Source organism: Galeopterus variegatus, unplaced genomic scaffold, assembly GCF_000696425.1.
Source record: "Galeopterus variegatus unplaced genomic scaffold, G_variegatus-3.0.2 Scaffold818, whole genome shotgun sequence".
In the NCBI taxonomy this organism is placed as follows: Eukaryota; Metazoa; Chordata; class Mammalia; order Dermoptera; family Cynocephalidae; genus Galeopterus; species Galeopterus variegatus.
This window is the reverse complement of record NW_007726929.1, coordinates 102,581-246,759: the sequence shown is the minus strand read 5'-3', so window position 1 is coordinate 246,759 and position 144,179 is coordinate 102,581. Positions and strand designations below refer to the sequence as shown.

The 144,179-nt window shown below is 37.7% G+C and overlaps 1 protein-coding gene across 7 annotated transcripts; it reads left to right on the top strand.

The window, feature by feature from the left end:
* The first annotated feature begins 28,477 nt into the window (after positions 1–28,477).
* LOC103590447 (chromosome unknown open reading frame, human C11orf30) lies at positions 28,478–119,560 on the top strand. 7 transcript variants are annotated; one of them, XM_008572672.1, is made up of 22 exons: positions 28,478–28,581; positions 30,261–30,369; positions 35,618–35,717; positions 37,522–37,596; positions 39,212–39,253; positions 43,048–43,223; positions 44,996–45,148; positions 47,120–47,379; positions 56,003–56,279; positions 68,688–68,942; positions 82,731–82,880; positions 85,465–85,635; positions 91,891–92,027; positions 94,508–94,681; positions 96,321–96,519; positions 103,824–103,988; positions 105,720–105,875; positions 106,870–106,911; positions 109,063–109,214; positions 111,113–111,676; positions 112,643–113,143; positions 117,374–119,560. In XM_008572672.1, the coding sequence occupies exons 2-22, from the start codon at positions 30,300–30,302 to the stop codon at positions 117,566–117,568; spliced, it is 4,014 nt and encodes a 1,337-aa protein (XP_008570894.1). In that variant the 5' UTR covers positions 28,478–28,581; positions 30,261–30,299; the 3' UTR covers positions 117,569–119,560. The 7 variants fall into 7 exon arrangements, with proteins under 7 accessions (XP_008570894.1, XP_008570899.1, XP_008570898.1 ...); XM_008572674.1 differs by having other exon boundaries at positions 28,501–28,581; positions 44,999–45,148; XM_008572673.1 differs by lacking the exon at positions 28,478–28,581 and adding an exon at positions 28,706–28,792.
* The last annotated feature ends 24,619 nt before the right edge of the window (positions 119,561–144,179 follow it).

The following is a 144,179-nucleotide window of genomic DNA, read 5'->3' as shown; positions in this document are numbered from 1 at the left end:
TCCAGTGAGTTCAGAAAATGAGGTTAAGTTTCGATTCAGATAGTTATTTGTGTTTTCTGGGTCTGCATGGTCGATAAACTTTCAATGAGCAGTGATTCTGTTCCTCATCTTTCATTGCTTTATGGGACTTCAGGGAAAGAAAGCATAACATCCTGCTTTCCCATAAGTTCTCTGGCCGCTACCCTGGCACCAATTAAAGACATGTCTATGTATGCAATTAATCAAAACCAATTTGGAAGCACTCTGGCGCTGCTCCTCTGATGTACTGCCTGCTCTACATACAGTAGTTTCTCAGCACAGCAATGGAGCCAGGTACACAGGAGCTTTTGATGAACTGGCTGTGCCGGCCCCAAGTGTTAACTATGTCATCTGACATGACTAATGAGGCTCCGGACTTGATCTGCATGAGAAGAGAAGCCCTGCTGTCTGGAGGAGGCTCAGTTTTCCACAGTCAGCCTGGAAAGAGGCTGCGACGTGCAGGATATGCACTCTGTCATGTCAGCTGAAGTCCTGGAGGCCTCTAGTGTTGGAGCTGGGAGTCGTCCAGGGGAAGAGTGATAGAAACTGTGGGCCAGGCTCTGTGCTGGCCACTGGTATGAATGTGACCCAATTTCAACTTCTAGCTCAGCCTCCTCCATTTACAGACAGGAAAACCAAGACCCAGCAAAAGTGTGTGGCTTGCCCAAGGCCTGAGCTTTGGAGAGAGAAATAAAAGAGAAGTCATGGTCTCTGCCCTTGAAGAGCTAAACCCCTAGATGAGGAGGTAAATATGTATGAGGGTAACAACTGGGGCCTAACGCAAATCCACCTCATCAGGGTTGAACCATGGGTTTTCTTCCTTCCTTCTGCAACCTTATCAAGGGGAAGGGTTTCCTGTGCCCTTGTCACTTCAGCAATCACAAGTATATGGGATTTGGAGTCAACAGATCTGGGTTAGAATCCCAGCCACACTTTGAGTTGATGTAATGTAGAGCAAATCACTTCATTTTTCTGAGCCTTGGTTTCCTCAGATGTAACAATGGAACAAGGCAAATGCTTCCCACCTAGCCTACTTCCTAAGCTAGAGTCCTCCTGAGACCCAACAGAATTAATGGGTGTGGAAGTGTAAGAGTCTCTGCACATGTTTGTTATTATTCATATTATTACCCCCTCTGGGGAGTACTGGCTGAAATCTCTGGAATATGGATCCACAGATAGCTTTAATTCTCTTCCTCTTCTTGCCTCTTTCAAAATGCACAGGAAAGAAACGGATGTAAAACCAATTGCTCATCTGCATATAATCTCAAAACCTTTCCCAGAGAGTCCATGACAAATAAAGAGGAAGAACTTAGCCATTATAATTTAGTGTCATTCCACACATTGATCGAGCACTTACCTTATGCCAGATATTGGCCATGCTGTGTGGGGAATCAGAGTGGGATAAGACATGTTCCCTGGCCACCTTGAGAAGCTCCCCACTCCCCCCCACCTTCACTCATTTAGTGGGAGAAACAGACACAGACATAAATAACTATAATGTACTGCAGAAAAATACAATTGCCATAGGAAAGATACAAATCAAGTGCTTTGGGAGCCAGAGGAAATGATTTATTCCCCAAAAGGAGATTGGGAAAAGGTTCATCAAGGAAGTGGTATTAAAGGATGGGCAGGGCTTAGCTCTGTCAGGAAGGACAAGAAGGGACACTCCAGACAGAGGGAACAGTACAGGCAAATGTATAGAATCTGGAAAGGAATGATGATTTAAAGGTCAGAATAAAATCAAGATATGGGATATGAGCATGAACAACAACAACAAAATGACCGTGCCCCAGTCTGAAACTCAGTCATGAATGTTGCTGTTCCACTCTTCTCTTTGCTGGCTGAGGTCACCTTGGCCTCTGTCCCTCAGTGAAGGAGAATCACATACCGGCTCTTCCTTCAGCAAGGCCAAATCCAAGCCCCAGCCAAGAGAGCCAACAACAAATGAACAGGAACAACCACCACCATCAGATGCAAAAGCTCCTGGGCTGAGAAGTGCTGGCTCACGGCCATACCTCCCCAGCCCAGGTAAGAGCTTCACGTTGGATGTAGCAATGACACCAAACCTGGAGCATGATGGCAGAGAACTGAAGCTCTTGGTGTGGGTCACGTACTACATTTTTCTCTTTCCATCCTTTGTCCAGAAGAAGCCAGTTTTTTCTTTATGAGTGTTGCTCTCAGAATGGCTTTGGAAGGCCTAGAGCTGCAGCTGGACTCAAGGCATGGCCATGGGCCACCCCAGGGGCTCATATTTTCTCAGTCTTTCCATCCTTCATTGTGAATTGGTTTTTATTGTGCAAGTAATATGGTGTTAGGAACGGAAACCCCAAAAATAAGAGAGAGGAAAGAGAGCACCCACTCACATGTTATCTGTTTCCATTTCTCCTTGCTCCTTCCTGCTATTGTCCGTGAGCATAATTTCTTTCGGCTGCTTTTATCACTGATAACAACTACATATTCTATTTTTATTGCTCTGCATTGTACCATACACCTTTTGCTATTTTTCTACCTACAGCCAGCCCCTGGTATCCACAGAGGCTTGACGTTGTTCTCCTAAGACTAAAGAAAGATGCCAGGTGTTGTATAAAAGGGATTGTTCACAGATACCACGATTGTCATTAACAATTGGTATCACGTGAAGAGGAAAAACACGGCCTGCTCTGCCATCACATGGGCTTGGGTTGGAATCTCAGCTCCTCAACTTTGAAGCTAGATGGCCCTGGGAAGATTGCTCCATCTCCTTGAGCACAGGTCCTCATCTATAAACTGGGGATGGCATTGGTACCACCCTCATGGTATTGAAGTGAGAATTAAGTGAGATACCAAAAGGGAAACGCTCAATAAATGTTAACTCCTCTTCCCTCACCCTGATGGGGGCTGACCTAAAAATCGTCTCTGCTTTTTTTTCGCTTGCCCACATTTGACCATCTCCCTTCCCTGGGCCCAGCAGGCCTCCTGGGTGATCCCACTTAAATTCTGACAGGAATACCTGTCTACATATTTATTATTCATTAGGTGAATGTGCCTCTTTTATCTAAGTATTCTCTTCTGATGGAAATTTCTATTGTTTTCCAATATTTCATTATTTACAATAAAAATGCAACATATATCTTAAGTATATACTGCTCACCCTATCCTTTAAAAAATATATTTCCGTAGGAACAATCCCCAGGAATAGGATCACTAGGACGGAGCTTAGAAACTATTTTTTTTTTAAGAGATTACCAATAAGGAGATCTTAACCCTTGACTTGGTGTTGTCAGCACCCCGCTCAACCAGTGAGCGAACCGGCCATCCCTATATAGGATCTGAACGCGTGGCCTTGGTGTTATCAGCACCGCACTCTCCTGAGTGAGCCACGGGCCAGCGCAGAAATATTTTAATAGCTTCTGACATCTATTTCCAAATTGTTTTTCAGAACTGCTAGCAGTTTGAGGGAGAGAACCACTTGGGCTACAATATAGGCCCTTGGGCTCTGGCCGCAAGCTCCTGTTTCTGCCTTATTTTCCACTGTTTTCTCCCAACGTGCCTCCCGAACTCCCTTGCTACATAGACAACTCACTGTTTCCCTCCAAAATGATGCTCCCATGCTTTTGTGCTTCTGTACTTCCAATTATTTTCCACTATCCTTGCCTAAGAATATCCTTCCCTTCAGACACCCTCTCACCTTAGAGTTCGACCTTTGTAGAACTGGGAACTTCTATATACTCTCTTCAAGACCCAGCTCAAATAACCCTCTCTCTGTGAACAAGTTTCAATTCTCCCAAGGAGGGTTAGTCACTCTTGCTATATGTGGTACCCGGTGGGACCCTTGGCATCCAAGCACTCACCAAGAGATGGTCATCCCCTAACCTCAGCTACATGCCCCAATCTGCAAGTCTCTCTCCTCTCCCTCTTCCTCCCTCTCTGCACCAGGCAATCACCAGGTTATACCAATTCATCTCCTAAATATTGTTGGATACACTTATCTCTGTCTTACTGCCATCACCGTTGGTCATTACCTCTCATCAAGATTCCTGCAATGGTCTTCTAAAAACAAAAGTAATATGTACATGGTTCAGAAGTCACAATGTTCTCTAAGGCTTATAATAAAAAACAGTAGATTCCTTCCCCACCCCTCTCCACCCCAAGCCCTGATCCTCAGAGGCAACTAGCCACTTTCAACTCTTCCAGCTGTTTCCTTTGGTGTTTACTTCCATTTTTCAAATAAGACACCTACACTACTGTTTCTTGATTTTTTTTCCTTTTTTTTGGGAGGGGGAGGGTGGCAGCTGGCCAGTGTGGGGATCTGAACCATTAATTGCTTCTTGATTTTTAATTTCAGAGATTATCTGCTGACTTTGAATGAGGAAAGATTTTTCTAATACCCCTTCCCTCCCCCATCCTCCAATATAATTATATCACAATTTTTGGTTAAATCATTATGCAATATTTACATATTATGATCAGAAGTACTATTAAAAATATTTGCCTTCTTAGATGCCAGAATCCCCTCTGGAACTGCTGTCCCTCCTGGTGAGATCTGAGCCTGTTGGGGGCAGGCAGAACACTCGGGGCAGGGGCTGATGTGTGGTAGGTGAGTCAGGCTGGCTATCAACTGGCAGTCTAGTGGGCACCAGAACAGTCTCTGTGTGGCTCCCATGCAGGGCTCCCTGAGCCAGGTAGGTGTAGCAAGCAAGGCAGAGGTAAGCCTTCTGGGGGAGCCAAAGGTAGTGCTCAGGAGGGACTGGGGGCTGCTGATTGGCACAGGCATTGACTGATTTGAACAGATGCTGGCTTCTCAAGCAGGGTTCTGGAGTTCCTGATTGTCCCAAGTATTGTCTCTTTAGTTGCTGGATCCTGGGAAGTTCTAGGAAGCTATAAGATGGCGGGGTGGGGGTGAGTGTGGGGAGCAGTAGCAGCAGGATACTCAGGGTGCCTGGGGGAGCTACTAGTTACTAACCAGCATAAAAATATTTCAACATGTTAACAACTCATACAAGTAATTACAGTTGTTCTAAGCATACAATGGAAAAAGTGTAGGTTCTCTGGGAACACATAGCAGAAATACTTCACCCAGCTAGGGAGATAGGAAAGATTTCAGACCTGAAAGATGGATGGAAACTGTTGGTTCAGACAATGTATATTTATTCAGTGCCTCTTACATGCCAGGCCCTGTACTAAATATTGAGAACACAACATTGAACAACACAGACAGGGCCCGTGCCTTCCTGGAACTTACATTCTAGTGAGTGGAGACAGAACAGAAACACAAAAGATGATTTTCAACAGAAACAAGAACTATAAAATAAAGAGAGTGGCATATTTGGGAATGGCTGGAGTGGAAGGCTGGGGGCAAGGATGAGGCAGGTTGGCAAGGTCATGGAAGGTCTCTTTGAAGAGGTGACATCTGACTTGATATCTGAAGTATGAGACTAGCCAGCCATGTGAAGAGAGATGCAAGATCTGTGGAGAAGAAAGAACAGAAGGTGTTAGAGCAGAATTGAAAGCAATTCAGTATGGCCAGAACATAAAAGGCAGGAGCATTGCTAGAGCTAAGGGAATGGATGTAAGATATAGGTTGGGAGTCTTGGCACCTTTCCCCCATCCTAATAATATTGTTATTGTTAAAAGCCCTACTCTGCAGTTATATGTTTGTTGTAAGATGCATTCTCATCCTCTTTGCCCTCTTCAGTATGGTAAGAAGAATAGAAACTTGCAAATTACATTTTTTCAGATGCCCTTGCCAGTTGAAATGTGTTGGCAGGAGATTGAAAGGCCCATGAAGGGAAGAGGTCCTTGTTTGTCCTTCTTTTTGGTGCTGACTCCAACAGCAGCAAGTGCAGCTCCTGGTTTCCTCCTTAGCTGCTGTCCCTACTCAGCAGTAGCACCCCTGTTAGACCAGTACCTACTGTGGGCCAGCTTCCCCAAGGGAGGCAGCACTTTTCTGATCTATCTTTATCTCTTCTTACCTTTCTAAGCCCTTTCTTCCTTGGGCAACTCCCACGTGCCCACCATCTTTGTAAACACTTTCCTGCATTAAATCTCTTTCTGCTTGAAATAATCTAGAGCATCATTGGCCGACAGAATGTTCTGGGATGATATTAATATCCTAACTTTGTTGACCAATACAGTATCTAGCTGTATGCAGCTATTGAGCTCTTGAAATGTGACTAGTGTTGCTGAGGAACTGAATTGTCAATTTTGTTTAATAATTTAAATGTAAATATGTATGTGGTTAATGGCTACCACATTGGCCAGCACAGATCTAGAATGACTTGTTTTCCTGATGGGACATTCACTGATACAGTACTTGGTATGGAAAGTGGTCATGGGAAACTGAAGTTCAAAGATGGGAATTTGGGATTGTAGTATGACCTGAGTGGGCCTGAATTCCATGATGACTTCATTGACAGTGGAAAGTGGGACACTGTGTCAGGGAAGAACTCCAACCCCACAGAAGACATCAAGGAGTAACAGGACTCCAAATTGGCTTGCCACAACTCCATAGATGCTGAAAGTAGACAAGGCTCAGTCAATCAAAAAAAGACAGTTTATTACTCAGCACAGCAAACAGCAGGGCAACAGCACAGTAGAGCTGGTTTCCCTGCCCTCAAGTCCCATCAGGCAATACAACAGTCAAGATGGCAGCTACATGTACACATATAATGGGGCTCTGCTGTTGCTGAGGAACCCTGGGCCAAGGGCTTAGAACCTTTTATAGCAGCAGTCAATAAGCCAGTCTCCTTCCCCTGGGGAGTGAATAGTTGTACAGTAGTCACACTGTGGTCACCTTAACCAACAAAATTGCCTTTGTGATTAAGTACAGAAATGACTCAGGGTCTGAGAATACTTAGTCCTTGCAATTTGGAACACTCAACAAGGATGGACAGAGACAGGATTTTTTTTTTTTTTTTTTTTTTTTTTTTTTTGTTTTTTTTTTTTTTCTTTCTTTTTTTCTTTCTTTCTTTCTTTCTTTCTTTCCTTTCTTTTCTTTTTTTTTTTTTTTTTTTTTTGGTGGCTGGCCAATACGGGGATCTGAACCCTTGACATTGGTGTAAGCTCAGGGTTCTAAACTCTCAGTTTGGGGGATGTTCAGAGAACCACAGAGCTTCTGTTATGGCGCTAAAATAATTTTATTTACCTGCTATAGCTGCAGGACTAATATAATTGAAAATCAGATCCAAACCTTGATCCTGTGGGTGCCCCAGATTTCTTACATGAAAGTTAGGGCATTGAATGGTAAGGAATGGGACCCTGAGATTTGGAATGGAGACATTTGGTTCAACTGAGACAAATACAAGAATCTGGAATGCTTAAATCCTGAGCTCCAGAAAATTAGAAAAGCTTAAGGGTCTCTTTTCTGTCTAATTTCTTAGGGAAGCATGGGAGTGTGATCATGTTTTTTTTAAAAAAAAAAAAAATCAGTCTCTGCATATGGAACAGAGAGAGAGGTAGAGGGAGAGGGAGAGGGAGAGGGAGTGTGTGTGTGTGTGTGTGTGTGTGTGTGTGTGTGTGTGTTGTGAGAGAGGAAGAAAGAGAGAGAGTGAGAGCACACATGTCCATGAAGGTACCTGTATCCCTCCTAAGACTGTTCAGGACCCCTATGTTCAAAGACGGAATTTAAAAATTCAAAGCTCTTTCCAAGTTAAATGAATCTAGGTGTCCTAACTCCTCCAAATCATTTTAGCTCTATGTTCTGCCCTGCCTGTTATTATTGTACTGGAGGCAGGCAAAGTCCCTGTGGAAACACAAAGTTCCCAATCATAAATACATCAGCTTTAGATGTATTCACAGCCTCTTGCCAAGTCTGATTCCAATCCTCCTCTTGGGAGCTTACATTTCCCTCTCCCATTTGTCCCATATTTTTATTATTTGTTTATTGAAATGCTCCACTTGCTGGGAAATTCTCCCAAGAAAGTATGTCATCATGCTATCTTGTTGTGGTTGGGATTCAGGGAGTGAAGAAGAGTCTGGCAAATTAATACACAGAATCACATTATAGAACATTAAGTATGAACTGTTTCTAATGCTCATGCTTTTGAGCTTTTCAGGCTGAGGCCAACCCCAGGAATCTTTGTTAGAGACTTCAGCCTGTTGCCCAAGTACTCTGGAATAATTATATACAACTATAATAAGTAGCTATCATTTACTAAGCACCAAAGACTTCAAATATATGTCATCTTACTTAATTTTATAACCATACATATAGTTAGCTAACAATATACTTAAATAGCTAACAAATACTTAAAGCTTACCCATATGCCAGATTCCATGCTGTAACAGAAAGTGTTGCCTACCCAACAGCCATCCTACCCCTTCTCTACTAACAGAATTCTAATTTTATTTAGATATTCATCCCTCAGGAGAAGGGATGGTATCTCCAGCTTAACCGGCCAAGCCAGTCATGGTGATCCTACTCCCCTTCGTCAGTGACTGGACTAAAGGCAGGCTTGTTACCCAGCTCTGGCCAAAGCTGTGAGAGAGAGCATCCGTGAGGAGTTTCTGGGAAAGGTTTTTCACTCTTAGAAAGACACAAAAGAAAGAGATGACCCTCTTCTGATGTTGCATATTGTAGTGTTTGGATGTGATGCCTGGAACTGTGGCAACCGTCTTACAGCTACAAGGGAAGCCAGCCTAGAAAAGCCTACATACTGAGGTTGGAAGAGAATAAAGATGGAAAGAAACTGGGTCCTTGATGAATTAACCAATTCTGAAACTTCTGTACTTCAGGATTTCTTGTTACATGAGATAATAAATTTTCCTTATTGTTTCAGCCATTTTGAATTTTTATTTGTTACTTGGAGCTGATGACATCCTAGCTGATACACATGTATTTTCTCATTTAATTATCACCAAAAATCAGTGAGGATAGTATTATTGTCCCTGTTTTACATATTAGAAAATGAAGGCTCAGAGAAGTTGGGTAATTTGTCCAAGGTCAAAGAGACAGGAAATAGCAGAATAAATAGCATTTGAACCTAGTTCTGCTTGACTCCAGAGTCCTTAGCCACATCATACTAAGAAAGACAATGAAAATTGAACCTGGTCTGGCTGACTTCAAAGACCATGTTCTTTTTCTTCCATATTTCATTGCCTCCCAATTTCTTGGATGAAATTCCCAGAAACTTGAAACTATGATGTATGGTATTTAAAATATGATGCCCCCACCCCCAGAGAATAAGGAGAGACAGCCACTGGATGCAAGGCAGGATGGTTGCAAGTGACACACAAGTTGGCTTGGCCTCAGTCCCTCACTACCAGCAGACTGGACTTTTCTTGCTACTGGGGCTTGAGAACATCTGATGAAAAGGACAGCCTGGCTCCAGTGAGATACAACTGGACTAACTCTGGTGCCTTTGAGCATGAAATGCCTCTCTTGCCCCTGGTATTTAGTCCCACCTGGATGAGCCTAACCACTTTTCTAAATGCCCTACTAGGAAATTACTTGGCATCATCCCTTGGTAGGGATGTCAGGAAGAGATTTCTATCAACAAATGCAGAATTGGATAAAATGAGTTGAGAGCCATTCCTTTACTGAAGAGTCTAGAATGATATGAGAGGTACCAGATAGTTTTTTTTTCAATTCTACTGAAAAATATGGCAGGAAAGAGGAACACAATCAATTCAAATATTTTGGAGCATCTTGCAGTTACCAGGCCCTGTCCAGGAAATGGTGATACGAGACTGAACAATACAAGATGAACAATACGAGACTAAGCTCAGTCTAAGCTCAGTCTAGCAAAAAGGCTAGGGCATGTGGCCATGTACTTAAAATAAGTAGACTATATTCAGGATTTAACAAGTAAAACATAATGTGTGGCACGTACCTCAAGCAAGAAGAGGTGATATGTGACTGGAGCCATTGAGGACATTGACAGGTGACATTGAGATGAGATTTGTACAATGGGTAGGCTTTGGACAGCTAGAAATGGGAAAGCAGGACAGAAAAGAAGAACCAAGGCAAGAAATCTCCATGTCTGCAGAGAATGTGTCATTCTCATTCCGGCTGGAGCATTTGTTACTTTATTATTTTTTTAATTGAAATATAATTGATAATACATATTTGTGTGGTACAGAGTTGAACAGCAATATCTATGTATAATATGTGATGATGAAATCAGGATAGTTAGTATATTCATCATTACAAAACATAATCACTCTTTGTGACCATTTACCAATTTCTCGCCAACCCCCTCCCCGCTTCTCACCTCTAGTAATCTCAGATGTTCTCTTCTTTTGAAAGTTCAATGTCGGGCTGGCCCGGTGGTGCACTGGAGAGTGCGCCGCTTGGGAGCGCAGTGGCCCTCCTGCCGAGGGTTCGGATCCCATGTGGAGACCGGTTCCCGCTCACTGGCTGAGTGTGGTGCGGGCGCAACACCGAGGGTTGCGATCCCGTTACCAGTCAGTAAAAAAGACAAAAAGGAAAAAAAAAAAAGAAAGTTCAACGTATTACTGTAATTGTTGTATCTTTCTTTCTTCTTTCTTTCTTTCTTTTTTTTTTTAGCTTCCACTTACAAGTGAGGACATGGACATGTGGTATTTCTCTTTCTGAGCCTGGTTTATTTCACTTAACATAATTTTCTCAACATTTGTTATTTATAGTGGGAGACAAGCCTAGAAAAAGCATTTTAGGTCATCCTAGGAAAGGTCCAACATGCCAGGGCAGATAACTTGGTATGAATCTGGTGGGAAATGAGCCACTGAAGGCTTTAGATCAGAAACATGACATACTTAGTATTATACTTTAATGTATGTTAATTCCACATGTACAAACAGAATTCATGTGGGAAAAGATGAGGAGCAGGGAGATCAATATGCAGATTTAGGAGATCCCTTCTCCCTGACCCCCTAGTGAAAGCACTGTTTCTAAGACTAGTGGAGCCTTAGCAGAAAGACAGCTTTAGCATCTGGGAGGAAACTCGCAACTCACTCTGAGGGTTCCCACCCAGCTGGGGGCTCACACATGTCATAGTGTACACAGCAGAGGTGCTGACAGAACCAGAGGGCTGGGATCAGTTACACAGAGCTGAGCTGCAGAGAATCATCAATGAAGACAGGAAGCCCCTGAGGAGCCCAAGGCAGCCTCCTCTCACCAGCTGCGCAAAGGTCAGAAGCAAGAGTTCAAGGTGCTAGGATGTCTGAAGGGCTTAGATACTTGGAAGTGTAGTGCCATCCCAGGATGTGAGGATGGGGCTGCAGGGGGTGGAGTGGGATGTCTGAAATATCCAGTAACCCTCTTACTAAGAAGTTGGGCCAGTTCTGCATGATTTCAGGGAGCAGCTCAGTCTTTTGACCCTAGATCTGGGAGTAGGGGGCTGCACTGCATTTCCTCTGTACTGTTACTGGCTGCAGACAACGCCTGCTATAACCTGCCTTTGGGACCTGGACAAGCCCTTTTCTGTGTCCTCTGGATTTCTTTCTATTTGATTCATCACCTATTTGAGGCTCTGAGAAGCAGTGTTGGCCTCTCCTTGACAAGCTCCAGCCAGACACGTACATGTCTCCTGCACCTTCTTTAAGACCAGCACACTCGGCACATTCCTTCTTGATGGTCTGTGAGAAATACAGAGTTTTATGAAAGTAAGGTGGCTCCATGAAGTCATCACTCTTTACATAGCAAACCCTGCAGGTAACATAAACAAGTGAAGGGAACTGGATTAAGAGAACATTACAGTCTTCTGATGGATATACTTGGTTTCTTTATCTCTGCAGAGAAACATGCTGTTCCCTATTTCCTGAAATTCCTGGCTCTTGTGGCCTACTAAGCTCCATATCCCTACTTTTCACAGAGACACTGGTACTAAGAAATATTTCTCCTCTTAAAAAAAACAAGAGTGCAAGTATGACAAAAGGGTGTGGTGGAGACTAGCAAGTTACAAAACATGTATGGCATCTAGGAAGGACGAACAACGCTCAGCTCATGTGGGAATGAATGGCAGCCTGGCCAGATCTGATTTTTTACAGAAGCTGGAGATTCAGAATTTTATGTGAAATCTCCCAGATTAAAAATGTTGGCAACACAAATTTTAAAAAAATTATGCGTGGGAAAACAAAGTATATCCCTGGGCTAAATCATCCTGATAATTTACAACCTCTGTCCCACAGGGTCAGGTCTAAGCTCCTTAGCTTAGAACTCAAGCCATTCCTGACCTGACATTTTCTCACTTCCTTCCACTTCCCAACTGTGCTTTCACACTCTTCCCACCACACCAACCCACTGGCGGCCTCCAAACCCTGACCTCTCCTGCCTTCACAGGTCTCTGTCTGCAATGCATGTACTACCTTTCTCTGCCTGGGAATTTCCTGTGCAATTTCTCAAGGCACAGATCAAACTACATGTTCTTCTGACAGATACCCTTCTTTTTGTAATGTTAGGCGCTCTTTATTCTTTTCAAGCAGACCTTTTGCCACACTGTCTTGGATTTGCTGGTTTCCTTTTCTGTTGTTCCAGCCAGAGAAGTCCCCAAGGGCGGGACTTTCATAGTCTCTGACCTCAGAACCTAGGATAGGGGATGAGAAATATGCCAAGAGAGTAAAACACTTTAATCAGAGCAGAAAATGAAAATTCAAACAAGATAAGAGAGCCAGGAGTCAGGAATTGAGATGATTGAAATAGGATGGGAAGGAGGATGCAGTGAACGGTTTAAGACACAAGCTGTGTATGAGGTAAGGGTGTCTGAAGCCTGTTTTTACAGGGTGCTAAGAGTGTGATAGGCAGAGAGATGGTTTCACTGCATTAATGTCTTAGTACTGGGTTCTGCTACCAGCTTGATGGTCTGATGAGCTTCTCTTCTTCACTTCAAGGACTCATTCTCTCAGCAAACATCTATTGGGCATCTACTCTGTGCCAGACACTGTTGGGCACCATAAATATAGAGAGGAATCAGATATGACCCTTGTGCTTGAGCTTATTATCTAGTGGAGGAAATGAACACATAAATAGATAACGACAAGAAAATGAAATAAATGCTGCAATGGAGAGAAGCACAGTGGCTATGGTAGCACAGACGAAGGGCCCCTTATTCATTAAGGGCCAGAAATGGTAATTTACCTGAGGTCATACAGCTAGAGAGGAGCATAATCAGGATTAAAACACTGGCTCTGGTTGGCCAGTTAGCTCAGTTGGTTGGATCCTCGTATAGACCAGCCACTAAAAAAAATTAAATACAGGAAAAAATAAAACCCCAGCTTGTTAGACTTAAAAGTCCAATATTTTTCCACTGTAGTAAATTGAGAGAAGACAGAAGTGACTTTGTGGTTAAGGAGGAAATTTTTGTGTGTCAGCTTGGTTAAGGTGCAACTGTATGGTTCTAGGTTAAAGCTGGTTAAAACGATTGTTGCTGGAGACTTGGGAAGTGGAAGTGAATCAGCAGCCATTCTGAAGGTCATGGGAGTTCCTTACAGCAACAGCAGATGAAGAGGTGCCAGCAGGTTCCAGCTTCTCTTCACTCTCCTGCACTCCACATACAGGTCTCCACGACTACTGATCCTGCTGACCAATAGTATCTCCAAGCCCACCACCAGACATTTGGCTATGAACCCACAGATTTCTCCTGTAGATGTCTCCATCAGCTCTTCCTTTGCAGCCCCTCTACAGCAGCTGGGTGTGCTTGGCTTCTTCTGGGATTGACTGGTTGGTGATTCTACTGATTACCACTTCCTCCCACTTTCAGAGCAGCACTTCCCCAGCTAATTGCACAATTGTGTAAGTTCACATTCTTATAATAAATCACTTACCCCTTAACTCATAGTAGTTCTGCTTCCTTAGTTGAACACTGACTGAAACACTGTGTTTTTCCCAAGGAAGAAAATAACTGAATGAATAGATTAAGGTTAGAGGTCTAACTTCACCAGTATCTCCATAACTCCAGTGCCCTGCACTTATTAGTTCAGAAAACATTTGTTGAATTGGATTGAATTTTTAGCTTGCTCCCAGTTCTTCATTGGTATGATATCACTGCTAAGAACAGTTTCTGGGAAAGCTTTCTTTCCTTTTCTTTTTTGTTTTTTGGGTTTTCTTGCTTCTGTTTCTTTTCCTAAGATCAATTCAAAGGTATAGAGTCCTTTATGGTTCGGGCTCTGGAATCTTGACCCAGGGCAATATGTGTTGTGTTGGCTATATATGTTCTTCATCTGCTGGGGTACAATAGATTTTCCTCTCACTTTAATTTTCCTCTCTCACCCTCACCTTCTGTCCCTTGCAAAAACAGAGAAAAACCTCACTCTTGTACATTTTCTCCAAAGAAAGTATTTCACACTCTAATCAAATCAGCAAAAAAAGAGATATATTGAGTTACTCTTATGGGACTGTTCCTCTGACCTGGCTAGGCTGGAAGTGGGAGAAACAAAGACATCTGGAAGTTGAGGCTCTGCTTACTTGGGCTGGACAGACAGCAATCAACTGTGAACCACTTAATTGCAGGGGAATTTCCTTCTTGCTACTTAGACCATTCAGCACTTGTTGGGAGAATACATGCTCACTTTGCCTCCTGGAAGCCTGGATTAAATGTTATTTCAATTAGACAACTATTTATGGAATGTCTGTCTTAACCTAGGCCCTGTGCTAGCTGCTGAAGATACTGCCCTTAAGGTGTTTTCAGCCTATGGGGGAGAGAAACACAATGAGTTATAGCACAAGTCAGCCTATAGTAAGTGCTAGAAAAGAGGCATAAACAAGGAACTATGGAACAGAGGATGAGGCAATTATATCTGATAAAGGAGTGGTAGAGTGGGGCAAAGAAACCTAAGAGAGGTGTTAAAGAACGTGCAAGCATGGGGATCTAACATTTATTAAGCGCTGAGCTGGGTTTCACAGAGGAAGGTGAATGAGGCTTACAGTTACGCATTGATAATCTATCCTGTGCCAATCACTGAGTTAGGTGCTTTAAATATTTTATCATATTAAATCTTCCCAAAAACCAATCTGGAGGAAATGGAAGCACAAAGAAGTGATGTAACTTGTTCAAGGATTTGAAAGCCGTAGAATTGGGATTCAAATCCAGTTCTCTGACTTTGAAGAACATTCCCTGCTCTCATTTGTGCTTAAGAGAGTTATTTTCAAAAAATAGTGTGATGGGGGTCGGCCCGGTGGCGCACTGCTACAGTGCGCAGCTTGGGAGTGTGGCGGCGCTCCTGCCGAGGGTTCGGATCCCACATACAGACCAGTTCTCGCTCACTGGCTGAGTGAGGTGCGGGCGCAACACCGAGGGTTGCGATCCCGTTGCCAGTCCCGGTCCTGTACGGGCGTGACACTGAGGGTTGCGATCCGTTGCCAGACACGAAAAAAAAAAAATAGTGTGATGGACTATAAAGAATAAGGATTTTGACAGGTTTAGAAAGGCAAGGAGGTGGAAGAAGGGATGGGATAAAGGCATTGTGGGGAGAGGAAGAAGGGAAGGGGTACAGCCACCGGGCAGGGTGTGAAGGTTTGAAGCCTGTTTGAGGAACCTTAGGCAGTCTGTTATGACTGTGGGAAGACATTGCCACAGGCCCATATCACTGTCTTCTTGGATTCAACATGCCATTCATTAATTTAACACTTCTGGGGATTCAGAACTCAAAAAGCCTCAGTCCTTGCTCTCAAGGAGTCTCCAATCTAATTATAATCTGATAAGATAACTGCTATCACCACTGATTGCCTTGCATGCTTTAGTGCAGGATGTATGTGTTGTGTGTGTATGTATACATACTCATACAAGCACAGTCAATTCTCAACACATATACTCCCTGGGCTCTCCAGAAGTGTGTGTTCCTTTATTACCTCTGCCTTTACCAAGGCTCGGATTTGAATTGCTGACCTTGAAGTGATAAGTTTAAATCCCATAGCATCTCAACAAATGTCCTTTCAACCCAAGAGGGACCTGACCTGATCTTCCACTAGCTCACTTAGAAAATAATGGTCAGCTCCAGGGTTGCAAGGAAAAAATCTTAATTGGAACTGACAAGAAAGTGGAAACGTTCTACCATTTCTCTGCAGGCTCTACAAATGCTCAACACTTCTTGAAAGAGAATATGGCTCCAAGCTTTCGTTCAGCTGGCTGGAGCAGAGTTTTAAAAAATGCATTTCATCTCTGGCAAATCACAGCAGAACGTCATAAACAGCTGGAAACTCTCTGAGGTGAAGACAAGTTGAATATTATGTTTGGATTTATAGCCCCCTCTGCCATGATAGCTAATTTCTATTTCTGACAGGGTTATTATTTCCATCTTTATGAAATATCTTGGCTCTCACCTTGGATGATTACTGATTACCATCAGCTTCTCACCTGAGGCAACTTAGCACTCGGGTGAACCTAAGAAAAAGTGCCCTTTTTAAAAAAAAAAAAAAAAAAAAAAAACTAGGGAAAACTCAATGTGTGAGACTATGTCTTTATTTCTATTTTCATTTGCAATTCCCTTTGGCTTTTGAATGATCCAGCCATTCATCAGTGTCAAATCACTGTCCAGAGCATATTTTTTTTGCCACTTTAGTTCCAACATGGATTAAATGGCAGTAACTTGTGTTAAATCTGGTGCTCTCTCGTGAGGTACTGCGGTAATCACAAACCCAGAAACTTTTAGGGCATAGACAAGATCTCAGTAGCCACCTAAGGCTTTTATCCAAAGGTAAACACCACAATCTTCTGAAACTTAATAGAATTCCCTAAGTTATTCTGGCAAGCACTCCTGATAGAGGACCATTAAGAGTCTAACATCCTAATTTTGCTTTTTGAGGTCGACATTCCATATGTCCTTTTATTTCTCCATGCCTTTGCTTCTTCTATTTCCTCTGCTTTGATATTCTTGATACTGTCTCTTCACATCTCTGCCCGGTAAAATTCTGTTGACCTTCTGAGGCCCAGCCCAGATGCTACTTCTGCTATGAAGCCTTCTGTGATGGAAAGAATCCTTCTTTTCTTCCTCTCTCCATAGCATTTTTAAAGTACCTTTATAAGTGTCTTGTGTTATCTTCTCTTATGGTTTAGAGAAGTATCTGCATGTCTGTCTTCCCCTCTCAACTGTGAACTCCAAGAGGATAAAGGTTGTACCTTATTCATTTTTATATCTCCAGGCAGGGCCTGGCACTCATTCACTAAATGAATGAGGAAGCTGATACCCAAAGAAGTAGAGACTTTACATTGGTCCACTTAATTTAGCCAGATCTGAGCTTCCTCTGCGTTTATTCAATAAATTGCTTATAAAGAAAAGATGTGCAAGAATGTGAAGGGGAAGAACCTAAATACCACTATATTTTTAATACTTTTTGAAAACATCACTTCTCCAACAAAAGTGATAGTAGCTGGTTTAATCTGAATTAGTAATGGAAGAATGGATGTCAACTTGAACTTGAGGATGTGTTTTCATTAAAGCAGACAATACCACAAAATTCCAAATCTTAATTGATTGGTTCAGTGTAAGGGATGTTAGCCTGAGAATCAGAAGACCTGCCCCCTGGTTCCTGTATGACTTTGTATAAGTTATTTTACCTCTCTGGGTCTGACTCTTCTGTAAAATGAGGGGATTAAACTGGTTTATCTCTGAGGTTTCTTCTAGCTCTGAGGTTCTATGACCTTAGCCCAAATCATTAGTCAACTAATATAGCAGTTTCTTAATTTTGGCCTACTCCATACTTAGGAGAATGAAGAATTCTAATAAGGTAAGTTTTAAAAAAATACATTATTAAATAATAATACCTTATGAACTTAAAAGGAAACTTGGAAAACAGAGAAAAAAGAATCAACCATAGCTGTACCACCCTAATGTGTTAATGTTTGTACATATTTTCTTCCATTATTTTTTGATATTCACATGTATATGCTTTTTCCACGTATAAGCATTTTCCTTGATGTCATTTATTTGTAATTGTCATTTTAAATGACTACATATTGAGTAGGTGTGTGGGATATGTTAATATTCTCTATTGTGAGATAATTACGTTGTCTTCAAGTTTTTGATGGCACTGAAATTTAAATCTTTGTAAACATAACTTCACTCATATTTTGGATTATTCCCACACATGGGAATCCTAGATCAAAAGTGTAGGGGAGGAAATATATTTTTTCCTTCTACCCTTCTAAGTTCTTGGCTGGTAACAAAAGACAGATTAACAAAAGCATTCAAATTTATTTAATTTAAGTTTTACATGACATAGGAGCCTTCATAAGAAAATGAAGGCCCAAAGAAATGGTTAAACCTCAGCATTTTTATTTATGCTAGGTTTGATGAAGGGTGGAAAAGCATGGAAAAATATGATAGGACAAAGGGGATATGAGCTAAGGGTAATAAACTGGGGGAAACTTAACAAGGCCTGTTTGTTCAGATTGCTCTTGGTGTCCCTCCATCTTGGAGATAAGGATGTTTCTTTCCTCTGGGTATAGGGATACCTCTCACAAGAGGGTCTTATGACCTGTTTTAGGGGAGAAGGGCAAGCATAGGTCAGGGAGATTTTCTTGCATCTGCCATATTCTCTAATTCCTTCAGCTTAAAATATTCAATATGCCAAGGTGCCATATATTGGTAGGGTGTTCTAAATCCCATCGAAGGGTATGGACATTTTAATCACTATTATTACACATTACCGTGGTTTATTTTAGTGAGCATCTGTGATTTTGCTCTTTTTATCATCCTCTGAAACCAAGCCCACCCTCATGCCTACTCCATATGCTCTGGGAATAACTGACTTTAGCCACACTCCTTAATTGTTCTATATCTTGATTGTGATGGTGGTTACAAAATCTATGTATGTGTTAAAATTTATAGAACTGTACTCCAGAAACAGATTTCTGCACTGTATTTTAATTAAAATTTTACTGTATGGTAATTTAACTATTCTATACCATAAAAAAGTATATTATGTTTTATGTAATATTTTAGAATTGTTTTCATTTATATTGCTAAGAGTCATCCATATTGTTGCATGTTGCTGTACTTCATTCATTTTAACTGTTGTTTTTCCATTGTGTGAATACATCACAATTTTTTCACATTCTTCCACTGATGATCATTTGGGTTGTTTCTGATCATGTAAAATGTCCCGACCCGCGGGATATTCAACGCAGACCCTGGAGGGGGGAGTGGGAATTGGATGGGACAAGAGACACGAGAAATTGAGACAAGACAGTATTCTGATCAAGTCTCGTTTATTGATTCTTAGGTTACATCTTATATAGGAGAAGGCAGGCATGCTGCAAAGGGTCTGGAATGTAAAGATATGATAATATCTTGAGGAGAGACAAAGACAGGACATTCAAAGTAAAGGTTGCCACCCAGAATGTTTATGGTTAAACAGTTTCTAGAGAAGGATAAAAGGTCACTTGCAAATTAACTTGCATAGCCAGGAGCAATCAGTTTCTGGCATAAAGATTGCTAGGCAGCTATCATGTAAAGCATGGCCATCGGAGCAGATTGTCACACAGGAGCGGTCTCACAAGAAGGGGTGTGGAGCTTCAGGCCCCCAACAATTAGAAAGACTCACAGAACTCACTGAAGCTTATTATATGAATGGTTATACTTATTACAGAGAAAGGATACATTAAACATCAGCCAACGGAAGAAACACAAAGGGCAGAATCTGGGAGGAAGCTCAAAGCAAAGTTTCCTTCATTCTCAAGATGCATTATCCTCCTTCCATAGACTAAGACAATACACACAGAGTATTTCCAATCTGAGAAGCTCACCAGTATCCAAAGTGTTTATTGAGGGCTTATTATATATGCATGATCAATTGACTTAGTGTCCGTAAGGTTCAAGGCACTCTCCAGAACCTCCTTCCCAGAGGTTGGACTAATAGCACGAGACCCCAGGGGACAGTAGGAGTCACCTTGTTAGCATAAACTACCAGCTGTGGTCCAGGGGCCCACCATGAATAACAAAGACACTCTTATCACTAAGAAAATTTCATTGGTTTAGTGGTTGGCTTCCAGGAGCTGTGATAAAGGCAGCATCCCTCGTTGGGTGAGGACAAATTCCTTACTATGTATGTGATGTGCTAGTTGGTCGATTGTCCGTCCATCTTGGCCCTCTTGGTCCCCTTATAATTAGTGAAACTAAACCACGAGGCCAGCTCACATTAAGGTTTGTGCATTTTAACTGTATTCATGTTGTCCATAAGATATCTAAACATAGGCAGGTGGCACAAAATTTAATTCTGCCATTTGTAAAGATTTTCTAGGCTCCTGACATGCTACTTCATTGCCTTTTTTGTTTGTTTGGTAATGTGTAGCTTTGGTCAAATTATAAAATCTCCTTAAGTCTGTGTTTTCTTATCTTTAAATGTGGATATTAACTTTTGGGGGAAAAAAGGTTCTATCAGAAGTTTCTAAACTTTGCCCTATTTCCGCTTTTATAATAGATCCAGGAAAAAATTAATTTAAAAAATTGTAATAATTTGCCAGATTTGTTTCCCCCACAAGTTACTTACCACTGTAAATTCTTTTGTGACTGTTATGAGAGAGAGGAGAAAAAGGAACTGTACTTGTTGTCTTGGACTGCCATGAAACAAAATAGCATAAACTGTCAGGGTTTAAACAACAGAAATTTATTTTCTCACAGTTCTGGAGGCTAGAAGTCCATAATCAAGGTTCTGGACAACTCAGTTTCTGGTGAGGACTCTCTTCCTGGCTTGTGGACAGCCACCTCCTTGCATGGACTTTTCTAGGAGTGCATGCAGGGAGAGGGAACGAGTGCTCTCTAGTGTCTCTTTTTATAAGAACACTAATCCTATCAGATCAGGGCCTCACTCTTATGACATTATTTAACTTTAATTACTTCCTTAAAGGCCCCATCTCCAAATATAGCCATTTTGGGGGTTAGGTTTCAACACATGAATTTTAGGGAGACACATTCAATATATAATAGTGGCTAATGGTACAGCAGTATGTTCAGCAAAGATGCATCTTCACAGTTTTTCGTATAACTTCGTATAATGTATGCTATACGAAGTTATTACGCATGGCCATCTGAGCAGATTGTCAAGGAGAAGCGGTCTCACAAGAAGGGGTGTGGAGCTTCAGGCCCCCAACAGTAAACAGTTTGTTGTCAATATTCTTGTTCATGTCTCCTATTGAAATATATGAATTTCTTTAAGATATTTAGATACGAATGAAATTGTTGGGTCATTCTTTCTCCTGAAGTTGAACATGTGAATCTTCAACTTTAGGAGAAAATGCCATTCCGTTTTGAGATATTAGACATAATATTTGAAGCTGTGAAAATGAAGATAAAGGTGTAAAAGAAAAGTGGAGGAATGGAAACCAAGCTTTGAGAAGTTGCCGTAGCACTCTGCTATTCACCCAAGAGACTTTGCCCAAATTTCTCCCTAAAAAGAAGCCTTCCCTCCTCACACACCAGCCAGAGGCTTCTTCCTCTAGGTTCCCAAGGCACCTGTTTCATGACACACTTTAGGTAACTATCTGACTGCACTGAGATAACTGTTCCTTCTACTAGGTACTGAGCTGCTTGAGGGCAGAGGCCCAGTGTCTTTGTATTCCATGTGCCTAGGACTTAGACACAAAAGAGAATCAATAAATATTTCAGTAAATGAATGTTTTCTAATAAATCTACCTCCACATTCCCAGTATATAACGAACATAATTTATTGTTTCCTTAATAATATAGAATATAGGGCTGGCCATTTAGTTCAGTTGGTTACAGCCTAGTGCTGATAATACCAAGGTAAACAGGGTTCATTCCCTATACCAGCTGCAAAAAAAATGTAGAATATAAATACTGTTTCCATTTTTGGTAGTTGGGTTGTATTCTTACTTGGAATATAAGTTCTTCATGAGATAAGTGTTTTGTAAGTATTTTTCTCCCAGGCTGTAGCCAACCTTTTCATTCTTATAACAATGTCTTTTACAGATCATTGCCTTTCCATCTTTGTAAAAAACCAATTGACCTGACACTTCCACTTATAGAAAGATGGAGTATATTTACTTTTCCCTATCTCTCCTGCTTGGTACAGCTAAAAACCCTGGATATTATATATAAAACATTATACATAAAACATACACAAAAAAATCGTGAAAGGTAGGGAGAAGGCAGACCAGTTAAGGACCTAGGACCCAAGGAATACATGGTGGTAAGTTCCCTGGGTTTTCTTTCTGTCTTATATATCCCAGATTGGGTACTGGAGAAGTGGCAACCCAGAAATTTTTTTTTGAAAAGCCCCATGAAAAGTTTGCTTTCTCTAGTCAAAGGACCAGGAAAGCAGCAGCCTCTCAAGACAAAACTTTCAGACAATAATGCTCTACTACAGTCAAATACCACTGAAAAAACCACAGCCCTACTCCTGACCCCCACCAGCAAAGGCCAAGTGGAGAGCTTAGACTTCCACCCAACTCCTTCTCCCACCTCCTGCATTCAAGTCAGAGAAGACAGAGTGGAAAGCTTGCACTTTCCTTCTCAATGGGGAATAACAAGGCCTCTCCTAATACTTCTCCCTTCCCCTCATCAGTGGATACCACATGCGGAACATGTAATTCCACCTGCACCTGGTGGTGATGAGATACCAGACAAGGCCTAGTGGAGAGTCAGGACTTTCACCTCCAATCAGTAGTAATAAGGCCATCCTGTCCCCTCACCTAGCTAAACTGAAATGCATCCATTTCCCCAAATTCCAATGTTTATGCCTTTGAGTTTGCCACTACTGTTTCTTTCTCTGCTTTGAACACCCTTTCCTCCTTTGTCTGTTGAACTCCTATCTTTTAAGCCCCTGCCTAAATATTGTCTTCTTGGCGACCTTTCCTTACTAGCTTCCAGGAAGAGTTAATGGTTCCTTAATGCTTTTCTCAAAACCTCATAATACCATCGACACCATATTATATGGAAATTATCTGTCTATGTGTCTGTCTCCCCAACTAAATTATGAGTTTCGAAGGGCAGTGATCATGTTTATTCATGTTTCTCCAGACCATGGCATAGGGCTTCAGCCACAGTGAGTACTCAATAATGAATAAGCTTTATTATATCTATGTTCTTTAACGTTTAACTAAAATCCTTTTTAGAAGGACAGAAAAGACATATCTAACCTTTAGAATTACTCTAATGCCATACAACATAAATTTTTTTACAGTGGTCACCCAAATCTACTTTTACCATAATGTTAGCATGGAGCTGGTATACTGCTCCATGTAGTTTGCTTTTAGATTGACCATTTTCCCTTTTAATTCTTCATTTGTACACAGATCATTTTGGTTTTCAAATTTAATATTCATCCAAGAAAGACAGAATGATACAATGGGAGAAGCATGTGCTTTGGAGCCAGACCTAAATTTAAATCTTGGTTTGACTCTGTTGCAGTATTTTCCAAAAATGGCCAGTGTCCCTGCCAACCTGGGCTCAAATTGCAGATTCATGAATGAAAACAAGTATTGTTGTTCTGGGCCAGTTTTGCAGTAATCTGTTATTTAGCAATGATAACCAGATCAAACTTTGGTACTGGAACTGGGATGCTATGAGGGTGGTTCAAAAAGTTCATGGAAAAATAGAATTTAAAGATAATATGAATCTTTTCATGAACTTTTTGAAGTACTCTCATATGACAAAATCTAAGACATGTGGCTTTGGGACTGGGTGGACCTTAAGGATAGTTTAGTGAAAACCTAAATGGATTCAAAGAGACTGTAAGCAGAAGCCTGATGTCCTTTGAGGAGGCTGTCTGTGAGGTTTTAAAGAAAATCTTATTGGAAGCTGGAGGGATGCAGACCTTTATTATGTAGCGGAGAAAATTTTAGCAACAGTGTCCCCTGTGATAACATGGAAACAGAAAATGTATCTAATGAAACTAGATGATCTTATTAAAGAGATTTCCAGACAGTGTTAAAAGTGGCTTCTTCACTGAAGTTGAAGAGCAGGTTAAGTGAGGGTAAGGGAGTAAGAAATCTGGAATAAAAAGTTCTGTTTAGAATGTGGAATGCTGGGCCGGGCCCGTGGCACACTCGGGAGAGTGCGGCTCTGGGAGCGCAGCAGCGCTCCCGCCGCGGGTTCGGATCCTATATAGGGATGGCTGGTGTGCTCACTGGCTGAGTGCGGTGCGGCCGGTCTCAAAAAAGGACAAAAAAAAAAAAACAGAATGTGGAATGCCTTGGATACTGATTTCAGGGGTGGAACAGTTCAAGAGAACAAAGTGCAGGATATGATCAAAGTGGGTGGTCGAACAGTAGAGGTGGTGAAAGGTTTTTATACTGGTGACTGCAAGGACAGAGTGGACAGGGGGGCAACCTAAGCTGATGACAACAGCCTGTCAAAAATCTCCCTGAGAGGGTGGAATGGAGATTGCATGGTAATGAAAGCCTCAATACAGGGGTAATTGTCGAGAAGTTGTGGTGACAAGTTAGGAGAATGCCACCTTTTATTCTTGGCTAAAGATATTAAAGATGCGAGAGAAGGAAGAACTTCTTTTCAAAGGACTTCAAGGGAATCAGTGAACTTAAGGAAGATGCCAGATTTTAGACAAGATAAACAGATGGCAGCTGAGCTCTAGGAAGAGGTTAGATATGTAAGAATATTTCTTTGCACTAGCTTGGGTTTGCTTGTAAAAAAGCTAGAACTTTATTCTGTTGGCAATTGGTAGCTACTGGAAAGTTTTAAGCAGGGAACTAATGTGATCAGCTCTGAATGTTAGAAAGCTTACTCTGACAGCAATGGCAGTATGGTGGATGTATTGGGCAAGGGCTGCACAGAGGTTCCTTCAGAGGAAGATCTGTATAAAGGTCCATTCCACAGAGGTGATGAGGCCCTATCATCACCCCACTAAAACAATGAGGTCAGCTATTTAGAAAGTAGAAACTACAGAATTTAGTGGAAGGTGAGGGAGAGCAATGGAGGCAGTTGACAACATAGTGGCCAGATCTTTCACCTCCTTTCTGAAGCTGTTCTAGATTGTTCAGAAGTGTTTCTGATACTCCATTGAGCCTGACCATTTGTCAGCTATCTCCAGTTTACTCTCCTTTCTCCTTCCTTCTTTTCTGTCCCACAAATCCACTTATCTTGATCTATTTGATATCCTACATTTTTTTTTTCCTTTTTGTCTTTTTTCGTGTCCGGCAATGGATCGCAACCCTCAGTGTCGCGCCCGTACCAGACCGGGACCGGCAACGGGATCGCAACCCTCGGTGTTGTTCCCACACCTCGCTCAGCCAGTGAGCGGGAACCGGTCTGTATGTGGGATCCAAACCCTTGGCGGGAGCGCCACTGCACTCCCAAGCGGCGCACTGTAGCAGTGCGCCACCGGGCCGGCCCGATATCCTACATTTTTTTTTGTCTTGCTATTCCCATTTTTAGTACATACCTTGATCACACCAGTGTGGTAATAAATTTTCTGAAGGTAAGAATCTAAGGGTAGTGTGGTACAGTGGAAAGAACAGCAACCTGTAAGTCAAAAGGGCTGGTTTCTAGCCCCAGACCTGCCATGAAATTCCTACATGACTTTGGTTAACTCACTTGACTTCTTTGTACCCTTAGTTTTTTCCATGTAGAAAATGAATCTCTAAGGTCTTACACATTTCCATTTGCCTACGTATATAATGCCACATGAGCTTAACAGATACTTTCATGACAATGGTGAGTTCTGCCTTCTCCAATATAGCACTACAAAATGAGAATGATGAATGGTAGGCATCTTGAAAAAGTTTAAGACTAACCTCAGTTAACAAAGGAATAAAGTTTAAGACAGTATTGTATTCTCACACATTCCTCCAGACTAGTAATACTCATGGCTAGTAGGACAATAAGTCTTAGGTTTTCTTCTTTGGAAGTTAAGTGTAGGGTGGCTCTCATTTTATTTACCACACATTTCTTGGAGCCAAAGTGCCTTCATTTGAAATCATGGCTCTGCTACTTGCTAGCTTGTTACCTCGGGCAAGCTACGTAACCTCTCCATGCCTTAGTTTCTTCATCCATAAAATGGGGATAATAGTATATCTATAAAGTTACTGTAGGGATCAAACAAGTTAATTTATGTAACAGCATGTGGGACAGAAAAAGCCTGGATAAGTACCAGCTATTGTTCTTATTATGTTGTAGGCACTAGAGTGCACAAATCTGGTTGGTCCTTCTCCTTAAAGAGCCTGTTGTCTAGTCAGGAAGATTTTCAAACAAATGATTATAATTTAATGTTCTGAGCTCTGTACCAAAGTGTGCATTATGTGGTGTGGGAATAGAGGCAGGAATGCCTGTTTCATCCTAGAGGGAAAGCGGGGGCAGGATAAGCTTCTTGAGGGTAAAGTTTGAACCTGATCCTTAAGGAAGAGACTGTTGGGAACATTTAGGAATACAAAGCAGTCAGAGGAAACATGAGAAAGTAGTTTCTGTGCTGTGAAAGAAAAACGGTTAGGAGAAAAGGAGATGTGAGGTAGTATGTTGTGGCCAGCAGCATCAACATTACTTGGGAGCTTGTGAGAAATATGAAGGTACTTCAAAAAGTTCATGAAGAAATACAATTGGAAGATAATACAATTTTTTCCATGAACTTTTTCAAGTACTCTTGTACAGGATCTAGGCCCTACCCCAGACCTACACAATCAAAATTTGCACTTTACCAAGATCTGTAGGTGGTTCCTATTGAACATTAAGGTTTGAGAACCACTGGTCTAGACCATAGGCTCTGAGGCCAAACTGCTTAGGTTTAAATCCTGGCTTTACCATTTACTTACATGTGACTTTAGGCAAACTATTTAACCTCCTTCCTATGCCTCAGTTGCCTCATTTGTAATTAAGGATAATTATAGTTTCTACCACATAAAGTAGTTGTAAGGACTGAGTTATGTAAAATGCTTAGAACAGTACTTGGCATCTAGTTAGCACAAAGATTAGTTAAAATAATTCAACACTCATGTCACTTCTTACGATCAGGGTCAGTTTTATAAGACCCTTGTCTTTCCATTTCTACTCCATTACCTGTCATTTTGACATTCCTTGTAGAGGAAAGGACACTTGGAGGTCAGAAGACCTGGGGTTATAAAGCCCAGCTCTCTTCAATTCCTAGCTGTAAGTGGGTCAGTTCCTGAACATCTGTGTTTTTCTCATTCGTGACATGGGGGACTTTAATTATACCTACCTCACTGAGATATTGCGAAGCTCAAATCAAAGAAGGTATATAAAATTACAAAATCTTCTATTAACATTTCATTTGCCATCTTTCCGATTGTTCTTAAGCAATTGGCCTCAAAACAGGACGCCCTGCAAGATCAGAGAGAGTGAAGGGAGGGCCACAAGATTAATCTGTCCCACTTCACCATTTTCTGAAGGTGCAGGCTTGGGTTTCAACAATAACAATAATTTTCCTAGACGTCGGAGAGTATTTTTAGCTAATGGGCAAGTAGTAGTAGGAAATTTAAACGCTGTTACTTATTTTCTATTCCTGATTCTGCTTCATTCACGAACATGAACAGTCACACACATTTGCATAGTGGTTCACAATTTATAAAGAATTCTTACCTACACTCACTGTGTATCACAACATCCCCATAGGGTAGTATTAACCCCATTTTTCAAGAAAGAAACTATGTTAATAGGAGAACGCACACTAAAAACTCCTTTTGACTTGAGCATTTCTACCGGATCCGATGTTGTCAAAAGCACAAAACTTAAAGAGGGAGGGCAACCACAAAACTTGATTGGATCTTCAACAGTACCAGGCACTGGCTTCGATTTTGTGGCCGCAAGTAACTATAAATTGGACCCCTTTTCTCACGTAAAATCGGGGCGACAAGACCTTCTCCACAAAATTGTCGTGTGATTAAGAGCAAAGTCTGAGGGTGAACCTACCACGTCGTAGGACCTCAAATAAATCCCTTTTCCTTCTTGCCTTTGACAAATATACCACGAGATATCAGTATCATTCCCACTTCACACGTGAAGGAACCCGAAGTCGAGAACGCTTGGGTTCCCCTTCTCTACTTGCGACTCTGTAACCCTAGATCGGGTACGGGAAACAGCGATGTCCCCTGCGTCAGTTCTCGTAGCGGGGATTATCTCTCTTCGAGCTGCCGTATGAGGTACGAAAGGCCGTTGATAATTGCCTCCATGATTCTGAGAAATCCGATTCTAATCCTCAATGGGGCTTCAGGGACAAAGCTGTCTTCCTACCGTCCCTAACCTGGCTAAAGGTCGCCGCAAAGCCTCAGCTCCAGCTGCCGACGCCATTTTGGCTGCTACGTGTGACGCTACACGTAGCGGAGCGCGCAGCCGATTGGCTGGGAGACAGCAGCCCGGAGGAGAGGCGCGCGAAGCCAGAGAGAGGGGTATATAGTTTCTCCAAGGAAACTACAACCCCAGACTTCCTTGCGCGTGCGACGGCAAACCTGAAGCGAAAGAGGATGGACCGTGTCTTAGGACCACAAGTCCCAGCACCCTCCGCGATGTCTGTTCCTTTCGTAAAGCGGAGGAAAAGAGGGACAGGATAAATGGAGGCCTTTTGGTGTCCGTTCTCCGAAGGGCGGGAAGGGCGAACTACACCTCCCGGCTGGCTGCGCGCCGCTGCGCCTGCGCCTTCATACCTGTCGCCATCTTGCCCCTTCTGAGGCACCGCAAACAAACCCAATTCCTGGTGTCCCTTAGTCTTGGCGGAGGAGCCTTTTAGATGAGCCCCGAAAGGCCGGGCAGGTGGGTGACTCTCAGGCAGGGTCCTGGGAAGAGCTGGCAGGCCAACCAGGCTAGAGGAGCGCCGGGCCAAGCATTCGGAGCCCGGCTTTGGGTACCCAGCGCCATCCTCCGTTGTTTCCTAACGGGATCGTGGGGCTCCCTGAGATGGACTGAGGGGGACTATGGCAGGCCTGGTGCTGGGACCCCGGGGTCCAGTTCTGGGAGCTTCCGGGTGAGTCCAGGTCGTCTGGCTGGCTGTCCGCGCACCTCCTCTCTCTCCGTTGTCCTCTCGGTGGAGGAGGGAACGAGGCGCGGATGCCGGCGGGGGCCCCTGACACCAGCTACGGGCCCCAAGGGGCTTGGTCGTGGGCTTGACATTGGGATCGGCGCTGAGAGGCACGGGTGAGGAGCCTGGGCTGGCTGCTCTTGTGGTGGTGCTGCGAGAGTGCGTGTTTGGAGAGGGGGCGGGGCGGGCTTGCCTTCTGACACTTGAGTGGGGGAAGGATTATACGAGATCTCGGTTCCCCGAGCAGACTCCAACTACTGCCCAGGTCCGATGCGGTGCGGCCCCGCTGTGGTGTCTACCGGCGGGGACACGTCGGGATGCCGTGACGTGGTGCTCGATTCGGGCGGTTGCCGGCCGCCTCCAAGATCCTGTCGGGAGGCGGGGACTGACTTGTGGAGGGAGCGGATTCCTTGACTCTGCCCCTTCTTCCTCTTCCCCACCCCTTTTCTTTATGTCATTCTGCCGTCTGGGGCGCGCAGTCCAGTTCTCCTTGGTTTTGAGTTGAGAGGACTATGGGAAGTAGGGGGAGGGGGCTCAACTCAGGGCGTAGAGTTGGAATTAGCAGCCTCAGCGCCTGGAACTGGATATAGCAGTTTTTTCGGTTCGGTGTCTTACTGCTAGGCTAGACAGTGAGCCCATTCATTCATTCATTAATTTTACTCACTCCCGTCAGCCGTTCATTTATCCATTTAACAAATATTTACAGCTGGTCTACCGTGTGCTAAGCAGGTATTGTGCAAGCCCCCAATCCTGTCTTTTGTCCTTTAGACGAGGGAATTCCCAGTACGAATTTGGTTCCTGGTATCTAGACTTTTGGTAAATGGTTATCTAATGACTACAGGTTCTAAATTCATAGTTCATTGTTAAGACTCGAGAAAGTTCTTTGTTAAGTTCCATTAACCCAAATAATGTGCTGGGAGCTTTACATATTCTCATGTAACTCTTAAGTGTGGAATCCGACAGAAGTCAAGTAACTTGCCCAAGGTTACACAGGTTGTAGCGCCTGTTTATTAAATTACATGCCAGACACCACGAAAGAACGTTACATACAGTGTGCTTTAATACTCATAACAAACTGGGTGGTATTACCTCTGTTTTATAGATGTGTAAAACTTAGGCTCAGAGAGAACGATTTACCCAGGATCACACAACCAGTAAGATGAAAAGCTGCAACTAGAACGTAGAGGTGTCTCACTCTAAAGCCTTTGACTCTTTTCACTGTGGTAGGCTGGAATGATAAGCTCTCAAATGGTTGTTTAATTCTTCATTTGTCGGAAGTTGGAAAGTGTGCTGATGAAAAAGGATTGTGAGGTATCTTACTGTTTTTACTTCTTATCCGGTGGATGGATAACTGGGTGAGTAGCCATTTGAATGTACTTTGGTAATTTGATATTTTGGTTTTTTGTTCTGGTAGGGAAGACAAGCTCTTTGGGGCTACTAAACAGAAGCAGCAATGCCTGTTGTGTGGCCAACCCTTTTGGATCTCAGCAGAGATGAATGCAAAAGGATTCTTCGAAAATTGGGTATGATTTTCATTTTTGATGTTTTATATCTCTATGATACTTTTCCCTTCTGTTTGTGTCATGGCTGTCTGCATAGATGTCATATTTCTTGCTACATTAGAAATTCTTTGGAAGTATAGTCCCCATCTTACTCATTGTTGTTTCTCCAGTGCCTAGCATAGTGCTTTGTATTTGGTAGGTACATGAATCATAACAGTAATAGTATCTAAGAGTTACAGAGGGCTACTTGGCTATTCTGAGTCCCTTACATTCAACATCTCGTTTAATTCTCACTCAAACCTAAAAAGGTAAGGGTTTCTTCCCACCCACCTCGGCCTCCATTTTACCAGATGAAGCTTAGAACCCGAGGTAATGCTGATAGTAAGTCATGGAGTCAGTATTTGAACCCAGGGAATATGCTTTCAGTCTCACTAGCATACTCTTAACCTTTATAAATTTATGGGTAAATTACATACTGTTTCTTAATTCTACATTAATATAAGCTGTGCTCACTTTTCCAAATTATATTTTATTATCAATAATAAAACACACTTTTCACTTATAATTTATTTTTTAGTGCTTTTTCCCTTTATTCTTGTCTTTCTCAACCAGCATTTAGGGAGAGAATTAAGTGCTTAATGGCAAGGCATCCATTGTATGTAGTGAATTAACTTCTCCCATGTATCTAGAATGGTATTAGGTATGTACCATCCTTGGGAAAATTGAGAAAGAGTTACTCAAATCATTTTCTGTGTTCTGTGATTCAAATGAGGATCCTTGGTTGAGAAATTCTTAGACTATAAGGAATGTATTGTCTCATTTACCACTGCAGCCTCGGGCTAGCACAATAAATGAAATAAATGAAAAATTAACTTGAAAAAGAACAATAAACATATTGGCAGTGGATATGAATTATTTAAATAGCTATGATTTTGAAGGGGAAAGTGTGGGTCTTGAATTCATACAGACCTGGGGCCTTGGTCCTATTACTAACGACCCCTGTGACGGAGAACAAGTTATTTAATCTCCTTAAATTTGTTGATACTTGTAAACGAATGGTAATAATATCTGCCTCATTAGTTTGTTATATGTATTAACAGTATATATAAAGGGCTTTACACAGTTCCTGAAGTGTGAGTATATAGTGTTTAAAGCAGATGCTTTCAGACATTTATTTATTTGAAGCTGAATTTCTTCTTCAAAGGGAAACCTTTGTTGGGAAGTCCTGTATGTAAATCAGAATCATAGCTGCTCTGGCTCTGCCTGCTAATAACTTTTGCCCTTTTTATTTCCACTCAGGCCTCTATGAGTATTTCAAACTGTTTCTTAGCATTGTATTTTACCAAGTCAAAGAGAGTTGGTTTTTTTTTTGGGGGGGGGGTGAGTTATGGCTGGGGTGTCAAACATTCCTTTATATATTTTTTTAACCGTGTATCCAGACTTTAGCACTTATTTGAAGATAGTTTTCCACACACTTACATGCAGTTAATATAACTTGCTAGCTGCAGATTGTAAAGTTTGACTCGTATTTATTTCATAGCAAAAATAATTGCAGAGGAACAGATCACAAAGGCAGTAGATTGGATTGGATTTCTTGGTTTTTGGGACCTTTAAACAAGAGATTGTGTTTAAATATAAAAATGGTAACCTTTAAGTCTAAATTTATCTCTGATTTTAGTCAGAGCTGTGTGGGTAATGCTACTGGAAATTTTCTTCTATGTGAAAGAAAACAGCCACCCTACATGGTAATGTTATCTTCAATGAACTTTTCACTTTGGCAGGTGAGCCCTGACAGTGATTTACCAAAAGACTTCCTCCCCACAGGTTCGTTCATTATCATAACAATGAAACTTTGAATTGCCTTCAAGTATAGCTGTAGGCCCGAAGTTTAGGGAAAGTACTGTCTTTAAGAATTAACTTAAAATATTTTAAAAATTAGTTTTTTCCTTTTAAAAATAGTTATAAATCATTTTAATGTAAGTTGTTAAGCACTTAGATTTTACATAATTAAGTATAAAAGAATTGGGATGGAGAATTTCTTTATGGTATACTGAACGTACCAGTGATAAATGCTTCCTTCCTTCTGGCCTGCCTCTCCCTTGCTCTATTTTTATGACCATTCCTGAGCTGTAACTCTAACATGGGGCTTTATGGACAATAATATAATTGAATATCTGAATAGTTTAAATGGAACGAGTTGAGGGCTTTATAAAAACATTTTGACAAATCTTTTGTTTTCTAGTTTTTCCTATTTGTTTATTATTTCATTATATTCATGTGTTATTCAAATTAACACTGCCATAGAATGGAACCAAAAATACTATCAGAAATTCGACTGTGTTTGTGATATGTCAGGATCTGAGAATAGCCATCAAAATGGACATCAACAAATGTGAAGGAGGTTGGGAAGCTAATAAGGGTTTTTTTTTGCAACGAGTGAATTTCTGGAGAAAGAAAGTGCCTTGGATTGTATAGCAGTGATAACAGTCCCAGTTTTGTGCATGTGAGATTGCCAACTCTTAATTTTGTTCCTGGGCTTTGTGATTAGACTTGAAATGAGACTTGAAATATCAGAAATATTTGTCAAATTTCTTTAGTTAATTTTGTTTTCTTTGAAATAATGTCTTGATCACCATAAATTCCACAGGTCAAAGGTAAACTTCTTTTTCTTTTTGCTCAAACCACTTTCTCTCTTTGGCATCTCCATTTCTTTTTATGGCATTGCCATTCTCCTAAATATTTTGCAAATTGCAAAACATGACTCCTTTCATTCTGCCATTACTTCCACAGTCAATCAATTATTTAGTCCTATCAAATAAAAAATTTTTAGACTGGAATTAGACGCTTTTCTCATCTGGCCACAAACTAGTTTTCCATTTTTTTTTTTTTTTTTTTAAAGATGACCAGTAAGGGGATCCCAACCCTTGACTTGGTGTTGTCAGCACCATGCTCTTCTAAGTGAGTTAACCGGCCATCCCTATATAGGGTTTTGAACCCGTGGCCTTGGTGTTATCAGCACTGACTCTCCCAAGTGAGCTACAGGCCAGCCCTAGTTTTCCATTTTTATCTTTCTCTATTCTCATATGTGAACTAAAATCTTTATAATAGTGATTTGTTTATATTTCTTAGGTCCTTTGTTGGATTTTAGCCATCTTGAAGATAGGGGCTTTGTTTTTTTCCAATAAATATTCTCCATGGTACCTTGTAGTAGTAATGTTCAATTAGTAGTTTGGTTTAAATTAGTTACTATCCAAGTATAGACATATTTTTACTACCCTTAGTGTAAAACTCTCAAACATAGTCACTGATTGTTACTAGAATAATATGAACCATTATCTCCTCTTTTACTGTTTCTTCCTTTTACACATTTGGATTCCTGCCCTTGCCCTGCCTGAAACATAGTTCTCTGTCTGATTAAAGCTTATGTATGCTTCCAGACTAGAGGACTTGTTTCTCCTTTGTGCCTTTCCCACTGAATGTAAACTGTATCATAATTGTCTGATGACTTGTTTCACTGTAGCTCTATTCTAGAGTTAACTCCTTGAGGGCAGGACTTAGCACACTATAACGGTGTATATAATAGGACTCAATATTGATTTGTTAAATAAAATATTCCGTAAATGGGGGCATAAACTTTTAGTGAATTATTAGTTGGTTATCTCTAGTGCCTTTCCGAACTCTATTCTGGGTCTGATAAAACCTGAAATACGTTTTTTGGAACTAACTATTTCCTTTACTACTCTAGAGTAGCAGAGCTTTATCCCTGAAGAGAGATCCCACGAAATGTCTACACAGTATCCAGTACAGATTGAACATGCAGGACGTTTATACTTAGGGTAATTCAGCTGGACCAAACCAATGTAGTCAGCCCACTCTCCTATATAAAGCTTCCTTTTGACAGAACTGTGAATAATTTGAACTGAATGAGACTATTAGTTTATTATTGGTGTAGTACCCAGTCTGCCGGCATGCATATATTCATTATTTGGCTCACATTTATTGTTTGTTGTGTGTCAGGCATTGGCAAATAGAAAATACTTGTAGCAACTTGAGTATAAAGATAACTCTAGTTTGGACGTTTAGTCCCACCGTTCTGTTTTGCTCATGTACACTGGTTTCATAGTGTTAATGGTTTAAAACAACAACTATTTTTTATCATTTCTCGCCATCTTTTGGTTACTGGCTTTGTCTGAGCTCTCTTGTGGCTGTATTCAGCTAGTAGCTTCATTGGGGACTAGGCTCAGCTGAGATGGCTTGGCCTCTCTCTTCATGTGGCCTTTCATTCCAGGTTCCTTCACAACTTCATGATCTCTTCAAGTTCCGAGAGAGCAAGGACCCTTGTGCAAGTGCTGAGCAAGCATCTATTTGCATCGCATTTGCTGATGTTTTGTTGGCCAAAGCAAGCCACATGCCAAGACTACAGTTAGTGTGGGAGAGGACTATACAAAGAAAGTACACAAGGGCTACACTGGGAGGCATGCATAGTTCATTGGGGGCCATTGAGGTTTTATATTTTAACCAGTTCTAGGGACTGACAGTTTCATTTCATAATGGTTTTCCTCTATGGAAAGAGTGAAATGAAACTGATATTAGGATTCAGTATATAATGTCCTGGTTGCTGTAAGAACATTTCATGTCTCCTACTAGTCATTTTTAGTAGTTTTTATAGATGCAGAGGATCTTAGATCTACACAGTCCCTTCTAGATAAGGAAACAGGTTCAGAGATGAGAACGGACTTGCCCAAGATCACACACCTAGTAAGTGGCAGTGTTGGAGCCAGAATCTTCTGTTCCAGTTATTTTTTCAGTTGCATCGTACTTTTACATACACAGGAGGGAGTTGGAATACAGTTTGAATTCTCAGGCAGGCCTAAGGAATTATTTCAAGGGTTCATCAGTGAAGGTACCTTTTAATAATGCTAAAACCTTATTTTATCAGCCTTATTATATCACTTGGAACTTGCTCCCAGTTGTTGATAATATCTGAGTTAAAATGTTCTTCAGTGATAATATATGACACAAAATATCTACTGTTAGGTTTTTCTACCTAAACATTTTACATAACTTCTGTGAGGCAGTGAAAAACAAAATGATATAAAATTATGCAAGCCACATTTTAATCTGCTATGAGATAAAATTTTTGAAAAGAAAAATTAAAAACTCTTGATTTGATTGATTTTTAGGTTTCTTGGCCTGAAGTTTCACTATACATAGCCATGGTTTAAAAATATTAAAGGTGTATCTTGATAAAATAATTTTCTTCTTTTAGAATTGGAGGCATATGCTGGAGTTATCAGTGCACTTCGGGCACAGGGAGATCTCACCAAGGAAAAGAAAGATCTTCTTGGAGAACTCTCAAAAGTTCTTAGGTAAACTATCATAAAAGTTTGTGAGAAGTAACTCTAGAAATTTCATTTTGAGGGGTTTCATTACTTTTCACTCTCGAATTAAGTAACTCTTTAGTTGAAGAACAGAGGTGTTCAAATTGTGTGCTTTGTTACAGAAAATTGTGTAATTTACCATTTATTGTGTAATCAATCAGAAAGGGTAAGACAGGTTATTTTTGTTTTGGGCCACCTGGGAAGGGGAGGTACTTTTTTTTTTTTCCTTTTTGTCTTTTTTTACTGACCGGTAACGGGATCGCAACCCTCGGTGTCACGCCCGTACCAGGGACCAGCAACGGGATTGCAACCCTCGGTGTCGCGCCCGTACCAGGGACCGGCAACGGGATCGCAACCCTTGGTGTCGCGCCCGCACCGCGCTCAGCCAGTGAGCGGGAACCGGTCTCCACATGGGATCCGAACCCTCGGCAGGAGTGCCGCGCTCCCAAGTGGCGCACTCTCCAGTGCGCCACCAGGCCGGCCCGGGGGAGGTACTTTTGACATAGGTGAAGGAAAGAGCTGGCAGCAACTGGAATTTATTAGAGGGAAGAAGGGGATGAAGGAAAATACCTTAATTTATGTAAGTGGGTGATTATGTAGTCATAGCCTTAAGCATCATCTGTCCCTTCAGCTTCCTGCTAGAGTGACCCTTGAATTCAATAAACAATTCTAGTGAAAGGGGTTCCTTAAAGTTTCCTTGATCCATTCTAATATCTTGAGCTTTTTCAGAAAATGTCCTGTTTTAATTCGTTTCCTTTCTACATTTAAAACCATTTGTCCTATTCTTTTTTTAAGTGAAAATATGTAAAGAGCTCTTCCTATTATTTAATTAACATTAATATAGGGATGTTATTAAGCCAAATTCTCAGTCTTATTGTTTTCATGTATTATATTTATATTTTTTGTTTGTTGTTTTTATTTCCTCATAAATTCCACTTTCTGGCCCCTTAAATGTTTTGGTCCATGCTATAGATTTAGCCTTAGTAGTAAAGCATATAATTGGAAGAGTGGTATTCATTTTATTAAGTATTTATGAATGGAATGGGTATAGTTTTTTTTGTTTTTGTTTTTAGTTGTTAGTATTATTAATTTTACAGATGTTTAATCAGGACTAATACAAGCACATTCTTACCATTGATAATACAATGTAGAAGGTACACAGCTGAAGTGTTGAGTAATAAAGAAGTGTTATGATGGTGTCAGGTTTCATGGCATATAGCCACAGGAAACATTATCTTGCCACTCTCATTTCTTTATTATATTCACTGAACATAAAATTATAGACTCTTAAGCTTTAGAAGAAGAATTTCTTCTGAGTGCCAAAATCCTCTTCGCAGCAGTCATGATTAGGAGTTCATTCAGCATCTATTTGCATATTTAGGTAACAGGAAGCACTGCTAGTCTTGTACATAGTCTGACATTTCTGAGATTTGGTAGTAATGCCTTATATCAGGCTGAATTTGTCTTCCTGTGATTTCTAATTTGCTACTAATTCTTTCTGCCTTTATACAGAATTAGTATGAATCCTTTTCTAAGACTTTAAAGCATTTGAATATGTATACGAGGGTACTTCAAAAAGTTCATGCAGAGATTCATATTATCTTTTAGTTCTATTTTTCCACGAGCTTTTTGAAGTACGCTTGTATTAGGCTCCTGTCGATATCTTTTCAAAAAGCAATCTTGTCCCTCTCCCCCATCCCCATCAAACAAAATATTGACTTAAACATTAATAAAAGCATAGAAAAGAGCTGCCTGCTTGGCAGAGTTCTATAATGGCTATTTTTCTTCATAGCATCTCAACAGAACGCCACCGTGCTGAAGTTCGGAGAGCAGTAAACGATGAACGGTTAACAACAATTGCACATAAGTAAGCCATTAGTCATACCACCCCTCATTTTTTTATGACATAGTATAACGTAGTTTTGAAACAGTCTTCCTATTGTGTAGCAGATTCCTGAGTCTTTTATCTTAATAACAATATCTCTATTCTCAGGGATCCTGACCATAGGGGTAAAAGTGGTGTTAACTGTTTATTCAATTAGTTATGCTTTTTGCATTTTGTCAGGCAAGCTTTAAGTACTCAGGTCAAGTCCTGTTAAAATGTAATCTCTGTATAACTAAAGACCTCCACAGTTTAACAGATGATTCACTTAACTGAAGCAAAATACAATAACAAGTAGTGTCCCTCCTAAAATTGACAGCCCCTTAGAGGTTCTTTGTAATGGCAGTTGATATGTATATGGCTTTATAAATAGGCATTGTAACTTTTTTGATATCTGACTCTAATTATTTCATGTATTTTGAGATTCAGAAAAAAGACTGTAAAATATATATGATTATATCTTAAAGATATGTGAGATATAATATAAATATATCATATTATAAGAAATAAGGATATAACATATCTTAATTGACTTTGAAAAGCCAACAAAATAAAGATAAAGCCAACAAAATAAAATGATAAAGAATTTTTATACAGTTCTTTTCAGATCATTATAACTATTTGACAGAATAGTTGAAAAGAAAAATTAAAAACTCTTGATTTGATTGATTTATAGGTTTCTTGGCCTGAAGTTTCACTATACATAGCCATGGTTTAAAAATATTAAAGGTGTATCTTGATAAAATAATTTTCTTCTTTTAGAATTGGAGGCATATGCTGGAGTTATCAGTGCACTTCGGGCACAGGGAGATCTCACCAAGGAAAAGAAAGATCTTGGAGATGGGTGGAGGGAGATGGAGGATGAGGGCAGGGATCAAGAATTAGCTGAGTATGTATGGAGACAGTGCCTCCTAAAGAACAGAAAGGAACAGAAATTATCCTTTAAATGTTAATACAAGACCATGGAAACATAACATATGGTTTTTTATTTTTATGTTTTAATGTAAAATAAAACTAAATGAAAAAATTTCGTGCATTTCTATAATGTGATAATTTGAATAGTGTATTTAAACCGATTGGCAGTATTTGAATTGACCCCAAAGATCTATTAGTTTCATGTTGTACTTCACTGTCCCTCATTTTACTTAACATATAAAATGGGGTGCTACCTTTTTAACAGCATACTTTGAAGATTTAACTGTTTATTTTGAAATTTTGAGATTCTTCAGTGGTAGGTATGTATTGTAGAAATTTTCCATTAGAGACATTTAGTGTTTAGTTGTCAGGCTAACATGGTTGAAACATTCAAATATCAATGTATTTCTTCTTTAAGTTGCTCTAAAGTTTTGAATTGGGATGTTCTAAAAATAATGATAACTGAGCCTAGATTCTAATTTGAGGATGGGCAATAGGAAATTTATGTGCTAAATAGCAAAATAGTAAACAGTAGGTTGCATTCAGAGGCACTTAGAAACAAAAATTAGTACCTTAGAAGGACTGAAACAATATTGTGGGGCAACTAGTTGTACATTGATGCATCAGTTTCATACTTAAAGGATAACATTTATTTAGTCTCCTTTTCCTTTTTTCCCCTTTAAAGAATGAATTTATCCTTATATTTGGGTGAAAGACCAAGTTACAGGTATGCAAATAGGTTATTATTATTTCAGGCTTTTTCTTGTATTTATTTCCAAATTGAAGCTCTCAATTATTCAAGGGCACATTATTCCATTTATGAATTAACCATGCCCCTTGCTTTTCCTTTTCTTCCCCTCCTTCCCCTCCTAATACTGCCCACCCTTTAGCCATTTTGCTGCTTGGGAGTACCTCTAGTCAGAGGGTGGGAAGGGAGAGGAGGTGAAAATTTTAGTCGTTTTACTGTTTGTTAGTTGTCCTGGAAAAGGTTTGGTGGAAGAATTTGCAAGTATTTGCCAAAATATTTTTGTATACTATATGGGTTTCTTTAATCTATTTGACCTCTCCCTTTCCCTCCTCTCTCCATTAGCATGGATAATTGAGAGTTGGCTTTTATCTGCCTGTGTTTCTTTTTTTCTCTCCTTTCTGATTTCTTTAATACATGAATTTCATTTTTTGAAAAGTTTACTTCATTGTATAATTTTAAGCTTCTTAGGTCTTTCTGCACTCCTGTTTTAATATTTTATATTATGGTTTTAGTTTGACCAGACGTTGTTTTTACTTGTTGAGCCCAAGCTTCAGTGAGTGGGGATTGATGAGGAAGGAATAGATTCCTCATTTTCTCCGTCTCCTCTGCCTTCTTCCTCTCAGAAGTAGCAACAGAGCCTAGTTCCAAAGGTCATTTATAGGAGGGCTTTATGCTCTGAGCCTGAAAAAACAACTAGAGGAATGCATCTGAATAGACTGCATTCCCTTTCTCCTCACCCTTCCCTCCCCCACTACAAATAGCAGTTTAGGCCAGAAGGAATGTGGTTGAAAGGTGATTGAGCACAAAGGATGGGGAAACAAAAGGAATAGGGTGTCTGGGATCAAAGAAAAGCTTGCTTGTGGCTTGAACTATTAACATGTGTTTATTGTTTGATACTCAAATTCACTTTTGAATTATGTCAGAATATTACAGAATTAAAGCCTTGGATGTCAAAGAGCTTCAGATTTTTTAGTGGAGCCACTCTTGCCCACACTGTCTCTACAGTTTGAAGAATTTCTCCTCTCTTAATCCTTTTCCCATTAGTCAGATATTAACAGGATGCTGTGTGTGTTTCTGTGTGAGTATGAGGTTTTGTTTACTGGTGCCCTGTACACCAAAGGATGTGAAAACCAAGGTAGTTGTGTTAGTATCATCTTAGATTTTCTCAGAAAAGGAGCTGGAGAAACATTTTCATCCTCCCTTGCTATACTTAGTATAAATAGAGATGCATTCTTTTTTTTTTGTTCATAAAAGATGACCGGTAAGGGGATCTTAACCCTTGACTTGTCAGCACCATGTTCTCTGAAGTGAGCTAACCGGCCATCCCTATATAGGGATCCAAACCCGTGGCCTTGGTGTTATCAGCACCACACTCTCCCAAGTGATCCACAGGCCGGCCCTAATAGAGAGGCATTCTTACCTTGAAACTAAGGTATCCCAGTGAAGCCTTGCAGTAAGATGTTTAGTCTGTAAAATTCGGTTTAGATGACTTGTGCAAACTAATGCATATTTATACCCTTATACTCCACAAATAGGAATTTTTGATCTGATTCTAACATATTTAATTTTTTACTCACTTAAAAATAATTAGAGCATATTTGCATGAGTGGAAATTTGGAAGATTTATAGATCTTTCTAAAAGTTGCAGTTGTTTCTTTTGCACTGCAAGTTTTGTCTTTTCAATAGCATATATTCATGTGCTTCACATTATTAATCTTCCATAATTTCTGCCACCATTTAAACAATGCACCAGGTAAGTGTAGATATCACTTTTTTGTGTAGTAAACTCTTACCAAGCAAGTTTATTAGTGGTATTCTAATAAAATGATAGCAAAATAGGAGTAAGCCAAGAAAGTGCTGAATAGCTTTTAGAATTTTTTTTCTTTAATAGTTAGCTATAGCCCCTTTCTGTCTTTCTTTCTTGTTTGTACCATTCTTTGTTTCAGAACTAGTATCCTCTTGGAGATTATATAGTAACAAATTTGTGAGAGTTATTGGGGTCTTAAGATCTCCTCTTTTCCTTATCTTAGGTACGACTGTGTTAAGCCATGAGGGAATTTACAGATTTTGCATAGTAACCTAATTGGATTCATCAGCTCCTTGAAATTTCTTTCTGAACCGAACTTAACCCCTTCTTAACTTGTAATTTATTCCATTCAGTGAAAGTTGGTAGTGTCTAATTATCTAAATTGATAATTTCAGTGCCCAATTGATGTAAATCAAAGGCAAAAGTTAGACATAAAATCCATTTGAAAAATTTTCTACTTTCTGTTTATGATGTGGCATGTAATTTCAGTAGCATGATATATGCTTGTTGAAGGAGATATGTATTAGTTGTGTGACCTTACGCAAGTTATTTAACCTCTTTGTGACTCAGTTTCCCTATCTGTAATAATACTACCAACTTCATAGGATTGTTGAGAGAACTTTATGAGTTAATGCATGTAAAATGTTTAGAACAATGCCTGACATATAGTAAATTCTCAATTGATGTTAACTATCATCATCATCATCATCATCATCATCATCATTATCATTATTCCACTGTCCACTAACAAGGGCTTTTGTGTACTCCATCTAAATCTAGAATCAGTGTATAGACAGAGTCCTAAACTCTAGGTTGGGTTGTAGAATCTATGGTTTCAAAAAAAGTGTAGAAATTTCTGATTTAGTGAAGAGATTGTTTCTGGGTGAATTTTAAAATTCGACACTAATTATTAGTCAGGGTCTTTCATGGAGCCATAGCAAGAGAAGTGACACAGCTACCTTTTGATATTCCAACCTCTGGTTGGATTCCTGGGATAAAACTCGCTTAAGAAATTTAGGGTAGAGAAACTGCAAGTGGTGTCTGCTTAGAGATAGAGCTCAATTGCCTCAAATCTTTCTTAGAGTGAAGGGTGGTATAAATAAAGTAGTGGCAAGTTTCTTCCAGTGTCCTCAGATCTAGTCTATTTTTTAACAGGAAGGATAATAATATAATACATTGTCAATGACACATGCTGTTATATACAAGGGTACTTTTAAAAGTTTGTGGAAAAATAGAATTAAAAGGTAATACGAATCTTTCCATGAACTTTTTTTTTTTTTTGACTGGTAAAGGCATCGCAACCCTTGGCACAGTGAGTGCATGGGCCATCCCTATATAGGATCCGAGCCCACGGCCTAGGTGCTACCAGCGCCGCACTCTCCTGAATGAGCCACAGGGCTGGCCCTTTCCATGAACTTTCTGAAGTACCTGCACATACTTGTACAGCCCTCTTCTATTCTTCACTACTAGTCCCCCTTGTTTACTGCATCAGTTTCCTTTGTTTGAAAGCCTTAGAACCTCTGGCCATGCAGGCAGTTAGACAATTTTGCAAAGGTTCAGTGAATTCCATCCTCAATTATTAAGGAAAATCTGATTTTTAAAATTATGATTGCTTTTTACTTTATTGGTTTAATTACAAAATTAAGTTCTAAAAGTTAGTAGAAATACTAGTTTTCATTAGTGATACCAGATTTAAATTAATAAAACCAGCATCAATATGTATTTAGAAGGCATAGGAAAATTTTTTATAGTTTCACTTATATTCATTATAAGATTCAGATTATAGAATAAAATGTGTAAGAACCCAAGTGTGTGACATTCCTTGAACTGTGATTATTTATACCTTTGATCTTGCTTGCTTAAAATAAAACCTCTTCTGTTCACTCGGCACTTTTTATAATTTAAAAAGTTATATTTGCTTTTAGTGATTGAGAACCCTTGTAGCAGCATTTTCTTTTTTGTTTAGTATGTCTGGACCTAATAGCTCTTCAGAATGGTCCATTGAAGGTCGTCGATTGGTACCGTTGATGCCCCGGCTTGTTCCCCAAACAGCCTTCACTGTAACAGCTAATGCTGTTGCCAATGCAGCTATTCAGCATAATGCATCTCTTCCAGTGCCTGCAGAAACAGGAAGCAAGGAAGGTGAGTAGAAAATATTTCTGCGTTAGAGATCACTGTTCTCAGAATCTTCAAGAAAAGTTGTTTATTTTTTATCTACTTTTATCCCAGTGGTAAAAAGTTATGAAACATAGTGGACAATTCTGATTCTGAAACTAGAAACAACAAAAATTAAATCTTCCTTTTTTTTTTTTTTGTTTGGCGGCTAGCCAGTATGGGGACACCAACCTTTGACCTTGGTGTTATTAACACTGTGCTCTAACTTGCCAGCCCCTAAATCTTACTTTTGTTTAAAGTGTGAGTTATGTTAATCCCAAAATTGCAAGAAAGCCTTCCTGAAGTGAAGTTTTGTCATCACTGTATCTTATTAGAAGTGAATAGAAGGCCTAAGGTGTAACATTAGAAAATGAATAAAATGACAGGAGTTATTTAGCTGCTGGAAAAGATGCTGAACTGATAGCTTTAGAAAATGAAGCTCTGTTTTTGTCTTTTGGAATCAATGGAATATGCTATTTCTCTGTTCTAATCAATGTGCTGAATCCATTACCTGGCAGACAGAAAGACTTTCTTATTGTTATTTAATCTAGTAATTGACACTTGCTTTAAAAATTATTGAATCCTCCTGAGGCTACGAAGAGGAAGAGTAATATTAAATTTGAAGAGAGCATTTTGGATTGACTCCAGAACTTAGTTTGGTGTTGCATGACAGTGACCCTGAAAACAATGCATTTATCAGATTACTGTAGAGAATTATCTTTTCTTGCTGAGCAGTGGGCTGTGGAGCAGAGTGAGACACTTCTTGTTATGCATGCCAGGGTCTGTTTTAGGCTGAAGGAAGCTATATTTGGAGGGAGACAGTTATCAGTGTGCAACTTGGCCTCCATTGAGTTTCTGTTTTCTTCGTTGTTGGAGAGGATCTTTCCTCCCTTCCCACTTTTACCTTTTCCATCTAACTCTCTGGTAGAGTGTAGACTGTAGAATTTCCAATAGTCAAATCTATGTTCTAGTCTTAGTTTGCCATTTCCTAGCTATGTAACCTCCAGCAAGTCTTAGCTTCTGTGAGCCTCAGGGTCTTCATCTTTAAAATGAAGATGTGGTATTGTGAGAATTAATAATAATGTATGGAAAGGATTTAGCACAGTACACGGTACCCAATAAATGGTACCTATGAGCTATTCTTTCTGTTGTTGAGCTGTGTTTCTTCACTGAATGATAAGGGGGAAATATGATGTCATTATTTTAGTTGAATTATTGTTGTACCACTTGGATGGCAGATGACTAGTGAGTTGGTTTATAAAAAAGAACCTTAGCTTAGTTCTTCCCTAGTAGCCATGTTGGCAATTGTTGTGGTTAGGGAAAAATTATCCATTACTCCATCATTGGTGCTGTTATTAGTATTAAAAGGGAATACAAGTATGTGCCTATTGTCCAACTCCTGCCATAAATAAAAAGTGATTTTCATTTATCTCACTATAGTTTTAAGCTTGATTTCTTTGTAACTGTATTCTTCTCTGTTGGCAATGTCACCTATAGACATTGCCAACAGAGAAGGTGACATTGTTGGCAATGTCACCTATAGACATTGCTGTTAAATACTTGGGGAAAACGCATTTAAGTGATGATTTTTCAGGAGAGGTTATTAATACCTTTTTACCTGTGGACCTAATACCTAGTATTGGCCTATAATTTCTGATCACATTAAAATGTTAAAGTTGGCCTGCAATTATAATAATTTCTCTGTATGCCTGGACAGTTTTTGTGAAAGTTAACAGCAAACTTTTTTATCGTTCCTTCAGTAGTGGTTTGCTATTCCTACACAAGTACCACGTCAACCCCAACCTCTACCCCTGTTCCAAGTGGCAGCATAGCAACGGTTAAGTCTCCAAGACCTGCCAGTCCTGCCTCCAATGTAGTTGTCTTGCCAAGTGGAAGTACTGTTTATGTCAAAAGTAAGTGATATTCTCAGTGTTATCAGGGCCATCTTGGCTAAATGCTGCAGTATAGGTTCTGATTAGATCTGTCTTCCTATATTAAATCATCAGTTCACTAGCTATTAGCAGTGGTTAGTTTTTGAAGGTTCCAAAGAAATTCTTTCTTTACATGTGACTAGGTATATATTGCTTTTTAATCAGTTCTAGGGTTTGAGAAATGACTTCTTTTTTATTCTCTGTGGGCAGTCTGCCTTTGAACAGTGCTGTCCTTCAAGCATTCACTTGTTTTGATTGCCATGGAATATAAATGTTGTGAATAGAAACTGAAAGAATGTTTTTATGTGATTTATTCAATGTTTACTCCTATAGTGATAATCTTGGCAGTATTTTCTTAAATTATTTTATGTAACATATTATCTAACCTTAGGTTCATTGATGCATTCTAGAGTTTATCTTTAACATTTCTAGTTCACTGATTTTGATGTTTTTTTATTTGCAGTTTTAACATCTTGATTCTACTCTATAAAGCAGCCTGATGTTTTAAATTTCATGTATGTCAGTGTTGCTTTTTATTTTATTTTTAAATTTAATTTAATTTTTTATTTTATTTTTTGCTTTCCTTTTTATATCAACTGGAGAACATTAATATTTGATTTTCATTTTTCTCAAAATAGTTATAAACTTGATTTCTTTGTAACTTTTGGGGGTGGAGTTTGTTGTTTCAGACAGTGATGATTCTAGGTCATTGTCAGTCCTGTTTAAATTAGAATCTAAAAATTGAAGGTGTAAGGAATTATATTTTATTACCAATTCCATGAGTCATGCTGTATAATTTTTTATGTTTGCTCTTTAGAGGTTTCTTATGTAGGTTGCTATTTTATGTTTCTCACTTGATTTTTAAAAAGTCTACAAAAAAGCTGAGTGCATAAAGAAAAACCTAAGAATCTGGTACCATTAATTATGTTTATTTTTTATTTCTGTGGATTTAGCTAATGTCGTTTTTAAGAAATAACTGTAAAGACCTATTTTTGGATCATTTTTTTAAACACTGAAAGTGAAACCCAAACATGAGGAAAACATTTCACATTACATGTAGTTTTAAGTAACAGGAAGTTTATTGCTTTGTACTCAGAAGTCACGCAGATAACATTAGTTTGGGATATAATTATTTATTCACCTAACTTTGTATGTGCAAAGCACTAAACTGAGGAAACAAATCAATGAGACTTGGTCATTGCCCTAAGGGAACCCCTTAATAATGGGAGGTGTGCAGACAAACAATCATGTTGCCATGTGGTAGTGGTGAAAAAGAGAATGTACAAAGTACTTTATAAGCTCAGAGGAGACATGGGTTAGCTTTGTTTAAGGGAAAACTTCACTGAGGAGGTGGCTTGCAGGATGATGAAGAGGTCATTGGTGGTAGGTGGTATTCCCCAAGGAACAGTAGGATATAGAGATGGATAGAATGTGGTAAGGTGGCTTTGGGGAATGGTGAACAGTTCAGTATGCCAAGATTATAGGGGTGCACAGGGTGGGTGCAACAGGCTATTGTGTTCTTGGAAAGATATGGGGCCTTGAATGATACAGTAATGATTTTGTGCATCTTGTACGGAGATAAAAACTACTAAAAGATTTTAGGCAGTGTATTGGTGTGATTAGATGTGAAATTTTGTAACTGGTAGTAGGGTGTAAGGTAGAATAGAAGTGGAAAGACTAGAAGTATGGACATCTTTTAGGAGGTTGTTTCTAAAACACAAGTATAGGCATGAAATAAGGACTGACATGGAGCAGTGGTTGTAAGTTTAAAGAAAGGAAGGAAGGCATTCAAAGACCACTCTGAGGAAGGGTTGATAGGACTTACTGACTAATTAGGCATAAGGTAAAGGGAGACCTCAAGGATGACTTGATGACACAAAAGGTTTTAAAAATAAAGTGTAAAATACAAGGTTAGTTTTATATAAACATAGCTATATTGTCATTGCCTTTCAGGTGTTAGCTGTTCAGATGAAGATGAAAAACCCAGAAAACGAAGGCGAACAAACTCTTCTAGCTCCTCACCTGTTGTCCTAAAGGAAGTTCCAAAGGCTGTTGTTCCAGTTTCAAAGACGATCACTGTGCCTGTGAGTGGTAGTCCCAAGATGAGCAACATCATGCAGAGCATTGCCAATTCCTTACCACCCCACATGTCTCCTGTGAAAATAACCTTCACCAAACCATCAACACAGACGACAAACACAACAACACAGAAGGTATGTGGTAGAGGGAGACTCTGCTTGCCAGTTATTGTTTCCAGTATGACAGTATGATTTATATTTAACAAACATGCACTGAGTGCTTACTATGTGCTTGGCATTATGCTGGGAATGCTCACATCTCTTACTTTATTTAATTCTGCACATAAAGCTTTGATAAGTATTATTATTTCAGTTTTTGTAGATAAAGCTCAGAGATGTTAAATGACTTGCCTAAAGTGACACAGCTAGCAGATCTCCTACTTCTAAGACTTGTGTTCTATTTTATCATCGTAATGCCATTTGGGAAAAAATTAAAATAGAATAAACTTTTTAACCTATATTTGTATAACTTTATCTTTAGGAACTCAGTTTTTACTTTGCCAAAGTAACAAAGTTGTCACAGTTAGGTATTTGATAGAAGAAAGGAAGGATATAATGAAGTGAACAATTATCTTCTTTTTTTATTCTTTGTATGCTATCGTTAGTTCATTCCTGAACTGTTCTCTAAGTATGTGTAAGTCATCAGTATTCTATCAATTTCTTGTTATTAGAACCCTTTGTCTTCCCACACTAATCTGGACCCTGATGGTTCTCTTGGTTTATTGCACACCTCTATTTCTGGGATTTCCCTTTACCACCATTCTGATCTTCTTTGTTAGTTTGTTTACTCATTTTGCTATAGCATATCCTCCTCCATTAGCTTCCTGGTATGTGGGTGGATGGAGAGTAAATTTTTTGAGACCTTGCATAGTGGACTGCAAATTTCTTTATTCCATCCTCCCACTTTCTTGATAGTTTAGCTAGGTAAAGTGTTCTAGGTTGGAAGTCATTTTCCCTGTGAATTTTGAAGATACTGCTTCATTGGCTTCTGGCTTCCTGTATTGCTTTTAGGAAGCCCAATGCCACTCTATCCTGTTTTTCTGTTTGAAAAATCTTAGTAACTTCCAGGGTTCTGAAATTTTATGGTAATGTTTCCTGGGGTGGGTCTTTATTTTATCCATTAGATGTATACTCAGTGGACCCTTTCATTCCAGACACTCATGTCCTTCTGGGAAATTTCTTGAGTTATTTCTTTGATTTTTCTCTGTTTTCTCTTTGTGGTTCATGTATTATTCAGGATGTTGAACTGCCTGGATTGGTCCTTTAATTTTTTTCTTTTCTCATTCCACATCTGTTTTTTTTCCTTTTTGTCTTTTTTCGTGTCCGGCAACGGATCGCAACCCTCAGTGTCGCGCCCGTACTGGACCGGGACCGGCAACGGGATCACAACCCTCGGTGTCGTGCCCGCACCTCGCTCAGCCAGTGAGCGGGAACCGGTCTGTATGTGGGATCCGAACCCTCGGTGGGAGCGCCGCCGCGCTCCCAAGCAGCGCACTGTAGCAGTGCGCCACCGGGCCGGCCCTCCACATCTGTTTTCTGGTTTTTACCCCCTTCTATAGTGTAGTGGCTAAAAGCCTGGATTTGAATCCTAGTCTTTGCTACTTACTAGCTATGTGGCCGTGGAAAAGTTTAAACACTGTACCTAAATTTTCTCATCTGTAAAATAAGAAAAACAATATATCTATTTTATAGGATTTTGGGGTGTAAATAAATGAGATAATATATGAGACTATTAGAATAGAGCCTAGCACATGGTAAATGTTCTGTAAGTATTATTATTTTCCTTATTCTTTAACTTTATCATTCACTACTGCTATGGAATTTTTCATTTTTCCTATTATACTTTAAATTTCTAGTAACTCTTTCTTGTACTCTGAAAGTTACTTTTTTAAAAAAAAAATAGCATCCTACACTTTCATGAAATCATTATATATTCTTACCTGATGATATTCATGATAATTTTTTGAAGTTTTCTTCTTTCATGTTCTCTCTGTTACCTGTAAGTTTCTTTTATCTCTTTGTTTTGATATCTTTCATTCCAGAGTTTCCTTGAGTGTTTGACTATCTGCTTATATATGAAAATAAGCACTAAAAAGATGACAGAGAACTCTTTGTATGGGTGGGACATGTTGACTGGTGACTTTCATTGTAGATTGACCTAGCAGGGCTGTTTTGTTAAGGAACACCCACTACCCCTTCACCTCCACCAGTTGTCACTATCTTTAGAGCTTTTTCTTGGACTGGTCAGATTCCTCAGAGAAATATCTTCCAGTCTCTTGCCTTTAGTAGCATAAGCCTGGCTGCCAGTGTTTGGGAGTAAATGGAGAGAGAGGACTGGGTGGCTTGACCATTGGTTATATAGACTTTACTTAACCACTCTGTTTTCAGTATAGCACCTGCTTCCTTCAGCTGCACCTGGTGTCAGTCACATTCCCTCAGATTCAGTCTGTCTCTCAAGAGAGGAGATTCCTAGCCTTTAGTGTCAGGGAGATTTAGCTGGGGATCTAAATGCTTCTTAAGCAGATTTTCAACTAATTTTTCTCTCCTTAGTCCCACCTTTACCCCCACTTCATAAGTCTCTGGTGCTCTCAATTCCTGAGACTTTTTGGGGTTCACTAATGCAAGTTGTTATTTCGTTGTTGTTCTGTTTGCTGCCTTAGGTTTCCACTTTCATGAGTATGCTTGATCTGTTACTACTTGTCTGTTTTCAAGTTTCCAAAATGTTATAGTTGTTGTCTCCTATTCGTTTTGACCTTACAGGTTTATGTGTCTTTTCCCCTTTAAAAAGTCCCTTCATACTGTTTTGGGAAGGAGTAGAAGTGAATTCTGCATTCAATGCATGGTTTTTCACCTTTGATTCTTTCATTTAAAGAACCTCCTTGAGTTTCCTGGAAAGATAACATTACATAATATATAAAATTATCATTATTTTCTTAATAACTAGAAGTGATAATGAGCTGATCAATGTGATGTAATACTATTTTCAAGCCAAGGATGAGGGATTATGATGTAGTATTAAAATTAAGCGAGAATTTTTGTAATTAGAGTCCTGGGTTTGAACCCTATATCTTCCAGTATGACCTGAGGTAAATTAGTCTTTTTAAATTTGTTTATTCATCTGTGAGATGAGAATAATGCCAATCTTATGAGGTTATTGTGAGGATTAAGTGAGTTTGGATATTTAAAGTGCAACATAAGGTATGTATTCAAAAAAATGTTAGCTTCCTTCCCTTGCACATATTTTATGGAAAGCAGTGTTTTGTATATTTACACTATTGATAATGAGCTGTTTCAAATAAGTGAATTCAAGAGTTCACTGAAGCTTATCCCTTAATATTTAGATATTAACTATTTTGATGACTTCTTTATGCTATACTAAACATAATTTTTAAATTTTTATTTAATGACTCCAAGATGATCTTCCTGAAAGTCACTTTTCATATGGTATTATAGTTATTGCTTTCAGGGCTGGCCTTATATTAGATGGCATCAGCCCACTATACTCTGAATTTTAAGTGTATTTACTGTAATGCTTTTACTGCCTTTGCTTTCATTGCTGGATCTTATTTTTTCAGTAATTCTTCTCTCTTTCCCCAATCTGCTCTTTTAATCTGGTATTTGAGAATAGCAAAACTATAGCTAAAAGAGCACCTGCCTCCTGTCCATATTCCCTTATTCACCTACCTCCCTTCTATTCCCTTACTCTGTTTTATTTTTATTCATTATATTTACATTTGTTATATTCGTATTTTATTCATTATGTTCATTATATTTAGTTGACATTATATGGCAAACTTGTTTATTTTCTATTTCTCTCATAGACTATAAGTTGCTGAGGACAGAGACATTGTCCTACTCATCACTATATTCCCTAGTGTTTAGAACAGTGCCTGACATATAGTAGCTTATTAATATTTGTTGAATGAATTAATGAATTAATAAATGAATGAATAATAAGTGAATAAATAGATCTGGTTCCAATACTAGCTCTGCCACATCTCTTGAGCCTCGCTTCCTTTATAAAACAAAGATAGTAGTATTTTCTGGAGTTACTGGGAGAATTAAATGAGATGATTCATGGAAAATACTTAACATAGTACCTATCATGAGTGCTCAATAAATATCACCTAACATCATTAACATTCCAATCTTTTTTGGTGGATTATGTAACAATACTTGTAATAGATGAGGGGTTGCCTATAAATGAAGTCTGTGAATTTTTTTTTTTTCAATTCACAGATTTCATGTCTTTTTTTTTTTTCAATTGAGAATAAATAGTTGAGGTTGTCAAACTTGTGATGCTTAGTAGAGGGCATATTTATCTCTGAAGTTACATATGAGTCATATAATAGATTTTAGGCTCAGAACCTTAGATTTGTCTTACTATGTTTAAAAAATAAACATTTAAAACAAATAAAAAATAAGACTCATTCATTCCACAAATATTTATTGAGCATCTACTATGTTCCAGATGTAAAACTGTACTCTTTTATTTCATGTGTACTCAATGCCATAAATGTTATTATTTTGTGGACAAGCTGAGTATGGGTAGGACTAATAAATATTTTTGGGGTGTTTTGTTTTTTGTTTTCCTTTTGCTGGGTAATTAGATTTTTAAAAAAAAATCTATCTAAGGCTGTTGCCATTACTGCATTCACCTTGGATCTCTCACAAATCCTGTGTGAGGCAACTTAGGAATTATTTTAGGTACAGTGACTTTTATATTAAGTATAATTATTTATAAATTTGTGGACTTTATTCAAATTTGAACAGGTCATATATTTTCAGGGTAGACAAATTCCCATCTATGTTAGTGTGGTGCCTTCATTTTAAATATAACATTGTTACAGCACTTATGTAAACAAAGCAACAAAATATAGCTTTATGCTTTCATGTGCTTGATTGATATTTTTCATTTTGTCCTTAGGGTGCAAGTCCCAGCACTCTTAAGGAGTTTTTGTGAGTGCTAGAAGGTCAGTAATTTGAATTATGGCCTGAATAAACACTGTTTGGTTCACTTGGTTTCAAAACCCCTATATTTCCCTTGTTGTAATAAGTAACTTTAAAGTACAAGTAGATTTTCTCTAACGTGGATCTCTAATTTTGGATAACCCCTTTTCATAGCAGAAATCATCTTGCAGACTAAAGTCTCAAAATATGTTTTATCATTTGTATCTGTAACCCAAAACGTGGTCTTAAAGACTCTAGATTTATTTTGCTGAAGTTTTGTTGTCTTAATGTTAGAAGCCTACATGTGTACTCTAGTTCTGAGGTTGCAAATATTTGACACAAGTGTGAATGCTTCCCCTTCCTTGCCCATGACAGACATTGTTAATTAACTGTGACACACTTTCCTGCCAAACCTTGGCGAATCTTCATTTGTGCTGCAGAGTCCTTATAAGTGTTGTGCTCTAGGAAGCTACTATAGTAGAAGCTAACTACAGTAGCTTCCTGGAGCGCTGTTAGTTTAGAACTAGCAAAGTAAAACTTAATTGGCATTACTACTCTGATTAGTTTGCCTGTGGTAGTAGCTATGAATTCTTTGGATTCTCAAGGGAATGAGAATTTGGGGAAAAGTTAAAGAAAATGTTTTTAATGAAACAAAAATAAAGTACATTGAAATACATTTCCAGATTGATTTGATCTATAATGGCTTTACTGATATCCCTTTAACATTTTATTATTTAGTAGTAGTAATCTACTAATAAGTATCATTTGTTGACTGCCAAATATTGACCACCTGCTATGTGCCTAGCACTATGTTAGATGCTTCACATCATTATGTCATTTAATACTTTTAATGATTTTGCAGAATAGGTATTATCCCCATTTTATAGATGAAAATTGGAGTCCAGAGATTTTAACATGTCCAGGGAACTGCCATTTGTAAGTGGCAGAGGTAGGATCTAAGCACAGGTTTGACTCTTAATCTTGTGGTCTTTTTATAAATTGGTCTATTTCTCAGTTTGTATGATGGTTGGTTGTTGTTTTTCTAAGAATTCTGTATAGATGTTTGCTGATCAAGTCTATATATTATGCTGGTCAACTCAATATAGGTGTTTGCTGGTCAAGACATATTTTTCTTAACTCTTCAAATAACCAGCAAACTCCTCAAAGTAATGAACAGGTTCTTATATCTTGTAATTCTCTGTAACATCGAAAATAGATAATAACAATGTTTTGATCAAAGCTTCTTTTGAGATGTAGGTACTGAGTACAGACATATTCAGTAAATTTTGACTGATTTAACTTCAGGCCTTCTTTAGAACTGATAAAAAAATGAAAAACTTTCTTGCTTAAATGCTTTTGATTTTTTAAAACAGTTTTTCTGTCTTAGGGAGGCACATGAAAAATAATTTCAGTGAAAGAGGAAGGAGATGCTCTGCTCTGTTTTGGTTATCACTATACCACCATTATACTTACCCCAGAATAAAACTGATACTACAGATTTAAATGATTTTTGTGTTCTCAACTGTAAAATGGGGATAATAATAGTATAGTCATAAGATTGTTGGGAGATTTAAGTAAGCCAATACATATTAGCTCTAGGAGCTGTTCTCGATTCTCTTCTTTTCCTAACCTTGTCATTTCCATTCATCAAGTCCTATTCTCTTTACCTCTCAAAATAATCTGAATCTGATCTCTTCTTTTTATTTTCACTAACACCCCAGTCTAAGCAGCCTCTATCATTTCTCGCCTTGTCTACTGCAACAGCTTATTAACTGGTTTCATTGCTTTCACTCTTGTCTCTCACTGCATAACAGCTAGAGTGATCTTTTAAGATATAAATCAAATTTTCTTGTTTCCTTACTTAAAATCCTCCAATGGCTTCCCAATATACTTAGTATAAAATCTAAATTCTTTACTTTGGCTTACAAATTTGATCTGACCTCTGCTTAACTTTTCCAATCTCTCCTTTCCCTATATGCTTTTGCTTTACTGGCGTTCTTGCTGTTTTTAAATACATCAAGCTAATTCTGACCTTAGGTCATTTACTTCATACTGTTCTCTCTGTCTGAAATGTTTTGTTCCTAAATCATCTACAGTTTTTTTTTTAGCTCTACTAGCTAAATTTTGGTGTCTCTTTCCTGCCTCTCTTTTCATACATTCTCTGTGTCAACCTATGAGCAAATCCTGTTGGTTTTACTTTTAAACTATATTCAGAATCTGTTCACTTTTTACTGCTTCCACCAGACATGTTGGTCCCCATCATCTCTGCTTGGTTTTTTACAGGAGCTTCCTAATTTGTCTCCCCATTTCTACCTTCCCTGCCTTACTTTACTTTTCACCTAGCAGATAGAATAATGCTTTTTTTAAAAAAAGAGACTTCATTTTTCAGAACTGTTTTATATTTACAGAAAAATTGAGAAGATAGTAGAGTCCTCTTATACCCTGCACCCAATTTCCTCTATTCTTAACATTTTACATTAGTATGATATATTTTTTATAATTAATGAACAATATTAATGCATTGATATTAACCGAAGTCCATGGTTTATTCAGATTTCCTGGGTTTTTACCTCTTGTCTTTTTCTGGTCCAGGATCTCATTCAGGATACCACATTATATTTACTGTGCTTGTCATGTCTCCTTAGGCTCCTCCTGACTGGAAGTTTCTCCGACTTTCCTTGTTTTTGATTACCTTGACACTTTTTTTTTTTGGTCCCTGGCCAGAACAGGGATCAAACGCTGGACCTTGGTGTTGTCAGCACCATGCTCCACCAACTGAGCTAGTCGGCCAGCCCCCTGCCCTGACACTTTTGAGGAGTACTAGTCAAATATATTTTAGATGCCCTACTATTGGTGTTTTTCTCATGATTAGACTAGGGTTTTGGGTTTTGGGGAGGAAGAACAAAGAGAGAATGTGCCATTTTCATCACATAATATCTGTGGCATACCTGCCTCCTTAGTGCAGTAGGTAGCACATCAGTCTCATATAAAGGGCATATGTTATCAACATTATTGTACATGATCTAGTTTTCTGTCACTTCTCTGCGGTTGTCTTCTACTACTCTCTACCTTATACATTCAAATCCCTTTCATTAGGTTCTTGAAATTTCTTGAACATACCAAGCTTGCTTCTGCCTCAGTGTCCTTGCATTTGTTGCTCCCTGTGCCATCTAGGTAGCAATATGGTTCACACCCCTACTTCCTTCTGAATTCTGTGCAAATTTTACCTTACAGAGAGATCTTCATTGAATACTTAGTAAAAAATCATCTAGCACTCTCATCATCCTTTATTTCCTTATCCTGCTTTATTGTCTCTTCCATTTGTCTATACCTGAGTTTTATTTACTTTTTTATTTGTTTATTGTTTCTCTTTCCTTACTAGAATGTAAGCTCCATGAAAGTATGAATTTTGTCTGTTTCATTCGTTCTTCTATTCTCCAGCATCTAGAACTATGCCTGGCACATAGTAGATGCTCAATAAATATTTATAAGTGAAAGAATGTTCAAATTACTTTCTGGAAATATTGTGCCAATTTATACTCCCTAAGCAGTATATTGAAATGTTTACTTTGCTGAATCTTGCACAGCATTGAATATGTCTTAAAATTCTTGATTGGTAAAAATTGTTGCTTTTAAATACATTTTGATGATTACTATAAAGAAAAGCTCTCATATATTTTAGTTGTATATTCCTGTCTATTGAATTGTTTTTCATGTTTTATAAGCTATTTTGAATTGTATTTAACTGAGTCTAGATACATTAATAGTATAGTAGGTACATGAAAATAACTTATTTTCCCTTCCTTAGGTTATTATAGTGACCACATCACCAAGTTCAACCTTCGTGCCCAACATTCTCTCCAAATCCCATAACTATGCAGCAGTTACTAAGCTTGTACCAACGTCAGTCATTGCTTCCACAACCCAGAAGCCACCAGTGGTTATAACTGCTTCACAAGCCTCTCTGGTCAGTAGTAGCAGCAGTGGCAGCAGCAGTTCTACACCATCACCTATTCCTAATACAGTTGCGGTAACAGCTGTGGTATCCTCTACACCATCTGTGGTCATGTCCACAGTAGCACAAGGTGAGTGATGATTTACCATCATTTAATTCTGTCCCTGTTGGTGTATGGGAATTTTGAAGAAAACTCTGGGTGTGTTTTTTGCTTTGGGTATGAAGGTCCCTACTGTTAGGTCAGAAATTACCAATCCCCTCCCCCAGTTTGAGAATGTCAAGATAGTGGGTTATTCAGCTTTTTATATTAATATGTTTACTCCAAAGTTTTTTTTCCAAAATGTGGGGTGCCTAATCATCTAGGCAATTAGCATTCATAAAATGTAGGTTTAATCTTGTCACGGCAAATTCAAAGGACTATACAAATGGCTTTAATATAATGAAAATTTTTTATGAGAAACTTGAAATTATATTACTATATGTTTTTCAGAGGAAACATCAAATACACAACCAAAGTAAGTGAATAAGTTATAGAGGAAAAGGATGGTTTCAGGGACATGCCATTTGTCTTTTCTTCAGTCTCCTAAATTTTTCTATATGGATAGGTGATGGAAGTATTAAGTGAGAGAGGAACTGAGAGCTGAACTCAAGGACAATCATTCCTTCATAGCAGAGGAAAGATAATGTAGAAACCTCAGTTTCAGGGGCCGAGCCCGTGGCGCACTCGGGAGAGTGTGGCTCTGGGAGCGCAGCAGAGCTCCCGCTGCGGGTTCGGATACTATATAGGGATGACTGGTGCACTCACAGCGCTCACTGGCTGAGTGCGGTGTAGCCGGTCTCAAAAACGACAAAAAAAAAAAAAGAAAAGAAAAGAAACCTCAGTTTCACTTTAGCTTAAATCAGTTTAGTTTTCCTCTATATCTTTATGTTCCTCCCATATGAAAGGCAAATAGCACATTGTCAGAAATTTTCTTTTTACAGTGTTGGTATGTCTTAAGACAGGGATCAGAGGTAAACATTTTTAATACAGAATTCATACTGAACATTTACAATCTATCAAAGAGAGCATAGAAGCAGTATAGTAGGGACCTTGGTATTTTTATTGAATTTTACTTGAATATATAGCCTAAGATATACTGGGGCTTAGAAATATCCTAGTTTATGAACTAGTAGTGAATGTAAGCACTCAAATAAGAAAACAAAGTGTCATGACTGCCTTAGTAATATATAGTGTGTTCTATATAACTGTGTTAGCAAGGAAGAAGTTACATAGTTAACAGTTGTAGTTGGTATTCTTTCACTCTGCAGCCCTATGGTAGGATGTGAGAGCATCCGTCATTATTTTCTGGCTCTGATACCTATTTAATGTCCCAATCAATGACAGGAAATATCAGGCTTCAAATTTTCTTTTATGTGTTACTGTGAGTAATTTTTAAAAACCATTCCAACCTATTTGTACAGCAATAAACTATAATATAGTATTATTAAATATAGAAATAATTTTAATGCAGAAAGTCTGTTTTAAAATGCTAATTACATATTCTAAATTCACCATTTTAATATTTGAAGGTGAGAGAGGGAAAGGCCACCTGATTTCTCATCTGACTGACCCCTATATGAAAATTAATGTAAATGATCATCTATTAATAGTTGTTTTTCACTTCTAGTACTGACCAAACAGTTTGGGTAAAGTTTTATTGTATTAGAAAGATTACTGTTCTTCCAAGGAAGATGCTATTAATTGAAATGAGAGGTAATTCTCTTGGTTACTAATGAAATATCTTCAAGCGAAAAGAATATTCAGTGTTTCTGATTTTCTCCAGGTATCCTCTGATTCTCTTGGGAACTTATGACTTCTCACATTTTCTTTTCTGCTTCTTAACATACTACATTTCTTTGAGCCTTATGTAATTACAGGGGAGCTGGACACGACTTCTCAGATTTCTCATAAAGTCACTGCAAGCCGACAGAGCGTGAGGCATATGAAAGTCAACTTTCTGAATGTAGATACTCAAGGAAACTATGTGATTATTTTGTTTCTGTCTGAGATATTTAATTTAGATATTGTATTATTCTGTTTCTGTTGCTTATGACAGAATACTTGGAACTGGGTAATTTGTAAGAAAACAAAATTTATTGCTTATAGTTTTGCAGGCTGGGAAATCCAAAGTCCAGGGAACACATCTGGTGAGGGTCTTTGTTGGTGACTTTACAGCAACACAGGAGTCTTACATGGCGGAATGGTGGAGCAGAGAGGTAGAAACTCTCATGTGCTGTCCTTTTAAAGCCCCCAGAACCACACCTATGACCACTATTATTATAATCCATTCATTAGGGCACAATCCTCAGAATCTAATCACCTCCCCAAGGCCCCACCTTTCAGTTACCATAATAGGACTTCCCACCCTCTTAACAGTCACAGTGGGGATCAAGCTTCTAATACATAAAATATTATAAAATAAGGACATAATTCAATCCTTATTAGATATTATTAGTGCTAAGAAATTAAGGCATTTTATTTTTTAAAAGATGGATGTTAGTAGAAGTAATAATACACAAACTGCACTTGTGATTCTGACTACAAGGCTTCTGTAGCAACTCCTGTGTGGGTAACTGAGGGACAAGGGCATTCAGTGTCTGCTTCTATTGTGGACTAGTGATAGACCATTTTAGAGCTATATATCTCTGATTATTCTTGTAGGGGCAGCTGGTGGTAGAGGGGAAAGGGTTTAAGTCACACTGACCTGGTGGGAGACTCCATGTTTAAAGTGTAGACATGGTTATAAAAGTAGGGAGTTGCAGGGGATTGTGGATGATTGGCTTATGCTGTAGGAAGGGAAAGGAACTCCTTAATACTTGGAACATGGGAATTCTTAAAATTATACCAATTAGATAATTATAACTAATTATAATGCCATTATCACAGGAGGGATTATAATGCCCTCTCTCTCTTGCTCTTTACCCTTCTGCCATGGAATGACGCAGCAAGAAGGCCCTCCCCAGATGTGATGCCTCAATCTTGGACTTCCCAACCTTCAGAGCCAAATAAATTTCTGTTCATTATAAATTAAAAAAAAAATTAATAAGAAAAAAATGTATTATACTTGAGATGTGATGCATAATTTACAAATAAATGTCAGGCCTACAAAAAAACATTATACCAGTTAGAATGGTTATTCTGAGTTGATCATCTGGAGGAAAGGATAATATATATATATGTTTTTATTATGGAAAATTTCAAACATGCAAAAGTAGAGAGAATAGTAAAATGAATCCCCATCACCTACCTTCAAGGATAATCAACACATGGTAGGTATTGTTTCATCTATACTCTGTATTTCCCTCCACATACCCCTGACCTGGAATTTTTTGAAGCAAATCCCAGCAATCATATAATTTCACCTATAAATACTTCAGTATGTATCTTTTAAAAAAAGATCACAACTCACAATATCACTCTCACCTAAATTTTTTAAAACAATTTCTTGATATAATAAACTATCCAGTTAGAATCTAAATTTCCTTGATCGTGTCATACTTTTTTTTTTTTTTTAAAAGATGACTGGTAAGCGAATCTTAACCCTTGATTTGGTGTTGTCAGCACTACACTCTGCCAAGTGAGCTAACCAGCCATCCCTATTTAGGGACCCAAAACTGTGGCCTTGGTTTTATCAGCAGCACACTCTCCCAAGTGAGCCATGGGCTGCCCGCCCCCCCCTTTTTTTTAAAGAAAATTAGGATATAAACGAGGTGCACACATTGAATTGATTGATATGGTTATGTCTTTCTTCACTTACAGGTCTCTTTTCTCTTTTTTTTTTTTTTCCTTTTTGTCTTTTTTTACTGACTGGTAATGGGATCGCAACCCTCAGTGTTGCGCCCATACCGGGGAACGGCAACGGGATCGCAACCCTCAGTGTTGCGCCCGCACCGCGCTCAGCCAGTGAGCGGGAACCGGTCTCCACATGGGATCCGAACCCTCGGCGGGAGCGCCGTCGCGCTCCCAAGCAGCGCACTCTCCAGTGCGCCACCGGGCCGGCCCATCTTTTCTCTTTTTTGCCCCTTGCAGTTTATTTGTTGCAGAAATAAGTCATTTTTCCTGAGAGTTTCCTATAGTATAGATTTGCTGATTTTATCCCTGTGGTGTGGTTTAACAAGTTCTCTCATTCTGTTTACTTCCATAAAACTGGTAGTTATATTTAGAAACTTGATCAGATTCAAGTCTGATTGATTTGGGAGACAGAGGAATGAACATTTTCTTTTTTTTCTTTTTTTTTTTTTTTCCTTTTTGTCTTTTTTCGTGACCGGCAACGGATCACAACCCTCAGTGTCGCGCCCGTACCGGACCGGGACCGGCCACGGGATCACAACCCTCAGTGTTGCTCCCGCCCCTCGCTCAGCCAGTGAGCGGCCGGTCTGTATGTGGGATCCGAACCCTCGGCGGGAGCACCGCCACGCTTCCCAAGCGGCGCACTATAGCAGTGTGCCACCGGGCCGGCCCCAGAATGAACATTTTCTAAATGGTATTGTGTACTTCCTGTTGCATGACTTTAGGAGGCATATGATGTCTGTTTTTTTCTCTTTAATGATATTAACATTGACCAGTGGATACAAGTGTTATCCTTGTTTATTTTTGGCTGCTGGCTCATACAGGGATCTAACTCTAGACCTTGGTGTTTGTTATCAACATCACACTCTAACCAATTGATCTAACTGGCCAGCCCACCAAATGGTTTTAATAGCTATTGATAATGTTTGCCTAGATCTATTATTTTATTGATTGTTGCAACATGGATTTTATCTTTATTTTCTTCATATATTAGCTGGAATTCTTAAAGAAGAACCTTACCTTATTACCACTGCTTACCCTGAGATACAAATTCTTATAGGAAAAGCAGGATAAATGCCTGATTATTTTCCTTTATTTATGTTTTTACATGCATTGTTTCAGTGGCAAATAAGATTTTTACTCTCCATATCATTAAGATTTTTGATGTCTATCAATGTGTTGCAGGTATTCTCTTGATGCTGAAATTGTCCCATCCTTTTTAGTGGAAGCCTCTTCAAGTTGGCTCCTAAATTCTCTTGACACAACTATGTTAGTTTTTAATGGTTTCCTTGTTTTGTGGTATGATGAGATGTTTCAAGTTCATCTTGTACATTTCTTGCCCCAGATTTGGAATTAGAAATTGGTTTCTTAGTGGAAAATGGTCTTTAGACGTCATAATCTGGGCACTGTGGAAGTGGTCATTGCTACTGGGTTGGTCATTGTTCCTATGTCTTTTTTTTTTGGAGGCTGGCTGGTACAGTGATCTGAATCCTTGACATTGGTGTTAACACCGTGCTGTAACCAACTGAGCTAACTACCAGCCCTTGTTTCTACGTCTTTGTGTTGGACAGAGCTAGTAGAGTCCTTTTTATTTTAAAGGAGGAAATGCATCATCAGTTTATACTGCTATTACCAATTCCAATTTAGAATTATGAGTTTTTACTTTTTCTATTTATATATTTGTATCTTTTTTCTTCTCTTATACTGAAAATCCTGGTTTCTAATGATTAATAAAATTGCATATTTGATTTATCCTATACTGTATAATAGTTTTAGAATAACAAAACTAATATGATTAACAATATAATTATTAAACAATTTAAGATTTTGTTATGATTCTTGGGTTTTTTAGGGTATTCTCACTAAAAATATACAGTAAAATTACAGATGGTCCCCAACTTAGTATGGTACAACTTATGACTTTTTGACTTTACGATGAGTTTATTGGGGTATTAAATGCATTTTTGACTTAAGTGGGTTTATCGGGAAGTAACCTCATCATAAGTTGAGGAGCGTCTGTATTTTTAAAGTCACTTGAACTAATTCTTTTCTCTGTAGTTGAGCATTAATTCTGTACACAATTAGGTTAATTTGTTTCATTTCATTTCATTTTTTAGGGATTGCCATTGTAACATTTTTTGCTTAGTTTTATTTATAATTATGTAAAATAATTATGTAGTTCCAGAGTGAAATCCTCAAAACAAGGTATGTTCTGGGAAGTCTACCTTTTATCTATGACCTCTATTGACTTCCCTGATAGGTAGTCTTTTTTTCTTTCAATTAGCTTTTAATTTATCCTTCCATTTTTTAACATATAAGCAAATATGTGTATATTATATTTTTCCTTTTTCTTAGATAAGAAGCAGCACATACTGTTGTGCACTTTAATATTTGGAAGGGATAGTTTTTAATTTGGTGGTTATAAGTCTGGTTCTGGTAATAGAGAAAAAGGTGAGAGTTGAATGCTCTTTGTGTGTGTATAAAAGGAAGTAGTTTCTTTTAGGTGACTGCTTCTTTGTATTTGATTCTTCCCCTTTTTTCCCTCCAGATTGCATATTTATCAGATTAGAAGCTGTAATTAGCTTTTTAAAATCTCTCAAATCCATCTTCATGTTCTTCATTAACCAAAGAATGGGCTATTGTTTATTATTTAGCTTGATTTTCACTTTTTATTCTGCCTGTTTGACAGATAAATCCTGTTGCCACTGTCTATTCTCTTACTTTGGTGAGATAAATTTTCTTTCATACCATTTTCTCCCTCATATTCTTTTGTGGACTTCATGTGTTATTTACCTAATACTGTGACAATCTTCTGCTGACCTTTTATTTTTCCTCCCTGACGCAAATTCAAACTAAATAACATGTTGCTTGCAATTACAAAGTACCACTAATACTCTTGCTCTCTTCACTTAATTTTCTTTCGGCTCGTCCTGAACGCAGTTTGATTTTCATTCTTGTTTCATGAAATCTTATCCTTGTGAAATCCCCCAATTCAAATATGGTCCCCATTTAGCATCTAATAGCATTTGAAAGCTTTTTAAAACCTGAAAGTATTAGTGAATTACACCGCTTTAGAGAACAGTAGAGAACAGAAGCCCACCAGTAATCCCCATCACTGTACCACAATAGCACTTTACGTTTTATGTGCGAGTATTATTGGATTTTTATCCATGTGAATAATATTTTGTATATATTTGGAATAAAAAGTCCATATTCCATTTGGTAGCATTCTTTCTTATAACATTGCCTCATTAACATTCTTTGATTTTTCTATAATTATCCTAATGATTTTTAGTGCTGTTTAATATTTCTACTACTGTTGGATAATTTATTAAATTATGCTCTTATTGTTGGATATTTAGTGTGTTTCCAGGTTATGATATTCTAGATTTAACTGTAGTGAACATTTTTGTGATACAATTGAGACTTCTATTTTCTTAAAATCAACACTCAGGAGCAGTATTGCCAAATGAAAGGGATGGAATGTTTTTGTAGAGTTTGCTACATGCTGTATTTTATCTCCCTGAATTATACCATCTTGGAATATTTCAGTAGTATCTGGCCACTATTAAGTCCTTATTCTTTTTGTTTAAAAAAAAATGGGGTGGAGGGAATTATTTCTAGGATTAAAAAAATTTGAATGGCATACTTTTTAATGAATATATTGTTTTATACCTAATTTTTTTTCTTTAGTATCTATGGGAGTAAGACAAAACATGAGTAATGTTCTTACATTTATGTATCATCTTTACCCTTCACATAAATGGTTTTGCTTTTTTATGTGTTTTTTTTTTTTTTTTGCTTCATTCTTTCTCTAGGGCTCATGTTAAAAACTCTTGAGTATTTCATATTTATTCAAAATTACCAATGTAGCCTGAACCATAATTCCTCCAAACATGGACTAATATGTTTGCTTTAGGAATAGTCACAGCAGACTGTATTCTTTTGGGCATTCAGATGTTTAATAAATTAATTGTTACAGAGCCCCTGAATTGTTACTATCCAAATTTACTTGCAAAATGTGGTAAGTGATTGAATGAATGACTTCACATAAATCTGCATTGATTGAGTGATTGGTTTTTCACAATAAGAAAATTTATTACCGCACAAATCCAGAACTTTTTTTTGTGTTTTTTTTTTTTTTTTGGCTTCATTCTTTCTCTAGGGCTCATGTTAAAAACTCTTGAGTATTTCATATTTATTCAAAATTACCAATGTAGCCTGAACCATAATTCCTCCAAACATGGACTAATATGTTTGCTTTAGGAATAGTCACAGCAGACTGTATTCTTTTGGGCATTCAGATGTTTAATAAATTAATTGTTACAGAGCCCCTGAATTGTTACTATCCAAATTTACTTGCAAAATGTGGTAAGTGATTGAATGAATGACTTCACATAAATCTGCATTGATTGAGTGATTGGTTTTTCACAATAAGAAAATTTATTACCGCACAAATCCAGAAGTCCGGAAGAAGGGAGGCAGTAGCTCATTGGAGCCATGAAGGAGTTTCTTCTCACCTTTTTTGTTTTCGTTGGTGTATGAGCTTTTTTCTCAGGTAACTCCCATTATGGGCAAGATGAGTGCATTTCAGGTGTCACATTCAGCTGTGAAAATGTCCAGAGAAAGAAGAGACATCCCCCTTCTGTGGGTCTCTCTTAGGAAAGAGAAAAACCTTTCCCAGAAGCCTCCCAGGAGAAGATTCCTCTCATGTCATGTTGGCCACAGCTTTGTTATATATCCTAGCCTAAAGTAGTCCCTGGCAAAAGTAATGGGGCCACCATGACTGGTTTAGATCAATTAAGAGTTGTCCTCTAGGACTGGCTTGAGGCCAGCCTCCCCAGAAGTGCATGCCAATTCCCAGGGAAGTCGAATCTTGGGGAGAGAAAACAGGGTTCTAATAGAAAGGAGGAAGAGCGGAGGGGAAATGAAATTAGGTAGGCAACCAAGAGTGTGCGCTGCGTTAGATTATTCAGTAAATGGTTTTAGAACAATTGACTTTTCATTTGGTCACGTGCATGTCCATGAGATTAAATTGGTTGATAGAATTGTTCAAATCCTCTTTGTTTTTACTTTTTTGATTTTCGGGCTTTTTTTTTTTTTTTTTGGTCTCCTTGTGTCAGTTACTGAGAGAGAATAGCTGTAATTGTGGCTTTTACATTTCTCCCTTTAATTCTGTCAGTTTTTTGTCTCATGTATTTTGAACTCTGTTATTAGGTCCATAACATATTTAGAATTTTTGTATCTTCTTGATGGATTGACTCCCTCCTCATTATGAACTGTCCCTCTTTATCTGTGGTAACCCCTGGATGTTGCCATTGATTTTCTATGTTTGCCTTTTTTGATGTTAATGTAGCTATTCCAACTTTCTTATGATTAGTGTTTGCTCGAAGTATATTTTTTTCATTCTTTCATTTTTATCCAGTCAGTGTAATTATCAATTTGATTGAGTTTGCCTACCATCTTAACGATTGTTTTTATTTGTCTCATATGTTCTTTGTTCCTTTTGCTCTTTTCCAATCTTATTTTGGATTTATTTCGGTTTTTCTTTAATGATTCCTTTTTATCGTTTTATTGGCTTATTAGCTGCACTTTTTAAAAAAATAGTTGCTCTAGAGTAAACCTTCACATTATTGACATTTTGGACCAGATAAGTCTTTGTTATGGGTGCCAACCTGTGCATCGTAGGATGTTTAGCAGCAACTCTGGCCTCTACCCACTAGATGCCAGTAGTATACCCTCTGTCATGACAATCAAAATGTCTCCAGAGATTGTCAGATATCGTTGGGCATTTGGGAGGGAGATGGCAAAATTGCCCTTGGTTGAGAACTCTGCTTTGTAAACTTACAGTATGCATTTTTAATTTATAGCAGTCCACCTTCAAATAATATACCACTTCATGTATTGTGTTAAAATTTTTAAATCGTACATTTCCATTTTCTCTCATCCATACTTGTGCTCTGGTTGTCATACATTTTAATTCTGTATATTTTATAAACCTCACATTCCATTGGTAATATTTTTGCTTCAAACAGGTGATTTTTTTTGAAGAAATTATGAAAGAGGGGAAAAAAGAGTCTTTTATATTTACCAAGCTCATCTTATACTTTTCCTGCTACAGCTTTGGGATCAGCCATTTCTTCAAGGATCCCTGGTTCCTTTTAGTGGGAAGTGATACTTAGAAGCTAAGATCTGGATGGATGCTAGATATGCTCATTGCTAGGGAATGTGTGTGTGTGTATGTAAACAAATATTTACATCTATATTTTGAAAACTGCGAGTTCATACTGATATATCAGTTTCATTCAAATACTACATGTTAATTCTAGTTTTCTCCCTTCCCTTCTTTGGCAGTGAAAAACCTAGCTTTCATTAATATTCTTAATTATTTTATCAGTCTCCTGGTATATAACCAATAATCTCTTGTTGTTGCTGCTGTTGCCCCCTCCCCTGTGCAGATGCTCTCCTCACCCCACTCAGGCTTTGACATTCTGCATACTCCTACCTTACCTCACCTGAGTTCTGACACCCTTCCCCTCAGCCACCTCTTTTCATGGATGCCTATCTCACCCTGGTCAGCTCTGACACCTGTGCCAGGTGGCCTTCCCACTCAGAAGCTCTCACCCTGTTTGGACTCTGATATCCACCCTAACCATCCCTTTCTGTGGACACCCTGCCCAAGCTTTCAGACTTTCATGGTAGTTCACACTCATGGAAATCCTCTTCATCCTACCTGGGTTCTAACTTTACATGCTGAGCTGCCCCAGTGTGCATGCCCTCCTCATCCTACTTTGCCTCTCACTCCCCTGCTAGGCCAGTCACCACAGTGCACTCTGACACTCCATGCTAGGCCACTCTTCTGTTTAGCAGCCTAGCTGTCCATCTTGCTTTGTGCCACCTGATGGCTTTAGTACTAAATTGTTTGGGAAGCTTAAGGGCAAAGGAATAGGAAGAGGACATTTTACTTGTTGAAACAAAAGAAACATTTATTGGTTTGTAATGATTTGTGTGATCATTTGATTGTCTTCTCTAAACTTTAACTGCCTGAAGGTAGGGACTGTTTCAGGGATACATAATAGATTCCTCAGGATCTAGTGTAAAGTATGTGCTCAATAAGTTTTTATTAAATGAATAAATATCCAGACAGTTTAAATACTTTAATCAGGTCTCACAGCTATTGTATGTTGAAGGCACAATTTAAATATAATTCTCTGATTTTAAAGTCTGCCTGAATGCTTTTACATCAGACACTTTTTCTATATAAAAGTATATGGAGATCATAGTTTAGTTAGGGAATTATTTATGTGCACACTTAACCTCAAGATTATACATTATGAGTGCAATATAATGATTAAAGCTTTTAATAGTTTAAAAATAATCTTTCACTTGTATTACACCTTTTACTCATTGAGTCATAAAATGTTGGTGCTGAAAGGGGCTACAGAGATAGTCTAGTTCAGCACAGCTATCCCCTCTACTGCACTAGTATTCAGGGAAGGGTGGGTGGGGAACTGTGTAAGTAATGTGAGTAAGCCTTTTGTCTCTTCTCAAAGTGTTCTTTAATCTTTGGTCTTACTTGATCCATGCAGCAACTCTTAGAGACTTGTAGGGCAAGAAAAAATTCAACAAGTGACGAAGCTGAGTTCTGGAGAGTCAGAGTGACTTCTAAAGGTTTATCCTGCTCCATCTTCATCATTCTCTAGAGACATTTTACATAAAAGTGTGATATTATATTAAAATTTTTTTGTAATGCAATGTATTTGTCATGTGGTAGAGGAAGGTATGAAAATACATCCTAAGGACTTGAGAATTAGGCAATTAACTTAGTTTCTTTTCATTGTTTCAGCAGTGCTTAAAAAGTTAAGTGAATTACATTCCATGTTCTCTCTGTTAGGAATATTAACTCATTGACAGACAATAAATCCTGTTGAGTAGTTGATGAATTATAAGAAAATTACAGATGAAAAATCTGGGAGAGGGAAGAATTTCTCAAACTCATGTCTTTAGTGGAAGTTACTAGTACTCCTTAGCTATGAGTGCTTGCAGATATTAGTATTGCACTGAAAAGAACCTTCTATTAGAATTTTTTTGCTGTGGGTATATTGAGAATGCTCACTTGTAACTTTTCACATGATTATTTAGGGGCCCAATTAGAGTTCTCAAGAAATAACTTTAATTTATAGATTACTGAAAATGAGATGTAGAAAAGCTACTTTGCCTTGCTAAATAATTCAAAAGATGAATGTTCATGTGAGTGATTTTATCTGATGTCATGTTTAAATTGGCTGATTAGAACCTGGAAAGTAGTATTTGAAAAATCTATTACTTATAAATAAGATTAAAAAATAATTATTTAGCTTTGTTCTTATTTATATTGAGAACCTAGTTTTTCTAACCGAAAGTCTATTGAAAGACCTAGGGTTGTGAACATCCTGTCTGATATTTTGTTTCTTTCATTCTAACTCTTTACCAAGAGAAAATCAGTTCATTTTTTGAGTCTGAGAGCAAAGATGCCTCCCTTGCAGAGTTTGAGGGCTAGATATCAAATATGTAAAGCACCACACATTTTATCTGACATTTGCTAGGTGCACAGTAAATAACAATTTTTATTGATTTACCGAGTCTTTAAACTATTATCTACTATAATAACCAAAAATAACTTTAATTTTGCTTTTCTATTAAATTCTCTGTTCCCTTACTCTTCTACAGGTGTATCTACATCAGCAATCAAAATGGCATCAACCAGACTTCCTTCCCCCAAGAGCTTAGTAGGTGCCCCAACTCAGATTCTTGCACAGTTTCCTAAACAGCATCAACAGTCTCCTAAGCAGCAGTTACATCAAGTGCAACAACAGACACAGCAACAAGTGGCCCAGCCTTCTCCAGTATCTCATCAGCAACAACTTCAGCAGTCTCCTTTGCCACCTGGTATCAAACCTACCATCCAAATCAAACAGGAGTCAGGTAACTGGAAATTATTTACAAGATGTAATTCTTTCCCAATCACCAGTTCTCTGAGTCTTCAAGTCCATGAACATGGTATGACTCTCCATTTATTTAGGTCTTCTATGACTTCTTTCATCACTGCTTTACAGTTTTCATCATATAGATCCTGTACATATTTTGTTAGATTTATACCTAAATATTTTATTTTCTTGGAGTGATTATAAATGGTATTGTGATCTTATTTTTAATTTCCATGTTTGTTGTTAGTATATAAAAGTAGTATTGATCTTGTATCCTTTGAACTTACTGAACTAACTTAATATTAATTCTAGGAGTATTTATGTAGACTCCTTGGGATTTTCTTTGTACACAATTGTGTCATCTGTAAATAGGGACAGTTTTATTTCTTCCTTACTAATTGGTTTGCCTTTTATTCTTTTTTTGTCTTATTCCACTGGCTAGAATTTCCAATACTATGTTGAATGAGTAGGAATATGGAGAGCAGACATCTTTGCCTTGTTTCGGATCTTAAGGAGAAAGCATTTAGTCTTTCTCCATTACATATGATGCCAGCTGTTGGTTTTTTGTAGATGCTTTTTATGAGATTGAGGAAGTTTCCTTCCATTCCCAGTTTTCTGGGAGTTTTTATTGTGAATAGGAGTTGGATCCTGTCAAATGCTTTTTCTGTTCAATTGATATAATCATGTTTTTTCTTGTTTAGTCTATTGACACGCTAGATTATAGTTACTGATTTTTCTGTTGAACCAGCCTTGCATATCTGAAATAAATCCCACTGGTTCATAGTGTGTAATTCTTTTCATACATTGTGGAATTCAATTTATGTCTCCGTTCATGAGATATATTGATCTGTACTTTTCTTATTTTGTACCATCTTTGTCTTGTTTTGGTATCAGGGTAATATTTGCCTCATAAAAATAGTTTGGAAGTGCTCCTTCCTTTTCTGTTTTCTGGAACAGACTGTGTAAGATTGATGTTAATTCTTATTTATTTATTTATTGCTGGCTGGCTGACAGTGGCTGGTAAAGGGCTGAAACTCTGGACCTTGGTATTATCAGCACCATGTTCTAACCTACTGAGCTATCCAGCCTGTCTAATTCTTTTTTAAATGTTTAGTAGAATTCTCGTATAAAGTCATCTGGGCCTGGAGATTTCTGTTGGGAGCTTTTAAATTATGAATACAATTTCTTTAATAGTTATAGGACTATTCAGATTATCTGTTTCATCTTGTTTATGTTTTGGTATTTTGTGGTTTTTAAGGAATTGGCCCATTTCTTCTAAGTTGTCAAATTTATGAGTGTAAATTTGTTTGCAGTAGTTCCTTATTATCTATTTAATGATTATAGGATCTATATTAATGTCTCATGTTTTATTTCTGTTATTAGTGGTTTGTGTTGTCTCTCTTTTTCTTTGTCAGATTTGCTAGAGACATCAGTTTTATTGAGTTTTTTTAAGAACTAGATTTTTGTTTCATTGATCTTTTCCATCATTTTTCTTTTTTCTTTTTTTTGTCTTTTGTCTTTTTCCGTGTCCGGCAACGGATCGCAACCCTCAGTGTTGCCCCCGTACCGGACCGGGGACCGGCAACGGGATCGCAACCCTCGGTGTTGCTCCCGCGCCTCGCTCAGCCAGTGAGCGGGAACCGGTCTGTATGTGGGATCCGAACCCTCGGGCGGGTGTGCCGCCGTGCTTCCCAAGCGGCGCACTATCCAGTGCGCCACCGGGCCGGCCCCTTTTCCATCATTTTTCTGTTTTACATTCTATTATCTTTCTTTGGATTTATTTTACTCTTCTAGTTTCTTGAGGTTGGGACTTAGATTTTTGATTTAAGACATTTTCGCTTTTCTAAACATTTAACATTTTCCCCATACTGCCTAGCCTCAAAAAAAGCAAAAACCAAAAAGAAAACATTTAGCATTTATGTCTACATTTGTATAAATACATTTGTGATAACTTTCAGCACTGCTTTAGCTGCATCCCTATATATTTTGATATCTGTGTTTTCATTTTCATTCAATTTTATGTTTTTAAATTTCCTTTGAGACTTCCTCTTTAACTCATGGATTGTTTAGAATTATGCTGTTTAATTTCTAAATGTTTAGAGATTTTCCTGTGGTCTCTTTGCTATTGATTTCTAGTTTGATTCCATTATGGTCTGAGAACATACTCTGTATCATTTCAGTTCTTTTAAATTGCTGAGGTTTGTTTTTTGGCCCAGAATATATTCTACCTTGGTGAATATTTTATGGTGCCTGAGAAAATATCTTTCATGCTGATGTTGGGTGGAGTGTTCTATATATACATGAATTAGATTCTGTTGGTTGATTGTGCTGTTCAGTTCTATTTCCATGCTGAATTTTCTGTTTAGTAGTTCTATCAGTTGGTGAGAGTGGGGTATTGTTGGACTTCGTTACTGCAAAAACAGCTTTCTCAGTATTTGTTTCATGTATTTTGATGTATTTATTGTTTGGTGGATACATACTTAGAAACATCATGTCTTCCCGGAGATTGTTTTTTTCTCGTTATGTAGTATCCTTTTTTTTCTCCAATAATTTTCTTTCCTCTAAAGTCTATTTTATATATATGAAGTATATATAAAATAGACTTTATATAAAGTATATATAAAGCATATATACTTTTTTATATAAAGTGTATATATATATATATACACTTTATATGTATAAAGTAGACTTTAGAGGAAAGAAAATTATATATACTGTATAGTATATATACAGTATACTTTATATATATATACAGTATATATATATATATATACAGTATACTTTATATATACATATATATGTATACACGCATACATATATATGGACTGATATTTTATTTTATTTTTTCTTCTCTTAAAATTGTATTCTAATTTCAATTTAGAAAGTTTGCCGCATAAGTTAAATGATGAAATCCAGCCTGCATTAGTATATTTACGCTATGTAATAGAGAACTAAAGTGATTTCTGTCATGTCAGGTATCATGTTGATTAGATGTAGTGAGTTCTATTTTCTTCTAATGTCTACTTTACCTATATTAATTATAGGTAACGTAATTTTGATTCATGTTTGCATAGTATATCTTTTCCCATCTTTTTACTTTTAACCTCTTCATGTTGTGTTTGAAGCGAGTAGACAGCATATAGTGTGCTTGTGAGGTTTTTTTTAATCCACATTGCCAATCTTTATCTTTTAATTTTTTACTTAGATCATTTGCACTTAGGGTAATTGTTGATATGGTGGGACTTAAGTATGCCATTTTATTTGTTTTCTATTTGTTTCTTCCATTACTTGTTCCTCTGTTTCTTTTTTCTTGCCTACCTGTGCTTTACTTGAAAATTTTTTAAGATTCCATCTTGATTTATTTATATTATTTTTATGTATATTGTTTTGTTCTGTTTTCTTAGTGTTTGCTTATGGTATTACAACATACATACGTAATTTATCACAGTTGACTTTCTTACCATGTATTATTCTGTATTTGAAATAATTTTTGTTTTGTTTTTTTTTTTGGTGGCTGGCCAGTACAGGGATATTTGAAATAATTTTATCTTTGTAGTAAAAAAAGGGAGATTTCACCATATCTGATGTTGGTTATGATATAATACTTCCTATTTCAGCAACATTCCAGTTTCTAAGGTTTGTTTTGGTTGCTTTTTTATTTATGAATCAATTATTTTTTCTTGTTTTTTTGAATAGAGAAAGCGTTCATGAAAAACTGAGAAGTATAAAAAATTAAACAGTGAAATAACTTGTTCTCTGTTCTAGTCCTCTGTTTAGTTGTCCCTCACCATTAAAAAAAAGTCTTAGTTTCTTATATATTTTCAGAGTCTGTATATATACAGACACAGACACATTTACATATGGATTCTTACCCCTCCCTTCCTTTTACACAAATGTAGAATGTAACACTTGCTCTTTGCTTCCCCCGCAATAGTGTACCTTGGAGCTCTTTCTAATGTAGTCAGTACATAAAATTAAATTGCTTCTTCATTCTACAATGGATGTACGATAATTTATGTAACTAATCCCCTATAAGGTTGTTTCCAATATTTTGGGGTTTTTTTCCCCCAATCAAAAGTACAGTGAACAAGCCTATACATAGTCATTTTGCATGTCTGTAAGTATATCTGTAGGATAAATTCCCAGAAGTATGATTGTTGTGTCAAAAGATAATAGTTTTAAATTTTGATAGATATTGCCATATTTTCTTCTTTAGGGATTTTTAATTTATACTCCAACCAGTAATGTACATGAGTCCCAGTTTCCTCACAGTGTTCCTTTCCCACCAATATATTATCAAACAATTGGATTTTTGCCAATCTGATGGGAGGGGGATGTTATCTCAGTATTGTTTTATTTTTATTTCTCCTTTTGGGAGTGAGTTTGAGCAAATTCATGTGTTTCAGTGCCCTTTGTATTTCCTTTTTGGTATACTCTCTGTATCCATGTTCATTCCCCTATTGCTGTCTTTTTTTTCTGATCAATTTCTAGGAATTCTTTATATAACAGGATAATTGGCACTCTGTATGTTTGCAGATGTTCTCCCAGTTTATTTGTCTTTTGACTTTATTTATGAGAACTTCTGTGCAGAACTTTTTTGGTTTTTACATAGTTGAATTTATCAGTGTGGTCTTTGGTGCTTCTAGATTTTCCATTACAGTTCGCATTTTTCACATTTAAATCTTTTGGAATTTATCCTGCTATGAGGTGTGGATAAGATGGTATATTAATAGTCATATGTGACATTAGTCTATAGTTTTCTTTATTGTGTGCAGTCTTTGTCAGGTTTAGTTTCAATATTATGTATGCTTCAAAGAAAGAATTTTGAAATTTTCCTTTTTTAATGCTCTGGAATTTTTTTAAGAAAACAACTTTATTGAGATTTAATTCACAGAGCATTCAGTTAATGCATTTAAAGTGTACAATTCAATGTTATTTAATATATTAACAGAAAAGTGCAACCATCAACACAGTTGATTTTAGAATATTTTTGTTACCTCAAAAAGAAACTCCATACCCTTTGGCTATCACATCCTACTCCCTGTAAACTGCACAGTCCTCCCACCCACCCCCAATGCCCTCAGCCCTAAGCAACCACTAATTGCTTTCTGTCTCTAGATTTCTATACTCTGAACTTTGATGTGAAAGGAATTATATAATATGTGGTCTTCTGTGACTGGTTTATTTCATTTAACATAATGTTTTCAATATTCTTTCATATTGCTGCATGTATTAGTACTTCATTCCCTTTTTTTTTTTTTTTTTTAAAGCTGACCGGTAAGGGGATCTCAACCCTTGTCTTGGTGTTGTCAGCACCACGCTCAGCCAGTGAGCCAACCAACTATCCCTATACACGATCTGAACCTGTGGCCTTGGTGTTATCAGCACCGCACTCTCCCGAGTGAGCCACGGGCTGACCCCTCCATTCCTTTTTATAGTCAAATAATGTTTCACGTTTCGTTTACCTATTTGTCTACTGATGTACATTTGGATTGTTTCCACTTGTTGGCTATTATGAATAATGCTGTTAAAAATATTTGTGTGCAAGTTTTTGGGTATTCAGTTCTTTTCTGTACATACCTAGGAGTGGAATTGCTGGATCATTATGGTAACAACAAAGTTTAATTGTTTTAGAAACTACCATACTGTTTCCCAAAGTACCTGTACCATTTTACATTCGTACCTGCAGTGTATGGGGTTCCAGTTTCACTACATTCTTGCCAACACTTGTTATTCTCTTACTTTTTGATTCTAGCCAGCCTTGTTTGTGTGAAGTGTTCTTTCATTGTGGTTTTGATTTGCACTCATCTAGTAATGAACAATGTTGAGCATCTTTTCATGTGCTTATTGGACCTTTTAAATATCTTCCTTGAAGAAATGTCTGTTCAGATCTTTTGAAGATAAAATACATAAATTAAATGGCATCAAAATTAAAAATTTTGTGCTTCAAAGGACACCATCAAGAAAGTGAAAGATGACTCAGAGAATGGGAGATAATATTTGTAAATTGTATATCTTGTAGTGGTTTAATAACATATATATATATGTTATATATTAAACATATATATATATATAATTATATATATATATATGTTTAATATATAACATATATATATATGTTATTAAACCACTACAAGATATACAATTTACAAATATTATCTCCCATTCTCTGAGTCATCTTTCACTTTCTTGATGGTGTCCTTTGAAGCACAAAATTTTTAATTTTGATGCCATTTAATTTATGTATTTTATCTTTGGTTGCCCATGCTTTTATTGTTATATCTAAGAATCCTTTACCAAATCAAAGATCATAAAGATTTACCCCTGTTTTTTTCTAAGAGTTTGATAGTTTTACTTCTTAAATGTAAGTCTTTGATCCATTTTGAGTTAATTTTGTATATGGTATGAGGTAAGGGTTCCACTTCATTCTTTTGCATATGCCTATGCTGTTGTCCCAACACAATTGTCCCAACATAATTTGTTGAAAAGACTATTCTTTCACCTTTGAATGGTGTTGGCACCCTTGTCAAAAATCAGTTGACCACAGATGTATATAGGTTTATTTCTGGACTCTTGGTTCTATTCCATTAATCTGTCTGTCAGTATGCCAGTACCATACTGTTTTGATTATTATTGGTTTTTAGTAAGTTTTGAAATCATGAAATGTGAGTCCTTTTGTTCTTTTTTAAAGATTATTTTGACTATTCTGTTTCTCTTGCAATTCCGTATTCATTTTGGAATAAGCTTGTCAATTTCTACAAGGCAGTCAGCTGAGTTTCTGATAGGGATTGCACTGAATCTGTAGATTAATTTAAGGACTGTTGTAATTTTAACAATGTTAAGTCTTCTAATTTGTGAACATGGTAGGTTTCCCCATTTATTTAGATCTTTAATTTCTTTCAACATTTTGTAGTTTTCAGACTATATGCTTCTTTTGTTAAATTTTTGCGTTTCTTTTGTTAAATTTCTTCCTCAATATTTTATTCTTTTGATGCAATTGTAAATGGAATTGTTAGTTTCAATTTTTGGATTATTGCTAATGTATTTGTATCCTGCAACCTTGCTGAACTCATTATTAGTTCTAATAGTTTTTTACTGGATTCTGTAGGCTTTTTAATATAAAAGATTATGTCATCTGCAAATAGAGGTAGTTTCTTCTATTCCAGTCTGGTTGCTTTTAATTTCTTTTTCTTGCCTAATTTTCCTGACTAGAACCTCTACTACAATATTGAATATGTTACCAAGACCCCCAAAGGTCCATTTGCTCACCACTCAGTAGCCAGAAATTGAGAGACTAGTGTTGGTGTAATAAAAGGTAGCCTTTAATCAGGAAGCTGGCAGCCTGAGGAAATAATGGTGGACTTATGTCTCAAAGAACATCTTCACCTCTCCGAGGCTTGCCAAAGGGTTTTATAAGGGTCTGTGGTGGAAAGATGACTCATCATGACCAAGTGGGATGTGCAGACATGCTCGAGTGTTTCAGATAATTGTCCAGGAACTTCCTGGGTGAGAATTGACCAGTGTCATAATTCATTCTCCATGGGTTCGGTTCCTGTTATTCACAAATAAGATCAGGTTCCTAAGTTAGTAAAGAATGGCTTTCTGGATCATTTATATACAATGTGAGAGCAAGAGTCATGTTCTGGCCATTAGCTGCAGGCTATGTGGTTTGGGTTACAGGAGAGAACAAGTTTTTAAAGTCAAAGGCTTAACAAAATGGAGTCACTTCTGTTCAGGCTGTTACAAATAGAGGTGGCAAGAGCAGTCATCATTGTCTTGTTTCTTGTTCTTCCTTTTCATAGAATTTCCTTTAGTGTCTCTCATAAACTGGGTGTGCTCACAACACATTCTCTCACTTTTTGTTTATCTAGTAAAGACTTTATTTCACCTTCATTTTTGAAACCAGCACTTCTGGGTATAGGATTCTTGGTTGACAGTTTTTTTCTTTGAGCATTTTAAATAGGTTATCCTACTGCCTGCTGGCCTCCATTGTTTCCACTGAGAAGTCAGCTGTTAACCTTATTGCAGTTCTCTTGTAAGCGATAAGTTGTTTTTCTCTTGCTGCTTTCAAGATTTTCTTCTTGTTTTTGAGTTACAGCATTTTTCCTAAGATGTTTCTGTTTGTTGATCTCTTTGTGTTTAACTTACTTGGAGTTTGTTGAGCTTCCTGGATGTATGCATTATTGCTTACAAATAAATTTGGAAAGATTTTAGCCATTATTTCTTTGAATATATCTTATTTTCTCTCTCTTTCCTTCTCTGGTACTTTCATTAAATGTATGTAGGTGTGCTTCATGGTGTCCCACATTTTCTGGGGCTCATTTCTCTAAGGGTATTCATTCTTCTCCATTCTTCTTTCTCTTTATTCTTCAGCTTGTATAATCTATTGATTTGTTTTCAGATTTGCTAATTCTTTCTTCTGCCAGTTCACATGTACTAGTGAATTGTTTATTTTAGTTATTGTAATTTTAAACTCCACGTTTTCAATTTGGCTCTTTTTTATACTTTTTATCTCTTTTATTAATATTCTTTATTTGGTATAATATTGTCATCATACCCTCTTTTACTTCTGTAATCATGCTTTCCTTTATGTTCAGTGAACATATTTATAGTGGCTACTTTGGAGTCTTTTTTTTGTTAAATCTGACATCTGGTTATTCTTACAGACATTTCTGTTGCCTGCTTTTCTCCCCCAGTGTATGGGTCATATTTTCCTGTTTATTTGCATGCCTCTTTATGTTTTTATTGGAAATTGAACATGTTAGATATTGTGTAGTAGCTGGATACTGGTCTCCCTCCTAAAGATTTGTCATTGTTATTTGCTTGATTATTTGTTTAGTTACTGGACCAATTATTTTAGTGAAGTCTTTTTATTCCTTCTCTTCCACCCCCCTGCCCCCCACCCACCTACACAGTGTTAAACCTCTGACATTACGCCTAAGGGAGGCACAGCTCTAGGTATGCCCAAGGTCACAGTGGTATTGGTATGGGCCCTCTTCCTCTCCATCCTTGACCACACCTAAATGTTAAACTCCACTAACTGCCAGTCGATTACTCTATTGTTTTCAGCAATGCCCTGGAGCATAAATTGGTCTGCAAACTAATTAAATTTTGGCTTCTTCAAAGGCATGATTTCTGGAGTTCATTTTTGATATTTGTTCTGACCCTAAGAAGTCTCTTCCCAGATTTTTTATTCCCTACTTCTCTCCTACAAACTATCTAGCCTGTAGTTTAAACTGTATCTTCATTAAATCCATGAATCTTCTTCCATTTGTCTTTCACCACATTTTCCACTGTTCTGGAGAGTGCCCAAAGGCTTGAACTTCTCCATTCTCTGGTACCAATGAAGTCTGTTCCTTTGGGAAGAGATTAGGAGTTAATCTGTTTTATGATCTATTTCTATCTTTATCGTCAGGCAAAGTCTCTAAGCTAGGGCTTTTCTCGGAGTGACATCCTGCTTTAGGTACTGAGTGCTTAGTGACATGGTGGTGAAGAGTAGGGCAGTAGCCTGAGGTCCTCTTGATTTGCCTTTCCTGGTGGTGGAGCCACTGCCTCACAAGTTGGGGCAAGGGCCACCAGTAGTACTCCAATATTCTCAGTTGTACCAGTGCTCAAGGTAGAGTCTTTGAATGGGCATGAATTGGAGCAGGGCAGAAAAAGGGGGCTCCCACCTCTCTACTCACCTGGAACTTAGCCTTAGCAACAGGTAGCAGAGGACTGGATGATGTAAGCTGACTTCCTACTCCTGAAAGAAAGCCCTCTCACTGGGAGCAGGGAGGTGAACGAACCCTGTGTTCTTTTTTAAAAAAAAAATTGATTATGAATATTCATGAGATACAAAGCTGATTGTCACCCCTCATGCCCATGATGTGAGGGCCAGATTCATACTGGCAGCATACCCATTACCACAAATTGCATTTGTACCCCATGTCCCCCACCCAGTTATCCCCAACCTCCCTCTCCCTGTGTTTTTCTTGACTGCAGCAGTCTGGAGTAGAATCTCTACCTTGCTGAGCTGATGGGGGGAAGGAGGAAATGGTATGGGTTCAAATACCACAGATCTTGGCTTTCTTACCAAATTTTTGTAGATTTTCTTTTTGTTGTTGTTTTTCTAAGTTGGAGAACCTCAGAATTTTTGTAGACTTTCTTGAGTAGATTTTTCTTCATTTGCTTTTTATCCTTGGAACCATTTCCAGAGCTTTCAATGGTGACTTTATAATTTTAACCAGTTTCACTGGGTTAGAATGTTAGCAGAGCTCCTTATGCTGTCTGTCATGCCAGAAATGAATCTGTAGAATGGTTTTAAGTACATTGGAATTATCTTCTTTTTAAAGGACTTTAGAATTGTCTGCTGTGACTATCTGGGCCTGCTACTTTCTGGCAGAGGAGCAGAGCTCTTAAAAATTTCTTTTATGGGGCCGGCCCGGTGGTACACTCGGTAGAGTGCGGCGCTTGGGAGTGTGGCGGCGCTCCCGCCGAGGGTTCGGATCCCATGTAGAGACCGGTCCGCTCACTGGTTGAGCGCGGTGCGGGCGTGACACTGAGGGTTGCAATCCCGTTGCCGGTCGCGGTACAGGCGCAACACCGAGGGTTGCGATCCCGTTACTGGTCACGAAAAAAGACAAAAAGGAAAAAAAATATTTCTTGTATGGAAATTTGTCTATTTAGGTTTTCTCTCTTTTCTGGGGTCAATTCTCATAAATAATATTTTGCTAGAAAATTATCTATTTGATCCAGATTTTCTATTTATTTGCATGGGATTGAACAAAGTAATCTCTTATTGTTCTGTTAATTTTGTCTGTATCTGTGGTTATTTCTTTAGGGGCTTCTTTTTATAATACTAGAAATCATTTTTCCCCCTACAAGCTCACTGTTTATGATTTATTATAATCAGAATTTTTCATTTTCACAGTAATATTTATTGAATTCTTGCTATGTATTAGGCACTTTACAATTTTATTTATTTAACCTTCATGACAGCCCTATGAGGTATGTAGTAATAGTATCTTTATTTTATGGATGAGAAACTGAGTCACAGAGATTAAATTACTTGCTTAATTATGCCTAAATAGCATCATTTCAACTTCTTTGTTGGCTATAAGAAGTTTAAAATTATTTAAGGCTATTAAATAAATAAATCTGTTTGCTTCCTAATGTCTCAACCTAAATCATAATCCAAAAAGTAATATAATTCTTAGTTGTCTATGGTAATATATTTTATCTAACAAATTATTTGACTAAAGGTAGTGGTAGAGAAAAACTGTTGCCAAAGTTTCAGTCCTTAGTTACCAATTACTAGTACTTACATTTGCAGTTAGCATTGGAAATTTTCTTTTAAGTGAACATTTTTGCATTTGGAAACTCAATGTAACAGGTATAGCATGGAAGTAAAAATTTTGGAGATGTGGGGAAAAAATTATAACATTACCACCCTAACATTTTCATTTTTGCATATTGCCTTCAAGCTCTTGTCCACATGCCCATTTTGTATAGGTGCATTAATAATGTGTCCTTTTTTATATTCTGTATCTGACGAAGTAACCTATTAAAAACACTTTTTAAAAAAATAAATATTTTTTTTTCATTCTATGATGTAGCAGAGCAGTTGGGAGGGAGGGAGAGAGGGGAAAGGGGAAGGAAATGTGATAGAAGAAGGAGGAAGGGGAAGGGGCAGGATTGAGGCCTGTGGCAACCCCCACATTCCCATGGAGGAGAGCAGGGGGCTTCCAGCGGTGACTTGGCCATTGCTGGGCTGGGTGCAGATGTCAGGGGGGTGTGCCAAAAGCCCTTGCCTCCCACCTCCCCAACTTGGGAACCTGAGGCCCTTCTTGCTACAGCTTGGTAGTTGTCGCTGGGCAGGCTGTGGGTGTGGGGGTGTTATGGCTGAGGCCTGAGGCCCCCCCCACCATCCCAGCTCAGGGGAGCCCTGGCCGCTTCCTGCAACGGCTTGGTGGTCACTGCTAGGGTGGTTGCACTTGGGGGTGTGTGGCCGAGGCCTGAAGCCCCCACCCTTGGGACTGGTTGCGGGTTTTGGGGAGCATGGCTGTCGCCCCTAGCCCTCCCCCCTTTCTGGTTTGGTAGCCCAGGGGACTTCTGGTCCTTCTAGGTGTTATAGGTGTTCTTTGGTGAAATGAGACCCTTTACTAGTTAATATCAAGCTTTGTCTCCAGTTGTGGGTACTTTGTTTTTTCTTTCAGTTCTGTGTTGGATTATTTGCTATTCCCACCACTCGAACTCTGTACTGGAACTAATTTGCTCTCTCCTTTGCTTACTTCTAAAATGGGGGAACTTTCTGTGAGGACCAGTACTTGAGTTCTGTGGTTGAGCTAAATTGCTGCTTTGCTGCTGATTCCCTCGGGAAGGCTGTTTGTGCAGCTCATGTTTTAATGGTTGACTTTTAGGTACTTCCGGTTCTAGTGAAATCTGGTGCAACTGAGTTGTGTATAAACACTGATCTGGGCCAGAGTCTTTTCATCAAATTGCACCCCATGTGGTTCTGTATTCCTGACCAGTCTCTTCTGAATGATCCTACACTGATTGGGGTGCAGATCAGCTGTCCTTGCTGTGCCCCATTGTTCCCCCAGGGGTCATGTCTCCCTCACTGCCACTGCTCCAGAGACTTCCCATGGGACGGCTGTGCTCTGGTCCCCTGCAATGATTCACCAGCCTCTGAGTGGCTCCTTTTTTTCAGTTGTTGTGGCTCTTTGGTCCTTTGAAGGTCCATGGGAACCCTATTAGTGGTATTGCTGGCCTGGGGGACACAAGGCCCTCTTCTCCCCTGCTGCCTCCAAGCAACTTCATCTGAAAGGCACAGCTATGGCTTTTTGCCAGCTCCTGCTCTGTACACCTCAGCAGCTCCAGCCTGGAAAGGGCTGGGATTCTAAACAGTCAGAAGGGTTTTTTCTTTCTCTCATCATGGCTTCTCCCACTTTCGTGCACTCCCTTGGTCTCTCCTCCTCTTCTCCTGAGCTCTAGTGGCCCCAGTTTGGCTGTCGTTGCTTTTTTATTGTTGTAAATTGGTTGATTTGTGGGAGAGAGTGATGCTAGGGACTGTCTATTCCACTGTCTTGCCTGGAAGCTAAAAATACTTCTAAAGAAGGTAATTTAAAAATTCAAACAAAAATGTTCATGTTCTAGGGCCGGCCCGTGGCTCACTCGGTAGAGTGCGGTGCTGATAACACCAAGGCCACGGGTTCGGATCCTATATGGGGATGGCCGGTTTGCTCACTGGCTGAGCGTGGGGGTGGCAGCACCCAGCCCAGGGGGTTGAGATCCCCTTACCGGTCATCTTTTTAAAAAAAAAAAAAAAAAAAAAATGTTCATGTTCTTTACAGTTTTCAGTAACATATATAATTTAAGGAGTTAAGAGAAATCTTTGATGGTATTGGGAATATGTAAAAGCTACATTAACTTGTTTTTGACTTCTTATGCTAGTTAGTCCTTTTATCCCAAGTATTTGTATGGAGTAGATTATTTATTTGCCTATAAAAGTTCAGGTCCAATGGCTAACTTCGGTTTGAAAGCTTTTGTATAACACAATCATAGACAAAAGAAAAGGTTTGTTTTTCTTTAAGAACTTTGTTACTGTAATGTTTTAGTTGCATTCCTGAAATGTGAAAAACTAGGAAAGATAGGAATTTGAGGAATTAAAAGAGTACCATCAATATGACAAGCTTCTCTTCAGGCAATACAGAGTAAATGTATGTGACTACTGCCCTCTTGGGTTGGTATAAAGGACATGTTTTAAAAATAATTTGTACTGAGATTTATCTTTCTTTTTTCAAAGGTGTTAAAATCATCACACAACAGGTTCAACCAAGTAAAATCTTACCCAAACCAGTGACAGCAACTCTACCCACCAGTAGTAATTCTCCTATTATGGTGGTTAGCAGTAATGGTGCGATTATGACAACTAAACTGGTAACCACTCCTACTGGTAAGTTCTCTCAAGCATCAATTTATTCATTCATCTTATATTCATCAAGCAGTTTCTCTGTATCAGCAATATGCTTGACATTGCAGATGTAGAGATTAATGAGACAGTTCTTCAAAGAGGCCTTTCTTGATTCCCATGCCTTCACCACCCTTAAATTAGCTTTCTTTTGTTATCCCTTCTCATAGTCCCATTTTCATTTCCTTTGTAGCACTTATCACAATTTCTAATTACTTAGCTAGTTGTTTGTTGATTTGATTAATGTTGTTCTCTCTATTAGACCATAAGCTCCATGATGGTAAGAGACCATATCTGTTTTATTCACTGTATATATGCAGAGCTGGGGGCTGGCCGCTTAGCTCACTTGGTTAGAGCGTGGTGCCAATAACACCAAGGTCAAGGATTTGGACCCCTGTACTGGCCAGCCACCAAAATATATATGTGTATGTGTGTATGTGTGTATACATACATACATATATATATATGTAGTGAGACCAAGATAGAAAGACAGATCTGTCTTGTAAGTAGGTGCTTAGTCAGGATTTGTTGAGTGAATGAAAACGGTCCCAGCCCACAAGAATCTCACTCTGATGAGGTTGAGAGTCCACACATTACAGTGTGGAAAGTGTTACTGAGACTGAGGGAAGCACAGGATGTCATTGTGCCCAGATAGGAGAGCAACCAGCCAGTGCTCAAGGAAGTGACAATGTAGAACAGTTTAAATAATTCAACCCTTTGTGACCTTGAGCAGGGTACTTAATCTCTCTAAAGCTTTTTCCTTGTCTGTTTAAATGGGATAATAATAGCTATGCCATAAGGTTGTTGTAAGTATTAAATGAAATCAGGTATGTAAAAAGTCCCCAGCATAGTGTTCACTAGCTATTACTATTACTATTAGAATTAGCCATTACTGTTAATTTTAAATGTATATGATTCTTAACCAGCCTTTTTGGTTTAGGTGACAGAATCTAACTTATGTAAAATGATACCTATCTCAAGTTTATTAGCTGTCATATTTTTAGATTGTGGTAAAATATACATAATGTGAAATTTTCCATTTTCATGTTATAACAGTTCATTGGCATTAAGTACATTCAATTGTTGTGCAACTGTCAGTACCATCTATCTCCTGAACTTTTTCACCTTCTCATACCAAAACTCTACCTGTTAAACAGTAACCTCCATTTCCCCCATTCCCCAGTCCCTGGCAACCACCATTCTGCTTTCTGTCTCTATGCAAAGCCTGTATTTTTAAACACTGTTATTCTTGCAGTAAATTTATCATACTTCCCCCAAACTTTTCTCCATTTGGCACAAAGATAATAGTGTTATGTATATATGATTGCTTATGTTAGGAAAAGGTAGTAAAAAATAATACTGTATCTATGTTTATGTGTCTATATTATAATGTGTTTCCTTTTTTAAAACAAAAGCTTAAGTTGAAAATTTTTTTGTTATAATTCAACAGATTCAAACTGTGTATCCCTATAACTTATGTATTTACTTTCCACTAGATTTTTTTCTGATTCAGATATATGCTTGTAATCAGTTTAAAGTAATTCTACTCAACTTTCCTCCCCTCCCTTTTTTGAGTAGTGGTCGTATTTTTAAAACATGAATAACTTGCTAAAAGCATTTTTTTTTCCTGAGAGGGGGATGGTTGTTGAAAATGGCTATTATAGTGGCCTATGAATCTAACTGACATGAAAATTTTTTTTCCAGTTGAAGGAGGTATTATCATAGTCATTTTTTCAGTCTTCCCAAGGCTAATAATTCTGAGTTTAGGAATAGTATTTCTGAGTTATTGAATTTGTAAGAAACTACAACAGGTTCATCTGGTTAGTTTTTAATTCCTGTCTGGGAAAAGAGAAAAGTTCTAGAAATAGTGGGAAAGAGTATAAAATCCTTTGAGAGACATGAAGAAAAATATTCCAACAGGTCACTTAAAGTTGAAGAAATATGTAAATAGAGAAAATTTTAGGCTAAAGAGAAATATTCCTGGCAACTCTTGGCAGCTTCAACTTTAATCTCTAGTAAAATGACGGAATAACCCTTTAAAAGATGGAAATATATTTAGAGGGTAGCAGAATACAGAACAGTAAAAGTTTATAAAATTTTACGTGCACAATACTGCCTTACTTGCTGAGTGCTGACATTGGGTTTGGCACTGAGACAGCATAAAAAAGACACAGAGACCTTAAACTATAACAGGAATATCTAAAATGCTCTTGCAGGAAAGATGATTAAATTTAAGTTTAATTTAAGATGATTAAATTTAAGGTTTTTTTGGAAGAAGGGTAGTGGAAGAAGGGAGCAAAATAAGCTCCACTTTTGCTTGGGTTAGTAATTTGATGCAACACATCGCAAAATTTTATGTGTAAAGTGAATTTAAATTCAGTTGGCTATAGTTCTTGCTATGTGCATTGAAAACTGGCTGTAAAATTATAAATTCATGTCTTGACACCTTGAAATTCCATTTTCAAGTTAAAGCAATGTCGATTACATTGAATTATAGTTAAACTCTGTGAATTATCATTTTTCTGTAGGTAATGACAAGATTTCTTTTTCGGCTTTTCCCTTTTTATAGGCACACAAGCAACCTATACCCGGCCAACAGTGAGTCCGTCTATAGGTCGGATGGCTGCAACCCCTGGAGCTGCAACCTATGTGAAAACTACCAGTGGTAGCATCATTACTGTAGTACCGAAATCATTAGCTACCTTAGGGGGCAAGATAATTAGCAGTAATATAGTTTCTGGTAGGTATATCTAAAATATGTTAAAAGCATAGGTGACCTTCAGTCAGAGGAAAAAACATATTGCGTTTTTGAAAGATTCTGTTTGATCTCAGTTTTCTGCTTAGAAATCTAAAGCATTGTTTTCAGTCCTTATGTTTAGTGATTAAGTATAGTTTTTAGTTTTAGTATTAAATATTCACACATAAAGCTTTTGATGGTTCTAAAATAGAAAGAATATTTAGTTCCTTTTAATCAGAATGGAAAGATTGTGGTTTATATTTGCATAGAGATTTTTCGTTTACAAAGTATTCTCCTATTTGTCAACCCATTCAGACCTCATAACTACCCTGAGGTAGTTGGTATTGTGCTGAGTTTACAAATGAAGACCAATTTGGGTTTAGGGAGATCAAATTGACCTGTTCAAGTCTATACAAACTAGGTAGTGGAAGAAATAGTGTTTGTTATCTAAATATGTTTAAGGGAACAGATCATAATTTTAATTACTAATGTCACTTTAACTTATTAAAAATAAAATATTTGAATATATTTGCTTTTCACCATTTATATCAACTGTTTGCTTTTTAAAAATATTTTACTCAGATAGTGAAAGCTAACTAACCATCTGCCTTTTTATGGGTATATGGGAACCTTACCTGGTTTTTATTGGCTCATTAATCCCTGCTGTATTTGGGTTATAGACCCTGAAGTGGAATGTTAGCATAGCCTCTGTTTTCATTGATTATTATTTTTAATTAAAATGATGTAAATAATCTCTGATTAAGAAAGCCTTGTGGACTTTAACTGTCTGCAGTTTTTTGTGTGCCCCAGGTGAGTTGTTGTAACATTTCAAAGTCAGATTTAGGTTCCTGGCAGTAATTTGACGTTGCTGATAACTCAGGGAGTGAAAAAAAAAAAAGCCAAGTGGGCATGGTATTGGCATAAAGTACTATATTTAAAGCTGTTAATTTTGGCTCTATTTTTAAGTGTAAATGAGAAAATCCAATGTTTGCCAAACTGAGGAGGGTGAAACCAGTAGGGAAAGAATCACCATACCTCAGCTTGTAAGAGGGTATTTTAAATAACACAGTTAAAACTCACATTATAATTTATTACTTGACACTATCTTTAAATAGTATAAAGTACTTATGCAATTAAACGTTTTTTAAAAAGTGATCATGTTGGTAGCTTTTTAGGACCTTAAGGATTTTCTTATATATGAATTTATAGTACCATATAGCTTGAAGGAATGTCTAGACGTCATGAGGCCTCTTTTCAGACCTTCTTCATGATGTAGCTGCTTTGTACCAGATTAGAGCAATACAAGCAAGCACTTTTTCCTAGAAGCAGAGATGTGATCTGAGATATACAGTGGGTCCTTTGGATCCATGGGTTCTGCATCTGTGGATCCAACCAACCATGGATCAAAAATATTTGGGGAAAAAAATTGTATCTATACTGAACACGTATAGATTTTTTTTCTTGACATTATTCCCTAAACAATACTCTACACCAACTATTTACATAGCATTTATATTGTATTAGACATTATAAGTAATCTAGAGATGATTTAAAGTATATGGGAGGATGTGCGTAGGTTATATGCAAATACCACACCATTTTATATCAGGGACTTGAACATCCAAGGATTTTGGTATATAAGGGAGGTCCTAGAACCAAACCCCCACAGATACCTAGGGACAACTGTATATTCTATTCATGTATAAACATGTATACATATTAACCACCTTTGTATTCAAATATAAAACACTCATGGTTAGTTGCTATTTCAAGTGCATGGGTATATGTGAGAAGACTTCTTAAGCTTTTCTAGCACTATAGGATATATTTGGCATATAGTTGAAACAACTTTACTCATTGCATGGAGCTCATTATGTTTCTGCCTCTGTTTCACTGTTTGACACTTTTATGCCAAAGAACTTCTCTCATTCCTGTTTGCTGTAAACTAATCCTTATGTTACATATCACTATAAAGACAGTTCTGTTATTTTATAATATTCCTGTTGGTCCCTGATATTGGGATTATAGGTTAGTTTATTAGTAGTTTTTTAATCCTTTATTGTCTATTCATAGTAAACTGGTAAGCCTGGTTGAATGATTTTATTTTATGTCTTTTTCTTTCTTTCTTTTGTTCATTTTTATTTGGTTGAATGATTTTAGACAGTTTTCTGCCTTCTTCCATGAGCAGATGCTGAATTCTAGGGTATCCTTTCCCCCAAACAAAAAACAAAATACATGATGGTACTCGTCCAAAGGAAACATTTAAAAATCATAAACGCAAAGTGTTCTATATGTATTAAAATGTAATTTATAGAATTAATCTGGTATCACCATTTGAAAATAATCTCATATTTCGTGAAATCAATTTATAAAGCTAACAAAACCACAAATATCTGCATTAAAACCAAACATTTCATATTTTTTATGTATCATTCAGTTCCATATTCAATGATAAAATGCTCTTTGAAACCATAGAGGTGGGAAAGAAAACATTATTTTACTCTTATCTTCTCTGATAGGAAGTTAGAAGAAGATTAAGCTTCCCCAATTTTTTTTTTTTTTTTTAATGACAATTTCCTTCTCATTGTGGGAGAATTTGGAAAATACAGAAAAGTATAAAGAAAATTAAAAACATAATTTTTACCATTCGTAGAAATGTGTTAAAATTTAGGTATATTTCTTTTTATTCCTTTTTCTATTCATTTGTTTGTATAATGTGTTTGTGTATATATATGTATATTTAAAAAATTAAATTGGTATCTAATATAATTAGTTTTTATTCTTGTTTCATATAATAGTGCTGATTATTTTCCCAGGCTAGTAAATGTATTTTGGCATCCCCCCAGTGGCTACATAACATTCCCTCATATGATGTACCATAGTTTAACCATTTTCTTTTTCTTTTTTCTTTTTGTTGTAAATAATCCTGTGAGGAACATAAATTATTTTGTGAAGTTCTTTTTTTTCCCCTTTTTTATCTTGTTTTGTTGGGTGGGGGGAAGTTCTTACTTCCTTTGTTTAGTATCCTAGAAGGCAAGTTAATGCTTCCAAAGTATTTTCTAGCAAGATCAAGTTTTAAAAAAAAAATTAGAATAAGCAATTAAATGGAAACCACGACTATCTTTACAGTTATTTAACTCATATCTTATAGAGCCAATTATTTATTTATATTTGTTTATACGAGATAATGATCCGATTTGTGAGTTTTTTGTGAGCTTTGTTAAGGATTGGTGATTGAAGAATCATACCCATTTTATGCAGAATATTGGATCCTTCAGAGATAAACTCAGTACCTTGATTCAAGGGCGTTATGAGAACCTGCGACAATGCCAAGACTTTAATTCTCTTATCTTTAGTGCAATGTCCAGGCAAGTAGCTATTGTTTGTTTATACACTTTTTTATTCATTCATTCACTCATTCTTTGAGCAAAGCAGCATAAGCGTTACCCAAGAAGCAAAGATTGTGAGGGTGATTTAAGAATCTGTAGATAGTAAAGTCTGAGCCAATGAACTTGTTCTTCTTTAAGTCTACCTATCATAGTGCTCAAACTTTTACAGGCATCTTTTCTAAAAATAAAGAATCCCTGGAATGTATTAATATTGTAGCCTGTTATGAGCAAAATGTGATTCATGGTTATTTGCACCTATTGTGTCTTGACTTGATAAGTAAAGACTATATAGGTGGATTCTCTGATATGCTATGAGCCAGATACTGTGCTAGGTATTGTGATACAGAGGCATGTACATGAGTTTCATTCTGTGCCCTAAAGAATGCTAAACAAATGAACTGGTGTACATTCTGTTGTAACATGAGAACTGTAGACTTACTTCTGTGAAAGCATAGAAGATGGACTTTTTTTTTTTTTGAATGAGTAATACTTCTTTCTTCATACAACATAGGTATCCCTTCAGATATAGAAACACGCTCAGTGGAGTTTCAGACATTATAATTGATAATTCTAGGCATACATTATATTCTATTTTAATACAATGTTATACTTGTTTTTACTATGCTATTCTATTTTCCTCTATTATCTAACATTCTTCCCTCCTTCTCCCCCAATTTGTTAAGCTACAGACTTGATTTGCAATTGTTTTATAAATTGACAAGCCTCTGTAATGGAGGGGGTTAGACATTTTAGTAAATATAAATGTAATTCACTCGTTGAGGAAGTTTTGGCAGGAAGTGGTTCTTCTGCTTTGGTGTAGAATTTGGTTTACATTTCCTTGAGACAGTTTTTAATTCTTACTTTCTAAAAACACTTTATTAATCAAATTTTTGGTGAGGTTGCAATGTCAAAAGAGGTCTACACAGTCTATCATATATGAGGTATTGGAGTTAATTAAGAATTAAAGTTGGTATAAGTGAATATGGGCAGCTTGGTTTTTATGGCCCTTAACAGTTCACACTATTCAGAATCTACAGGTGAAGGGAAAAACAGTTGTGAAGCTAATCCATAAATAAAATTCTTTTTATGTAACCTCTGAGTATGTTACCTTGGACTGATGAGACATTGATACTGGCAAGTATATAAAGATATTTTTATAACAATATTGCCAAAATTATCATATAACTAGAATATTCTTATTCCTAGTGCAGTCTTATTTCTAAAACTCTAGTAAGGAATGCTAAGGTTTTCCAGTGGAAAATAAAATTTTCTTTAATTTTTCCTTTTGAGAATATATTAGTCATGTTTTTATTGAGTACCTACCTATTCTGTGCTTAGTAATTTGATAAATAATATATAGGCCTATAAATAAAGAATATGACAGAAGAAATTACAGGAGCAAAAGTAACATTGGAAGTGGTATGCTCAAGAGCCAGTGAGGAAACCAACACACTGAAGGAGAGATGTATGTTGGATAATCCTGAAAATTAAAGTCTGACAGAACCTGGAAAGCTAGGCAGAGAAGTTTGGGCTTTGTGTTGTAGGTAATAGGAAGCCATAATGAAGAAGTTACCTATTAGACTAGAGTTTATGGTGTGTATTGTGGAGTAGGAACTAATAAAATCAAATTGGTGGATTGGAATTTTGAAACACAAGAGGGGAAGTTGGAACTAGATACAATAAGGATTAGGGAGGTTTTTAACCAGTCTGACATGTTGTTCCAAGTTTTTGACATGATAAAATTAGTTTTTTTAGGATGTTTGATATGACAGGTAGCACTAGAGCTATTTGATGATAGAGAAATTTGAAACAGGGAGACTCTGGGAAGCCAAAGAAAATGAGGTGACTGAGATGTCATTGATAACATTTTGAAAGAAGATATATGTTGGTGACAAATTGTGTTCATTCACATGCTCCCTGAACAACCTCAGTAGTTGCCATCCACTTTGCTAAGCACTGAGGAATCAGTGACATAAAAAAGGTACAGTGTGGAGCTCAAGGGACTTTCATTTTGTTGGGAGGAACAGGGAGTTAAGACAAGGCATTAATCAAAGATTTGCACCAGGATTTCCAACTTGGACAGTTAGAAGAGTATGGAGCATAAATTTGATAGACAGGTAGATAGATTTGATAGGTAGAAGAAAAGCAGGTTACCGAAGGATGTGGGGGAAAGGTCATGATAATATTATGTTTGGATCAGTAGATATAGATGTATTAAGTAGAACTTAATAATTGAAAATATAAATTTACATATATAAATATATAAATTAGAATTTCATCCTCACATTCTCTAGAGTACTACAGAGTACAAAAACACATATTGAATCTGTGACCTGGTCTGTGTGTCAGTGTGTACTTTGTCCCTTTTAATCACACAAAAATACATGGCTTATTTCTTTTCATAAATTTTCTCTAGAGTCTAGTGTTGTATGAATTTTGATAAGTATTTACCTCTTTATTTTTTTTCCCCCAAAGAGTTTTCCCATCACATTAGTCATATAGATGTAAAACTGGGTTTGGGGGAAATAACAGTATATGCCATGGAAAAGAGGTTCTCACTTGTTTTATTTAACTAGTCAAGAAAGCAATGTTGGAGACATTGACAGTGATGTTTTTAAATTCTCAGTTTGGTGTGTAGGTCCTCAGATTCTAAAAAGATGACTGGATTTAAAGTCAATTCTTAATATTCTTTCATTCTGGGATAATTTATAACTTACTGTCTCAAGTCTTCATTTTCATCCTCATAACAGCCTTCACGTCATCTAGGGATGACATTAACTACATGTATTAATTGTGTACAACATAAATAGAAATAACCAAATATTGCTAGTCCTTAACTCAGGCCTCCTTTTCTTCCCCCTTTTCTAAGGAACGACTACCAAAATCACTACAATCCCAATGACTTCCAAGCCCAATGTGATTGTTGTGCAAAAGACTACAGGAAAAGGAACGACCATTCAAGGCCTCCCAGGCAAAAATGTTGTCACAACATTGCTAAATGCTGGAGTAAGTAAGAGCTTGAACTTCAGACTCAGCAATCCATTGAGAATTTTAAAGACCAGCCATACAAATATTTGCCCAAGGACTTTAGAACCCCACGATGGCCAGAATGGCTTGATTTACCACTACTGTGATATAGTAACTGTTAAAGTACCACCAACTGATGTCATTTTTCACAGTAATTTCTAAAACATGTTGTTTATAGTTGCTTGTAACTAGATTGCTTATGACCATGATTTAGATGCTTCGTATGGTCCAGATGGAGAATTTCAGTGGTTTAACTGTAGGGGGATTTCTGTTGGAGCACAATTTTATTCCTGTTTATGGCTAATAGATATTGGTCTAGTATTTGGCCTACGCTGGATAAAGAGAAATATTAGGGATTAAGACTAAATTAATTGATGGGGCTTTGTTACATTTGTTTGTTTTTCCTCTTTTAGCTAGCAAAAAAAATTAAATAAATAACATTTATTTATAGTTCTGCAGGTAGTTGTGAAGAGGTTAAGAGATTCGGAGTTATACAAACCTGGGCTTTGTCTCTCAGTATTGTAGTTGTTTGACTTTGGGTGACTCATTCAAGCTCTGCAATCCTTAATTTTTTCATTTGTGCGTTGGGGATGATGATCTCTACCAGTGAGGTTGTTCAGTAACTGGTAGCTGTTTTGAAAATGCTTAGAACAGTGCCTGGCACATAGGAAGTCTACAATCATTGGTTGTCTTCTTTTGTTATTGTTCTTGGTACTTAACTGCTTGGTGGTGGTGCCTTGCCTGACTTCACTAAAAAATGGAATGCTATACTTCATAAAAGCTTCTTAGGCAGTCTTTACAGTGTTGAGTCTTTCAACATGTGGAAAAACAGATTATTTCTAGCCCAAATTCACATAGTAAGCCAAAAGTAAAGCTGGAACTAGCATTTAGATTTTCAGAACCCTTTATAGTGTGGTTTGCAATTTCATAGAACTTGACATGTAAGAGGGGATGCTGCCATATATTCTAGGTTCTATGGTCACTGAGATCTAAGAGTCATGTGTGAATCATAGCTGTTAGATATATCTGATAGCAACAATTTGACACACAGTGCTAGTAAAACAAGCAGATCAATGTATTCCTCACCACATAGGCACATGCACCTGTACTTATCACTTGCTCACTTGTGCATGCCCACAACACACACCAGAAGAACTGTTTTAAAAAAACAGCCTGCTAGTTGTTTTTGTTTGGCTTTGAATGGGTGCTTATAAGTGGATGGGGCCCATCGAGCTATTTAATAGATAGCATGCGCACCTGCAAACTATTGGCTCTTGGCAAATAACTAAAGCTCTTTCCAGAAATGCTGCTGTGAAGGATATGTGTATGTTGAAATAAGTAATCACACAATTAGCAGACACTTCATGTTTTTCTTAGATAATTACAGCAGATAGTTAAACATACGATTTGTATAATCACATTTAGTTCTAAATTCACAGAGTGCTTTTTAGCCAGCTCACCTGGGTACTTTGTTTTTACTGCCTGCTAACTTTAGATGGCCACACATTTAATAATGATAGCTAAAAATTAAGAAAGGCTTATGAAGTGAAAATTCTCAGATCCTTTCATTTCCTTTTTAATTTTATGGATTTTAATTTTTTAAATTTTAATTATTTAGTAAAATTTAATAATTTAGTATTTAAACTTAAGTTCAAATAAAAAGATGTTGAGTCCATGCATGACAAGAAAATGCTACTAAATAAAGCAGATGAAAATGCAGAAAATGGTGAAAAGTTAATGGGCTTAAGTTCTCTAGTTAATAGGCTAAAGTGATATTTGTAACATACTAATAGTAAAACATGGGAAATGCCCTGTTTTTCCTTTCTTTTTTCCTACATAACCTTAGAAAGAATATTAATATCCCTGTTGATTTCATTTCTTGCCCATCTTTTTTCACATAGACATTCTGCTATATATTCTTACAAATTCATGTATGTGGAAGTTAGGGAGTTTATTGTATACATATACATTTACCTACTGATATATTGCACAGTAATTTTTTTTTGTTACATGAATATTCATTTCAGATAAATTAGAAAATAAAGATGAATGTGGGAGGTGAGATCTGTAATCCCAACTCTTACAGATAACCATTGTTAACATTTTAGTGTATATTCTGCCAAAATTTTCTGACTCTATTTTAGTATATGTATTCTATGAATGAGGCAGTGTAATAAGTATTTTTACATAAAGTAATTTTTTTAAATTCACTCATCAGGAAATAATTAATTCATTCTTTCTATAGAAGGTTGTTCAGATGACTTCTAAGATCATTTCAACTAAGATTGGGACTTTTGATCATCTAGAAACATTGTACTTTGTTATATAAAGTCATCTCGGTAAAATCTTTTTTCCGTCATCCTGGTAAAAACTTTCTATGATTTTTTTTTTAGTAAGAGAATGATTTTTATCATTTAAATACATATAAATCTCTCATATAATCACTGACTTCAATTTAGGGAGAAAAGACTATTCAGACAGTGCCAACAGGAGCAAAGCCAGCTATCATCACTGCTACAAGACCCATCACCAAAATGATTGTAACTCAGCCAAAAGGAATAGGTTCCACAGTTCAACCAGCAGCTAAAATCATCCCAACAAAAATTGTTTATGGTCAGCAAGGGAAAACACAGGTATGCTATAAGATATGGTGATTTTTCTTGGCCCTTGTATATTTTAAATTCCTAAAATTTCCAAATAGAAATTTGAAGGAAAAGATCAATAATATTAAAAATATAAGATTATTAAAAGTTATGACTGAATATGTATAATTATTCATCTGTTCTCAAAACCTGTTTTTTTCTCTTCATTACTTTTTGTTAAATATCTAAATATTTATGTCATGCTGTGAACAAAGGTTGGGGGAAAGAATCCCTGTGGAATAAATTTGCTAAAGGTGTATATTGTGATTCAAGGGGTGGATGGTTGAGGGAAGATGGTAGTTATTCAGAATCTCTCAGAGAAAAGTATTTACTTTTTATAAGTTAGCATGGCCTTCAAAAACACTCTTATAAAATAAAATTTGCTGTACTTGAACCCAGCATAATGAAGAAGCTAGAGATCTGTTCATTTTTCAGTCAAGATAAGGGAACTTTTCTGAAAATTTGCCTAGGAATTTGAGGCTCAGAATTTAATCTTCTGTTGCTAGACTACTGTGGGAACTAACTGCTTTTCCAGAAATCTCAAAGGAAACAGTATCAGCTTTGGCTGAGAAATGCTATCCTAGAAGTTTTGTGAAAGATATTAATTTACCTGTAAATTAATAATTTTGCTTTTAGAATCTGTTCCCTCAGATTGTAACCAGATAGTTTACATATATAGAAAAATAAGTTTTGCGATTTGTTTTGTGGTAGGTCCACATTGCCTATTGAGTTCAACCATAACTTCATTTGCTCCATCATCTAAGGCATAATATAAACCATATTTTCATTCTAGAACTTTTAGAAATGGGTGACTTAATAGAGTCTGAAAAGGTTTAGAATCTTATATATGGTAAAAAAAAAAAAAGTAATTGTGGTGAGTTTACATTTTTATTCCATGGACCCAATTGAAGTCAACTCCTAGAGTCCACATTTTAAAGTAGAATAAAGTCTAATTTGAAAATTTTCTCCCATTTCACTTTTTTCAGCTGTCTGTGGTTTTTACTCTTGCCAGGAGTTGGTCCATCACACATTCCATGTTGCTTTGATAGTTGTCTAAATTAGCATTCCTCTGGGAGTTTCTTCAAAGATTACTTAGGTCTCAAGCATATTTACTTTGTGTTCAGGAATTTCATTTGGTTTCTAATAAAAAGAAATTTGAAGAACAGAGGCTTAAACAAATTAGGGTTTTATTTTATTATGTTAATAAAAGTTCAGAGGGAGAAAGTCCTGGACTGATATTGTGGCTCAAAATCTCTGTTGGGAATCTAGGTTCCTTTTATCTTTTTGTTTTGCCATTCTTAGCTTGTGACTGTCATTCTACTACACAGCCTACAGGTTGTAAAATGACTCCTGAAGTCATCATAGGCAAGAAAAAACAGGTGCAAAGGCTCTTGTCAGAATCATGGATGTTGCAGTCTGGCATGTACTACTTAAAACATTATGCATGGCTTAACTGTAATTTGTCTGTAGATTGAATTAGTCTTGGATGAACAGTGCTATACCCAAAGCATAGTAAATGTGCAGAATGCTGTTTTCCATATCAGGAAAGTATTAGTTCATGACCTAGAAGATTAGCATTTAAAATAGTGCTCTAGAATTTCATCTGGATATATTTTTACTTTTCTTCTAGGTTCTTATTAAACCCAAACCAGTGACATTTCAAGCCACAGTTGTTAGCGAACAAACAAGACAGCTGGTAACAGAAACATTACAGCAAGCATCCAGGGTAACAGAGGCTGGTAATTCATCTATTCAGGAAGGAAAAGATGAACCACAGAGTTATACAGATAGTAGTTCCTCTTCTACGGAGTCCTCCCAAAGTTCCCAAGGTACGATCCATTTTACTTCTGATTTATATAAGTACTGGTGACAGAAGGCCCTGGTTCCAAAATAGAAGTTGCTTCTAGGGATTTCAAAACAAACTTGGATGCTTTGATTTGTCAGTTTTTTTAAGTTTTATTTTCTTTTGTTTGATGTTTAATCAGTGAGCTGAAATTTTATTTTTGGCAAAGCTTATCATTCTTTTCTGTGTGGCATATGTTCATCAAATAATTGTTAAACTTTAGATGATGATATTGTCAAGTATGTAATGTTAAACTAGATACAACTGTGATTCCCAGATGATAATTTTAATATTTTTCTTGTTTGGTTTGCATAAGTTGGGAAAGAATTATACAAGGAAGTGAGCATAGCTTTTGAAATGGTTGTTGATGAACCTTGAGAAAGAATCAAGGAGGCCAGAGATGGGCTCTAAAGTAGGCTGCAAGTAGGATGACCATGCATTCTAGTTTGCATGGGACAAGTCCTAGTTTATGTCTGTTGTTCTGGCATAATTATTAATACCACTCCCTTTCACTCTCAGAAGTATTCCAGATGGTAATTATATGATTTTTCTAATTATAAGGACTGGAGTATGAAGCTAGACTCCACTGCAGGGAAGCTCTTTGTCCTCAGTGCTGTTTTAATTATGTTGTTATTCTTCTAGGAAGCATCTTGAAATAAACTCATGATCATAAGCTTTGAGACCTTCTACAAATCTAGTACTCATATCTCTCAGTTATCTTAACTGTCCTTATTGTCAGGTGGTATATTTATGCTTATGGGCTCTGATGAATCTAAGAAAAGCTGTTTATCTTCCCTTATTTTTAACTCACTCCATTTCCTCTCCCTGCCTCCCCATTATTCTTTCTAGAGTGCTTTCTTAGCACCTTCACTTTTCTAATACACATTCTTCATATTGTGCAAACATTTTATTATTACTTTAACTCTTCAGTGGAGTCTTCCCAGATTAGTTTTACATGGTTCACATTGCTGATTATTCCATTAGTTCAATTTGACAGTTATTTATTAGTTTATACTATGTACTAAACATTGTGCTAGACCCTATATAGGTTCCACTCCAGGAACTTAAAATCTAGAATAAGGTAGAAAAAAAAAATACACATACAATTCCAATAAAAGAATTTTATTAGTAATAAGCAAAAAAATGCAAAAGGCTGAAAGTTCACACTCCAGTGAGGAGAGGGTGAGAAAGCTTCATTAAGGAAGTAGCATTTGAAATGGTCTTTGAAAGCTCATCAATTAAAAATAAATGAAAATGTTGATTTTAATAAATAGAATGTGTCACGTTTTAGAAAGTGGATGGTTTCCTTCAGCAAAATTATTAATGATAGTAATATTTTCTGAATCAGTTTGCTAAGATTCACTTTATCATTCTATATTGCTTATAAACTAGTTTATGTGCTAGTTACAGTGGAATGATGCTTTTTTTCCCTGTGATTTCTTTTGGACTTACTCATTTGGTATTTACAGATTGCACTCTTTGTTCAACAGATTAGCTCAGCCTGCTTTTTCCTCTTTTATTTTTAAGTTTGCAGTTCTTTGAGTAATACTAGCCTCTTTTTGTCTTCAAGTAATATTTTCATAGAGGGCAGGAGAAATATTTAGCTTATTTATGAGTTGGTGTTGAAAGGGGGACATGAGCAGTAGATGTCTATATATACATAGTCTCAGGTTACCCTTTGAAATCGCTAGTCTTTTCCGAAGGGAGTTATGAGCCAATCAGTACTTCCCAAACATGCCATTTCATTAGTTGGATCTTCAGTTTTTATTCTAAGAATGGGAAAAGAGTTTGGTTTCATCTATTTTTATTTATTCTGTATCTATCATTGTGTATTGCTTCTTTTTTTAATATTCTGTAACAAAGTTTTCACAATTCAGAAGGCATATCTAATATAATTAACTATAAATCCAGTTTTTATAATCTGCATTTGTCCCTCCCCCCATTTCCTTATATAGTTCCTCAGTACATTCTCACAAATACAAGGGCTGGAAATATATATGCTGTGATTTAAAGAGAAGTATTAAGGTTTCAGTCAGTCTAAGATAATACTTATTTTTAAAGTATATGAGGGCATACCTACTTGGAATATGAACGCTGCATAGCTGTTCATTTTTTCATTGCATTGCTACTTGTTTTTAGCCATTTTATCCTTTTTCTTAGTAACTTTTACTTTCGATGTACAGTAATTTCAGGTTTACAGAAAAGTTGCAAGAATAGTAAAAAGAACTCCTGTGTATCCTTTTTACCTAGAATCACTTCTTGTTTTCATTTTTCCCTATTTGCTTTGTTATCGATTCTCTCTGCCCCCACTTCCCGTTGGATGTGTGTATAATTTTTTAATTTCTTGACCATTTGAGAGTAAGATGTAAATATCATGTTCCTTTACCTCTAAATACTTACATTGGTAGGTCTATATTAAGGGTTATTCTCTTTATAATTAAGATACAATTATCAAAATCAAAAATTTAATGTTGTTATAATACTATTATTTATAATCCATATTCAAATATCATCAATCGTTCAGTAATGTTCTTTATAGTTTTTTCCCTTGTCCACCATCTAATTCAGGATCTAACATTGCATTTAGCTGCACTTAACTGTCATGGTTCTTTATTCTCCTTTAACCTGGATTGGTCTCTCAGCCTTTCTTTGTTTTTCTTCACCTTAACATTTTTGAAGAGTATGGGTCAGTTACTTTGTACAGTATTCTTCAGTTGATTTTGTCTGATGCTTCCTCATGATTAGATTCAGCAGGAATTCCACAGATGTGATGTTATATCCTCAGTTTTATCTTATCAGGAGACATAGCATGTCATCAGTTTATCTCAATATTGACGATGTTTACATTGATCAGTTGATTAAGATGATGTCTTCCAGTTTTCTCCTCTATAAAGTTAACATATTTCCCTTTGAAATTAATAGTAGTTTGTGGGAAGTTACTTTGGGGTTATGTAAGTAAGTTCCTCATTAAACACTTATCCACTTGTTTTAGCATCCATAGATGACTTTCTAAAGTCCATTATTCTTTGTACGTTTAATAGTTGTCATCCTACTCTAGGAAAGAATCAAATTTTTCTTGAATTCAGATCTTTTTTCTGGTGATTTCCCCTACACAAGACCTGGAATAAGGGTGTCTTATGCTAAGGGAATGCCTTGATTCCACTTGTGATTTCTAAACTTCACCTACTATCCCCTACTCCCAAGGAGGAGAAGTTTAGGCCGCATGCTTTATCCCTGAACCATCTCCTCACAGACTAGGATAGAGGCCTTCATCATCGCCCTGTTGTGAGACCTTCCTTGATCATCCTGGGAGGGTTCATCATCCCTTCTACATTATGCCTCCAATATTACTTTGTTCTACCAGCTATTAACATTGACCACTTTATTTTGTACTTTTTGTTTGTTTTTTTCTTTTTCTCACTTGGGAATGGGCTAGCCTTACAGGGTCCTAGATTTTTTTTTTTTTAATTTGAAGCTTTCTTTATTGATATTTTGCCTTATTTCCAAAAGGTTTTTAAGATGGTTTAAATACAAGATTATATCAAGTAAAATGGAGGAGAACAAGAATATAAAACGAAGGGTAGGGAGTTAAAATGGAGTAAAGCATGAGGCAAATACAAAAATGCATCATTAATATTGTTTTGAGTAGGTTACACCTCAGTTTCTAGAATGATTTTTCCTGAAGTTTCATGATCTTGGTAGGCCAGGGTGAGGATGGGGAATAACTCCAGGTTAAGCAAAACAAACTTATTGTAGAACTTTTCAAAGCTGTTATGTGCTAATATGAAGAGTGGAATATGTAATGTAAAATGTTCCCAAACTTTTTTGACCCTGGAACCCTTCTTTTGTGGAACATCTTGAGGAACTAATGTTCTGTTGAACATTTGGAGTGATGCTGTCTAGACAATTAAATACTGTGAAGGCCTTGAGCTTTATGACAGTGTTTCAGAGGGAAGGTATATATTACATCATAGAAGGAATATAGGTTTAGTTTATAAGAGATGGTTTAGGTGAGTAAGGCATCTGGGAATCATTCTGTATGAAGTATGTTTGATAGAGACAGGATGTTTAGCATGAAGAAAAGAAGATGGGGTGGGTTAGGCTGGAGGGATATGGAAGCTGTTGTTAGTTATCTCAAGGACTGTGATGTGGAAGAGGGAAAAGAATTGGTCTTTATGAATAGATACATGGACAGACATTAGAACCATTGGATAGAAGTCACAGGAAGACCTTTTTCTACTCAGTGTAAGAAAACTTTCTAATTGTCATAGCTGTGCAGAAATGGAAGGAAACTGTCTTAGAAAGTAGTGAATTCTCTGGGGTTATAGTTCCCAGACTGGTGGAGATATTGTTGTGAAGATTTTAGTGTAGGATTGATGATAGCATAATATGAACTTTAAGATCCCTTCTAATGGAGATGTCTTAAGGTTCTATGAAAGTGTGATGTAGGTCTTTTGTAATGAAGACATAGGAGATATTCTTTCATAGAGAGATGTCTGCGTCTGCTTTTGGATATAGTACTAAAGAATATATTTCTAGTACCTAACATGTAGTAGGTGTCCAATAAATATTTGTTCAATGACCTGTGGGGAAAGACATCTTAGGGGCAACAGGCCACCGTCCTCAAGAGAGGTAAGGAAGTGTAGATGGATGCACACTGCATAAGCAGATGGTACTGATGAGATCAGTCTCCTGGTGTCCCAGTCATTGTACTCTTTGACCCTAACGTCAGACTTGATAGGCCGTAGATTTATCCAAGTCTAAGCGTAAGCCAAAAGAAGTGGGGAGAATCATTCAAGGAATGGTTTTCACTTAGGTTCACACTCTTCATCTTGTGTCACAGCTGTTGGAGTTGCTGCAGTGATACTTTGTGATGGTAAGCTTCTCTTTCTCAGTAAGGACAGAAAGAGCAATCTATCTAATCCCTAGGGGTGATGTTGTTTGTGGTGGTAGTCTCTGATAGGTGCTCCTATGTGGAAATTTGTTTTCCTTTTCTTACCTCTTTCTACTTTATCTCTACAAACGCAATCCCTGCCTTCTTCCGGATATTTAATGTGTCTCATAGAGTTGGGTTGCGAAGTTATTTTCTGCCTGTATCATCATGAGAATTTCTTAAGTTTGGGAGCTTAAGTTATATGACAGGAACAATTCCCTAATGTAATCAGTCCTCAGGTTTAAATTGTTTGTATATATTTAACATGAGTAATGAAAAACTGTTATATGCTTCACATGGCATTTGGTATTACAGGATAGTTTCCTTCAGTCTTCTGTATTTTGTGGGGAGGAAGTTTAATTGAAATTATACATCCCGGCTGGCCCGGTGGCGCACTGCTACAGTGCGCCACTTGAGAGCGCGGTGGCGCTCCCGCTGAGGGTTCGGATCCCACATGCAGACCGGTTCCCGCTCACTGGCTGAGCGAGGTGTGGGAGCAACACCGAGGGTTGCGATCCCGTTGCTGGTCCTGGTCCGGTACGGGCGTGACACCGAGGGTTGCGATCCGCTGCCGGACACGAAAAAAGACAAAAAGGAAAAAAAAAAAAAGAAATTATACATCCCTAGTATGGCATAGGATATATGAGTAGAATATAACCAGTGTTTTGGGGGGGAAATATAGTTTGTTAATGGTATTTAAAATTTTTAAATCTACGCTCCCGCTGAGGGTTCGGATCCCACATGCAGACCGGTTCCCGCTCACTGGCTGAGCGAGGTGTGGGAGCAACACCGAGGGTTGCGATCCCGTTGCTGGTCCTGGTCCGGTACGGGCGTGACACCGAGGGTTGCGATCCGCTGCCGGACACGAAAAAAGACAAAAAGGAAAAAAAAAAAAAGAAATTATACATCCCTAGTATGGCATAGGATATATGAGTAGAATATATCCAGTGTTTTGGGGGGGAAATATAGTTTGTTAATGGTATTTAAAATTTTTAAATCTATTGTGTATTGATTTTGTTTTCTTCAGGAAAACTGTTCTGTTTGAAGAGTTGTTCCCCTCACCCCAACATTTTCAGACAACTTCTTAACTTTCAAAAATATAAGGTTCATAGAGGGTTGAACTTTAGTTATATTTATTCTTGTTTATTGGACTACTTTAATTCTTTTCATTCTTCTGTGATATTTTTGTTGACCATCTCTATTTAAAGCAGTCTCTTATTTTCTATATATTTGTCTTATTTGCCTTAATCATGTGATATTTACCCCAAGATACAAAACCGTATATCTTTATTTTGTTTTCCCCATTATAATCTAAATTTGGGCATAGGGATCATGCCTTTAAATCCTCTGAAATCTCCTTCATGGTGTCTTGGATAAAGGAGTTTAGATCTAATCCAACCTGCTTATTTTATAGATGAAAAACTCAATAAATAATTTGTTGCTTGATATGATGCACACTTAGTATTTACATATGTACCTGTATAGCATGAATATAATAAGCCTTGAATTAGGCTATAATTTATTTTGAAACCAAGGAAGAGTCGTAGAAGTGAGAACTTCAAGGCCACAGCAACAACAATAATAGCATTTCTATTGTCCTTCAAAGTTTATAAAGCTCATTTACATATATCATTTTATTGTGTCCTCAGAATCCTATGAGATAGAGAGATAATTTTATTGTTCCCATTTTAGAAATAGTGAAACTAAGACCCAAAGAATCAACTTGCAAATAATTGATGGAGGCGAGACTGTAACCCAAGACTTTGAATTCCAAAAGTTAAACTTGCCCTATTAAATCATTGCTGCTTCTATATCATCTATCTTTTCTTGCTGTAGTGGACAGGATTTTCTTTCAGTAATTCAGCTGCCCATTAAGCATTGACTGAATGCTCAGGTTGTAATACAGAACACATTTTCACATGCACTGGGGAAGATAAGACTTCTACAGCATTTTGTTCTTACTATACACAAACAGGCATCCACCTACACAAATGCACACCTATTTATATAGTGATTATCACATTGAATTGTAATTTGTCTTTTTACATGTCCGTCTCCCCAACCAGATTGTGTGCTTCTTGAACATTCTCTGATTATTCTGCGAGCTCCTTTATATCTTCATTGCCAAATATAGCACCTGACACATGGGTGTCCAGTTTGTAAAATCAATGAATGAATTAATATGTAGGTTCAGAATTATAAGACATTATGCCCTCTGGGGGCTTACAGTCTTCTTGGGGAGATAAAGCATGAAGTTTACAGCAAATACAAAGATAAAACAAAAAAACAAATTGCTTTTTTTTTTAAAGAGAAACTTTGTTTATAGGGTTTGTTTTTTTTTAACTAATGTAAAACAGATTCCCAGCCTGTAGTTCATGTAATTGCTTCCCGGCGTCAGGATTGGTCAGAACATGAGATTGCAATGGAGACTAGCCCCACCATAATTTATCAGGATGTATCCAGTGAATCACAATCAGCTACTTCAACAATCAAAGCTCTATTAGAACTCCAACAGACAACAGGTATGAATTCACATGCTCAATTGAATGAAGCATGTTTTCTCTAGAGATGGGTTGTGCTAAAATACTACCACTGTTATAGATTTTTTGTGATTATTTGAGCACATTTCCCCCCTCTGGACTTGTTTATAATCATTGGTATAGTCTGTTTACTTGTTAGTTCATTAAGATGTGCACAGGAGTACTGAAGCACAGATGGACTATATAGTCAGTAGAAAGGAGAAAAAATGGCAGAGCTCTGTCATCTCTGTCACTTACTTAAAATGGACAGTTCTGTTGCCTCTTGCCACCATACAGTAGTAGTCTTATTAAAGTATAAGGAGAGATGCAGCAAAGTTGCCAATTGTATTCATGAATAGCAGGAGGCAGACTGAAGGGCCCCTGCCGTCCTTCTTGATATTGGTAGTACAGTTTTGTGGTCATAAAACACCATTTGTGGTCCTTGCTAACATTCTAATTTGTTTTAATTTTATTTTCAGGTGTATTTCTTTGATAACCAGAGATTTATTTCTTTTAAACAAAGATCTATTTCTTTGGTTAGCCACTTGAACTTCCGTGCAAAGCTATCCTCATGTAATAAGATCCTATCAGTATTTCTAGCTCCTAAATATCTTTGATAAACTCTAGGACAAACCTGTGTAGGTTACACTGACTTTTCTGTTAAAATAGGTGAAAGATTGTCAGTGTATTTAAGGGATCTTAGCCACGATATCTCATTCAAGCCTTTTATTTTATGGATAAGTAAATTGAGATCTAGAGAGGTTACCCAGTTGGTTAGTGGCAAAGTACGACTCCACATCTTTTGATTCCTAGTTCAATGTCCTCTCTACTTGTGGTTATTCAGTTTGTTTTGTTTTGCTTTCTTTGTTTAAATGATTGTTTTGATGTTGTTACATTATGTACTTGGTGTCATGATCATTCAGTGGACTTAGTTACTGGTTACTGTTTATTGTAACTTCCACTCTATACTACACAGAGAATACTAGCATTTAATGTAAGTCTTTGGTTAATCCATCTATTGGTGTTATTTTTGGCCTTAGGAATTTCATTAGCTCCTTGTCTTTGACATGCTCAGCAATTTCTGTTAATGCCTTATAGAAGTGCAAACTTTGAATGACAGATTTTGTAGAAAAAATGATAATAAGATAGAAAATAAGTCTATTCACAGAAACCATTATTGATTCCACACTGTTCAATCAGATATTTTTGTAGAAACAGAGAGGCCATTTTTTCCTAACAAAGAAAATTTTTATTTTAAAAGAGTCATTGAGGATATTGTAACATTTCTTTGAAGATATCTTGAATTTTTAATAGATTGAATTAAAATGGTCACTGTGTTGTGCTGTTCTGAGTAGATGTGCCCTAAAGAAGGTAATGGTTTGTACTGCCTATTCATCCTTTGGTTTTAGGTTGGTGAACTCATGACTGCCAGGGACTACTTTGACAAAAACACACAGTTATTTGGCCTAGAGATAATGGGGGGTTGGGGGGAGGGAGTGGATTTCAGTGTGATTGCATATAAATTCTTCTTACCAGGCTACTGGGTATGGTTACACAAGTTGTGCACTGTACAGCCATATGGAGAAGTCTGCTTTTTTCTTTTCAACTCACTGTCTCCTTAGTCACTGCCAGTGTGGCACCCCCAGAAGTCTGGTTCATTGTGCCCATGGACAACTGTGGTTTGGGTACTTGTTTGTAATGAAAGTTAACTTTTCCCCTGACTTTTTTATGCAGTAAAGGAAAAATTGGAATCTAAACCAAGACAACCCACTATTGACTTGAGTCAAATGGCAGTGCCTATTCAGATGACCCAGGAAAAGAGACATTCTCCTGAGAGCCCATCAATTGCTGTGGTAGAGTCAGAACTAGTTGCTGAATACATCACTACTGGTAGGTGTCCTCTTAAAATGTAGTATTAAGAATAGGAGAGCTACCTTTCTGGATTTCATGGGATGGTTGTTTGGGGGAGAATATATTCTTTATATTTGTAGCTCCCATCTGTTTGTGTTCAGAGCAAATTTACATCATCCTTGGGATTTACCCTGTATTAAATGTCTAGGGAAAAAAAATTAATACGATGTTTCAAAGTTTTCAAGGAATATAAAATTGCAAGTCAGTCAAAAGTAACAGCTGTGACTATAGGGCAACAGTTGTAGGGAGAGGATAAAATATCTTATATGTAAGTATTTATTGTGCATCTGGATTTTTTAGTTTTGGGGGAGGTGGGTTAAGGGAGAAAGAAGGTATAAAATGCAACCTTTTTTTTTTAATGTAAAAAAAATTGGAAATCCTTAAAACTCTGAAAATTCATAGGAGTTCTGTTGGAGAGCAGATTATGTATTTGTTTAAAATGTGGCCTGGGAGCAAAACACTAATGAGATTTTTGGATGGCATGTATGGAGAAGTAAAGCAGGAATGATAATAGATTCTTTCTCTCATGTTCTGGTGAGACCACACTTGGAATACTGCTTTCTGTTTTGGACACTTCATTACCTTGAGATTTGAAATAGTTCAGAGAGTAGTAATGTGAATAATTAAGGGGTTAGGAGAGATGACTTACAGTTTTCTTAAGCAGTGATTAAAGGAGAATGTAAAGTTACAAATATTTGAAGGATGTAAATACCATGGAGGAAAAGGAATTCTTTGGTATCATTTTAGGAGATATTGTTAAGACTAATGAGTTAAAATTGCCAAAAGAGAAAAGTCCTGTTAAGATTTTGGAAAGCCATCTAGAATCTTTCTTTAGAGATATTTAGCAGAAAGCTAATTAAAGCAAAGGCCAGTGTGTTGGGGAACCCAGTATTAACCTCTAGGGGTTTACTAGATTATCAAATGGTAAATAGATGAAAGACCTATGATTTCTTCCCTTACTTATCCTTTGCAGAACACACTGATGAGGGGACAGAGGTTGCTTTTCCCCTTCTAGGTAAGTGGTGTGCATCCATTTGTAGTATCACTGAAGGTAAAACATGATTGTTTTGGGGGAAGCCACTTAAATGGATGCGCTCTACTCTGATCTGGTAGAGGAAAGGTAAGCTCCACTTAGTTAAAGGGAGAGAGATTTTTCCTTTTGCAGAATAGTGGGATTCTTTCTGAGAAGTGAGCAAATTTGACACTGGGGGGAAAAAAGAGTTGTTTAAAGAAGTAAAGGCCTGTTCTGTGGGGTTTATATGGCCCAGTTAAGGTTACTTCTGTTATTTTTGAAATTGTTCACTCTGTGACCTCCTTCCACAGTCTCCACCCATCGTACCCACAGCTATGTTGAGCATTTTCTTTGACTTCAAAGCCAGCTGCTTGGCCCTGGCCCCTTGTATTATTCTGAAGCAGGTGTTAGTTTTCTCTAACTTTCCTGAACTCTGAGGAATTACTGAAGAAATTTATAGTATCTTGAAGGAGGATTACTTTTAAATAGTTTTAGTTGATCTATTAAATCCATTTCATTTCTTAATTTAAAAACTTAATGTAATTTGAAGATTAGTATGGGCAGCAGAAATGTTTCATATAATCTGATAATTTCATCAGAAATTTTTTATTTTTCAAATATCATTCATTTCTGATGATGCTTCCGTTGAAAAAACTTCATTAATTTGCTCGCTTAGTTTTAACATTACTATAATTTGTTTTTTCTCCTCCTCAATCATGTTATAAATGATTTCAGTGGCTGTTGTAATGTAAATCCTGACTTCTTTTTTTTCAGTTTGGTTGAGCACATATGGAAGATTTTATTAATTCATATAATTTAAAATGTACATATAAAGCATACTGTGAAATACAGTAAGTTACTGCAGTACATTTATAAAAGAATACTGGTGATGCTGCCTATAATATCATGTAATCTGTAGGCTTATGTATAGCAACAATAGCAATACTGCGTTGTGATATGGATAGAATGTGTCTTAAAAAAGAAATAAAGCTAATTTGTACTTCACTGGATAGTTTTAAAGTTCTGTCCTATAATACGTAAATGGCATTTTTACATTGATTTCTGTAGTGATCATCTTACTCTTGGACACCTCACTATGACTTTTCTAAGCATGGAACCAGTGCTACTTGAAATTGTAAATCAAGGTATATGAACATTAGAATTGTGGATTATTAAGAGAGTTTTTATAATTTCAGAATCCTTAGCTAATTTACAGATTGGTTTTATTCTATCTGTTCCTGATTCAAAGGGTTGGTTTCCCAGGAACTATAGCATTTTTAAAGTTCTGTAGATTTGGAAGTGATAAATGTTTATACTGTTTAGTGTTTAAAAGTTGAAATTGAGGCTGGTAAAAGATGATAAATTGGCACCTATGTAGATGGATAGTTTTAGTCACTCCATGGGATCTTTGTAGCAAGAGAATAAGAAATGGGGATTTTTCCTACACTGCATTCTTACCTATTTGTGTCAGATGAAGTACATTTGACATTTGAGAACAGATTATTGTATTCTTTTGTCAATCTTGTATTTGTTTAGTACTTTACAGCTTAAGGACCATTTTTCAATCCATTACATCGTTTGGTCCTCCTATAGGTAAAAACAGCAAGTTTTTATTATTCCATTAAAAAAAACAAAACAAAACCTCTAAGTTTCAGAGGTTAATAGAGGGTAAATGACCTCTTCAAATTTGCATAGTGGTTGGTGGCAGAGTGGGAGAGAAACCAAGTGTGACTTTTGGTCCAATTCTCTTTCTGCAGTATCACCCTGCCCCCTTACATTTTTAGGAACTGGTAGGCTGTGAGACAATGTCACTTTATATAAAGGAGTGACTGTTTCTAATGTTTGTATTACATTTGGAACTGGGACCAAGGGAATAAAGAACTGGTATTGCCTTACTTTCCGTAACATCTCTTCCTTATTATAGCTCTGTTATTCCCATTTTACAGATGAGGAAACAGAGTCTCAGAGAAGATAAGAAACTTCCTTAGAGTCACACAGCTGATAGACGGGCAGGCTCTGGTCTTCTACCTCCTAGTTCACAATACCACACTTTCTCTCTGTGATACAAGCACACAGGCATTTGTATTAAATGACTACTGGTTATAGATGCTGTGGTGATTTCTGAAGAAATATCATCACCTCCTCTATTTTCAGTCAGCCATCGCTCCCAGCCCCAACAACCCTCCCAGCCCCAGCGGACCCTGCTCCAACATGTAGCTCAGTCACAGACTGCAACACAGACTTCGGTGGTGGTGAAGTCCATCCCAGCATCTTCCCCTGGGGCAATCACCCACATTATGCAGCAGGTTGTATCTTTTCTTTTTCTTCCTATCTTTTTAACTGCCTCATTCCTGAAATAAGGTTCAGTTTCATCTCCTATTTTAAGAGAAGAAATAACTGAGTCGTAGAGTGTTTGTATAATTCTTTCATCTGTGAGGAGCAGAGGAAATGAATTGAGGCTTTTAACACCAGAAAATAATTAAGAAACTATTCTTGAATATTCTGTGAACTCTTAGCCTTTCAAAACGGTAGGGCTGTCTAGATGAATCTAATGACATCAGAATTGGTCACTGTTTCTGTGTATTTTATTGTTACGGAAAAATTTATCACAAGGTAAAAAAGATTTTTGAATGAAATAGCATTTGGTTTATTTAGCTGTTTGCTGCTAGGTTTGTTTTATTTGTTTTGTTTTTTGCTTTTATAATGAATCTTCACGGGATCATTATGAATAAGTAAGAAAATAAATACTTGACTTTTTAAACTATACGTGACCAATTAAGGAAGAAGAGACTCAACAGTAAGGAGAATGATGAACTAATATAAAACAGAAACCTCTGATATTAAGGATAATGAGGAAAAGGAAAAATATGTTGATATGTTGATTTTGTGTCAGATACTATGCTTTAAGTACAAACTTGTTTGATTCTCACTGGGATCATCCTGCAAGGTGGGTGTATTGTCCCTCTTTTACAAGTGAGGAAACTCATGCTCACAGAAGTTAAATAACTTGCCCCAGGTGGCAAAGCCAGGATTTAAACCCAAAGCGAACTGCCTCTGTTATACAGTTATATCATGAATATTAGATTTAAGCATAACTTATCATTAATAGTCACATAAAGCATCATCACTCAGCTGGTAGCAGTTGAAGGCAAACCACCTGAAAGGCAATGAAGAAATGTTGAATTAAAAACCTGTATGTATGAAGTCGTTATTATATGGAGGAGGGTATCAATTTAATTTCAAAGTTTTAAAGTTTCAAGTGAGGTGTAGCAAGTGACAAGGCAGTAGGAAGGATGGGGATAGGGTGGATCTTATTGTGTCACTGAGGGAAGCCAGGTGGCCAGAGGTTTTTTCCTTGGTAGTAAGTTTCAGCCTGGAGTCTGACCTTCACTTGGAAGGTCCTGACATTGACCTTTCTCAGGACACCTGGAGATGTCAGACAGGCTGGCCCCAACCATGTCACTCAGGATGATGCCTCCTCCTGACACTACTATAACTGACACCACGCAGTCTCCCTTTCCATGGACAGAAATGCTCTTGTCTCCTCCCCAGTCTCCTTCCATCCCAGCAGCCAGGTCTCTGGGAAGCCATGGCCTGGTATCTGGAATCTGAACAAAGGGGCAAGGAGGGCTAGTCAAGAGGTTGTTCACACAGACCTTGGTGAAGCCTGATGAAGATCTCCACCCCCCACCCCTACCCCTGCCCGCAGAGGGAGAGACTGGGATGGGCACATCTCTCAGACAACATCCCTGACCTTTTGGACAGCACTGGGCATGCACATGGCTGAAGTGAGCTTTCTGAGCTTTGGCTTTTGTCTGGACACCTCACTCCTTTGTTGCTGCATTCTTTCTTTAGACAGGTTAATGTCGCTAATGGCTGGAGACTGGAGAGCTGTTTCCTGAGCCAGGGAATTATTATTATTATTATTATTTGCTTTGTTGGGCTGTGCTTGTAGAGCCACCTTATTCCTCTAATCAGTGAGTTCTGGGCCCTTTAGGACTTTTCCTATAGTACTGAGTAGACCAGTTTTTGAAGTACTTAATGTCTGAGAGTTGAAATTATAAGAGTTTTGATATGAAGCCCCATTGAGGTTTCTTGGTCTTTTTAGAATGAATCTCATAACCAAGTCTGCTCCAGTTTGAGGAAAATGTAGCAATGTAGGTGTTTTTCTTATTTCATTCTTACTTTGTGCCTTTTTTACTAGGCATTAAGCAGTCACACTGCTTTTACCAAACACAGCGAGGAACTTGGAACTGAGGAGGGCGAGGTTGAAGAGATGGACACTTTAGACCCTCAGACAGGTCTGTTTTACCGATCTGCTCTGACTCAGTCACAGTCAGCTAAGCAGCAGAAACTTAGCCAGCCCCAGCTGGAACAGCCTCAGCTGCAAGTGAAAACTCTGCAGTGCTTCCAGACTAAACAGAAGCAGACCATCCACCTACAGGCAGACCAGCTCCAGCACAAACTCCCGCAAATGCCCCAGCTTTCCATCAGGCATCAAAAACTCACCCCTCTCCAGCAAGAACAAGCACAGCCTAAGCCAGATGTACAGCACACACAGCATCCCATGGTGGCCAAAGACAGGCAGCTTCCTACCTTAATGGCACAGCCCCCACAAACTGTAGTACAGGTGCTTGCAGTGAAAACCACGCAGCAGCTCCCTAAACTGCAGCAGGCTCCGAACCAACCAAAAATCTACGTGCAACCCCAAACCCCCCAGAGCCAAATGTCGCTCCCAGCCTCGTCAGAGAAACAGCCGGCAAGCCAGGTAACAGAATATTGATAGCATGCAAAGTTAAACTTCTCTGTTGAAGGAAAAAAATGAGAACATCACAACCCTATCACGATAGCAGTGCTTTCTCCTGGCAAGAGGAAACCAAAAAACCTCATTACACTGGTATTACTTTGCCCCATCAGAAGGTTGACATTAGGGAAGAAATTCACATGTTAATATAGGAAATTTTAAAAAGCATAGCACTCAAAACTTGATTTTCCAGGCAGTTTTTAATGAAATCACTTCAGCATTGACCAGCGGTACATAGAAATGATATTCCTAAATTATTTTTATTTTTTAGATATAAAATATTTATTTCCATGCCTATAAACTCTTATTTCTGTGGCAATAATGCTAAGTAAACTGCAGTCTTTTAAGGAACATTATTGAACATCTTCCTTTGTAATTTACGTCATCGCCATTTAGTTAGTAGATTTATTCTTCTAAATTGCAGAGGAATTATCTGGATAACAGAAAGAAATTAGCAAAAAACGGAAAGAAATCAGTGGCTATGGAGTGATATATGTGCATATGTATATTATAAATATATATATATAAAATACATTTTTATAAATGTATTTTGAAGCAAAAGATTGGAAAAAAACCCTTTCTTTAATTTTAAAAAACTGAAGATTATATGAAACAATTTGAGCCAGGTTAAAAGTGTACTGTTTAGTGATGTAAATCCCAAAGGAAAACTAGGCTGCAGTGACTTTTTTTCCTTTATTGCTATAAAATTTGTCTGGCTGAACAAAGGTTCTTTCAACCCCTCCTCTTTCCTTAGATTCCTTAAAAGTAACCAGATCCTTCCCATCCAGCCCTCTTATTAAAACACCGAGCTTCAAAATGTCTTCCTAATATACAGCACGAATGTTTCTTTTGCCATATTGTCTTGGGTGTTTGATTAGGTTTTCTCAAAGAGATGTAGCTGTAACACACACAACCCCAATTTATTTTCAGGTGGAGCAGCCAATTATAACCCAAGGATCCACTGTTACAAAGATAACTTTTGAGGGGCGCCAGCCTCCCACAGTTACAAAGATAACTGGTGGCAGTTCTGTGCCTAAGCTGACATCACCAGTTACAAGCATATCTCCCATTCAGGCCTCTGAGAAGACAGCAGTATCAGACATTTTGAAAATGTCTTTGATGGAAGCTCAGATTGATACAAATGTAGAGCATATGGTAGTGGATCCCCCAAAGAAGGCTCTTGCCACTAGTATGCTCACTGGTGATGCAGGATCATTACCTTCCACTCACATGGTGGTGGCAGGGATGACGAATTCCACTCCCCAGCAACAGAAATGTAGAGAGTCCTGTTCAAGTCCATCTGCTGTTGGCCCTCCCCTAACGACAAGGAAAATCGATGCACCAGGAGTGCCTACGGCAGGCCAGTTCATGCGTATTCAGAATGTAGGCCAAAAGAAAGTCGAAGAGAGCCCAGCAGAAATTATCATCCAGGTAAGAATTGGAAGGAAAATAAGAAATCTTGGGCACCATGGGGTTTGTGGGTTTGGTGTGTTTTGGGATGTTACAGGCTAAGAGTCAAGCCAAGATGGCAAGAAGACATAGAGATTATCTTTAAGATGGTGTTGGACAAATTTGGTTTAATACCTATTAGAAATATATAAAAATAAATGTATTTATTTTCTGGAAGAGAATCATAGGAAATTGATGTATATTGGCCCTCAGCGCATTATACAGGCAATAAAGAGCCCGAGCCCATGTATCACCTTGATTTTAGAAGATGCAAGCCATACTTGCCAGCATGTTAACTCAGCAAGTCAATCGGGAAGATAAGCAGTCTCCTGGGTTCAAATTTTGGGCTCTCCAATCTTTGCTTAAAAAATCTTGGAATGTAACTGGATTGCACTTCTATTTCAAGTTAATTTTAGGGACCCTTTCTTTGGAAAAACTGTTCTTGTTCTTGATCCAAATTGGTTTTTAGGACAATGAAACCTCAATTAACTGGAATATCTGAAGAAACGTGTTCTAAGGGGCTATTTCTAAATAATTTAATTTTATATCTAATTTGGGATTAACTGTAAACTTTGCTTTTTATTTCAATTATTGTTTTAAAAATCTTATTATGGTACTGTCATTCCTTGGTAAGTACAGACTAGTTAACATAATGGAATTACTTGTTGACAGTAGATCTTTCTATGCCTCACATTCCCTTCATTCTAAAAGTCATCTGTCATCATGCATAATAGATCAAGACTAAAGAATTACTGAGTCCAAGCTAGCCCTTAGAAGTTGTGTTTCATTTCCCTTTCTCCTATCAGGTTGTTTTCTTGACATTTGTAAATTTTTTTGCTAAACTAATGCATAGCTTTGAAGGTATCAGAGCAGCACATTTTAGTTAATTGAGAATTTGGATTTCTTGAAATGTGGATAGTCTAGTATTTGCCATAGATTCACTGTTGTATGACTTGGAATTTCTTGTAGTAAACTTTCCATTTGCCATGATACCAAGTTATGAGAGAATGCAAATTGACCAGTATTAAACCAATTAAGATATAATTAAGTATGGGGGAAATGCTTAAATGTGGGTAGAAGTGGCCATCGAATTATTCAAATAATTTGTTCCCCTTTGTAAAACCAAATATATGTGAATTAAATTATCCTTGACAAAAGAATTTGTTGCAATTTTAAAATTTTTCCCCTGAAGAGTTAGGGTATGGTGGAGAAGGAATGGTTTCCTGACTTTGCCATTCACTATGACTTGGGCAAAGCTACTTAACCTCACTCTTCCTTAGTTTCCTCATCAGTAAATAGGAATAAGTAATGCCTACTTTACAGGATTGATGTAAGGATTACACAAAATTAATCACCTAACATAGTACCTGACTCATAGTGATTGTTCAACAGATAATAACTATTACTATTTTTACTAAAATTTACTGTGACTGTGGGGGGTTTAGATCGGTATATTCACTAAATTGAAAATAATTTTGGATAGCTTATTTAGAAGTTACTTTTCTGTACTTCATGAACAGGAGTGAAAATGTAATTTGCTTCATATAGCAAGGATGATGGCTAATGAGTAGGTTCTCTACAGAATTCTCATCTAACTTTTTGCATTCCTATGTGCTAGGTATGCTGTGTCAGAGGGCAGGGCAGCAGAGTGATTAAGAACCAAGCTTTTAAAGCCAGAGATCCCTAGATTTGATTTTCACCTGTACTCATTATGTAACAGCACTGAGCAACTGAGTTAACCTCTGTACCTCAGTTTCTTTACCTATGAAATGGAAACAATAGTATCTAACTCACAGAGTTGTTTTGAGGATTCAGTGAGAAAATGTATGTAGAGCACCTGGTCAAATGTCTGATGTAGAGCAAATACATCAATAAAGATAGTTGCTGTTATTATAGTCATCATTACTATTTTGTTAGGACATTTTCAGTTTTTATTAGTTATGCTTAGCTTGACGTGAAGTATTGATTTTACTGATTCAGTAAAATACATATGGGGATGAGTGAAGGAAGTCTGCGAAGTGCTTTGATTCCTTAAAGAATGCTCTGTAAAAATTGAACATGTTTGATATTAAATATTTTGAATGGAAACATTGTTCTTTATAGACAGACAATTTGTATTTCTTTCTTTCTTTCTTTCTTTCTTTCTTTCTTTCTTTCTTTCTTTCTTTCATTCATTCATTCATTCATTCATTCATTCATTCATTCATTCATTCATTCATTCATTCATTCATTCATTCATTCATTCATTCATTCATTCATTCATTCATTCATTCATTCATTCATTCATTCATTCATTCATTCATTCATTCATTCATTCATTCATTCATTCATTCATTCATTCATTCATTCATTCATTCATTCATTCATTCATTCATTCATTCATTCATTCATTCATTCATTCATTCATTCATTCATTCATTCATTCATTCCACATGTATTATTTAACCACTGTGTTCCAGGCACTGTGCTGAGTGCTGAGGATAGGGAAGTAAAAAACATAGATATATCTTCTATCATGTGGGAGTCTATATATTGGAATTCATAGACTTTTAGAACTGCAAGGATCTTTAGAGCATATCTCCTCTATCTTGTTTTACAAAAGATTGATCTAGGGCTCAGAGAAGTGGAGTGACTTACTTAGAGGCTCACAGCAAGTCAGAGCCAGAGCTGAACTAAATTCCAGGTCTCCTGACCCCATGTAATAATTTTTCACAATGATCCACGGTATGGAAGGGGAGGGGAGGGAGACAAACAAATAAAACTCTGCCACCTAGAATCAGTGCCTAGGCATTTTGCATTATTTTCTTGATAGTGTTAAAACTAAATTTACAGCTTCACCCAGTAAAAGGTTATTTTGGTCAGGTATATTTGCAAAGTGCCGATAATTGACTTTGCTCTGGGATTTTTAGTGTTAGAAATGTATTATTCATTTATCAAATGTTTATTGAACATCTAATATGTGCCAGGCCCTGTTCAAAGCTCTGGGCATCTGGCAATGAATAAAGGTGGTCAAGATCTGTACTGCTTATGCTGTCATGGAGCTTACATTCTAAGAGTGAGAAACAATTTAACAAACAGATTATAATGCAATGAAGAAAATGTAACAGAATGTTATTGATGTGGGGGGTGGGACCAACCTATTACTTTTTGGTTTGGTGGTCATGGAAGGAAGACTTCTCTAAGCCTTTGACTCCTAAGCATGTGAGCTAAGATGCAGGTGACAGGATAGAACCAGCCATGCAAAGATTTAGAGGAAAAGTTTTCCAAGAAAAGGGAAGAACTCTAGTGCAAAAGCTCTCAGGTACAAGTGAGTTTGGCATGAGGCTGGAGCTGTGGTAGGGAGGTGGATGTATAGCAAGTACAATAGAAAACAAGTGTAGAGTTTTAAGCATGTTGATGACATGAACTGATACACTTTTAAAAAGATGTCTAATAAAGATGAGGAAAAAACAATCTGACAAGACAATATGCCTATAATATTTACTTATTCAGAGGTCCACAGCAAGTGTTCATCTACTGGTTCTCTTATTGTTTAAAAGGCAAGTTTTGGCCTCCCTTGTACTTGAATGCTTTCACTACTCTCATTTTCAGTAAAGACTTTTATTAACTTCCCCTTTGAACCACCAGAGAGGCTTGAAATATGTGGGGGTATTTCAGAAGTTTCGTGGACAAATAGAATTAAAAGATAATATGAATCTTTCCATGATCTTTTTGCAGTTCCCTCATATTATGGTATCAGCAAATTAATCATTCATCTTGCAGATAATAAAGAACAAAATTTGACTACATTTACATTTAGATTTGCTTAGTAATCAAATGGAAGTATTCTTCAGTCTGTCTCTTGAATTAGGCGCAGACTTCATTCAGCCTCTGTTGTTAGAAGAGACACCGTAAAGGAGTGGAAAGATCACTTTGAGTTGTGCAAGACTTGGATTTGAATCCTGGCAGTAACTGTGACCAACTGTGTGACCTTGATTAAGTCACTTACCCACTCAGTTTCCTCATTTGTAAAATGTGAATAATAATTTCTTTATAGTGTTGTTACAGGGATTTCGTAGAATATCATTTTTGAAAGTACCTAGCACAGTGCCTGGCATCTATTACTTGTCCAATAAATGTCAGTTTTCTTTTTTCCTTCCTTAGTATTGTTGGGGAAATCCTTCTGTTACTTTTTCTTACCATAAAGATTCTCTCCTGTGTCTTCTTTTCCAGGCCATTCCCCAGTATGCTATTCCGTGTCACTCTGGCTCCAATGTGGTAGTGGAGCCCAGTGGGCTTCTTGAGCTAAACAACTTCACCAGTCAGCAGCTGGATGATGATGAGACAGCAATGGAGCAGGACGTAGACAGCAGCACGGAGGACGGAACTGAGCTGAGCCCCTCTCAAAGTTCTGCTGAACGGTCCTAATGTTTTGGACACAGTAGTGCACTTTAAAACCTGATTGGTTACCAAGTGTCCAGGGAAAACCTTGTATTTTGATGTCTAAAAAGAGCACTTTGCCCATACTTAGGCTGTAGACCCTGAAACAGCAGTGTTTCAACAAGATATTGCTGCAGGAGCAGCATTTTAAAACAGGTTAAAACTCACAGGGGAACGTACTTTTAAAAAAAAAAGGAAAAAGAAGTAGATGCCCATCTACAATGACTTCTTATAAGACCTGATATTCTTTCTCTGTTGGACCATAGCTGATGGAAAAGTTTTGTCTTGCAGTAGAAAGAGAATTTTCCTGTGAATGTTCCTCAGCTGGTTTCTACTGAGCAAAGTACCGTCTAAAAAGGAGAATGTGAATAGTTTGTATTTTGAAATGATGTGTCAGGAACAGTTTTTTAAAAATCTTGTATGTTTTTGCAAATCCTCAGAAGTGTTGAATTGGTTAACATTTTACATTTGCTCAGTTCATAATTAGTTTATAAATATCTAGAAAAATACTCGCATTAAAGAATCCTTGCTGGATGGTAGGAGTCGGATCCCTAACCAGTGGGAAGTGCTTTTGGGGTGGCTTGTACATTCTCAGCAGTTGTTTGCTAATTTATTGTGGTGTTGTTCCTTTGTGCTCTGGGCAGCATACTTGCCTTCTATTTATTTAAGCGTTAACATTTCAAAGCAGGCCATATTCCTTCTTACAGATTTTCTTGTAAACCAGGATTGCCTACTCTTTCCCCCTCCCTGTCCCCCCCCCCCACCCCCCACCCCCCGCTTTAAGAAAACTTACTAGAAAATATTTCATTGTGAAGCAGAGGAAAAGAAACATTTTCTGGCCCAAAGGAAGTATTCAGTTATGTTAAGGAAAACAAATTATTCTTTCATATGATGCTTTCTTAGCATTGAAATTGCACATTCATGTTGGACTGAGACTTTGAAAATAACTTTTACATACTTTTGTTTAAGCCACTTTGAAATGTACAAAAAAGTTCATTTACAGTTCTAAATGTAACATTTTTAAAGCATTCTACCTTTTTAGGACACAGTTTGTTTAAACAATATGTTTTCGTCTTGTGATCGCTGTCACAAGTGGAGTGAGGGTAAGAGGGTGGGAGGGTAAGAATCAGTTTTGGCAAGTTGTGGCAAAGGAAACTATACTTTTCACTTTTAAAAAATGTAAATAGAAAAATTTTTAACGGTTTTATATAGATTTCACTATAAACAAGCATTTTAAGACTGACACATGTTGAACTGTACATACATATATCAGCATAACTGCCCAATTTTTTGGTGCTGAAGTACTGTAAGTAGAATTCATCAAGGCTCCTAATTTTTGCATCTACATCTGGAAAAAAATGCTGTGATACTATAATTAATAAATTCCCTCTAGAGTGACATTAAAGATTTAAACACAAGCATTCATAAGATAACACTGATCTCTGGTGGTTGTCAATATTTCTACTAGTGATAAAGACTTACCCGTAGATGGAGCTATTGGATATTATTTTATTGTACAAATTCATGTTTTAAAAAGCTTGGTGACTTTGTTTCTAGTTAAGTAATTTTTTAACCTCTCTTCGGTCATAGACTACTTTGAAAATTTGATTAAACTATGAACTCTCTCACCAAAAAGATATACATGCCAATATACATGTTAGACTTTGCATATAATTTTAGGGGTTCATGGGCCCCTAAGCCTCTCCATGTATTCCAGGCTAAGCCCTGTGTTATGGTCAATCTGTTACTGACAGCCGTAAGTTTTTATAAAACGAAGTATCTTTTAAATATTCATGGGTCAGGTAATAAGAGCTAACTTGAATAAAGTTATGTTCTGCATATTCTGGCAGTATAGCATACCTGTGTCCCTTTAAGAATTTAGCCTTAATATGTTTCAACAATTAGAATGGCAAATGAAACTGCCATTGTCTATGTTTTTGTTTTTGTTTCAAAAAAATATATTAACAAATTATCAAGTGAGAAATTTAATTTTCTTTTCTCTTAAAGGTGCTAATTCCAATTAGAGCATAAATTCATTCATTTATTCAACAAATGTTAATTAAGCATCTTCTGTGTGCCAGGTAGTATTCTAAGCACTGGGGATACCATTGTGCACAGACAGAAAATCCTACCCGTATGGAGTTTATAAACAGAGTTTCCTGCTGATGAAGTGGATACAAGGCATGAAGGAAGGAGAACACAGGAATGATTCTTAGGTTTCTTGGTTAAGTGGATAGATGTTGATGCAATATATAGATCTTCAGACATCCTTTTACTGAATTCTTAGTATTATATCTGTTAGTATTTCATTTTTAGGTCCTAAAATTAAAAGTTGTTGTAAGTCGTCTCTGTGAAGCATATTCAGAGATTACAATGCAAGTGCAACAGAAATATCAGAACCCTAACAACTGTTAGGCAGTGATAAGAAAAATCCATTTGGTTGAAAGTAAACTTTAGTAAGTGCCTAGTACTGCAGGTGCAGTTTATGGCAAACTTAGAGAACTTTTTTTTTTTAATGTCTTTGGGCTGGCCCTGTGGCTCACTCAGGAGAGTGCTGCTCTGGTAGCCCCGAGGCCACGGTTTGGATCCTACATAGGGATGGACGACACCGAGCCAAAGGTTGCGATACCCATACTGGTAAACAACACACAAAAAATTAAAAAACAGCTTTATTGAGGTATTCACATGCCATACAATTTACCCATTTAAAATGTATATTTCAGTGCTTTTTAGTATATTCATAGAGCTGGGCAACCCATTACCACAATCAATTTTAGGACATTTTCACTAACCCAGAAAGAAACCTTGTACCCCTGAAATCACCACTACCCAGCCCTAGGCGACCTCTATGGATTTGCCTATTCTGGACATTTTATATAAATGGAATTGTACAATATGTGGTCTTTTGTGACTGACTTCTTTCACTTAGCAAAATATTTTCAAGGTTCATCCGTGTTGTAACATGCGTCAGTACCACATTCCTTTTTATGTTCATTCCATCACATAGGTATATCACATTCTGTTTATTCATCAAATGGTGGACATTTACTTTGTTTCCCCTTTTTCCTATTATGAATAATGCTGCTGTGAACATTCATGTACTTGTTTTACATGTATTTTCAGTTCTCATGAGTATACACCTAAGAATGGAATTGCTGGGTCATACAGTAACTATGTTTAGTCTTTTGAGGAACTGCCATAATATTTTCCACAGCACCTGCGTGTTTTACATTCCCACCAGCAGTATATAAGGGTTCCAATTTCTCTAAATCCTTGGCAACATTTGCTATTGTCGTTTTGATTATAGACATCCTAGTGTGTGAAGTGTAAAGCAATATCTCACTGGGGTTCAGATTTACATTTTCCTAATGGCTAATGATGAGCATCATTTCATGTGCATATTGGCCATTCATATTTCTTTGGAGACATATCAATTCAGGCCCTTTGTCCATTTTCAATTATTTTCTTTTTTCAGATTTAAATTGAGAATTTTTGAAGTATAGAAAGTATTACTGCTCTTAGTAGATAAATAATCTGCTCTTTGCTAATTAATTTATCACTCTTAAAATCTTAGCTTAGGTTCTAGTTCTTCCTCTCTAATGTAACAAATTGCTTAACATTCTTAAAACTGTATAGTTTTGTAGTTGAAAACTATACTTGCTTTAGTTTCCCCATAATACAAAGTGAGTATTTCTTTTTAAAAAAAAAAAAAAATGATGACTGGTAAAGGGATCTTAACCCTTGACTTGGTGGTGTCAGCACCACGCTCTCCCAAGTGAGCTAACCAGTCATCCCTACATAGGGATCCGAACCCATAGCCTTGGTGTTATCAGCAGCACACTCTCCCAAGCGAGCCACAGGCCGGCCCCTCAAAGTGAGCACTTCTAACCTCATGGGATTATCGTCAAAACTAGTTGAAATTGTGTATGTAAAAATGCCAGGCACAGAGTTAGGTGCTGAGTATTTTTTGAGTTTCAGAGTTAGGTGCTGAGTATTTTTTGAGTCCAGTAGTTACATAACTCCCACTCTATAAATAGCTGAGGGCTCAGAGAAGTTAAATGATGTACCCAAACTCACAGAAGAAATGCTAATGGCATGCTGAGCCATGAGTTACTACTTTATCTAGAAGGGAGTGTTTGAACCACCAAACAGGACTGGCCATTGTAAGGACAGAGGAACTTGGTGTTGGACTATAACATGTCTGTTCATCAGCCTTAGGTGCCTTCGCATAGAGGTGCTCAATTCAGGTTTGTTTTTCTGAGTTCAATTATGTGTCACAAATCCCATATAAGAAGAGGAAGTGGAGTGAAAAAACACCATATAAGCAAGACCTTTCCCAGAAAGGATAGTGAAAAACAATCTGCTGCCTTTGCTTGCAGGTTTATAAGCTTTTAAGTAAGTGAGACTTGATGACCTATATACTGAAAAAGAATTGAAACACACTTGTACTTGTGAGAAGGCTTGTTTGGCCTTCTTCCCTCTTCCACGCTCACGCAGACTATAACTGAAAACATACTTGCATTTTTAAAAATTATTTTTATTTTTTTATACAAGCCTGGGTTTGAATCCTGACAAGCCATGTGATCTTGGACAAGCTCTAAAAGGCTTAAGACAGTAGAGGATGGAATGAGTTATAGAACTACATTATCTGATTCCTTAAAAAAGACTGATAGTGTACTGACTTTTCTTTCTTTCTTTTTTTTTTTTTTTGTCTTTTATCTTTTTTCCGTGTCCGGCAACGGATCGCAACCCTCAGTGTTGCCCCCGTACCGGACCGGGGACCGGCAACGGGATCGCAACCCTCGGTGCTGCTCCCGCGCCTCGCTCAGCCAGTGAGCGGGAACCGGTCTGTATGCGGGATCCGAACCCTCGGGCGGGAGCGCCGCCGCGCTTCCCAAGCGGCGCACTTATCCAGTGCACCACCGGGCCGGCCCTTCTTTCTTTTTTTTTGGCAGGGGGGCGATGGGTGGTGGAGGGTAGGAGAGGTGCTGCTGGCCAATATGGGCATCCAAATGACTTTTTTTTCTTTTCCTTGCCACAAATAGTTACTGGGTACTTTTTATGTGCAGACACTGGGTATGCAGTTGTCAGCTAGGGAGGAAAATATTCTAAATGAGCTTTCAGCCTAGTAAAGGAGACATGTTAATCAAAGAATTACAACTAATTAAGTAGTAAGAGCTGAAATGGAGAAATACATAGTATGTGATAGCATATAAGTGGAGAGGTTAGTGGGAGTTTAGCTCAGGAAGGAATGCTTGAGCTGTGGTCTGAAAAAAGAGGAGTAATTATGATTTAACTAGGCAAAGAGGAGTGGGGAAAGCTTTCCAGGCAGATGGGACAACAGATGCAAAGGCCCTGTGGTAGGAGAGGTATAGTGGGAGGGGAGCTTAGACAAGGTCAGTGTGGCTACAGCAGGGACAGCAAGGGCAGCGTGGTGGGAGCAGACAGTGGAGATCGAGCTATGTATGAATCTTACAGGTTGTGATAAAGGTGTGTGTCTTTATTCTAAGAACAACGAGAAGTCATTGAAAAGTTTTAAGCCACTGGAGCTGGCAAAATGAATTAATTTACAAAATGTTTGGAGTCATGTTGGTTCATTAGAACAGAAAAATGTATTTGACGTTTCTTTTTTGTTGCCAGTGTCATCATGCTTATATCCTTTTCTCAAAAATCTTTAGTGGTTTCCTAATACAGTAGTATGAATCTGGCATTTAAGGCTCTTAGCCAAAGCCTAAACCTACATTTCTAGATTCATATCCCATTTCATAGCCCCTACCTACTGCCTACCTCCCCTACTGCATATGCACTTTATACTCTGCATTTGGCAGTCTCACTCATTCCTCACAGTCAAGCTTGAATTCCACACACTCCGTCAAGACTGCCTAGATCTCTTCACTGAGGACTCATCCCACCCCAATGCTGGGTTCCTCTAGCATTTGGGGAGGAAACACATGCTTGCTTTGCACTTATCGTTGTACCTACTGCAAATTATTTGCAGTGCATAAGGATCCTCTCTGTGAGTTAGGATTCACGTTTTAGTTTTTAAGTTATCAAATTCCTTATATAATAACCTGATAGAAATTCCAGGTGTGCACCATCACACAGTATGAGGATTCCTTTGCGATCCTCCACGATATCCTTCTTAGAGAGTCCTTGAAATGTAATATTCCAGAGAGTCATCCTAAAAAATTCTTTCAGTCTTATGTGATAGGTGCTGAGCTTTCTCAGTTCTTTTTCTTTTGTGTCATTGAATTGAATGTCAGGCTCAATATTCTAGTTTGTTAGAAAAGAGTTTAGTGAAATCATTAATAATGAGATTTACTCTCATATTCAACTCAATAGCATTCCTATTTAGTCCTCCATGGGATCAACTGCTATTTTCATGTGCGGTGGTATTCACCAGGGTCTGTTCTTAACCCACATCCCTTCTCTCTCTGCAGTCTTTGTGAGGCTTTCATCTATGCTATAGCTTTGATTTCTGCCTATATGTAGGTTGATTAATCAAGTCATTGAATATATATTTATTGAGAACTTGTGTCTCAGGCATTGTTCTAGCCACTAGTGATAGAACAGTGAACAAAATAGTAAAAAGTACCTGCCCTATGTAGCTTACATTTCTAAACAGGAAATAAATACAAATAAAAAAGGCAAGTGGGGCAAGGGCTAGTATCTTAATGATAACAAGAAAAAACAAAAAAAATATAGCAAAGAAGGGGAACGTGAAATTCCAAGGCATGTGAATATGAAAATTTAGATAGGGTAGGCAGGGAAGGCCTCTTTGAGGTGACTTGAAAAAATCTGAAAGGAGTGAGAGAGCTAACCAGGCCAATATCTTCGGGAAGAGTGTTCTAGGTGGAGGCAACAGCAACTGCAGAGGCCCTGAGGTATGTTCCTGGTATGTTCAAAGAACAGGAAGGAGAATAATGAGACAGGATTAGAGTGAGTGAGAAGGGAGGGGTGGTAGGATGTAAGAGGAGAGACAGAACTGGAAGCTATTCCTAGTTTTCTGTGTTTCCATCATGAAAGAGTGTTGGATTTTGTCAAATGCCTTTTTTGTATCAATTGAGATATCATGTGAGTTTCCACATTTGTTCTAACCACCTGTATTACATTGATTTTCTTATGTTGAACCACCTTTGGATTCCTGGGATAAATCCCACTTGATGGTGGTGTATAATCTTTTTAATATGCTGTTGGATTCGCTTTGTTAGTATTTTGTTGAGGATTTTTGCATCTATATTTATAAGGGATATTTGTCTGTAACTTTCTTTTCTTGTGATTTCTTTATCTGGCTTTGGAATCAGGGTATATTGGCCCCATAGAAAGAGGTAGAAAGTATTCCGTCTTCTCTTATTTTCTGGAACAGTTTGAGGATTGGTGTTAATTCTTTAAATGTTTGGTAGAACTCGCCAATGAAGCCATCTGGTCCTGGACGTTTCTTTGTTGAAAGGTTTTTGATTACTGATTTAATATCTTTACTTCTTATAGGTCTATTTCTTCTTGAGTCAGTAGATTATTGATGTGTTTCTAGGAATTTGTCCATTTCATCTATGTAATCTAATTTGTTGGTGTACAATTGTTCATAGTATTCTTATAACCCTTTTTATTTCTGTAAGGTTGGTAGTAATGTCCCTACTTTCATTTCTGATTGTAGTTATTTGTGTCTTTTTTTTGTTTGTCAGTCTAGCTAAATGGCTGTCAATTTTGTTGATCTTTTCAGAGAAATGACTTTTGGTTTCATTGATTCTATTGTTTTCTATTCTGTATTTTATTTATCTCCACTCTATTCTTTATTATTTCTTTCCTTTTGCTAGCTTTGCGTTTAAGTTTTCTTCTTTTTTAGCTCAAGGTGTAAAGTTTTATTTTGATTTGAGATATTCTTTTTTTATTTTTATTTTATTTTGGGGGGGACTGGCCAGTTTCTTCTTTTTTAATGTAGGCATTTATAGCTATAAGTATCCCTTTGAGCACTGCTTTTGCTTCATTCCATAAACTTTGGTATGTTGTGTTTTTTTCATTCATCTTAAGATATTTTCTAGTTTCCTTGTGATTTCTTCTGTGACCCATTGGTTGTTCAAGAGTGTGTTGTTTAATTTCCACATGTTTGTGAATTTTCCAGTTTTCCTTCTGTTATTGATTTCTGTCTTCTTTCCACTGTGGTCAGAGAAGATACCTTGTATGATCTCAGTCTTTTCAAATTTACTGAGTCTTGTTTTGTGGCCTAACATATAGTCTATCTAGAGAATGTTCCATGTGCATTTCAGAAGAATGTTATTCAATTATTGTAGGGTGGAGTGTTTTGTATATGTTTTTTAGGCCTAGTTGATTTATAGTGTTATTTGAATCTTCTATTTCCTAGTTGATCTTTTGCCTAGGTGTTCTATCCCTTATTGAAAATAGTGCATTAAAGTCTCCACAAGTCTCCATTATGGTGGAACTGTCTGTTTCTCCCCTTGATCCTATTAATATTTACCTCATATATTTTGGGCTCTGTTGTTTAGTGCATATGTAATTGTTGTCCTCTTGAGGAATTGACCCTTTTATCAGTACATATTGTCCTTCTTTGTCTCTTGAGCAGTTTTTGACTTAAAGTTTATTTTGTCTTATATTAGTATAACCATCCCAGCTCTCTTTTGGTTACCATTTGTGTGGAATATCTTTTTCCATCATTTCACTTACAATCTGTTTGTATCTTTGGATCTAAAGTGAGTCTTTTGTGGACAGCATATTGGATCTTGGTGTTTTAATCAACTATGCCAGTCTCTGCTTTTGGATTGGAGAGTTCAATCCATTTACATTTAATGTATTACTAATAAGGAAAGACTTCTGCAATTTGGTATTTGTTTTCCATATGTCTTTTACCCTTTTTATCCCCCATATCCTCCATTATTGCTTTCTTTTGTGTTTAGTTGATTTTTTTGTAGTGAAATGTTTTGATTCCCTTCTTATTTCCTTTGTGTATATTGTTAAGTTATTTCCTTTCTATACCATGGGGATTATTTTGAACATCCTAAACTTATACCAATCCAGTTTGAATTGATTTCAAGTTCACTTTAAGAGCATACAAAAACTCTCCTCCTTATAGCTTTGTCCTCCCCTCTTATGTTTTTGTTCCCCAAATTACATCTTTATACATTATATGCCATAAATTCATAATTATTTTTTATGCATTCACCTTTTAAATCATGTAAATCATTTTCTTTTAAACCCTCCCTTAAGTTTTTCTGGGGTTTTTCGTTTGGTCAGTTCATTAGTTGGTTCTTGACGGCTGTAGTAGTCCATTTGTCTAGTGACTTTTCCTAATTTTATTCTTTCATAGAATTCTTTTCGTCTGTGGTCACTAACATCTCTGTTCCTTGACTTTTGTTTTACTAGCATTTTGACAGATTTCCTATGCCAGGAGCTAAACAAACAAAAACACTTCTCCCAGTCTTTGCAAATTGCGTCTGTTCTCTGGCCCTCCTTCAACACTTACCCAGACTTTCACTGAGCCTGGGGACCAACCTGAGGTGAAAATTTGAGCTCTTCTCAAAGGAGGCTTTCTAAATTCCCCCTTACACAGGAGTGTTTTTGAATACCCTATTTTCCCAAAGAAACTCTTTCCATGGGTTTTCCTCCTAGACCCTAGGTGGTCCGTTATATGTCTCAACCAAAAGTTCTGGCCTCAGGTGTCTGCAGGTTTTTTGTCATCTTTACAATGTTTTAAAGTACTGTCTGCCACTTTTCTGGCGTGGGTAAGTTGTGACTTAAAGTTATACAGAGATGAGTGCCTTGCATCAGTCCGTCAAATAGCCCTGAGATAGGTTAGAACAGACCTACACAGTAATTTGTGAATGAAATCTGCTGTGCTTCCAGAACCAGAGACTGGGGTCCCACCATGGAACATGGACTGACATCTTCAAGACTGCTGCCAAGCCAGGGAGTGGGACAAGGGCTAGTAAAAATGCCACAAAGATTTTCTACAATTTTTTTTTCAGTCTCATTTTTTATTTCGTCAAAATATGTGTAACATAAAATTTACCATCTTAATTATTTTTAAGTGCACAGTTCAGTGACATTAAGTACATTTATGTTATTGTGCAACCATCACCATTGTCCATCTCCAGAACTTTTTCATCAACCCAAACTGAAACTCTATACCCATAAAATAATAACTTCCCATTCCCGCCTCCCCTAGTCCCTGGTAACCACCCTGTAGTTTTGAAGTTGCCTTTTTTTTTTTTTTAATTCAGTGTTCGGTTGTTGCTGTAAACCTTTGGCTGTTTTCCAGAGTTCTGACAATGTTGGTTCTGACAGTTTCTGTTTGTTCTTAGATGTTTCTGTGGAGCTGCCTACTCTGCCATTTTGCTGACATCACTCTCAACACCAAGGTTTTTGTCTTGAGCACCTTAGAAGAGTAGAATGGCCATTAACTAAGATGGGAAAGATTGGGAAGATCTAATTTTCGAGGGAGAATATCAAGGGCTCAGTTTCAGATATATTAACTTCAAGATGACTATTAGACATCAAGTGGAAAAGTCAAGTAGACACAGGCAGAAGAGGAAAGAGGTCCAAGGGCTGATCCCTGGGACAGTACAGTACATAGGAGTCAGGAAGACAGGCAGAACCAGAAAAGAGACTGAGGATGGGAGGTAAAACTGGAGATTGTGGTGTCTTGGAAACAGGTAAGGAAAGAGTTTTGCTGCTGTGTAAATAAGATGAGGACCCATGGAGTTGGGTACACGGAAGTCATCGGTGACTTTGGGAAGAGCTGTTTCGGTGGAGTTTTGAGTCAAAAACTATAGGAGAATGGGAGGAGAGAAATGGACACAGAGTACAGATAATTGAGTGAGTCACTGTAAAGAGGAGCAGAGAAATGGAGCAGTTGCTGGAAGGGCAAGTGGAATCAAGAGGCGTTTTCTTCCTAATGTAAGGAATTGGGATTCCTGATGGGATTGATCTAATGCAAAGGAGAAAGTTTATGATGCAGGAGAGAGGAAAATTGCTCTCCTCCATCCTCAGGAGGGGATGGTATCTAGGAGAGGTGCTGAGTTCATCCATTATGACAGAAGAGGAAGAAGGTATACAAGGACAGAAGCAGGTAGATGGGTGGATGCATTTGCTTCAGTTTTCTGATGATTCTCAAAAATATATATACAATCACTATCACTTCCTTGAGCCAAAGCCCAGGGATGCCTTAGGACATCCCCAGCTGGATTTCCTAAAAATACTTCAGCCTCAAGTTGTCCCAAGCCACCACCAACTCTTTTCCTTCTAACTCACTCTCTCTGCTTGTTACTACCTGTTCATGGCATCCCATCCATGCTGAGGAAAGAAGGTGTCAGTTTTTTAAGTGGGGTGGAGGACTCAAAATAGGCAGCCCCAGAGCTGAGGCTGGAAGATTAGTAGACATTTACTATATTGGCAGATGTGTGGAAGAATAAAACAGGCACAGCATCCAAAAGTGGGGTGGCCTGGTGTATTAGTCCATTTCTATTGCTTATAACAAAATACCTGAAACCGGGTGATTTATAAAGAAAAACAAGATTTATTGCTTACAGTTTCTGAGGCTGGGACTTCCAAAGTCCATCTGGTAGTGGTGACAGTGACCCAGGGGTCTCACTCTATGAGATGTTGGAAGCAGCAGAGAGAGAGGAAGACAGACTTCTCTTAAAGCCCTCAGAACCATGCCCCTGATCACTGTTATTAATCCATTCACTACTGCACAGTCCTACAATCCAATCACCTCTTCAAGGTTCCACCTTTCAAATACCATAATAGGATTTCCCACCCCCTTAACAGTCACAGTTAAATACATAAAACTAATACATAAAACTTGGGGAACACAATTCAAGCTTCAATGAGTTTTGGGGGGACATCTGCTACACCCAGGCTCCCAAGCTGGGGGTGGGGGCGCTGAGGGCCTCCACGCTTCCTGACATCCACATCCAGCCCAGCAACGACTGAGCTGACACCAGAAGCCCAATGGGCTCCCCTGCCTGAATGAGGGGTGTGCCACAGGCCTCAATCATACCCCCCTCCTCTCTTCCTCATCCTTCCACCCTATCCCCTCCTCCTCTCCCCCTCCATCCCAATTGCTCTGCAACAGCATCTTAGGATGTAAAAATAATAATAATAAATTTTAAAAAACAACAAAAAGCAAAATGGGTGGGAAACTGGGCTTGGGTGTGGGTGGCCAAGGAGCAGTGAGGTCACAGCAGTTACCTAGAGGCTGTCACAGTCCCAGATGCCCACAAAGCATTGTCAGGATCTATGGAGTTATCCATAGTTTGCTACATGACCCAAAGGGCTTCTTGTCTTGAATATTTCTGTCATAGCATTAGATTGTTATCCTGCTGGAAGAAGAACCGGACAAGCCCTTCCCCCGTCTGGGCTTTGCACAGGCTGTTCCCTCTTCATGCAGTGCGCTTACCTCTGATTGTTGACCAGATCCCCTTCTCACCCTTCATTTCCAAGGTCACCTCCTGGGATACTTTCCTAGACTCTTTCCCCCTTAGCCACCTCCTCTATTCTCCTTTATGTGTATTTTTGCATGTTGTCCCAATTTTTGCTCTATGAGGGTTTTTCTCTGAGAGTTGGATTCACCTTCCTGTCCATATAACACGGCCTGGCATGGAGGAGACATCAACAAGTTTATTAATTGACTGTGCAAAACCCCCCCAAACCATCCTGGTCTTAGGTCTCTGCCCACAGGTGTACAAATGCTTACTAACTAAAATGCACAAGCAAGTCACAGGAATAACATCCTATTTCAGGTTGTTTTTAGATGAGGATGTTATTGTTGTGAGATGTTTGTGTACCATCCACTCTGGACTCGAGGGACAGTGCCCATCTCTGCTGTCATTTGTTCTGTCACTTCAAAGTGCAGGAAAACCATGGGTGGTGATTTTAGAATCTTATTCAGAACCATCAGGGAGTGAGTCATTCTGCACTGACGACTTTTCCGGATTGCTGCAGTTCAAATAAATTAAGCAATGGGACATTATTGTTGTTGTTAATTTTAACCATTTCAGATGGTAAACTTCAGAAATGTATTATCATACTTTTCTGAGCATGATTCTACCATCTCTTATTTCTTCACAATCATTATGATGAACATAGTTATAATTTTCCAGCTCAGCAATGAGAATACACGGCCTTGTTGGAGAAGTAGGAGGAGAGGTTATTCAGCGCTGTCACTTGGGGGGTGGGATCAGTCCTTCCCTGGAGCAGATTGGGACTAGAGCCCCCAATCTAAGGTGGAGGCAGCTGAGCTGCCCCAGAATCCAAAGGGTCAGTGAGGGAAAGAGGCAGGCCCTGTCCCCAAACGAGGCCAGTGACTCCTAGGCCTCAGTGTGTATTTGGGTCATCTAGGGATCTTGTTAAAATGCAGATTCTGATCCAGCACATTCAAATTCAATTCTGGGCTGGGATCTGAGTTCGGCATTTTTTTTTTTCCTTTTTGTCTTTTTTCGTGACCAGTAACGGGATTGCAACCCTCGGTGTCGTGCCCGCACCGTGCTCAACCAGTGAGCGGACCAGTCTCCACATGGGATCCGAACCCTCGGCGGGAGCGCCTCCGCACTCCCAAGCGCCGCACTCTACCGAGTGTGCCACCGGGCCGGCCCAAGTTCGGCATTTTTAACATGATCCCAGGCGGTGCTGATGCTACCAGACCACAGATCACACTTTCAGCATCAAGTCTTTGATTGACCTCCCAGAGGTTTTCTTGTGATCTTGGGAGGATTTTATTGGGACGTTTATCTTTAGCAAATTTTCTTCTGGGGCATCTTACACATACCAGGTGGTCTCATAGTAGTTCCTCAACATGCACAATGTTCTAAAGTTTATAAAGTGGTCTCCTATTCCCTGTTTCTCATTTTGTTCCCTGAATCTTCATTCTCACAATAGTCCTGGGAGGTGAAATTTCCCATTTTCCTGGCTCCCATTTTACCAACTGGGAAACTGATTCCTGACATCACACAGCTCACAGGGGGGCGGAACCAGGGCTGTGGCTCCACGTTTAGTGCTCTTTTCACTGTTTCTTGCTGCTTCCCAGTGTATCTATGCTGCGTGACATGGACAGACAGCCTTGTGGGACCTCAGTACTGGGGGAATGCAGTGGGGAAAATGGTTGCGTGTGCACACGTATGTGGCCAGCATTAAAATTAAAGACTAATCACCCATTGCTGAAACACATGGGGCCCATGCGGTCTCACTTGGGACATCCCGACTGAGACTGACATTTCCTCTCTGCTTAAATCTCTATCCTCAGATAGTGCCCTTACCTCCTACAGAAAAAGTACTGTAATCACAAATTGTGATGACCACCTGCAGCATGTGCTGAGACACAGTTGGAGCCCTGCCCATCACTCCTTTAAGCCTTTCCATTTCAGGGCAGGCTGGCTAGACTCATCCTGCCAGCATGTGCTTCTCCGCCTTAGGGCTTTCTCTAGCCACTGGGGTCACTTTGCTCCATGCAGGGTACTAAGTGCTGGGAAATTAATGCCCCTCACTCAACCAAGGACTAATGGAAACTGATGTTAAAATAACCCAGCTCTCATAAGTTGGGATAACTGAAGTATTTTCACCCGCATTAAGCCTCACTTAGTTACTCACAGTGGCGACTTGCTTGATAATGTTTCTTTATTTGCTGACTTCTCCTCTCTGTCTTACTTTCCCACTCCCATAATTGTATTTCCATGGGTCTCTTCCTAAATGAATGACTTACTCTCAACTCCTTGTCTCAGAGTCTGCTGAGGAAACTCAAATTAAGACACTTCTCTGAACCACTATTTCTACTAAGCTACTTAAATCTGAACCCACATACCTGACTTTCCTCTAGTCAAAATGAAAAAGTATTCCAGTTCCTTGGTAAGGTTGCGCCCTCTGCCAGGGACCTGTATTACATCTTTCCAGACTTTTCAAGGATTTCCCTCCTGAAATTATCCCCTTTCTCTGTGGCATCATCACTATCCCTCTCCTGATCCTTCTCTCTCTCCCTGTCCCTCTTTCTCCTAGATCATCCCAACCTGCAAACATGCCTCAATATGAACCTTAGGGCCATAGTCTTCTGATTCTGGCCAATACAGAGTAACAGTGACTGGATTTTCTCTTCTGCCTAAAGAAACAACAATATATGTTGAAGTGGTTTTCAAGGTACTAGACATCAAGCAACAAACACCAGTGCTTCTTAAGAGATGAGAAACAAGCAAGGTGAAGCCTATGATTGCCCAGTAGAGGAGAGAGTTTTCAGGCACAAGGAGGAGAACCAGGCAGAGCCTGGTGGACTCTGAAGGGAGAAGACCCAGAGAGACCATGGTAGCTAGAATGTGCAGGGCAAAGTACCATAAAGGAGAGAGCTTCACAGAGAATTCCTGAGATCTGCAGAGGGACTCCTCAAATATTCAGCAGAGATCCATGCCTGTGTGTGAAGAAACTGGCAAAGGCTAAGGAAAGAACCACCAGAAAGGATTAGAGAAAACAGCAGCTGGCACTCATACAGGGTCAGGAATAGTGTTCTAGTCCTGCCTAACAAATCTTAAAAGAAATACTAAAAGGATCAAACTGTTTCCAAGTAATGCAATTGCATCTCATAACAAATTTCAAGAATATTTATAGAAATACAAAAATATCCAAGCCTCAAGGTAGTATTCACAATTGCTAGCATAGAACAAAAGCTATCAGGTTTGCAAAGAAGCAGGAAAATACAACCTACAATAAGAAAAAATCAAAACTGACCCAGGATTAAAATACATGTAAAAACTAGCAGACAAGAACATTAAAACAGTTATTATAGCTGTATTACATATGTTTAAAAGTTAAGTGTATATGTATGGGAATGAACAGAGATTAGGTATTTGAGAAGGAAGACTAGTAAATTTAATGACATAACAATAGAAACTATCTAAAATGAAGCACAGAAAGTAAGAAGAAATTTTTAAATGAACAGAACATCAGTTAATTGTGAGAAAACTTTAAGCAGTTTAATATATGTGTAATTGGGTACCCTGCAGAAATAAAGAATAGGAGTGACACAAAAAAGTACATAGAAATAATGGCCAAAATTTCCCTGAATTTGATGAAAACCATAAACCCATATATCTAAGAAGCTAAATGAACTCCAAGCACAAGAAACATGAAAGAAACTACACCGAGACACTTCATAATCAAATTGCTCAAAACTAGTGATAAAGAGAATTTTAAAAGCACCAAGGGGGTGGGGGAGACACATTACATACAAAGGAATAAAGATAATGATAACAAATTTCTTTTCAGAAAAAATTCAAGCAAGAAGATAGGGGAACAACACCTATAAAGTACTGAAAGAAAAGAACAATCAACCTAGAATTTTATGTCTCCTGAAAATAACTTTCAAAAATGAAGGTGATGGGGCCGGCCCGGTAGCGCACTCCTACAGTGCGCCGCTTGGGAGCATGGTGGCGCTCCCGCCGAGGGTTCGGATCCCACATACAGATCGGCTGCTCACTGGCTGAGTGAGGTGCGGACGCAACACCGAGGGTTGCGATCCCGTTGCCGGTCCCAGTCTGGTACGGGCGTGACACTGAGGGTTGCGATCCATTGCCGGTCACAAAAAAAGACAGAAAGGAAAAAAAAAAATGAAGGTGATGATTTTGATAATACACTATGGTTATCCAGAATGTTGTCCTTAAGGGAAGCTAGGTGAGTATCCATGGGAACACAGAAGAGATAGATCAAATAGCAAGCTGATAGACTTAAACCTAATTATAAAAGTAATCACATTAAATGTAAACAATTTACTCCCAACTAAAAGGCATAAGTCATTAGATTAGATTTTAAAAGCAAGACCCAACTATATGCTGCCTACAAGAAACACACTTTGAAAATAGACACAGATAGGTTAAAAGTAAACTTATTAAAAAATATATACCATGATCAATAATACAAAGAAAGTTGGAGTGACTTTATAAAAGTCAGGTAGAGTAAATTTCTGAGCAAAGAACATTATCAGAGATAAAGAACATTATTTCAATGAAAAAGGGTCAATTCATCAAGAGGACATTAATTCTAAAAGCATATGTTTCTAGTAACAGAATTTCAAGCTGTATTGGAAAAAATGATAGAACTGCATTGAGAAATAGTGTATTAGTCCATTTTGTGTTGCTTATAACAAAATACTTGGAACTGGGTGATTTATAAAGAAAATGACATTTATTGCTTACAGCTTCTGAGGCTGGGAAGTCCAAAGTCCATCTGGTGGTGATGACAGCGACCCAGGGGTCTCACATTGCAAGATGGTGGAAGTAGAGAGAGTGAGAAAGACAGACTCTCCTCTTCTTTTAAAGCCCCCAGAACCACATCCCTGACCACCATTTTTAATCTATTCACTATGGCATGGTCCTGCAATCCAATCACCTCTTCAAGGTTCCACCTTTCAATTACCATAATAGGATTTCCCACCCTCTTAACAGTCACAGTGGGGGCTAAGTTTGTAATACACAAAACTTAGGGGACACAATTCAAGCTTCAGTGAGTTTTGGGGGGACATAATTCAATCCACTACAAATAGACAAATTGAATTTGTAGTTTATAATCTTCCACATAGATTTCTTCAGGCACAGATGGATTCACTGGTGAATCCTACCAAACATTTGAAAAAGAAATAATGAAAATTTTATGCAAACTCTTGCAGAAAATGGAAGTGCTGTCTTCTCATTCTGTGAAGACAGCACTTCCTTGGTATCAAAACTAGACAAAAATACAAGAAAAGAAAACTACAATTTAACATCTTTAATAAACATAGATACAAAACTATAAACAAACTTTTAGCCAACCAAATCTAACTTTAAATCATGACCAAGTGGAGTTTATCCCAAGAATGCAAGGTTAGCTTAACATTTGAATATAATTTGAATATCAATCAATGCAATTCACAAATTTAACAAGAAAAAACATGATTATCTAAACAGATGCAGAAATTTTTTTTTGACAAAACTCAACAAGAATTCCCAATAAAAGCTCAGAGCAAACTACAGACAGAAAGGTACTTCCTACACCTGATAAGGGGCATCTACAAAAAGCCCACAGCTAGCATACTCAATGGTGAAAGACTGAATGCTTTCCACTACAATCAGCAACAAATCAAGTATGTTTACTCTTGCCACTTCTACTCAGCATTGAACTGGAGGTTCTGGAAAGTGCAATAAGGCAAGAAAAAGATAAAATACATTCAGATTGAAAAGGAAGAAGTAAAAGTGCATTTATTTGCAAATGACATAACCATCCATGTAGAAATTCACTGGAAACTACAAAAAACAAAAAAACAAAAAAACCCCCGCAAGAACTAATATATGAGTTTATCAAGGTTGCAGGATACAAGATCAATATACAAAAGTCAATTGTGCTTTTTAGCAAATGGTTCTGAGATAACTGGATATCTACATGCAAAAGAATTAATTTGGACCACTACCTCACACCATACACAAAAATTAACTCAAAGTGGATCAAAGACCTATATATGTAAGATAGAACTATAAAACTTTAAAAAGAAAGCATAGGTATAAATCTTTGTGAATTTGAATTAAGCAATGGTTTCTTAGCTATAACACCAAAAAGAAAATTTTTAAAAAAATTGATAAATGGGACTTCATCAAAATTAAAAAACTTCTGTGCATCAAAGGACCCTATCAAGAAAGTGAAAAGACAGCCACAGAATGGGAGAAGATATTTGCAAATCATATATCTGATAAAGATATAGTATTCAAAATATATAAATAACTTAGAACTCAACAATAAAACATAACCCAACTTAAAAATGGGCAAAGGATCTGAATATTTTTTCAGAGATTATTTAGAAATGGCCAATAAGCACATGAAAATATGCTCAACATTATTAGCCATCAGGGAAATGCAACTCAAAACCACAATGATATATAACTTCATACCTGTGAGGATAGCAATCATCATCATCATCATCATCATCATCATCATCATCATGTAAACTTGTTGAGGACAAGTTTCTTGTCATGTTCCCTGTGCTGTATTCACCATTTGTAGAACAGTGTCCAGCACATGTTTGTTGACTGAAAAAGAGCCATCTAGGCCAGAGAGAATTGCCAGAAGTATTCACTGCTGGTAGAAATAGGGACACTGGGGAGCTAAGCAAAAAGGCTAGCAAGAGTGGGTGAAAGTCATGCCTATGTGACATCAGCATTGCCTCCAGATGCAATGAAGCTGGAAGAAGGAAGAGCTGGGTGCTCTTTTAAAGTCAGCAGGATAAGTGCCTAGAAAAAGGCTAATGAAATAGGAATAGATGCTTCTACACTCTAATAATTTTTTAAATTTAGAAATTCATGATATATACAGAAGAGTGTATAAAATGTACATGTACAGTTTAAAGAATAATTATTAATCAAGCATCCACGTAACCGCCACTGATGTTAAGAAATAAGACATTGACACTGCCCAAGTCTGTGTGACCCTCCTTGGTCACATTCCTCTTGTCTTCTCAAGACAAAACCACTCTCCTGAATTCTGTTACAATCATTTTTTTTTAAAAGTTTACCATCTACTTGTGCATACCTAAATAATATATTGTTCAGTTTTTAAACGATATAAATGGAGTTATACTTAATTTATTCTTCAATGATTTGCTTTTTTTCATTCAACATTATGTTCATAAGATACTTCTGTGTTGATGAATGTGCCAGGTCATTATTTGCTGTTCTATAGTATTCCATTGAATGGGTATACCACAGTTTATTTTCCAGTCTACTGTGGGTGAATTGTTTCTAGTTTTTTACTGTTATAAAAATGATGGTAGAAATATTTTTGTACATGCGCAAATTTCTCCAGGCTCAGAATATGTATGGTCTTGAGAAAGTTCACAGAAAGATTCATATTATTTTTTAATTCTATTTTTCCATGAACTTTTTGAAGTACCTGTTTGTGTGTGTGTGTGTGTGTGTGTGTGTGTGTGTGTGTGTGTGTGTGTGTGTGTGTGTGTGTGTGTGTGTGTGTGTGTGTGTGTGTGTGTGTGTGTGTGTGTGTGTGTGTGTGTGTGTGTGTGTGTGTGTGTGTGTGTGTGTGTGTGTGTGTGTGTGTGTGTGTGTGTGTGTGTGTGTGTGTGTGTGTGTGTGTGTGTGTGTGTGTGTGTGTGTGTGTGTGTGTGTGTTTGGGTCATTCAGCTTTACTTGGTAATAGCAAATAATTTTCTTAAGTGATTGATTAATTTACAGTCCCATCAGCACTGTATGCTCCCTATCTTGATTAATAATTGATAATTTTACACTACTTATTTTTTGTAATATGAGGGATAATCATATTTTTAAAAAATAAATTTATTTTTAGAATTGTTTTAAATTTAGAGAGAAGATGCCAAGATGGTGCAGAGAAGTCCTGTATACCCTTCAGCCAGTTTCCCCCATTGTGAAGATCTTACATTACCACAGTATGTTTGTCATAACTGAGAAACCATTTTTGGTACATTACTATTACCTAGATTGCACACTTTATTTAGATTTTACTAATTATTCCACTAATGTTCTTTCTTCTGTTCCAGGATCCCATCCAGCATACCACATTCCATTCAGTCATCATCCTTAGTCTTCCATTGTCTGTGACAGTTTCTCAGTCTTTCCTAGTTCTTCATGACTTTGACAGGTTTGGGGAGTATTGGTCAGGTATTTTTGAAGATTGTCCCTCAGTTTGGATTGTTTGATGTTTTTCTCATGGTTAGACTTGGGTTATGGGTTTGGGGGAAGAATACTACAGAGGCAAAATGCCCTTCTCATCACATCATATTAAGGGTGCATACTCTCAACATGACTTATTGATGATGGTGTTAATTTTGATCATCTGGCCAAGCTGTAAAGTTACTCTCCACCCACTCTATCTATACCCTACTCTTTGGAAGAAAATTACTAAGCACACCTCACACTCAAGTTGAGAGAAGATTATGCTCCACCTTCTGGAAGGGGAGAATAAATATCTACACAAAGAATGCAAGGTTAATGCAAGGTTAAGAATACAAAGAAAGCAAGGTTAGCTTAACATTTGAATACCAATCAATGCAATTCACAAATTTAAAAAGAAAAAAAACCCATATCATTATCTAAATAGATGCAGAAAAAATTATTTGGAATTCTTTTGTATGGGAGATTTGTCTCTTCTCCCCATTTATTTATTTACTCAGTCATTTATTTATATCATTATGAATTATAAATATTTATTTTATACTTTGAGTTATAATATGATACTAAATTATTTATTTTGTTACTCAAATTGTTCCAGCTTTGACCACTGGGGACTCTTTCAGATTGGCTCCTATGTCCTTTGGCTTGTCCCATCCTTTCATTTTTAGAACACTGCCTTACTTTCTGGCACTACAAGATTCTCCAGGCTCATCTTGTATTTTTTCTGCCCAAGCCTAGAACCAGCCATTTCTCCAAGTGGTCCTGGTCTCTTTTTTTGGAGAATGGTATTAGAAACCAAGATCTGAGTGCTGGGTGTGTTCACTGCTACTGGGATGTCATTGCTTGCAGGCTCTCTCAGTGGAAAGAGCTAGGAACATATGTGCATATACTAACCCGTGAAAACACACATATCTATAATTATAGTCATGTCTTAGCAATAGGAACACATTCTGAGAAATGCGTTGTTAGGCAATTTCATCATTGCACAAATAGCATACAGTGTACTTACACAAATCTAGATGGTATAGCCTATTACACACCTAGGCTATATAATATAGCCTCTTGATACTACATGAGTAATGCACTGTGATATGACATTATGATGGCTATGATGTCATTAGGTGATAGAAAATTTTCAGCCCCATTATGATCTCATGGGGCCACTGTTGTGTATGTGGTCTGTCATTGACTGCAACAGTGCATGACCATTTCTGTATATGTCCATCTGTATCTGTATGGTTAATCATATTGATGTCTCGGACTCTAATCCAGTATTACTCTGTTCATTTTAGCCTCCCCTGCTTGCTCATCTGTAACATCTGTCCCCAACAGTAAGAAATCTAGCTCCAATCATCCACCACCCATTTATTTATTTGTTCATCCTCAGTATACATGCTCAGTAGATTCAGAATTGTTAACCCATATCCCTATGAGAAATATCTTCACCAACTAGAATATAGTGTATAATTCCTTTTGCCTTTAACCTTAGTTTCCAATCAAAACTTACTTAGTTTTTCAAACTAACTTAGGTCAGCTCCTTTTTTCTCTGCCCTCTTCAAATGTTATTATCATATATTTGTAATACTGTTAGATTCTTTAGTCACAGCCTGAATTCCATCCTAGTGATACAGGAGATGGTCAGTTTCCCTGGGTTCAGGTTTCAGGACGTGCCTCTGGGTTTCCAGCTACACCCTGAGGTCTCAGGCCCCCTCCTCTGAGTTCCCTCCTGGAGAAAGGTTGTGTTGCCAATTAGACCTACTTTTAGCACCAACAGGAGGAAAATGAGACCACACAGGGCTTGTTTATGCAAATCCAGTGGCTGCGCATGCTGGACAGAGAGCACAGAACATTCTTGAATATGCCTGGTGCATATGATAGGGTCTGACCAATGAACATGCTCCAGGAAGAGATCGACTGAGCAAGAGCAAGACTAAATGTTACATAACTGGGAACCACCCCCTCAATTGAATATTCATCAGATAGAGAAACTATAAAAGTCAAATCCCAGCTGAAGGTGGGGTTGTTGTTTCTTTGTTTCTCACTTTCCTGGAGGCAACCTGCACTTCACTGGCTGATGTGTGTATACTTTTACTTTGTATCCAACTTACTTTCATCAAGTGGCTGCTCATTCTCTTGAGCCAGCCTGCACTTTGTACTGAACTTTAAGTATGTTTTTCTTGCTTTTGTGTTAGACTTGATGTCTGTACTGATCTTACTTTTGTGTTACACTTGGTGTGGGCTCTGCTCAGTCTCTGGAGCTCACTCTCTCTGTGGAACCTGTATTTCCTATTATATTAAACTTGTTCTCACTTTCTCCTGTGACTCTCCCTTGAATTCTTTCCTGTGGTGGAGTTAAGAACCTGGTAAGAGGACTGGGTGTGTTGAGGCTGACTATCAGGCCCCCTGAACCCTACCTCCAATATCACTAGGAGCCCTCAAATTTGCATGCATTAAAGTTCACTTTTTGTGCTATAAAATTCTATGAGTTTTGACAATTGCATAGTGTCATGTATGCACCACTCCAGAACAATACAGAATAGTTTAGTCACCCTAAAAATTCCCATATGTTTCCCCTTTGTAGCTAACTTCCCTCTCCCCAAACCCCTAGCAACCACTGATCTATTTTCCATCCCTATAGTTTTTCTTTTTCCAGAATGCCATACACATAAAATCATACAATGTGTAGCCTCTTTGGTTTGGCTTCCTTCACTTAGCAAAATGTTTTTTATTCATTCATATTTTTCCACGAATTAATAGCTTGTTCCTTTTTATTACTGAATAGTATTTCACTGTACCACAGTGTGATGGTTAATTTTATGTGTCAGCTTGGCTAAGCTATGGGCCCAGTTATTTAATCAAACACTAATTTAGGTGTTGCTGTGAAGATATTTTGTGGATGTGGTTAACATCTACAGTTGACTTTAAGTAAAGGAGATTACCCTCGATGTGGGTTGCCTCATCCAATCAGTTGAGTACCTTAAAAGCAAAAACTGAGGTTTCCCAGAGAAGAAGAAATATGGCCTCAAAACTACAGCATCAGCTCCTGCCTGAATTTCCAGCCTGCCAGCCTGCCCTAGAGATTTTAAACTTGCCAGCCCCACAATTGTAGGAGCCAATTCCTTTCAATCCCTCTATCTGTAGATAGATTGGATAGACAGACAGACAGGCAAACAGATAGAGTGAGCCAATAGGATATAGATCTCTTCCTCTGGAGAATCCTGTTTAATTCTTCTATTGAAGGAGGAGAGCATCTTGATTGTGTCCTGTTTGAGGCAATTATTTATAGCTGCTATAAATATTCATGTGCAGAATTTGTGTTTACTTAAGTTTTCAATTCATTTAAATAAATACCTGGGAGTGTGATTGCTGGGTCATATGGTAAATCTATGCTTAACTTTATGAGAAACTGCCAAACTATCTTCCGAAGTAGCTCTACTATTTTGCATTCCCACCAGCAATGAATGAGAGTTCCTGTTCTTCTGTATCCTCATTGGCAATTGGTATTGTCAGGTTTTTGGATTTTAGCCATTCTGAGAGCATACGAGATCGGGTGTGTTCATGCTGGTATGGCCAGAGACAGGATGATAGCCATTCTAATAAGTGTGTAATGGAATCCTGTTGTTGTTTTAATTTGCATTTCCCTAATGACAAATGATTTTGAGTGTAATTATATTTTTAATGATCATTTTTCTGATTATTAAGGTTGAGTTTATTTTCATATATTTATTGGCCATTTGATTTTTCATTTTATGAAGTGCCTGTTCAAGTTTTTGCCCATTTTTCCATTTGGTTTTTATCTTTTTCTTATTCTTTCTTTTTTTTTTTTTTAAGCAAGCAATGCTTTATTAAAGCTAGCACCATCCCCACCCCAAGGAGAGCTGTTCAGGGTCCCTTAAAGGGAAAGGGGGCAAGAGGTGCAGGCCAGCGTCATCATCCTGCACCTCTGGAGGTGGTCCGTTCTGTTCTTCCTGGTCGCATCATGGGTGCATGTTCAGTTAGGGCTTTGGTCCTTGTGCCTGCTCAGTAGGTCCAAGATGGTGATGTTCTTTGTTATCGTACCCCAGGAGGGTCGTGTAGCAGTTACCTCAAAGCTTTGTGCTCATGCAGGAACTCCGAAAGGTGTCTTGAGGTTAATCTGTAAAAGCTATTTCTAGATATATCCTGTCTTCAGAGGCATAAGCAGAGAGTACCATTTCTCCATAAATGTGGAACTATGAGAAACAGAGGCTCCTGCACCTTGAGTCCCTTGTGCTCACTAGGGAGCCCCCCCCGGAGGGCACTGTGTCTCTCATGCCATCGTGGCTCTTAATGTGTGCACGCCCCCTCCTGAGAATAGAGACAGAGTGGGACATGGTGGCAGATGAAAGAGCTGCTGTCTAGTTGCCGAAGTCCTCGCTCCTTTTTCTTATTGTTTCTTAGAACTCCTTTAAGTGTTCCTATAAGTTCTTTTCTGGTGATATGTATTGCAAATGTTTTTCCTTACTTTATGGCTTGCTTTTCACTCTTTATTATGCCTTTCGATGAACAGAAAACCTGTCTTTGAACTAGAGGATTTACTCTATTTAAACTTAATTTAAATACATACATATTGGATTTATATCTATTTATTTTGTACTTTCTATTTATTCTATTTTATTTATTTTTCTCCCCTTTATCACCTTCATTTGGATTGATTATTTCATATCATTTGATTTTCCCTTCTACTAGTTTGAAAGATATATACTCCATTTTTATCTTCTTAGTGGTTTTATTAGAAATTAAAAGATCATCCTGAACTTACCAAAATTCAATGGAGTCAATATCTTAAGCCCCCTCTTGATCTTAGAACATATTTACCTTCCACTCCTGATTTATATGTTATTGTTATAGTGTATTCTAATGCTATCTTTTAAAAAAAAAAACCAACAACTTTCTCTTATAGTATAATATACATGCAGAAAACTGCATGTAGCAAACATGTTAACAATGAATTTTCACAAACTGAATATATCCATGTAATCGGCACTCAGATGAAAAAAGGGCATATTATCAGCCCCCCTGAGAGCCTCCTTGAACTCCTTTCCATCCCCAGCCAGAGAGTAACCACTATCTTGTCTTCTAACAACATAAAGTAGTTTTGCCTGCATTTGCACCTTATAAAAAAGGAATCATACAGTATGTACATGTCTGTACCTGGCTTCCTTTGCTCAACATTATATTTGTGAGATTCATGCAGATGGCTGCTATCATTGTGATTTTGTTTATTGCCTTGAGCTAAAGTCTATTTTGTCTGATATAATTATGACCACTTCAGCTTTCTTTTGGTTAATGTTTTCTTGGTATATTCTTTGCTATTCTTTTACTTCTAACCTATCTGTGTCTTTACATTTAAAGTGGGTTTCTTGTAGATGACATGTGGTTAAGTTTTGCTTTTTTATTCAGTCTGTTAATCTCTGTCTTTTAACTGGTATATGCAAACTATCTACATTTAACGTAAGATTATTTCTTAAATTCTATTTTAACTCCACTACTGGCTCATTAGTAATGCCTAGTTTTAAATTTCTTTCAGTGGTTTTCCTAAGGTTTAAAACATGCATCTTTTTTTTTTTTTTTTTCGTGACCGGCAACGGATCGCAACCCTCAGTGTCGCGCCCGTACCGGACCGGGACCAGCAACGGGATCGCAACCCTCGGTGTTGCGCCCGCACCTCACTCAGCCAGTGAGCAGCCGGTCTGTATGTGGGATCCGAACCCTCGGCGGGAGCGTCGCCACGCTCCCAAGTGGCGCACTGTAGCAGTGCGCCACCGGGCCGGCCCCTAAAACATGCATCTTTAATTTGTTACACTCTATCTTCAAATAATATTATATACCTTCAAATAAGGTATAAAAATTTTACACAGTATACTTTCAATTTCTCCTGACCATTCTTTGTGTTATTGTTGTCATACATTTTGCCTTTATATATA

Excerpts from the sequence above, each read along its gene's own strand:
- LOC103590447 (XM_008572672.1), top strand. The coding sequence starts at position 30,300 with ATGCCTGTTGTGTGGCCAACCCTTTTGGATCTCAGCAGAGATGAATGC. Across the intron at positions 96,520-103,823 it reads GTCCTCCCAAAGTTCCCAAG|ATTCCCAGCCTGTAGTTCAT; the intron begins GTACGATCCATT and ends AATGTAAAACAG. Across the intron at positions 103,989-105,719 it reads AGAACTCCAACAGACAACAG|TAAAGGAAAAATTGGAATCT; the intron begins GTATGAATTCAC and ends TTTTTTATGCAG.